The 144,179-nt window shown below is 45.3% G+C and overlaps 1 protein-coding gene across 1 annotated transcript; it reads right to left on the bottom strand.

Moving 5' to 3' along the window:
• Window positions 1–45,862: 45,862 nt before the first annotated feature.
• Window positions 45,863–129,073, bottom strand: LOC309550071 (uncharacterized protein). The gene is made up of 6 exons (XM_082250537.1): window positions 128,920–129,073; window positions 114,584–114,650; window positions 96,341–96,404; window positions 77,849–78,043; window positions 60,122–60,705; window positions 45,863–46,099 (listed from the first exon to the last, which is right to left on the bottom strand). The coding sequence occupies exons 1-6, from the start codon at window positions 129,048–129,050 to the stop codon at window positions 46,064–46,066; spliced, it is 1,077 nt and encodes a 358-aa protein (XP_082106663.1). The 5' UTR covers window positions 129,051–129,073; the 3' UTR covers window positions 45,863–46,063.
• Between the last annotated feature and the right edge of the window lie 15,106 nt (window positions 129,074–144,179).

Below are 144,179 nucleotides of genomic sequence, written 5' to 3'. Positions count from 1 at the left end.
CTCTGTGTCCGCTGTACACTCCAGTAAACTCATTGTCTCCAGTTACCCCAGTGCTCTTGGGCCTCCAGTGACTCTGGGTCCCCTGTGTACTCCAGTAACATTAGTGTCTCTGGTGAACCCAGTTCTTTTGTGCCTTCAGTAACGGTGTACCATGTGCATTCCAGCAACTTCATTGCCTCCAGTGACTCTATGTCCCCTGTGCACTCCAGTAACTTCAGTGACTCCAGTGCTCTTGGTCCTCCAGTGACTCTATGTCCCCTGTGCACTCTAGTAACCTCAATGTCTCCAGTGACCCCAGTGCTCTTGGGCCTCCAGTGACTCTATGTCCCCTGTCCACTCCAGTAATCTCATTATCTCCAGTGACCCCAGTGCTCCTTGGCCTCCAGTGACTCTGTGTCCCCTGTGCACTCCAGTAACCTCAGTATCTCCAGTGACCCCAGTGCTCTTGGTCTTCCAGTGACTCTATGTCCCCTGTGCACTTTAAAAACCTCAGTGTCTCTGGTGACCCCAGTGCTCTTGGGCTTCCAGTGACTCTCTATCCCCTGTACACTCCAGTAAACTCATTGTCTCCAGTTACCCCAGTGCTCTTGGGCCTCCAGTGACTCTGTGTCCCCTGTGCACTCCAGTAACATTAATGTCTCTAGTGAACCCAGTTCTTTTGTGCCTTCAGTAACTGTGTCCCATGTGCATTCCAGCAACTTCATTGCCTCCAGTGACTCTATGTCCCCTGTGCACTCCAGTAACTTCAGTGACTCAAGTGCTCTTGGTCCTCCAATGACTCTATGTCCCCTGTGCACTCTAGTAAAGTCAATGTCTCCAGTGACCCCGTGCTCCTGGGCCTCCAGTGACTCTATGTCCCCTGTGCACTCTAGTAACCTCAGTGTCTCCAGTGACCCCAGTGCTCCTGGGCCTCCAGTGACTCTATGTCCCCTGTGCACTCCAGTAACCTCGGTATCTCCAGTGACCCCAGTGCTCTTGGTCCTCCAGGGACTCTATGTCCCCTGTGCACTCTAGTAACCTCAGTGTTTCTCTGGTGACCCCAGTGCTCTTGGGCCTCCAGTGACTCTGTGTCCCCTGTACACTCCAGTAACCTCATTGTCTCCAGTGACCCTAGTGCTTTTGGGCCTCCAGTGACTCTGTGTCCCCTGTGCACTCCAGTAACATTAGTGTCTCTGGTGACCTCGGTTCTCTTGTGCCTGCAGTACAATAACAGTGTCCCATGTGCATTCCAGAAACTTTATTGCCTTCAGTGACTCTATGTCCCCTGTGCACTCTAGTAACCTCAGTGTCTCCAGTGACCCCAGTGCTCTTGGTCCTCCAGTGACTCTATGTCCCCTGTGCACTCTGGTAACCTCAGTGTCTCTGGTGACCCCAGTGCTCTTGGGTCTCTAGTGACTCTGTGTCCCCTGTACACTCCAGTAACCTCATTGTATCCAGTGACCCCAGTGCTCTTGGGCCTCCAGTGACTCTGTGTCCCCTGTGCACTCCAGTAACATTAGTGTCTCTGGTGACTCCAGTTCTCTTGTGCCTCAAGTAACTGTGTCCCATGTGCATTCCAGCAACTTCCTTGCCACCAGTGACTCTATGTCCCCTGTGAAGTAACCTCAGTGTCTACAGTGACCACAGTGATCTTTGTCCTCCAGTGACTCTATGTCCCCTGGGCACTCTAGTAACCTCAGTGTCTCCGGTGACCCCAGTGCTCTTGGACCTTCAGTTACTCTGTGTCCCCTGTACACTACAGCAACCACAGTATCTCCAACGACTTCAGTGCCCCTGTGCTCTCCAGTGACCCTAAAACTCCTGGGCCTCCTAAAAGGCTTTCGCCATTTTTCTCTTTTATGCATCAGTTTTGCTTATTTTTTGGTTGGCTACTCTAGTACATTTTCATTGACGCATTTATGTGTCCTAGCAGTTAAGCGGTTGCCCTATTAATGTCACTTGTTGCTTGTAGTACTTACGTTGTTTGCAGTGACAAATAATCTCTAGGGATGAGCTTAGAGTATAACTATAGGCAAACTTTTTTTTTTTTGTTTTTGTATAGGGAGGAGAGATATTAGAAAACCTGTAAGTTTATGTTGCTGTCTGTTCCCTTGAGGGGGGGGGGGGGGGTTGGATTCCCGGATTTCCCCTCTCTTTTTGTCCTGTTTACCATTATCAATAATAATGAAAGTAAAAGAAAATCCCAAATTTTGGGCTGTCCCCGAAAAAGTAGTAGAGGGGAAATCTTCCAATGGGGACAATAGTTTTGGCGACCTGGAGGTCCCCAAGGGATTCCCTTAATTTGCAGGGATTTCCTCTTACTCCCTGTTTGGCTATTGGACAGGAAGTGAAGAGAGATGTCAACAATGGGACACAGATGGCGACAAAAAAAAAATCCCACAGTGGTTATTAGCCTCCCTTACTCTTTTAAAAATGAAAAATAAAATAAAAAAAGAAATCAGTCTAAATGTCATGCACAATAGTGGTATTGCACATGCTCTTAGTTTCAAACTGTCAATGGTTTTTAAGGGCGCTGATGTGTGCAGGCACAGCTGAATCCTTAAAGAGGAGCTTCAGGTCCCCCCCCCAAAAAAAATAAATAAAAAATCAGCAGCTACAAATATTGTAGCTGCTGACTTTTAACATTAGGACACTTACCTGTCCAGGGATGCAGCAGTGTCCTCACCCGAGCCGATTCTTCAATCAACTATTGGGTGCTGGCCAGGTGCAGACTGGCAACTTTCGGCCCAGTGGGCAAGTACAAACCAGAGGACCATGGTGCAGCGACTCAGCCTCTCCCACTTTCCCTCACCCCCCTCCCACTCTCCCAATCCTCCTCCTAACCCCCATTCCAAGCTGAAGGCATGCTCCAGATACTCTCTACTTACCAGCTGAATCCGGGTTCCCAACCTGGCCAGCAGGGGGCTGTTGGGGGGAGCTGGGGCAGCTCAGTTGGGGCTGGCCGAGGCAGAAGAGTCTCCAGTGGGGCATGGAACTGGTCTCCTCTCAGACACAGTTTACACCATCCATGGGGGGGAGAAGTCTGCGCTTTGTCCGCGGCAGGGAATTTTTACTTCTCTTCACCAGGAATTCTTTAGGCATGTCTGTGGCAGAAGCGGTGCAGCCTTTTCACAGGGGATCAGAGCGGCCCAGGGGGCAATTGCCCCCCTGCCCCCTGGCTCAGTCCTCCCCTGGTGCTGGCACTGTCATCTTGACTAAGGAAAACCGGCAGTGATGCCTTCTGGCTTCGCAGCTCGTTTCCTACTGCGTGAAGCACGCTGTTCATTGTGATTGGGCCGCAGTCTTCTGGAACCTGTGACGTGTCCCAGAAGGCTGCTGGAAAGGAGGGGGCCAAACTTCCGGCTCAGTTCACTGCAGCCAAATGAGCCGGAAGTAGGAGCGGGTACCTGTCAAAACCATGTGCCTACTCCCCCCAAAAGGTGCCAAATGTTGCAGCAGAGGGGGAAGGAGGCAGACAAGTTGAGTTTCCCATTTTGGGTGGAGTCACTTTAACAACCAATGACATGACTGGCCCCATTCACTTATATGGGTGGGAAACCCTAGTCATGTACAAAAAAGGGGCGGGGATAGTTAAACCCGGACAATAGCAAAATGACGGCTGGGCGGTGGCTTTCCCGATCTGATTGGATGTTCCACATGTCCTTCAGAACGGGCTGCTCATGCCTGGCGATCGGTCGCTCGGACACACCGCATCTCTGATCACGGTAAAGAGCCTATGACGTAAACTCTTTACCATGTGATCAGCTGTGTCCAATCACAGCTGATCACAGTGTAACTAGGAAGTCCCAGTTATAGGCATTCCTCTACTCACGCTGACAGCGAATGAGTAGAGGAGAGCCGATAAGCGACTCTCCTGACAGGGAGGATCTGCACTGATATTCAGTGCAGTAATTATCAGTGCAGCCCCATCAGCGATGCCCACCAGGGCCCATCAGTGATGCCTTTCAGTGCCTCCTAATCAGTGCCACCTATCAGTGCCCATAAAGGCTGCCCATCAGTGCTGCCTATCAGTGCCCATCAGGGCTGCCTATCAGTGCTACCTGTCAGTGCCCATCAGTGCTGCATATAAGTGCCTCCTCGTCAGTGCTTATCAGTGCCACCCCATCAGTGCTCATCAATGCTGCCTATCAGTGCCCATTAGAGCTGCCTATCAGTGCCACCTGTCAGTGCCCATCAGTGCTGCATATTAGTGCCTCCTCGTCAGTGCTCATCAGTGCCACCCCATCAGTGATGCCTCATCAGTGCCCATCAGTGCTGCCTATCAGTGCTCATCAATGCTGCCTATCAGTGCCCATCAGAGCTGCCTATCAGTGCTACCTGTCAGTGCCCATCAGTGCTGCATATAAGTGCCTCCTCGTCAGTGCTTATCAGTGCCACCCCATCAGTGCTCATCAATGCTGCCTATCAGTGCCCATCAGAGCTGCCTATCAGTGTCACCTGTCAGTGCCCATCAGTGCTGCATATTAGTGCCTCCTCGTCATTGCTCATCAGTGCCACCCCATCAGTGATGCCTCATCAGTGCCCATCAGTGCTGCCTCATCAGTGCCCGTCAGTGCAGCCTTATTGGTGCCCACCAGTGAAGGAGAAAAGGTACTTATTTACTAAATTTTACAACAGAAACTAAAAAAAATATATATTTTTTTAAACCAAAGTTTCGGTAATTTTTCAATTGTTTAGCGAAAAATAAAAAACCCAGTGGTGATTAAATACTGCCAAAAGAACCTCTATTTTTGTGAAAAAAAATGATAACAATTTAGTTTTGGTACAGTGTTGCATGACTGCGCACTTGTCTTTCAAAGTCCAACAGTGCTAAATCTGAAAACTGGTCTGGGCAGGAAGGGGTTAAAAGTGGCTGGTATTGAAGTGGTTAAAAAAAAAAAAAGGAGCATGGAGTTCCCTCTAATACACACCAGGTCCTTTAGATCTGGTAAGAATTTCAGGAAGTTCCAATAAAAAAAAATAACAAAAAAAAAAAGTGTGAAGGCCCCCTCTCCCAAATTCAACTTCAGACCCTTCGGGTCTGGTACGGCTTTCAAGAGGACACCATACAAAAAATAAATAAAGCTGGAAGTCCTCCTAAAAATCATACCAGGCCTTTAATCCAAGCATGCAGCCTAGCTGGTAATGAAAAGGGGAAACAAGCGGGCACCCCCACTTTCTCCTGAACCATACGCTCAACATGGAGGAATCCCCCTGGCAAAGCACCTTGTCCCCATGTTGATTAGAACACAGGCCTCAGACCTGACCTGGTGGTTGTGGGGGTCTGTAGGCAGGGAGCTTATTGGAATTTGGAGCCCCCTTTAACAATAAGGGTGCAGCCAAATACCAGTCCGCCCTTTGTGAATGAGTAGGGGTACATGGGACCTCCCATTGATTCCAATGGGGTTTGGGTCCCACCAGGGCCTTTTTTTCTCAGAGAATAGGTGCAGGAACTCCCCCTTCTAAGTTACTTTGTGTCTCCGCCCCCTACCCACCTCCGAGCAACTAACCCTTGGTTCCACCCCTTCCAACCTCCGAGCACTGACCCTTGGTTCCACCCCCTACCCAGCTTCCAGTACAGTCCCTTTTAGAGAATATAGGGCCAAGTATAATTTTGTATTGGAATGTATAGGATTAGGTTATGATAAAAGAAAAGCAATAAAATAGATCCCCCCACAGCCAGCAGCAATAGACCCCCCCCCCCCAGCAGCAATAGACCCCCTGCAGCAGCAAAAGATCTCCCAGCAGCCAACATCAATAGACTCCCTAGCAGCCAGAAACAGTGGACCCCTCCCTAAACAGTAGATCCCTTCTAGCAACAATTAACCCTCAGTATCAAAAGATCCTCCACCAGCAACAATAGATTTCCATGCAAAAATAGATCCCCCCAGCAACAATAGATCTCCCAGCAGCCAGCATCAGTATACCCTCCAGCACCCATTGGAGGTGCCGGAACTGCGTTCCCCCGCGTTCCCGCTGAAAAAAAGTCCTGGGTCCCACATCTGAACTACGAATCTCTCCAAAGTCTGCTTGAACTGAACCCAGGGAAGTCCGGCTTATCACTCGTCCTCTGTAAGGCACTGACAGGTCCTTAGTAAGTAATGGAAATAATATAATCCTGGGTTATTCTATTATCTGCCAGGCTGAGTGACAGAGCAGTTGGAAGTACTCTTATCTTTCACCGAGAAGCTGATTGCTCTCTGATATCAGGATATGGTAACCGCCCTGATTTCATCCTATCACAGCCCACATTTCTACAAAGGCAACAAAAATTGTGACCTGAAGAGCGCTCAAATGTGAATCCCCAATACAACAGCCCCCCCCAGGCACAAGGATTGGCCACTGGATGCACATATGTAAGAGCTTGGCGTGTTTATTTTTATGGATGGTAAAAGGAGGTGAATGATGCCAGCAGAAGCATTCCGTATTTCACTCCTCTGTAGTCATTACACACAGCGCCTCATGCCTCTCTTTTACACTTCATGTCGATTGCCTTTTTCCTACAAGCCATGGCTTACATCTCACTGCTACACCAAGTGCCCCATACTTCTCTATTATATGTAGTGCCCCATACCGCTGTATTATATGTAGTGCCCCATACCACTCTATTATATGTAGTGCCCCATACTGCTCTATTATATGTAGTGCCCCATACTTCTCTATTATATGTAGTGCCCCATACCACTCTATTATATGTAGTGCCCCATACTGCTCTATTATATGTAGTGCCCTATACTTCTCCATTATATGTAGTGCCCCATACTGCTCTATTATATGTAGTGCCCCATACTTCTCTATTATATGTAGTGCCCCATACCACTCTATTATATGTAGTGCCCCATACTGCTCTATTATATGTAGTGCCCCATACTTCTCTATTATATGTAGTGCCCCATACTTCTCTATTATATGTAGTGCCCCATACTGCTCTATTATATGTAGTGCCCCATACTTCTCTATTATATGTAGTGCCCCATACTGCTCTATTATATGTAGTGCCCCATACTGCTCTATTATATGTAGTGCCCCATACCTCTCTATTATATGTAGTGCCCATTACCTCTCTATTATATGTAGTGCCCCATACCTCCCTATTATATGTAGTGCCCCATACCGCTCTATTATATGTAGTGCCCCATACCACTCTATTATATGTAGTGCCCCATACAGCTCTATTATATGTAGTGCCCCATACCACTCTATTATATGCAGTGGCCCATACCTCTCTATTATATGTAGTGCCCCATACCTCTCTATTATATGTAGTGCCCCATACCTCTCTATTATATATAGTGCCCCATATCACTCTATTATATGCAGTGTTCCATATCTCTCTATTATATGTAGTGCCCCATACCTCCCTATTATATGTAGTGCCCTATACCACTCTATTATATGTAGTGTCCCATACCTCTCTATTATACGCAGTGCCCCATACCTCTCTTTTATATGTAGTGCCCCATACCACTCTATTATATGTAGTGCCCCATACCTCTCTATTATATGTAGTGCCCCATACCTCTCTATTATATGTAGTGCCCCATACCACTCTATTATATGCAGTGGCCCATACCTCTCTATTATATGCAGTGCCCCATACCTCTCTATTATATGTAGTGCCCTATACCCCTCTATTATATGTAGTACCCCATACCTCTCTATTATATGTAGTGCCCCATACCTCTCTATTATATGTAGTGCCGCATACCTCTCTATTATATGTAGTGCCCCATACCTCTCTATTATATATAGTGCCCCATACCACTCTACTATATGCAGTGCCCCATACCTCTCTATTATATGCAGTGCCCCATACCTCTCTATTATACGCAGTGCCCCATACATCTTTATTATACGCAGTGCCCCATATCTCTCTATTATATACAGTGCCCCATACACTGCGCATAATAGGTATGGGGCACTGCATATAATAGAGAGGTATGGGGCACTGCGTATAATAGAGAGGTATTGGGCACTGCGTATAATAGAGAGGTATGGGGCACTGCATATAATAGAGAGGTATGGGGCACTGGGTATAGTAGAGTGGTATGGAGCACTGCGTATAATAGAGAGGTATGGGGCACTGCATACCTTTCTCAACCAGGAGGAACCCTGGTTGAGAAACCCTGGATTAAGGTGTTGGTGCTACTTGTGAGAATATAAACGCTGGGGGCTGAATGAGATCAACTACTACTAGCTCTAATAAATGTAGTTCCTCATGCCACATGTTGCTTAATGCCTCTCTTTTACATGCAGTGCCTCATACCTCTATATCAGGGGTGTCAAACCCAATTTCATCGCAGAGAACCAGAGGAGGGCTGGAGTCAGTTGCCAGAGTCTGCTGAATAAAGAGACCTGGGGGGGGGGGGTGGCTGCAGGTCCATAGAGAGATGCAGGATCTGTAGGAGGAGTTCTGTGCTCCTCTCTGCTGCTGACTGCTGAAACAAGGTGGGGACAGAGATGAGGGGGGGGGGGCTGCAGGGCCATAGAGAGATGCAGGATCTGTAGGAGGAGTTCTGTGCTCCTCTCTGCTGCTGACTGCTGAAACAAGGTGGGGACAGAGATGAGGGGGGGGTGGCTGCAGGTCCATAGAGAGATGCAGGATCTGTAGGAGGAGTTCTGTGCTCCTCTCTGCTGCTGACTGCTGAAACAAGGTGGGGACAGAGATGAGGGGGGGGGGGGGGGCTGCAGCTGTGAAAGACGAGCGAGGGTCACATGAAACGGCCTGGAGGGCCGGATATGGCCCGCGGGCCTTGCGTTTGACACATGTGCTCTATAATAAAGTAGAACTATGGGCAAAACTTTGTTTTTCATTTTGGATAGGGGAAGGGAGGGTTATGTGCTCTATAATAAACTAGAACTATGGGCAAAACTTTGTTTTTTTCATTTTGGATAGGGGAAGGGAGGGTTATGTGCTCTATAATAAAGTAGAACTATGGGCAAAACTTTGTTTTTTTCATTTTGGATAGGGGAAGGACGGATTATGTGTTCTATAATAAAGTAGAACTATGGGCAAAACTTTTGTCTTTTCATTTTGGATAGGGGAAGGGAGGGTTATGTGCTCTATAATAAAGTAGAACTATGGGCAAAACTTTGTTTTTTTCATTTTGGATAGGGGAAGGGAGGGTTATGTGCTCTATAATAAAGTAGAACTATGGGCAAAACTTTTGTCTTTTCATTTTGGATAGGGGAAGGGAGGGTTATGTGCTCTATAATAAAGTAGAACTATGAGCAAAACTATGTTTTTTTTTATTTTGGATAGGGGAAGGACGGATTATGTTCTCTATAATAAAGTAGAACTATGGGCAAAACTTTTGTTTTTTTCATTTTGGATAGGGGAAGGGAGGATTTTGTGCTCTATAATAAAGTAGAACTATCGGCAAAACTTTGTTTTTTTCATTTTGGATAGGGGATGGGAAGGTTATGTTCTCTATAATAAAGTAGAACTATGGGCAAAACTTTGTTTTTTTCATTTTGGATAAGGGAAGGGAGGGTTATGTGCTCTATAATAAAGTAGAACTATGGGCAAAACTATGTTTTTTTCATTTTGGATAGGGGAAGGGTGGGTTATGTGCTCTATATTAAAGTAGAACTATGGGCAAAACTTTGTTTTTTTCATTTTGGATAGGGGAAGGGAGGGTTATGTGCTCTATAATAAAGTAGAACTATGGGCAAAACTTTGTTTTTTTCATTTTGGATAGGGGATGGGAAGGTTATGTGTTCTATAATAAAGTAGAACTATGGGCAAAACTTTGTTTTTTTCATTTTGGATAGGGGATGGGAAGGTTATGTGTTCTATAATAAAGTAGAACTATGGGCTAAACTTTGTTTTTGCATTTTGGATAGGGGAAGTGTTAGTTCAATCTTGTCAGGAGGCAATTTACACGATGATATACGGGCCTTCAGTCCTCACTCCCCCTAGATAGTGAATTCTCTCTCCTCTGGCCAGGAGACATAGCGACACACAGCACTCAAGCTTAACGTAGAAACATCTGATTTTATTGCAAGTTTCGCTCATATTTAAGGGAAAATTTGAGCGGCAAAAACTGCTTTAAACTGGTTACAATTTATGAGTCAATTTAACAATAGAACATATCTCACAGAAACAGTACATGAAAAGGTCCTTGTTTTCCCTATACACCTGTGTAAGTGTGGGGTGTCGTGTGTTGGAGATTGTGTTTGTGGGAGAGCCACTCCGTCTGTGTTCAGCTGTCATGTGTTAATGTAAGCAATTGTGAATAGGGGAAAGGAGGGTTTTGTGCTCTATAATAAAGTAGAACTATGGGCAAAACTTTGTTTTTTTCATTTTGGATAGGGGAAGGGAGGATTTTGTGCTCTATAATAAAGTAGAACTATGGGCAAAACTTTTGTTTTTTCATTTTGGATAGGGGAAGGGAGGGTTATGTGCTCTATAATAAAGTAGAACTATGGGCAAAACTTTGTTTTTGCATTTTGGATAGGGGAAGTGTTAGCTCAATCTTGTCAGGAGGCAATTTACACGATGATATACGGCCCTTCAGTCCTCACTCCCCCTAGATAGTGAATTCTCTCTCCTCTGGCCAGGAGACATAACGACACACAGCACTCAAGCTTAGCGTAGAAACATCTGATTTTATTGCAAGTTTCGCTCATATTTAAGGGAAGATTTGAGCGGCAAAAACTGCTTTAAACTGGTTACAATTTATGAGTCAATTTAACAATAGAACATATCTCACAGAAACAGTACATGAAAAGGTCCTTGTTTTCCCTATACACCTGTGTAAGTGTGGGGTGTCGTGTGTTGGAGATTGTGTTTGTGGGAGAGCCGCTCCGTCTTCGTTCAGCTGTCATGTGTTAATGTAAGCAATTGTGAATTGTGTTTAGGTGTTGTCAGTAATCTTTTTATGCGAAGCCTTAACTCGTTAAGTGTCTGAATGAATGCATGAAAAGGTGTTTAACATGTCAACGTCTTGTCATCTATATGCAAAATACAGCTGTCTGATGTCCAGGGTGTATGAATGAGTGTTAGTCTGGCTCATTACTATGTAATTGCAAGGGACCACATTCCATTGATAAGTGAGCATGAGCTGAAATATATTATGAAATATAATAAGGCACGTTAATACAATCTTTCAGGAAGGGAGGGTTATAACCCCTGTCAGATTTTTATTCGCCATTGTGGAGATTCTTATTCACTTCCTATCCCATAGCCAATCAGGAAGTGAGAGGAAATCCCTGCAAATTAAAGGATTTCCTTGGGGACCCCCCCCATGTCCTCGGAACTAGGATCACCAATGCAAGATGTCCCCTCTATTACTTTTCTGGGGACAACCCAAAATGTGGGATTTTCTTTTACGTTCACTTTCAATGATAATGGTAAATAGGACAAATAGAGAAGGAGAATCTCCTTAATGGGGGCAAAAACAGCAATAAAAACTGACAGGGGTTCTGATTCCTCTCAACTCAATGTAAAACTTAAAAAAGTTTTGGTTTTAGGCATAGTTACAGTTATAGTTAGGTATAAGTACAGCTCCTGACATCTATGACATGCATTATCTCAATCCGTTTCTATTGAATGCAGTGCCTTCCAACAAATAGGGGGTTCCTTCCTAAATCTAGCATAGTTTGGTTATACACTCCAGCTAGTCACTGGACTGTAACCATAAATAAGTTGTATATAACATTGAAACTGAAGAATGCACACTATACATTTACAGGCAAGTATAATATAAAAGGTGGACTTTGTCCTTGTAAAGCCCTGATGGCTGCCTCAATTTGTTGACCGGCGTAATGGAAACCTATGTCCAGATGGTGGAACCCAACAAGAGATGACCTTTGCCAGACAGCAGACACAATAGTAATTGTGTTGTCTTATTAGATGAGGAGCCTCCGCAGATCACATGACCTCAAAGACACTCAACTGGAGACTCGTCCATTGTTGGTGTTACTTTCTAAAAGTTCCTAATTATTATTATTTTTTTTTTGTTTCCATTACAGCTGCTGAAAGAAAAATGTGTATACAGAGAATAAGTAAAAATAGAAAAAAAAAATAAAAATAAGATAATACATGAACTGTATATAAAATAAATATATAATTAATATAATAAATCGAAATAATAAATATTATAAAAAATAGTATTTTAAATCATTTTAAAAATAAAATAATATCAAAACAAAAATAATAAAAAAAATAAAATAAAATTGTATATATACACTGCTCAAAAAAAATGAAAGGAACACTTTTTAATCAGAGTATAGCATCAAGTCAATTCAGCTCCTGGGATATTTATCAGGTCAGTTAAGTAGCAGAGGGGGTTGTTAATCAGTTTCAGTTGCTTTGGCGTTAATAAAATTAACAAAAGGTGCACTGAATGGGCAACAATAAGACAAATCCAAAACAGGAACGGTTTTACAGGTCGGGACAACTGACCTGTTTTTTCCCTTACTCATCTTTTCTGACTGTTTTTCACTAGTTTTGCATTTGGCTAGGGTCAGTGTCATTACTGGTAGCATGAGGCGATACCTGGACCCTATAGAGGGGGTCAATGTCACTACTGGTAGCATGAGGCGATACCTGGACCCTATAGAGGGGGTCAGTGTCACTACTGGTAGCATGAGGCGATACCTGGACCCTATAGAGGGGGTCAGTGTCACTACTGGTTGCATGAGGCGATACTTGGACCCTATAGACGGGGTCAGTGTCACTACTGGTTGCATGAGGCGATACCTGGACTCTATAGAGGGGGTCAGTGTCACTACTGGTAGCATGAGGCGATACCTGGACCCTATAGAGGGGGTCAGTGTCACTACTGGTAGCATGAGGCGATACCTGGACCCTATAGAGGGGGTCAGTGTCACTACTGGAAGCACGAGGAGATACCTGGACCCTATAGAGGGGGTCAGTGTCACTACTGGTAGCATGAGGTGATACCTGGACCCTATAGAGGGGGTCAGTGTCACTACTGGTAGCATGAGGCGATACCTGGACCCTATAGAGGGGGTCAGTGTCACTACTGGTTGCATGAGGCGATACCTGGACCCTATAGAGGGGGTCAGTGTCACTACTGGTTGCATGAGGCGATACCTGGACTCTATAGAGGGGGTCAGTGTCACTACTGGAAGCACGAGGAGATACCTGGACCCTATAGAGGGGGTCAGTGTCACTACTGGTAGCATGAGGTGATACCTGGACCCTATAGAGGGGGTCAGTGTCACTACTGGTAGCATGAGGTGATACCTGGACCCTATAGAGGGGGTCAGTGTCACTACTGGTAGCATGAGGTGATACCTGGACCCTATAGAGGGGGTCAGTGTCACTACTGGTAGCATGAGGTGATACCTGGACCCTATAGAGGGGGTCAGTGTCACTACTGGTAGCATGAGGTGATACCTGGACCCTATAGAGGGGGTCAGTGTCACTACTGGTAGCATGAGGTGATACCTGGACCCTATAGAGGGGGTCAGTGTCACTACTGGTAGCATGAGGCGATACCTGGACCCTATAGAGGGGGTCAGTGTCACTACTGGTAGCACGAGGCGATACCTGGACCCTATAGAGGGGGTCAGTGTCACTACTGGTAGCATGAGGTGATACCTGGACCCTATAGAGGGGGTCAGTGTCACTACTGGTAGCATGAGGTGATACCTGGACCCTATAGAGGGGGTCAGTGTCACTACTGGTAGCATGAGGTGATACCTGGACCCTATAAAGGGGGTCAGTGTCACTACTGGTTGCATGAGGCGATACCTGAACCCTATAGAGGGGGTCAGTGTCACTACTGGTAGCATGAGGCGATACCTGGACCCTATAGAGGGGGTCAGTGTCACTACTGGAAGCACGAGGAGATACCTGGACCCTATAGAGGTTGCACAGGCAGTTCAACTCTTCCAGGATGGCACATCAATATGTGTCATTGCCAGAAGGTTTGCTGTGTCTCCCACCACAGTCTAAAGAGCATGGAGGAGATTCCAGGAGACAGGCAGTTACTCTAGGAGAGCTGGACAGAGCTCTAGAAGGTCCTTAACCCATCAGCAGGACCGGTATCTGCTCCTTTGTGCAAGGAGGAACAGGATGAGCACTGCCAGATCCCTACAAAATGACCTCCAGCAGGTCACTGGTGTCAATGTCTCTGACCACACAATCAGAAACCGACTTCATGAGGGGGGCTTGAGCACCCAATATCCTCTAGTGGGCCCTGTGCTCACTGCCTGGCACCATGGAGCTCAATTGGCATTTGCTCTTGAAAACCAGTATTGGCAGGTCCACCAACAAACACCCTGTGCTTTTCACAGATGAGAGCAGGTTCATCCTGAGCACATGTGACAGACGTGAAAGGGTCTGGAGAAGCCATAGAGAACATTATGCTGCCTGTAACATCGTTCAGCATGACCGGTTTGGTGGTGGGTCAGTGATGGTCTGGGGAGGCTGATCCATGCAGGAATGCACAGACCTCTACAGGCTGGACAATGGCACCCTGACTGCCATTAGGTATCGGGATGAAATTCTTGGACCCATTGTCAGACCCTACGCTGGTGCAGTGGGTCCTGGGTTCTACCTGGTGCACAATAATGCCCGGCCTCATGTTGTGAGAGTATGCAGCCAGTTCCTGGAGGATGACCGCAGAAACAATTACAATCATCTCACAATTTTTGGGACTGTCACTATTGTCACTTGATTTTTCTCATCACCTGCACTGAATTATATGTTTATTTTTATTCTTATGCACATTTTTTCACTAATGCCATTTGTCTATTTTGCATGGTCTATATGCAAAACCTTTTTGTATTATTCATTTAATTTATCCTTTTGCACTCATATTTATTGTTTAATTTTGCATGGTCACCTATATATGCCAATATTTTTCTGTACCATATTTATATTTCATATATTCTAACTTGTGTATTGGACCTATACACTCCTATAGTCCCGTTCACAGGTGTATTTATTTACATAATACATCACGTCATTTCTAGCACAACTTATTTATATTTTTATATATATATATTTTTATTCAGGAGCTCAGTGATGTCCTGGTCCAGATCTGGGAGGAAATACCCCAGGACACCATCCATCGTCTCATTAGGAGCATGCCCCGACGTTGTTAGGTATGCATACAAGCACGTGGGAGCCATCCAAACTACTGAGTACCATTCTGAGTTACTGAAATAAAATTTCAGCAAATGGACGAGCCTGCTGCATCATTTTTTCACTTTGATTTTCGGGCTGTCTTTGAATTCAGCCCTCTGTAGGTTGACAATTTCCATTTCTATCAAATGATGTGGCATCCTTTTCTTCCTAACACATTACCTAATCCATACCAGTATAGACCCTAACACATTACCCAGTCCATACCAGTATAGAACCTAACACATTACCCAGTCCATACCAGTATAGATCCTAACACATTACCCAGTCCATACCAGTATAGATCCTAACACATTACCCAGTCCATACCAGTATAGATCCCAACACATTACCCAGTCCATACCAGTATAGATCCTAACACATTACCCAGTCCATACCAGTATAGACCCTAACGCACTACCCAGTCCATACCAGTATAGATCCTAACACATTACCCAGTCCATACCAGTACAGATCCTAACACATTACCCAGTCCATACCAGTATAGATCCTAACACATTACCCAGTCCATACCAGTATAGATCCTAACACATTACCCAGTCCATACCAGTACAGATCCTAACACAATACCCAGTCCATACCAGTATAGATCCTAACACATTACCCAGTCCATACCAGTATAGATCCTAACACATTACCCAGTCTATACCAGTATAGATCCTAACACATTACCCAGTCCATACCAGTATGGATCCTAACACATTACCCAGTCCATACCAGTATAGATCCTAACACATTACCCAGTCCATACCAGTACAGATCCTAACACAATACCCAGTCCATACCAGTATAGATCCTAACACATTACCCAGTCCATACCAGTATAGATCCTAACACATTACCCAGTCCATACCAGTACAGATCCTAACACAATACCCAGTCCATACTAGTATGGATCCTAACACATTACCCAGTCCATACCAGTATAGATCCTAACACATTACCCAGTCCATACCTGTATAGATCCTAACACATTACCCAGTCCATACCAGTATAGACCCTAACGCATTACCCAGTCCATACCAGTATAGATCCTAACACATTACCCAGTCCATACCAGTATAGATCCTAACACATTACCCAGTCCATACCAGTATAGATCCTAACACATTACCCAGTCCATACCAGTACAGATCCTAACACAATACCCAGTCCATACCAGTATAGATCCTAACACATTACCCAGTCCATACCAGTATAGATCCTAACACATTACCCAGTCTATACCAGTATAGATCCTAACACATTACCCAGTCCATACCAGTATGGATCCTAACACATTACCCAGTCCATACCAGTATAGATCCTAACACATTACCCAGTCCATACCAGTACAGATCCTAACACAATACCCAGTCCATACCAGTATAGATCCTAACACATTACCCAGTCCATACCAGTATAGATCCTAACACATTACCCAGTCCATACCAGTACAGATCCTAACACAATACCCAGTCCATACCAGTATAGATCCTAACACATTACCCAGTCCATACCAGTATAGATCCTAACACATTACCCAGTCCATACCAGTACAGATCCTAACACAATACCCAGTCCATACTAGTATGGATCCTAACACATTACCCAGTCCATACCAGTATAGATCCTAACACATTACCCAGTCCATACCTGTATAGATCCTAACACATTACCCAGTCCATACCAGTATAGACCCTAACGCATTACCCAGTCCATACCAGTATAGATCCTAACACATTACCCAGTCCATACCAGTATAGATCCTAACACATTACCCAGTCTATACCAGTATAGATCCTAACACATTACCCAGTCCATACCAGTATAGATCCTAACACATTACCCAGTCCATACCAGTATAGATCCTAACACATTACCCAGTCCATACCAATACAGATCCTAACACATTACCCAGTCCATACCAGTATAGATTCTAACACATTACCCAGTCCATACCAGTATAGATCCTAACACATTACCCAGTCCATACCAGTAAAGATCCTAACACATTACCCAGTCCATACCAGTATAGATCCTAACACATTACCCAGTCCATACCAGTATAGATCTTAACACATTACCCAGTCCATACCAGTATAGATACCCAGCATGATATTTTTCCCCATTGAGATCTAATGTGTTTTCAAAGTGTTCCTTTAATTTTTTTGAGCAGTATACATATACACCTCTCACATTTTTGTAAATATTTTATTCTATCTTTTGATGTGACAACACTGAAGAAATGACACTTTGCTACAATGTAAAGTAGTGAGTGTACAGCTTGTATAACAGTGTAAATTTACTGTCCCCTCAAAATAACTCAACACACAGCCATTAATGTCTAAACCGCTGGCAACAAAAGTGAGTACACCCCTAAAGGAAAATGTCCACATTGGGCCCAATTAGCCATTTTCCCTCCTCTGTGTTATGTGACTTGTTAGTGTTACAAGGCCTCAGGTGTGAATAGGGAACAGGTGTGTTAAATTTGGTGTTATCGCTCTCACTGGAAACAGAAATCAGTGCCTTCTGATCTGTGCCCACCAATCAGTGCCCATCAGTGCCGTCTATTAGTGCCACCTCTCAGTGCCCTTCAGTGCAGCCTATTAATGCCCTTCAGTGCTGCCTATCAATGCCCATCAGTGCTCATCAGTGCCACCTAGCAGTACGCATTAGTGCCACCTATCAGTGCCCATCATTGCCCCCTTATCAGTGCCTATCAGCGCACATAAGTGCAGCTTCTCAGTACCTATCAGTGCAGCCTCATCGGCACACATCAATGAAGGAGAAAAATTACCTGTTTGGAAAAATTTATAACAAACTATGAAAACTGTTTTTTTTTTTTCTTTCAAACTTTTCTGTATTTTTTTGTTTGCTTAGCAAAAAATAAAAAAAAAACACCAAAAGCAAGCTCTATTTGTGTAAAAAACTAAAAAATAAAAAAATAAACATTTCATATGGCTATTGTGTAGCATGGACATGCAACCATCATTCAAAGTGTGAGAGCGCTGAAAGCTGAAAATTAGCCTGGGCAGGAAGGGGGTAAAATGTGCCCAGTAAGCAAGTGGTTCATTTATATTTTCTCCACTGTTTGTCACTCTTTCATTTTTGTGTGTGTTCTTTTCTCACTAAGATGGAGGGTGTGAGTCCTCAAGCTTTCCTTGACATCTAGGGTGAGGATGTGTGGCCTTCTGGTTCCTCTCTCCCTTGCCTCTTGGGTGAGGGCAGTTTTTGTGGAAGTGCCTTGACCTAGTATTTGAAATTTGGCTGATCTAGAAGAACGGGGTCTGCCAGGCCTTCTGTCTAGTCAGACCATTGGTAACCCTATGTTCAGTGCTGTATTTTGGCCTAGGCCAACAAGGCCCAGGCCTAGGGCGGCACTTTGCAGGGGGGGCAGCAAAAAAGGCGCCCCCCTCCACCTGAGACTCTATTGGCCACTGGTTGCTAGAGCCGCCTCTTTCATTCCCCCCTCTCTCTCACCCCCCCCTCTCTCTCGCTCTCATCCCCCCACTCTCTCACATCTCCCTCCTCTCTCTCTCTTTCATCCTCCTCTCTCTCTCTCTCTCACCCCCCTCTCTCTCGCTCTCATCCCCCCACTCTCTCACACCCCCCTCCTCTCTCGCTCTTTTATCCTCCTCTCTCTCTCTCACCCCCCTCTCTCTGGCCACTGGTTGCTAGAGCCGCCTCTCTCATTCCCTACTTTCTCTCACCCCCCTCTCTTTTGCTCTCATCTCTCTCTCACACCCCCCTCTCTCTCTCTCTCACCCCCCTTTTTCTCTCACCCCTCTCTCTCTCACCCCTCCTTTCTCTCGCTCTCTCATCCCCCCTCTCGCTCTCTCTCACTCACCCCCCTATCTCTCTCATCCCCCCCTCTCGCCCTCTCTCTCTCTCCCTCACCCACCCTCCCCTCTAGTGAGATCTCAGGGGTTAATGCTGGGACTTGTAGTCCTTCAATTTTGGAGGGAGCCACATCCGTTAAAAAAGGAGTGGGGCAAATTTACATAGATGGGGGAGGGGGCGCCCAATTTTAGTCTTGCCTAGGGCAGCACAAAACCAAAATACACCACTGCCTATGTTCCTATCAGGAGCACTGTGCCCTGGGGGATCAAAAAGAGGTCCTACTCCTTTGGTGGGGTGGACAAAGCCCACCCTTTGAGAGCACTTTTTAGTGTGTGTTTCACACACGTGTTTTTTGTTTACTTAATGGTTTTTCTAGTTTTAGGTTTATGCACCCCTGCGGATCAAAAAAAAAAAAAAAATGATGTAAGTTCCACTTTAAGACACCTGTCCTTTTTATTCTTAGTAGGTCCCAGCCGTTCGTCTTGTTCATGTTACATTCTTGTTCGGTCACACTGAAGCTGTCTGGATTATATAAGCTGAATGACATTTGCACGTAGCAGGTTGGCTTTAGTAGATGTTCACTTTGTTTCCACAATAAATAGGAGCGACATAAAGTCTTGTTATGGGAAATCAGGTTACCGGAGATGGAGAGCAGTCAGTGTCATTAGGAAGCAGAAATACATTGTAATCACATTACTGAAAGCTGAACTCCGGGATCAGCAAATATTGTCAAAATGTCATGTGTTTTCTTCCTTATGTCTTGGTGTGCTAACATTAGAATATAATTGCCTATTACCTAAAATTAGCATATTAGCACCTAAAATTACATAACATTGGCATATAAGCACTTAATATTACCTAACATTGGCATATAAGACTTAATATTACCTAACATTGGCATATAAGACTTAATATTACCTAACATTGGCATATAAGACTTAATATTACCTAACGTTGGCATATAAGCACTTAATATTACCTAACATTAGCATATAAGCACTTAATATTACCTAACATTGGCATATAAAAACTTAATATTACCTAACATTGGCATATAAGCGCTTAATATTACCTAACATTGGCATATAAGCACTTAATATTACCTAACATTGGCATATAAGCACCTAATATTACCTAACATTGGCATATAAGCACTTAATATTACCTAACATTTGCATATAAGTACTTAATATTACCTAAAATTGGCATATAAGCACCTAATATTACATAGTTACATAGTAGGTGAGGTTGAATAAAGACAATAGTCCATCCAGTTCAACCTATGTAGGTGTGTGTGGCCGTAATCATCTCACATACCCCTGAATGTTCTGATCCTTGAGATGTATGTCTAAGAGTCTTTTGCAAGCCACCATACTTCCCGCAGAAACCACCTCTTGTGGTAGAGAATTCCACAATCTTGTAGCTCTAACAGTAAAGAACCCCCCACGTTGCCTGAGGTTAAAACGCTTCTCCTCTAATCGCAATGTATGCCCTCGAGTCCTCATGCACTCCCTACGACTGAATAGCTTTTTTTCTATGCCGAGATCACCATTGAGATATTTATAAATTGCTATCATGTCCCCTCTCAGGCGTCTCTTCTCTAGGGAGAATAAATCAAGCGATTGCAGACACTCTTCATAATTAAGGTCCTCCAATCCCCTAATTAGTTTAGTTGTCCTTCTCTGGATCCTCTCCAGCTCCAACACATCCCTCCTGAGGACTGGCGACCAGAACTGGACAGAATAATCCAGATGCGGTCGGACCAGAGTTTTATAAAGTGGAAGGATTATAGTCTTATCTCTGGAATACATCCCTTTCTTTATGCATGCTAATATTCTGCTGGCTTTGGCAGCTGCCGCTTGACATTGCATGCTATTGCCTAGTCTATCCTCTACCAAGACTCCCAGATCTTTCTCCATTTTTGATTCCCCCAAGGGTTCCCCCCCTAACGTGTATTGTGCTTTTATGTTTTTAGTCCCCAAGTGCAAAACCTTACACTTCTCCACATTAAACCTCATTTGCCATGTCATAGCCCACTCCGTTATTTTGTCCAGGTCATTCTGTAGGATATCTGCTTCATGCTGTGCAGTTATTGCCCTGCCCAATTTTGTGTCATCTGCAAAAACTGATATAGAACTACTGATCCCGTGATCAATGCTGTTTATGAATAAATTGAACAAGGTTGGTCCCAGGACTGAGCCTTGGGGGACCCCGCTTACCACCTCAGACCAGTCTGAGTATGCGCTGTTTATTACCACCCTTTGGACACGCCCTTTTAGCCAATTCCGTATCCAAGAGCAAACCCTGCGGTCGATACCTGCAGACCTTATTTTATAAATTAGGCGCTTGTGGGGAACTGTATCAAACGTCTTAGCGAAATCCAGGTACACCACATCCACTGGTCTGCCCCTATCTAGCTCACAGCTCACCTCCTTGTAGAATGCTAAGAGATTGGTTTGACAAGAACGCCCATTTGTAAACCCGTGCTGGTTACTACTGATGATGTTGTTGTCTTTAGCAAACTGTACGATATAGTCCCTTATCATCCCCTCCAGAAGTTTACATACTATTGATGTCAGACTGACAGGCCTATAATTACCCGGGACATGCCTCTGCCCTTTTTTGAATATCGGGATCACGTTAGCTTTTCTACAATCCCCTGGTACATTTCCTGTCATAATACTGTCAATTACCTAACATTGGCATATAAGCACTTAATATTACCTAACATTGGCATATAAGCACTTAATATTACCTAACATTGGCATATAAATACCTAATATTACCTAACATTGGCATATAAGCACTTAATATTACCTAACATTGGCATATAAGCACTTAATTTTACCTGACATTGGCATATAAGTACTTAATATTACCTAACATTGGCATATAAGCACTTATTTTACCTGACATTGGCATATAAGCACTTAATATTACCTAACATTGGCATATAAGCACTTAATATTACCTAACATTGGAATATAAGCACTTAATATTACCTAACATTGGCATATAAGCACTTAATATTACCTAACATTGGCATATAAGCACTTAATATTACCTAACATTGGCATATAAGCACCTAATATTACCTAACATTGGCATATAAGCACTTAATATTACCTAACATTTGCATATAAGTACTTAATATTACCTAAAATTGGCATATAAGCACCTAATATTACATAGTTACATAGTAGGTGAGGTTGAATAAAGACAATAGTCCATCCAGTTCAACCTATGTAGGTGTGTGTGGCCGTAATCATCTCACATACCCCTGAATGTTCTGATCCTTGAGATGTATGTCTAAGAGTCTTTTGCAAGCCACCATACTTCCCGCAGAAACCACCTCTTGTGGTAGAGAATTCCACAATCTTGTAGCTCTAACAGTAAAGAACCCCCCACGTTGCCTGAGGTTAAAACGCTTCTCCTCTAATCGCAATGTATGCCCTCGAGTCCTCATGCACTCCCTACGACTGAATAGCTTTTTTTCTATGCCGAGATCACCATTGAGATATTTATAAATTGCTATCATGTCCCCTCTCAGGCGTCTCTTCTCTAGGGAGAATAAATCAAGCGATTGCAGACACTCTTCATAATTAAGGTCCTCCAATCCCCTAATTAGTTTAGTTGTCCTTCTCTGGATCCTCTCCAGCTCCAACACATCCCTCCTGAGGACTGGCGACCAGAACTGGACAGAATAATCCAGATGCGGTCGGACCAGAGTTTTATAAAGTGGAAGGATTATAGTCTTATCTCTGGAATACATCCCTTTCTTTATGCATGCTAATATTCTGCTGGCTTTGGCAGCTGCCGCTTGACATTGCATGCTATTGCCTAGTCTATCCTCTACCAAGACTCCCAGATCTTTCTCCATTTTTGATTCCCCCAAGGGTTCCCCCCCTAACGTGTATTGTGCTTTTATGTTTTTAGTCCCCAAGTGCAAAACCTTACACTTCTCCACATTAAACCTCATTTGCCATGTCATAGCCCACTCCGTTATTTTGTCCAGGTCATTCTGTAGGATATCTGCTTCATGCTGTGCAGTTATTGCCCTGCCCAATTTTGTGTCATCTGCAAAAACTGATATAGAACTACTGATCCCGTGATCAATGCTGTTTATGAATAAATTGAACAAGGTTGGTCCCAGGACTGAGCCTTGGGGGACCCCGCTTACCACCTCAGACCAGTCTGAGTATGCGCTGTTTATTACCACCCTTTGGACACGCCCTTTTAGCCAATTCCGTATCCAAGAGCAAACCCTGCGGTCGATACCTGCAGACCTTATTTTATAAATTAGGCGCTTGTGGGGAACTGTATCAAACGTCTTAGCGAAATCCAGGTACACCACATCCACTGGTCTGCCCCTATCTAGCTCACAGCTCACCTCCTTGTAGAATGCTAAGAGATTGGTTTGACAAGAACGCCCATTTGTAAACCCGTGCTGGTTACTACTGATGATGTTGTTGTCTTTAGCAAACTGTACGATATAGTCCCTTATCATCCCCTCCAGAAGTTTACATACTATTGATGTCAGACTGACAGGCCTATAATTACCCGGGACATGCCTCTGCCCTTTTTTGAATATCGGGATCACGTTAGCTTTTCTACAATCCCCTGGTACATTTCCTGTCATAATACTGTCAATTACCTAACATTGGCATATAAGCACTTAATATTACCTAACATTGGCATATAAGCACTTAATATTACCTAACATTGGCATATAAATACCTAATATTACCTAACATTGGCATATAAGCACTTAATATTACCTAACATTGGCATATAAGCACTTAATTTTACCTGACATTGGCATATAAGTACTTAATATTACCTAACATTGGCATATAAGCACTTATTTTACCTGACATTGGCATATAAGCACTTAATATTACCTAACATTGGCATATAAGCACTTAATTTTACCTGACATTGGCATATAAGCACTTAATATTACCTGACATTGGCATATAAGCACTTAATATTACCTAACATTGGCATATAAGCGCTTAATATTACCTAACATTGGCATATAAGCACTTAATATTACCTAACATTGGAATATAAGCACTTAATATTACCTAAAATTGCCATATAAGCACTTAATATTACCTAACATTGGCATATAAGCACTTAATATTACCTAACATTGGAATATAAGCACTTAATATTACCTAACATTGGCATATAAGCGCCTAATATTACCTAACATTGGCATATAAGCACTTAATATTACCTAACATTGGAATATAAGCACTTAATATTACCTAACATTGGCATATAAGCACTTAATATTACCTAACATTGGCATATAAGCGCTTAATATTACCTAACATTGGCATATAAGCACTTAATATTACCTAACATTGGAATATAAGCACTTAATATTACCTAAAATTGCCATATAAGCACTTAATATTACCTAACATTGGCATATAAGCACTTAATATTACCTAACATTGGAATATAAGCACTTAATATTACCTAACATTGGCATATAAGCGCCTAATATTACCTAACATTGGCATATAAGCACTTAATATTACCTAACATTGGAATATAAGCACTTAATATTACCTAACATTGGCATATAAGCACTTAATATTACCTAACATTGGCATATAAGCACTTAATATTACCTGAAATTGGCATATAAGACTTAATATTACCTAACATTGGCATATAAGTTCTCTCGTTTTTTTTTTCAGCAGGAACGCAGGGGAACGCAGTTCAGAACCTCCAGAACTGAATGTATACAAGGAGTGATGGGGTGTGCTGAAGGGTCTACTGATGCTGGTTGCTCGGGGATCTATTGTAGCTGGAGGGGATCTATTCCTGCTGAGGAAGTCTTTTGTTGCCGGGGGGGGGGGGGTCTATTGTTGCTGGGGGGGTCTCTTGTTGCTAGCTGCAGGGGATCTATTTTTCTGCTTTTCTTGTTATCGCAAACGAATTCTATACAAATTACTTGGCACCAACAATTTAAACTTGGTTCTGTATTCTCTATAAAGGGCAAAACTGGAAGGTGGGCAGGGGGTGGTGTGGGGGGGGGGGGCGGGCAGAGAAATGGGGTGATTTAGAAAGGGGGAGTTCCTGCACCCATTCTTTGATAAAAAAAAAAGCCCTAAATGCTTTGCGTGCTTTGTGTATTTCTTCCAGATCTGTGCAGTAATCCAGTGTGAGACTTTCCTGTAATAAAGACCGCTCACTGCTGCTCTGTCTCCTTGTGCTGGGCGACTGGTCTCGCCGCCACCCTCTCCTGTAGTTTTCTGCAGGCAGCTTGTAGTGGGTGGAGCCTGATGGGCCCCTCCCACAGCTCTGCTCGGCTTATGTACAGCATAGTAATGATGGCACAGCTACTTTTTACAGGGTAATATTTGGGTTTGCAAAAAAAAAAAAACCTTTCCACACCAAATGCCTTTAGGGAAAAAAATGAAGGCATGCAAAAAACATTGAAGTTTTTAAAAAAAAGGGGGGGGGGGAGCAAGCACTGCGAAGTGTGCACGCCGTAGAGGTGATATGCGCACGCCAACATGAGCCTTCAAACTGTGACTGAAAGCGACTGTAATGTGACAAACATCAGCTTCTTAGTCCCAGACAGCAGCCGGCAGGAACTCTGTCAACAGCTAGCGAGAGCTGACCCACTAAACTTTGACCCTCATAGCTCTCTAAGCATCATGTGACCCACTGAACTCTGCCTTAACCCGTTGTGTGCCGGAATGGGAGCCATAAACATAACCATAGCTCCCAACCGTCTCCTGTCCTTCTTCTGGAACCAAATCCTCCGATCCCTCTTTCCTCTTCATTCACCCCTCCATAGGAAACTACTCACTATAGAGGGGGACATGCTGGACTATGGTACAACTGTATACTATACGCCAATTCATTCATCGCAGGGTGTACATCAACTCCATATTGTAAATGTAAGAATAAATACTAAATCTATTAATAAATTGCCAATTAAACTACATATTATAAATTATATACATATATATATATATATATATATATTTTTTTTTTAATAATATAAATATATATATATATATATATATATATATATATATATATATATATATATATATATATATATATATATATACACAGTATATCACAAAAGTGAGTACACCCCTCTCATTTTTGTAAATATTTTATTCTATCTTTTTATGTGACAACATTGAAGAAATGACACTTTGCTACAATGTAAAGTAGTGAGTGTACAGCTTGTATAACAGTGTAAATTTACTGTCCCCTCAAAATAACTCAACACACAGCCATTAATGTCTAAACCTCTGGCAACAAAAGTGAGTACACCCCTAAGTGACAATGTCCAAATTGGGCCCAATTTTCCCTCCCCGGTGTCATGTGACTCGTTAGTGTTAAAAGGTCTCAGGTGTGAATGGGGAACAGGTGTGTTAAATTTGGTGTTATCGCTCTCACTCTCTCATACTGGTCACTGGAAGTTCAAAATGGCACCTCATGGCAAAGAACTCTCTGAGGATCTGAAAAAAAGAATTGTTGCTCTACATAAAGATGGCCTAGGCTATAAGAAGATTGCCAAGACCCTGAAACTGAGCTGCAGCACGGTGGCCAAGACCATACAGCAGTTTACCAGGGCAGGTTCCACTCAGAACAGGACTCGCTATGGTCGACCATAGGAGTTGAGTGCATGTGCTCAGCATCATATCCAGAGGTTGTCTTTGGGGGACGTATGAGTGCTGCCAGCGTTGCTGCAGAGGTTGAAGGGGTGGGGGAGGGGTCAGCCTGTCAGTGCTCAGACCATACGCCGCACACTGCATCAAATTAGTCTGCATGGCTGTCATCCCAGAAGGAAGCCTCTTCTAAAGATGATGCAAAATTAAGCCCGCAAACAGTTTGCTGAAGACAAGCAGACTAAGGACATAGATTAATGGAACCATGTCCTGTGGTCTGATGAGACCAAGATAAACTTATTTGGGTCAGATGGTGTCATGCATGTGTGGCAGCAACCAGGTGAGGAGTACAAAGACAAGTGTGTCTTGCCTACAGTCAAGCATGGTGGTGGGAGTGTCATGGTCTGGGCTGCATGAGTGCTGCCGGCACTGGGGAGCTACAGTTCATTGAGGGAACCATGAATGCCAACATGTACTGTGACATACTGAAGCAGAGCATGATCCCCTCCCTTCAGAGACTGGGCCGCAGGGCAGTATTCCAACATGATAACGACCCCAAACACCTCCAAGACGACCACTGCCTTACTAAAGAATCTGAGGGTAAAGGTGATGGACTGGCCAAGCATGTCTCCAGACCTAAACCCTATTGAGCATCTGTGGGGCATCCTCAAACAGAAGGTGGAGGAGTGCAAGGTCTCTAACATCCACCAGCTCTGTGATTTTGTCATGGAGGAGTGGAAGAGAACTCCAGTGGCAACCTGTGAAGCTCTGGTGAACTCCATGTCCAAGAGGGTTAAGGCAGTGCTGGAAAATAATGGTGGCCACACAAAATATTGACACTTTGTACCCAATTTGGACATTTTCACTTAGGGGTGTACTGTAAAACTGTAATTTTTTGTGAAGAATCAACAACAAGTGGGACACAATCATGAAGTGGAACAAAATTTATTGGATATTTCAAACTTTGTTAACAAATAGAAAACTGGAAAAATTGGGCGTGCAAAATTATTCAGCCCCTTTACTTTCAGTGCAGCAAACTCTCTCCAGAAGTTCAGTGAGGATCTCTGAATGATCCAATGTTGACCTAAATGACTAATGATGATAAATAGAATCCACCTGTGTGTAATCAAGTCTCCGTATAAATGCACCTGCACTGTGATAGTCTCAGAGGTCCGTTTAAAGCGCAGAGAGCATCATGAAGAACAAGGAACACACCAGGCAGGTCCGAGATACTGTTGTGGAGAAGTTTAAAGCCGGATTTGGATACAAAAAGATTTCCCAAGCTTTAAACATCCCAAGGAGCACTGTGCCAGCGATAATATTGAAATGGAAGGAGTATCAGACCACTGCAAATCTACGAAGACCTGGCCGTCCCTCTAAACTTTCAGCTCATACAAGGAGAAGACTGATCAGAGATGCAGTCAAGAGGCCCATGATCACTCTGGATGAACTGCAGAGATCTACACCTGAGGTGGGAGACTCTGTCCATAGGACAACAATCAGTCCTATACTGCACAAATCTGGCCTTTATGGAAGAGTGGCAAGAAGAAAGCCATTTCTTAAAGATATCCATAAAAAGTGTCGTTTAAAGTTTGCCACAAGCCACCTGGGAGACATACCAAACATGTGGAAGAAGGTGCTCTGGTCACATGAAACCAAAATCAAACTTTTTGGCAAAAATGCAAAACTTTATGTTTGGCGTAAAAGCAACACAGCTCATCACCCTGAACACACCATCCCCACTGTCAAACATGGTGGTGGCAGCATCATGGTTTGGGCCTGCTTTTCTTCAGCAGGGACAGGGAAGATGGTTAAAATTGATGGGAAGATGGATGGAGCCAAATACAGGACCATTCTGGAAGAAAACCTGATGGAGTCTGCAAAAGACCTGAGACCGGGACGGAGATTTGTCTTCCAACAAGACAATGATCCAAAACATAAAGCAAAATCTACAATGGAATGGTTGACAAATAAACATATCCAGGTGTTGGAATGGCCAAGGCAAAGTCCAGACCTGAATCCAATCGAGAATCTGTGGAAAGAACTGAAAACTGCTGTTCACAAACGCTCTCCATCCAACCTCACTGAGCTCGAGCTGTTTTGCAAGGAGGAATGGGCAAAAATTTCAGTCTCTTGATGTGCAAAACTGATAGAGACATACCCCAAGCGACTTACAGCTGTAATCGCAGAAAAAGGTGGCGCTACAAAGTATTAACTTAAGGGGGGTGAATAATTGTGCACGCCCAATTTTTCAGTTTTTTATTTGTTAAAAAAGTTTGAAATATCCAATAAATTTCGTTCCACTTCATGATTGTATCCCACTTGTTGATTCTTCACAAAAAATTACAGTTTTATATCTTTGTTTGAAGCCTGAAATGTGGCAAAAGGTCGAAAAGTTCAAGGGGGCCGAATACTTTCGCAAGGCACTGTGTATATATATATATATATATATATATATATATATATATATATATATATGTATGATATATATATATTTATATATAAAATCTATAAGGGTCTGATAAGTATTAACTTTTTTGGGGGCTTTAACACGTTTAACTAGAACAAAATAGCCAACAGTGAAATGTCATTTACTGGCACTTTAAAAAAAAAAATGTTTTCCTGGAAAGGGGGAGACAAGCCTGCTTCATCCCCTTCCCAAACTACACCAAGACATGTGCCCTAAGCATTGGGGGGAGGGAACAAGGGCCTCCTCCCTCCCAAACCTGGCCCAGCATTCTACAGCAAGAGAGAAATTGAGTAGAGCTGCCCCTAAAATGCAAAACACACCCTTTTGAGCCTGGTTTGGATTTTAAGAAGGTACACCATGCAAAAAAATAAAGTGTGAGGACCCCTTGGCAATCCATACCAGACCCTTAATTCAAGCATGCAGCCTGGCTGGCCAAGAAGGGAAGGGGGGAGATGAGTGTGCAGGTTCCACCCTCCACCAAATCATACCAGACCACAGGGGCAGACTGGCAACCTTCGGCCCAGGGGGCAAGTAGAAACCAGAGGCCCATGGTGCGGCGACTCGGCCCCCTTCCCACTCTCCCTATTCCTGTCCTCCTCTTGACCCCCATTCCACAGGGCTTCAGATACTCTCTACTTACCGGCTGAATCCGGGTTCCTGATCTTGCCAGCAGAGGGCGGTTAGGGGGAGCTGGGACAGCTCGGTCGGGGCTGGGCGGGGGAGAAGAGTCTCCAGTGGGGCATGGAACCGGCCTCTGGTCAGACACAGTTTACACCATCCATGCTGGGGGACTGCACTCTGTCCTTGTCTTCAACCCGCACTCAGTAGGTCAGTGGCAGGGACTTTTTACTTACATTCACCAGGAATCCTTTAGGCATGTCTGTGGCAGAAACAATGCAGCCTTTTTATGGGGCATCAGAGCAGCCCAGGGGGCAATTGCCCCCCTGCCCCCTGGCCCAGTCGTCCCCTGCCAGACCACATGCCTCAAATGGGGGAACCCCCCTGGCATAACACCTAGTTCACTAGTTAATAGGCAAAAGTGCCCCACCTGGTTGTGGGGCTTTGCGGGGGGGCTGTCCTATTGGAATCTGGCAGCCCCCTTTAACAATACCAACCTCCCAGGTGAATGAGTAAGAGGTGCATAGAACCTATACTGATTCACAAACAAAAAAGTGAAAAGTATAAAAAAAAAAGTTTTTGACAATTCCCAATTCCTTTATTTAAAAAAAAAAAAAAGCCTCATGCTGTAAATCCATTGTCAATCACATATTCTAGCAATGTAGATCCTCATCAATCTTAAAGAAAGACACCCGCTTATAGAAAAAGACCGCCCTAATTCAGTGATTACCACTCACTAAATGACAGTTCCACTAGCTGTCATCGGCAATACAAGGGAAGGGGTGGGGATAGTGTTGACATCACTGAGCAAATATGGTGAATGATGTCACCCCCTCCCTGTCCTTTTGGTTACGCGGTTGGGGATTCCGGGCCATGTAAGTGAATCGGTTGGGAGACGCTGTGGGTGCTAAGGATGGGGCAGGTGCAGGCATTCGCTACTTCCATAGCAACCATTGATTGTTCATCCAAGCCATCCAACCCCGCTGTTGGCAGCCTGTCAAACTCTATGAGAGTCTGACAGCCGCTATGGCTGGACGGTGCTGAGTGGTGAACTCAGCAGTGCTTCCGTTGAGGGCAGTATGTGCCCAGGGATATATATTTGCAATGCATACTGCTTACATCCTGGCATTCGTCCCTGGGTGCATGTAAGAGGGGCTTTCAATTGGCTAGATGTTGGCTCCAAGAGCACAAGTCCCTGCCCTGCTCCTCTCTTTACTAGGAAAAGGACCCTCCTGCTGGGGCTATACCTTCGCCATGTTGTGTCCACTCCATGCCAGAGGCCTTCTCCCAACCTACCGGGCCAATATTCTTTACATCCTCAAATAAAGGAATGTCCACACATAAATAGAGTTGCTGCACTTTACTGGTGGACCTTGGAAAATGGCATAGCAGTCACATCACACTGACATACTATCCGGGGTCACTTGACAGTACGTTGTCAATCACATTAAGTGGACGGTCCGCAGTAGCCACATGTGAAAGCATCTTCCCTTAACAGTCTCTCTCCACCAGGAATCATTAGTACTCTGGGGCATAGGATCCCCACAGTAACCTCCTCCATAAGTACAGCTCTCCCAGGATCCTCCTGGGGAACAGCCTCACTCCAGAGAACTGTTGGCCAGACCTACAAGGCTTCTTATGACCCGCCCTAGCCCCCACCTTCATAAGGGCCAGGAACTCCACAGCTGGCTCTTCTGGGTGCAGGTCTACCTCTCTCCTGCCTCAAGCCCTGTCTAGGGCCTCCACTTGCTGGCTACATCTGCCTAGATGTGGGGTAACATGAACAGGGGTGCACCTACCCGCGTACCACGCATGTTTTGCTCCCACGCCCTAACTGCACTAGGGCTCCTCCCAACCTAGCTTATAAATGGGCACTAATTCACCTATGACATCACTACAGGAGGCCCCCTAACTAAAAGGGGCCTATCCCCTTATGACACTACATTATGGAATAGGGACACCTAGTGGCAGACTAGCTAGCTGCACCTGCCTACATGCATACTCTCTTAAGCCTAGTACACACGGGCTGAATGTCAGGTGGCATCAGAAAGTTTAATAGAAACCGGCCGACATTTGGCCTGTGTGTACTGCAGTCTGTCCGACAAAAGTCAGCTTGTGTCGAAGAGGGGTGACCAAAAAAGGTCTGCTGATTGGCTCATGATCAGCGCTTTCAGCCAATGGCACCGCCCTGCCCTTTCCAGCTGTCATAGAGTTTGAAAGGGTGACAGCAGCAGGACCTAAAAGCCCAGTGTGCATGAGACCTAACAGGTTGCATGGCAGGGATGTGTACTTTGCCTACACATTGGGGGGAAAATTTACTAATGGAGTTGAGCATGTTCATTTAGCAAGGGCAAGCTCTACTGACTTTCCCCATCCAATCATGTGCAAGGAATTTTTTTTTCTGTAAGCATCCTTGCTTGTGATTGGGGAAATTTCACCACTTTCACTGAGGAAAATTCCCTTGCAACATGAAAATTCAATTTTCCAAAGTTACCATGCCTTACTCCTTTAATAAATCAACCGTTGTCGTGTCCCTCTATGTCATTACAATTGGGATACATAGAGCTGACCTCATTTGTGAAGGTGAAGGGTCATTTCTGGGAATACCCAACCTGAATGGGGCCTTAATAGGGAAAGGACAGGTGTTGGCCACAGCAAACAAGCTAGACCCATTTCTGGTGGAACGGGCTGTTTGGTGTGTAAACATTGCCTTCCCTGAGCTGCTCAGGACCCCCGTGTCATCATCGGCATAGCACATAGCTTTACAGCTGGAGGTCTAATTATAGAAGACCCATCTGTGGTGACAGCTGACCTACAGACCGTCTCACTGCCGTGTCGGAGAATGGAACATTTATGTGAGTTTTATACATAGACGCACAGCAGGATGGAGCTTCTAGTTCACCAAGAGCAATAATGCTGAAGCAGGCCATCAGAAATAACATGTTAGCAGGGTCGGGAGCATCAAAGCTGATTTGTAATCGGTTGCTTCTCGGTTCTTCAATGGAAGTTCTAGGTTCTCCAATGGATTTGCCATGAATAAAAACAAAAATAAGACAAAATTGGCAAGTTTACACTCCTGTGTTTAAAAATGCATGTGTAGCACCCTCCTTTTGTAGAGTAGGTTGCTAGGTAAATTTGACCTGGCTCCACTGTAATTAGAGGCGCAAGAGTTGATTAATTAGGGCCAGTGGCGGCTGGTGCTCAAAATTTTTTGGGGGGGCGCAAACAGAAAAATGTAATAGGCATTTTTTTGCGGCAAAAAACGCTGTAAAAAATTGCGTGACTTTGAGGTCGCAAAAGTGTGAAAGGGGCCTTCAGTAATTAAGGTATAGTGTGCCCCCTTTCAATGCAGAGAGACCAGCGTGCCCCCTTTCAATGCAGAGAGACCAGCGTGCCCCCTTTCAATGCAGAGAGACCAGCGTGCCCCCTTTCAATGCAGAGTGACCAGCGTGCCCCCTTTCAATGCACAGTGACCAACCTGCCCCCTTTCAATGCACAGTGACCAACGTGCCCCCTTTCAATGCACAGTGACCAGCGTGCCCCCTTCATAACAGTGACCAGCGTGCCCCCTTCAAAACAGTGACCAGCGTGCCCCCTTCAATGCACTGACCAGCGTACATGCCCCCTTTCAATGTAGTGACCAGCGTACATGCCCCCTTTCAATGCAGTGACCAGCGTACATGCCCCCTTTCAATGCAGTGACCAGCGTACATGCCCCCTTTCAATGCAGTGACCAGCGTACATGCCCCCTTCAAAACAGTGACCAGCATGCCCCCTTCAATGCAGTGACCAGCGTACATGCCCCCTTTCAATGTAGTGACCAGCGTACATGCCCCCTTTCAATGCAGTGACCAGCGTACATGCCCCCTTTCAATGCAGTGACCAGCGTACATGCCCCCTTTCAATGCAGTGACCAGCATACATGCCCCCTTTCAATGCAGTGACCAGCGTACATGCCCCCTTTCAATGCAGGGACCAGCATACATGCCCCCTTTCAATGCAGGGACCAGCATACATGCCCCCTTTCAATGCAGACACCAGCGTACATGCCCCCTTCCAATGCAGTGACCAGCGTACATGCCCCCTTTCAATGCAATGTGCCCCCCCCCCCGTGACCAGTGCACTTACCTGGAGCAGCCGCGGCGGCGCCTTCTCCTCAGTCCCGGCGGCGGCGGCTCACTAACAGGCCAGGTTTGCAAGATAACTAAATTACATCACAGGTGATCTCATTTGCTGCTCAGTGATTGCAGTATTCTAGTCTGCATCTCCCCAAGGTAATACTTAAAATATGGCCTTTTAGTGGGCCCGAGGACCGGTGTTGAGGACCACTGTTCTAGAGGATTCTAGAATCATAGTGGGAGGAAGAACAGGGCATGCAGCCAATCCCTGGAGAGGTGTGCCCAGTAGGTGGTGAGAAAGCCCAAAAATAGTCTGAGGCCTAGGCAGCAGGTGCAGTGTTTCTGGGTCCAGTCTTGCTGGAGTAAACCTCTGTGCAGGGAGCTCTGCCCCTGGGGCAGTTCCTAGAAGAAGCCATCAAGAACACACCAAGGTCCTAGCTAGGCTTAGCTGGGGGGGGCTAATTCACAAGCTTGAGTCCAGGGTTTAAGTGGGGTCTGGAGAAGTTCAATGGAGAGAGCCAGGAGGAAGTTGGTGGGAAAGAGTCCAGCTGTCTTATGTTGGCGTGAGTCTACATCTCCCTCACTAGGAAGAGCTTGGTGGTTATCGTCAGGAGGCAACCAATGATCCCGTGATTAAATTATCCCGGCAATGAAGAGTTAGTGTTTGTGTGTAGCATTTAATCTCAAGGAGGAATACTAGTCACCATTAGCATAGAGATCTTGTGGGAGATTCTTTTTTCTACAGTGCAGACAGAAAGTTGAGGAGTCCTCAAGTTCTTCAGTTCTATAGTTTATCTACAGGGTATCCCATGCTCCCTCACCCTATCCAAGTTCAGCATTCCCAATAAAAACCCCCAAAAGAAACCCTAGACTGTTCCATGGAAGTGGAAGAGTGAATAAAATGCTGTGTGTCTGGCTGTGTGTGCTCTAAGTAGGGAAATAAGGCTAAATTCACCAGCGTCTCTTTAGGGGGTGCGCTACATATTCATATACATATTCTGGAAGAATGAAGAAAAAGGGGGGGGGGCATGATTGAAACCTTTACCTTAGCTGTTCATCCTTTGAAACTGTTTGTACATTTGTTGCTCAGGTCCTTTGCACAATTTCATATAGCCAAGCTTGTATATAGTTCCCCTTTGTAAGCCTTAAATACAACCAAGAATTTTTTTTTTTTTTTTAAAGACTCAGCGTCATTCATTGGTTGGCGCAATACTAAATAACAGACAAATATGTATATATGGATCCTGCTCTGAATAGTCCACTTTGAACAAGAAGTAGTCAAAGGAAAAAATCTTCACTGCCACCTAGTGGTCATTACAGGTGTTGCATGCCAATGCTTTTACCATTGAGACACCATAATCTACAATAAATAGACTCAAATGTCCTGCACAGGGCCCTGACTTCAAGCATACTGAACATGTTTGGGATGAACTGAAATTCAAATAAGATTGTGAGACAGGTCTTCCATCCAACATCAGCACCTGACCTCAACACTATTGAACACCTTCGGGATGAACTGGAAGACCAATTGTGAGCCAGGTCTTCTCGTCCAACACAGATACCTGACCCTAACCCTACTAAACACCTTTGGGATTAATTATAATGCAGATTGTGACTAAGGTCTTCCACCCAACATCCGTGCATGACCTCAACCCTATTGAACACCTTTGGGACGAATTAGAATGCCAATTGTGAGCAGGTCTTCTCATCCAACATTAGTACCCGATCTCACAAATGAGCACAAATTCCCACAAACACCCTCCAAAATTTTGTGGAAAGTCCACAAGATTCCAAGAAGAGTAGAAGCTGTTATAGCTTCAAAGAGGAAACCAACTCCATATTAATGACCATGGTTTTGGAATGGGATGACCAATAAGCTCATACAGGTCTGATAATCAGTAGGGTTGAACTCAAGGTTTTTGTCTGAACACAAGTTCAGAATGAACTTTGGCTGCTTGGGTATTTGGACAAACACCTGAGCGTTTACCTTTTCAGTGGGAGCCAAACATCAGCGGTTGTTAAGGACACTGATGGGTGCAGGCACTGCCACGTCCTTAGCAACCAGTGCTGTTACCAGCCCCATTCACTTACATAGCTGGAGATTCCCAAATCAATCAAATGGGTGGAAATAGTTTGTTAAAAAAAGAAAAGGGCATGGGGCTGTTTTTCATATCAGGCCCTTCAGGTTTGATATGGATTTTAAGTAGGTCTTCACGCAACCTGTGAGGGCCCTCCACAGAATCCATACCAGACCCTTAATTTGAGCATGCAGCATGCTTTCCTGGCATGCTGGTCAGGAAAGTGTGTGTGTGTGTGTGGGGGGGGGGGGGCAAGCATGCACCTCTGGAACCATACCAGGCCATACCTTGCCAAAGAGGACCCTCCTGGCAAAGCACCTTGTCTTCCTGTTGATAAGGACAAGGGCCTCTTTCCCACAACCCTGGCTAGTGGTTGTAGGGTTCTTTGGGCAGAAGACTTATTTGACTGAGACTGAGAAAATGCTTCCTTCTACCTGCAGCAAACTGTCTTAGTGTTGTTTAAACGCAAGCATAATTTTTTTTTTCAGGATAAGATGTTAGCAGGCCCTAAGGGACGATTTTTATCTCTATGTTGCAGGAAATGCTTGGTAGTGCATTGGTTTTGCAAAAAATGGCGCCTGTCTGATTTTTGGCATGTTAGAGTTTATTAAAATAAAATAGGCTGCCATGATGCAACTCATATTAACAAGTGACCTAATGCACATTACAGCACTGCAAAAATGTATATGGGCCCTTAGAGTCAACGTGTCAGAGGACAGGGACCACAGACAAGGATTCCAAGCTCTTCCAGACAGATGGCATGGGGTCACTGACAGAACCAAATCCAGAGTATTATTTCCAGAACAGAGAAGTATGAATGAGCTGAATCATCTCTGAGTGTCTTGGTTTCCTGGCCTCTTCCGTACAGTAAGCCAGTCTGCTTGTACATTACGGTTGAAGTTGCACGTGTGTTTTCCTCCCCTCCCCCGTATAACATGTTTGCTAAGATTAGATTAATGAAATGTTGTAATCGTGGTTGGCTGTAACAAGAGCAAGAGAGTTATGCAAGTCAGCACAAAGTTGGCAGGTTTGGTAAGCTTATATGGCAGCTCTTTGCCACTACATGAACAAGGCAGCGAGTTCTTACAAGCCACTGTCAATACGGCTTCTGGCAGTTACAAACTTTAAGAGAAACTAAAATATTTTTTCATTTTATCATTTTTTTCATTTGTGTAAAATCTTGACTTTAATGGTAAGCCATTAATACGGGATTCTTCCAAAATAGAGTGCTTATAGACCATGCTGGGCTATCTGATAAAAAACCCAGCACTAACTTGACACCTGACTGCTGGGGTATTGAGAGTATTATATGTGGAGACTGTAGTCCAATAATCAGACCGGAGATAGGGCAGTGAGCAGAGACTGTAGTCCAATAATCAGGCCGGAGGTAGGGCAGTGAGCACAGACTGCAGTCAAATAATCAGGCCGGAAGTGTGACAGTAAGCAGCTACTGTAATGATGCAAGAGGCGGAACAGTGAGCAGAGACTGTAGTCCAATAATCAGGCCAGTGGTGGGACAGTGAGCAAAGACTGTAGTCCAATAATCATGCTCGAGGTAGGACATGGAGCAAAGACCATAGTTTAATAATAAAGCATGAGGTGGGACAGTAGGCAGAGACTGTAGTCCAATAATTAGGCTGGAAGTGGGACAGTAAGAAGAGACTATAGTCTAATAGTGAGGCAAGAGGTGGGACAGTGAGCACAGACTGTAGTCCAAAAATCAGGCAAAATGTAGGGGAGTTGAGCAGAGACTGTAGTCTAATAATGAGGCAGGAGGTGGGACAGTGAGCAGAGACTGTAGTCCAAAAATTAGGCCGGAGGTAGGGCAGTAAGCAGAGACTGTAGTCCAATAATCAGGCCGGGGATAGGGCAGTGAGCAGAGACTGTAGTCCAATAATGGGGCAGGACAGTGATCAGAGATTGTAGTCTAATAATGAGGCAGGAGGCGAGACAGTGATCAGAGACTATAGTCTAAAAATGAGGCAGGAGGTGGGACAGTGAGCAGAGACTATAGTCCAATAATCAGACTGGAGGTAGGGCAGTGAGCAGAGACTGTAGTCCAATAATGCGGCAGGAGGGGGGACAGTGAGCAGAGACTGTAGTCTAATAATGAGGCAGGGGGAGGGACAGTGAGCAGAGACTGTAGTCCAATAATCAGGCTGGAGGTGGGACAGTAAGAAGAGACTATAGTCTAATAGTGAGGCAAGAGGTGGGACAGTGAGCACAGGCTGTAGTCCAAAAATCAGGCAAAATGTAGGGGAGTTGAGCAGAGACTGTAGTCTAATAATGAGGCAGGAGGTGGGACAGTGAGCAGAGACTGTAGTCCATAAATTAGGCAGATGTTAGGGCAGTAAGCAGAGACTGTAGTCCAATAATCAGGCCGGAGATAGGGCAGTGAGCAGAGACTGTAGTCCAATAATGGAGCAGGACAGTGATCAGAGATTGTAGTCTAATAAGGAGGCAGGAGGCGAGACAGTGATCAGAGACTGTAGTCTAAAAATGAGGCAGGAGGTGGGACAGTGAGCAGAGACTATAGATCGATAATCAGACTGGAGGTAGGGCAGTGAGCAGAGACTGTAGTCCAATAATGCGGCAGGAGGAGGGACAGTGAGCAGAGACTATAGTCTAATAATGAGGCAGGAGGTGGGACAGTGAGCAGAGACTGTAGTCCAATAATCAGGCCGGAGGTAGGGCAGTGAGCAGAGACTGTAGTCTAATAATGAGGCAGGAGGAGGGACAGTGAGCAGAGATTGTAGTCTAATAATGAGGCAGAAGGTGGGTCAGTGAGCAGAGACTGTAGTCCAATAATCAGGCCGGAGGTAGGGCAGTGAGCAGAGACTGTAGTCCAATAATGGGGCAGGACAGTGAGCAGAGATTGTAGCCTAATAATGAGGCAGGAGGTGGGACAGTGAGCAGAGACTATAGTCTAATAATGAGGCAGGAGGAAGGACAGTGAACAGAGACTGTAGTCTAAAAATGAGGCAGGAGGTGGGACAGTGAGCAGAGACTGTAGTCTAATAATGAGACAGGAGGTGGGACAGTAATCAGAGACTCTAGTCTAAAAATTAGGCAGGAGGTGGGACAGTAAACAGAGACTGTAGTCTAATAATGAGGCAGGAGGAGGGACAGTGAGCAGAGACTGTAGTCTAAAAATGAGGCAGGAGAAGAGACAGTGAGCAGAGACTGTAGTCTAATAATGAGGCAGGAGGTGAGACAGTGAGCAGAAACTGTAGTCTAATAATGAGGCAGGAGGTGGGGCAGTGAGCAGAGACTGTAGTTTTGTATAGATAATGTGCTGTTACTTGACCGTTTAGTTCTCAGGCTTAAAGGCGGCGGGATACAGCTGCAGTATTGGATCGATGCTGCATCAGGTTGGTAAGTATATATATATATATATATATATATATATAATATTTTAAACAATCCCACACTTCTCCTTTAATGTCCACTCTTAAATGCATTCTACATTGAAGATCCACTAGAGGGCAACAGACAGAGAATTTTTAGCCCAGCATTCTCAACTAGAAATCACTTGAGCTGGTGACAATAGTAGCTCAGCTAACTTCCTATTACTAGTATTGTAAGGGTAGGGGTATATTTCCCTGGGGGGGGGGGGGGGGGTAATCCCTCCCTCACTTCATTACTAAAAAATTGTTCAGTCTTGGTTGGATGTGATCATTCTGTTGCCGGGGACCTATACAGGTGAAACTCGAAAAATTAGAATATCGTGCAAAAGTTCATTTATTTCAGCAATGCAACTTAAAAGGGGAAACTAATATATGAGAAAGACTCATTACATGCAAAGCAAGATAGTTCAAGCCGTGATTTGTCATAGTTGTGATGATTATGGCTTACAGCTCATGAAAACCCAAAATCCACAATCTCAGTAAATTAGAATAGTACATGCAATCAATAAAACAAGGAGTGTACATAGAATATCGGACCTCTAAAAAGTATAAGCATGCATATGTACTCAGTATATGGTTGGGGCTCCTTTTGCAGCAATTACTGCCTAAATGCGGCGTGGCATGGAGGCGATCAGCCTGTGGCACTACTTAAGTGTTGTGGAAGCCAAGGTTGCTTTGATAGTGGCCTTCAGCTCGTCTGCATTGTTAGGTCTGGTGTATCTCATCTTCCTTTTGATAACACCCCACAGATTCTCCATGGGGTTTAGGTCAGGCGAGTTTGCTGGCCAATCAAGCACAGTGATACCATGATCATGTGACCAGGTATCGGCCGTTTTGGCAGTGTGGGCAGGTGCCAAGTCCTGCTGGAAAATGAAATCCGCATCTCCATAAAGCTGGTCAGCAGAGAGAAGCATGAAGTGTTGTAGAATTTCCTGTTAGAGGGCTGCACTGACTTTGGACTTGATAAAACACAGTGGACCAACACCAGCAGATGACATGGCTCCCCAAATCATCCTTGACTGTGCAAAACGTCCCAGAGTCTGGAGGAAGAGTGGAGAGGTAAATAATCCAAGTTGAATGAGGTCCAGTGGGAAGTTTCTACAGTCAGTGATGATTTGTGGAGTCATGTCATCTGCTGGTTTTGGTCCACTGTGTTTTATCAAGTCCAAAGTCAGCGCAGCCCTCTACCAGGAAATTCTACCAGCACTTTATGTCTCCCTCTGCTGACCAGCTTTATGGAGATGCTGATTTCCTTTTCCAGCAGGACTTGGCACCACCCACACTGCCAAAACTACCAATAGCTGGTCACATGATCATGGGATCACTGTGCATGATTGGCTAGCAAACTCGCCTGACCTAAACCCCATAGAGAATCTGTGGAGTATTGTCAAGAAGAAGATGAGAGACACCAGACCCAACAATGCAGACGAGCAGAAGGCCGCTTTTGAAGCACCTGAGCTTCCATTACACCTCAGCAGTGCCACAGGCTGATCGCCTCCATGCCACGCCGCATTGATGCAGTAATTGCTGCAAAAGGGGTCCCGACAAACATATGCATTCTTATACTTTTCAGAAGTCCGATATTGTTCTATGTACACTCCTTGTTTTATTGATTGCATGTACTATTCTAATTTACTGAGATTGTGGATTTTGTGTTTTCATGAGCTGTAAGCCATAATCATCACAACTATGACAAATCACGGCTTGAACTATCTTGCTTTGCATGTAATGAGTCTTTCTCATATATTAGTTTCCCCTTTTAAGTTGCATTACTAAAATAAATGAACTTTTGCACGATATTCTAATTTTTCACCTGTATAATCTGTTGGCCTGGGAAACAGACGTGCAGGAATCTGCCATCTGGTTATGCTGCAGTGTCAAGAAAATAACTAGTTAGTGGCTTCAATAAATAACCTTTGAATCGCTCCAATCATTTACTCAGATCCTGGCCAGGCTCCAGGTGAGAGGAAGCGGCAGCCCAGACAAGAATGGGGAATGTTTAATCATTATCGCTCTCGGCAGGTACGCCCGACAAGTAAACAGCCGAGAGAATAAACTTCACAACTATAACAATCTGATAAACTACATAGCCTGACATGGGGAAAAATCCAATACAGACTGCACCTGAGCCCGACCTGTGTGCTCCATGCCGGTGTCAGGACACCATACCATACTACTTATCGATTGCACCCTGAGCCCGACCTGTGTGTTCCATGCCGGTGTCAGTACACCGTACCATACTACCTATTGACTGCACCCAGAGCCCGACCTGTGTGTTCCATGCCGGTGTCAGTACACCGTACCATACTACTTATTGATTGCACCCTGAGCCCGACCTGTGTGTTCCATCCTGGAGACAGTACACCGTACCATACTACTTATCGATTGCACCCAAACCTCAACCTGTGTGCCCTGTACCGGGGTCAGTACACCGTACCATACTACTTATTGATTGCACCCAGAGCCCGACCTGTGTGCTCCATGCTGGGGTCAGTACACCGTACCATACTACTTATAGACTGCACCCAGAGCCTGACCTGTGTGCTCCACGCCAGGGTCAGTACACCGTACCATATTACTTATAGATTGCACCCAGAGACCGACCTGTGTGCCCCGTGTCGGGGTCAGTACATCCTATACATACTACTTATTGATTGCACCCAAACCTCGACCTGTGTGCCCTGTACCGGGGTCAGTACACCGTACCATACTACTTATTAACTACACCCAGAGCCCGACCTGTGTGTTCCATGCCGGGGTCAGTACACCGTACCATACTACGTATTGATTGCAACCAGAGCCCGGCCTGTGTGCTCCATGCCGGGATCAGTACACCGTACCATACTACTTATAGACTGCACCCAGGGTCCGGTCCAGTCTGGTCTGGTCTGCCTCGAAAAAGTATTCATACCCCTTGAAATTTTCCACATTCTGTCATGATACAACCAAAAATGTAAACGTGATTAGTGCTATAAATGCAAGTGAGTTTTGGCGCTGCCTTTTTAAGTGTACCGTATATACTCGAGTATAAGCCGAGTTTTTCAGCACATTTTTTTGTGCTGAAAACGTCCCCCTCGGCTTATACTCGAGTCAAGGAAAAAAAAAAGTCCCTGGCCGCTCCGACGGGATTAAGTTTTAAAAATGGTGCCGCCCATCGCATACATGTCACCCCGCACGCGCCGCCGCCGATCGGGAAAGGCCGGGAATAGCCGAAAGTATACGAGGGGCAGTGGCGCGTGCGCAATGACGTGTCGGCACCGGGTGGCGCCATTTTTAAAATGAAGGCGCCTCTGGAACAGGTAAGTGAAACAGCTGCACTACCTGCCATTATGCAGGACTGCGGGCACACTACAAGGGATGCAGTGCTGCGGGCATGGTCCATCTGCACCATGCCCACAGCACTGCATCTCCTGTAGTATGCCCACAACCTCGGATCCTCTTGTACCATGCCAGTACCCTGCATTCTGCACCATGCCAGTACCCTGCATTCTCCTACACCATGCCAGTACCCTGCATTCTCCTGTACCATGCCAGTACCCCGGATCCTCTTGTACCATGCCAGTACCCTGCATTCTCCGACCCTCTATCAGACCAATCGTCCTGCACAAGGTGAGAGAGCAGCAGTGAGTGGTCTCAGGGAAGATATATTTTTGTATCTAAAACAGGGGTCTCTAAACTTTTTAAACAAGCGGCCAGACCCTACTAACTTTATAGGTTGGTCCTGCTCAGACCCTACCTCCTAATATGCAAGGAACTTCCCGTCCTACCAACTTTACAGGTTGCTCCTGACAAGATCCCACCTTGACAACTTTATGAGATGGTCCTGCCCAGACCCTACCTCCTAATTTGCATGGAATTGGCCACCCTACTAACTTTATACGTTGGTCCTGCTCAGACCCTACTTCTTAATATGCAAAGAACTTCTCATCCCACCAACTTTACGGGTTTCTCCTGACGAGATCCTGCCTTGCCAACTTCATGGAATGGTCCTGCCCAGACTCCACCTCCTAATTTGCATGGAATTGGCCACCCCATCAACTTTATGGGATGGTCCTGCCCAGACTCCACATCCTAATTTGCATGGAATTGGCCACCCCACTAACTTTATAAGTTGGTCCTGCTCAGACCCCTACTTCCTAATATGCAAGGAACTTCTCATCCCTCCAACTTTACGGGTTTCTCCTGACGAGATCCTGCCTTGCTAACTTCATGGGATGGTCCTGCCCAGACCCCACCTCCTAATTTGCATGGAATTGGCCACCCCACTAACTTTATAAGTTGGTCCTTCTCAGACCCTACCTCCTAATATGCAAGGAACTTCTCATTCCACTAACTTTACAGGTTGCTCTTGACAAGATCCCACCTTGCCAACTTTATGAGATGGTTCTGCCCAGACCCTACCTCCTAATTTACATGGAATTGGCCACCCCACTAACTTTATAAATTGGTCCTGCTCAGACCCTACTTCCTAATATGCAAGGAACTTCTCATCCCACCAACTTTACGGGTTTCTCCTGACGAGATCCTGCCTTGCCAACTTCATGGGATGGTCCTGCCCAGACCCCACTTCCTAATTTGCATGGAATTGGCCACCCCACTAACTTTATAAGTTGGTCCTGCTCAGACCCTACCTCCTAATATGCAAGGAACTTCTCATTCCACTAACTTTACAGGTTGCTCTTGACGAGATCCTGCCTTGCCAACTTCATGGGATGGTCCTGCCCAGACTCCACCTCCTAATTTGCATGGAATTGCCCACCCCATCAACTTTATGGGATGGTCCTGCCCAGACCCCATCTCCTAATATGCAAGGAACTTCCCACCCCACCAACGTTATGGGTTGCTCCTGACCAGACCTCACTTCCTAATAGGCAGGGAACGGTCCACCCTGCCAACTTAACAGGTTTTGGTCCTGCCCAGACTCCGCCTTCTAATATGTGGGGAACTTTCCACCCCACCTACTTTACACGTTGGTCTCCCCTTATTGTTTTTCTTTCTATTTGCATTATTGATTTTCTTACTGTTTGTTCGGACTACTCGGATGGGCATTGCATGCTAACATGTACAAATACTTGATGTCTGTAATTCTTGCAAAAACTTCAAAAAAAATATTGGAATAAAAAAAAAACTACATGTTGGTCCTATTCGGACCCCACCTCCTAATATGTGGGGAACTTCCCTCCTTACCAATTTTACAAGTTGCTCATGACCAGACCTCACCTTCTAATATGCAGGGAACTTCCGACCCCTCCAACTTTATTTGCTGGTCCAGACCTGACCCCACCTCCCAATATATGGGGAACTTCCCACCCCACCAACTTTACGGGTTGCTCATGACCAGACCTCACCTCCTATCTAAAGCAGGGCTCTCCAAACTTTCTAAACAAAGGGCCGGTTTACTGTTCTTCAAACATTTGGAGGGGGGGGGGGAGCAGACTGTTGCCAGTGGGATTAAAAAAAGGTCCTGATTTCAGTGGAAAATAATAGCCCATCTTTGGTGTCAGTGGGAGGAATAGTGTCCTTTCATTAGTGTCATTGGGTCCCATTTTTGGTGTCTTAGGCAGAAATTGTGCCACATAATTGGTGTCATTGGGAGAAATTGTGCCCCATTGTTGGTGTCAGTGGAGGAATTATGCTCCATTGTTGGTATCAGGGGATGAAATAGTGCCCCAAGGGCTGGATAAAGCAAGCAAGGGGCTTCATCTGGCCCCCAGGCAACAGTTTGGAGACCCCTGATCTAGACAATATTGGCTTATCCCAGATTTAAGCTTTCAGTTATGGCTGTATCCTGGTAATTCACTCACTTCAAAGATCCTGTTGAGTCAGCCACCATAGGCCATTCAGCAGAGGAAGTCAATGCTTATGGGCTGACGTAACGCATATAGGGGGCGGAGCCTGCATGCCTGACACCATATCCTCTCAAGACTAGCATCCTGGATTGTTTGATACCAAATCTTTTATGCTGATTTTATCATTCACTCATGTAAGTGCAACTTTAATAAATACCTGGATTTATTTATCATACGGAGAGCACTAGATTTGTTCCTTTATCTCTCTATGCATGTATTGGACCGATTTTGGATCTGAGCAATCTTCCATATATCCATTGATGTTAGCATCTCGTGCATACCCCATTAGAGGGAACAAGCTGTTTTAGACCCTTGCTGATGCGGGGGTCTAAATGTGAGGTGAGAGGGCACATTTACTGGTGAAGGGTTGGTGAGCACAGTCACAGTGGTGTCAAGCACTGAAGATTTTTTCACTGATTTTTGTGGACTCTTTATTTTCCACCTGGAAGCACATCTTACCACTTCGTATTTAAGTGTTATTATAGATTTGGCGCAACACTGTTTTGGTTTTTCTATATTCATCAGATTATGTTTGGGCATAGAGGTCTGTGCCGCCGATCTGGTATGACCATAAATACTTATGTTCCTGGAAATATGACACAGCATGGAGACAAACTCAGAGTAAAAATTTAAAACAAAAATTCAAAATGAGTATATAATATATAATACAAAAATATTCATAATACATAGGTTTTAATATTATGTTACATTTTTTTCTTTGTTTTATTCACATCATCTTTAGATATGTACAGTCAGAGCAGCGTTCCAAGTTGCCGTGGTGAGACCATCCCATGGCAGTATGTGCCAAGATCATGCTTTTCAGCCCCAGGCAAAATGTCTTTGAAACCAAGAGCGTATTTCTTACTAGTGCTATACAGCAATCAGCACCAAGCAGGAAGTCGTCCCTATGAATGCTGTCCCTTTTAGTAGTGACATTTCAGCAAGATCACTCCTCCATCTTGATATCTGTTCCCGTATTTTCCTGCAGGAATTAAAAGTACAGGTTACTTGGATATAGGTGCAATGGATGATTGGGGGAGGGAGGGTCTAATTAACAAGATTCATCCAACTTTTGATACAATATTTACAAACTCTATGATCCTGGACACTGTTAAACCCCCCCTCCGCCCCGCCAACCCATGGTCCATATTTTACCTACCCAGTTTCTGGGTGGGTTTGCCCAAAAAAGGCCCACTTTACAGGTTGGTATAGCCCAGACACCAACTTTAATGTGCAGAGAACTTCTCACCTCAATAACTTTATGTGTTGATCCTGCCCAGACCCCCATCTCCTAATATGAAGAAACTTCCCACCTCACCAACTTTAAGTGTTAGTCCTGCCCAGACCCAACCTTCTAATATGTGGGGGAGCTTCCCAGCCCACCAATTTTATGTGTTGGTCCTGCCGAGGCTCCACCTTCTAAATTGTGGGAAACTTCCCACCTTACCAATTTTACAGATTGCTCCTTACCACACCCCACCAACTTTATAAGTTGGTCCTGCTTAGATCCTACCTCTTAATATGCAAGGAACTTCTCATCCCACCAACTTTACAGGTTGTTCCTGACGAGATCCCACCTTGCCAACTTTATGAGATGGTCCTTCCCAGACAACACCTCCTAATTTGCATGGAATTGGCCACCCCACTAACTTTATAAGTTGGTCCTGCTGAGACCCTACCTCCTAGTATGCAAGGAACTTCTCATTCCACCAACTTTATGGGTTGATCCTGACAAGATCCTGCCTTGCCAACTTCATGGGATGGTCCTGCCCAGACCCCCACCTCCTAATTTGCATGGAATTGCCCACCCCATCAACTTTATGGGATGGTCCTGCCCAGACCCCACCTCCTAATATGCAAGGAACTTCCCACCCCACCAACTTTACGGGTTGCTCTTGACCAGACCTCACCTCCGAATAGGCAGGGAACGGCCCACCCTACCAACTTAACAGGTTTTGGGGAACTTTACACCCCACCAACTTTATGGGATGGTCATGCCCAGATCCCACCTCCTAGTTTGCAGGCAAGTGTCCACCCCGCCATTTTTATAGGTTGGTCCTGCCCAGACCCCACTTCCTAATATTCAAGGAACTGCTCACCCCACCAACTTTATGGGTTAATCCTGCCAAGACCCCACATTTAAAAATACAGGAACAACCTATTTATTACTCACATTTGATGTTCTTTTTATTTTTTTTTTAGGTAATGCACCATGCTGATGCTGCGATCTCGGGTACACAGCCTGGGAAAACAACATTGGCAGGAGACAGGGCTAAGTTTTAGAACTGTATAGGCAAATCTGGGACAGTTGGCAAATATAGATTTACCCATCTTTAGATTTTTACATAAAATTTAATTGCAAGAATGTAGCATACCATTTTAGACCCTTTGACCTATTGGGGTGGGGCTCTTCCTACTTGTTAAAGGAGTACTTTTTGATCGCTGCCTACGCCCATGCTGGTTAGATTCACCGTTTCTTTCCATTCTGGTGACCATTGTCGCTGAGACAGAGAGTGATAGGTAAAGTTGATTCTGTGATGCTATGACACTGCCTGGGACACATCAGCAGGAGACAAGGCTATGCTGTGGGACTGTCATGGCAAATCCAGGACAGTTGCCATATATACGGATTTATCTATAGTGATTTCACATAAAATCCTTCCTGGAAGCCTTCCAATTTGGGTACAGACCGGCCAGGCTGCATTCCGCCCTCGAGACAGACGCTGTTGGCACACCTGAAATCTACTGTTGCCAATCATCGCTGTACATCTTGTGAGTGTGCCCAGTTGGCTTATCTTCCCGCCGGGCTAGTGGTGCATTGCTGAACTTCAAATTCTAAACAGTTCTGTTTTCCGCAACGGTTTACTGCAGCTGCATTACGCTGCACCTTCCCACAGGCCAGTGTATAGCTTCACTTAAAAACATGAACGAGCCCCGTTGGTTGCTATGGTCAACAGTTGTTTGTGACACCTAGAGGGTTTACAGGAATAGGTCCTACCACAATATGGACTTTATTGGCATCCACATGAGACAGACACTTACTGTAGATATTAAAAAAAATGTATTCTTTATTTACAATTTCTAATAAAATAAAAAAAAACACCAATGCGTATACAAATATTAAAACCATAAAATCCTCAAGACACCATATCTGGGTCTAAAATATGAATATGACCCAACTGCACCACAACAATATCACTTAAATACAATGTAGACTATATAATGTAGGTCAAGGTGTGCAGGTCCAATCCTATGGTCAACATATTTCTAAAGATACATAGCTTTTTCAGGACCAAAATAAATGAGATATCAAATTCTAGTAAAAAACATAAAAAATACATTAGTATAGTAGTAGTGTATTTTTTGTTTACTAGAATTTAGCATTTTATGGTTTACCATTTATTATGGTTGTAATGGAACCGCAACCCACGCTGTACTTGTGGACTTCCGTCAGTATACGGCTTCCTCCCAGTCGTGAACATAGAAATCTGATTTTCCAGCCGCCCCCATGCAAAGCTAGCCGACAACTTCCCTTGTACAAGTTTTGGAACCTTCTCCTTTATTGAACAGTTTCATACTCAATTTATATACACACACACATGAGCACATCCACCTCCTGATCAAATTACCCTATCAGGTCAGGGGTTACCTGATTACATTATCATATGCAGATGAAATTGTATACAGAAATAGAATTAACCTGAACTAATTATCTAGCCATCTGGACAGACATAATATGTGAGTTCATTAACAATGGGACAGACAGGCTTAACAGAATCCACATCACACCTCAATACACAAACAATAGGGAGAGCCTGTCTCTGACATTGAAGTACAATACACATTATCATAAGTGTAAACACGGTCCCCATTTAAAGCAATCCAAACCATTAAGTATCTGTCTTTCACTCTTAGTGACGGTGAGTACCGTCACAATGGTCCCGAAGAAGCTAAGTAACTAGAGAAACATGTTGACCATGAAATTAGACCTGTACACCTTGACCTACATTATCTAGGCTATATTGTATATTGGTGATACTGTTGTTGTCCAATTTGTGCATATTCCCATTTTAGACCAGGGATCTCCAAACTACGGCCCACCAGCCGAACTACACATCCCATGAGGCATTGTAAAACTCTGACATTCACAGCCATGACTAGGTATGATGGGAATTGTAGTTCCTGAACAACTGGAGGGCCATAGTTTGGAGACCCCCGTTTTAGACCCAGATATGATTTCTTGAAAATTGTATGGTTTTAATATTTCTACACGCATTGTTTTTTTTTTTATTAGAAATAGTAAATTTCCATGACCATGGGATTGGACCTGTACACCTTGACCTACGTTATATAGTCTACATTGTATATAGGTGATACTTTTGTTGTCTAGTTGGGTCATATTCTTATTTTAGACCCAGATATGGTGTCTTGAGGATTTTATGGTTTTATTATTTGTATACGCATTGGTGTTCTTTTTAATTAGAAATTGTAAATAAAAAAGTAATTTTTTTTATATCTAAGTGTCTGCGTCATGTGGGTGCCAGTAAAGTCCATATTGTGGTAGGATATATCCCTACAACCCCTCTTTTTGTCTTTATATAGTTTTTGATTTGGCACGGTGGAGGTCTTTGCTATTTTCTTCTTAGTGACGCGTGCCATGCGTGCCTCGTGCCCAGGATAAATTATATTTTTTATCGAACGCCCTGAATGCAGTACTGGAGCCATTTCAGCGCCATGCCACCACAAGCCACATTCTGCCCCCACAGATCTTTGCAGACAAATAGTTTCCAATGCCTCAGGTGATATTATTAAATGTACCCTGCATGCTCTATAAAGTTTTTCCCTAAAATATGTCTCTGAAGGCTTTCCAAAATGCAAATATTTAAAGACGATTGTTGAAACGAAGAACCATATTCACCTCCATCTTCCTGTAAATCCTCCCACGCCTATATCACCTTTCTGCAAACCTCGGCTTGGCAGCCCTTCATTGAGAAATTAACCTGAATTCTTTCGTTTCTTAGCTATTTCCTCCTAAATTATATCAAGCAACGGATGTATGCTTCAATGTATAATATAAAAATAAAAGCCAGCATACAGACAGAAAAGATAGAACACATGTAAACCACCAACACCTTATAAAAACTGGGGGCAGAATTACATACTGGAAACTAGATAGTTTCATGCTGGTGGGATACAGTGCTGTATTTTGGCCTAGGCCAACAAGGCCCAGGCCTAGGGCGGCACTTTGCAGGGGGGCAGCAAAAAAGCCACCCCCCCACCTGAGACTCTATTGGCCACTGGTTGCAAGAGCCGTCTTTCTCACCCCCCCCCCACTCTCTCACCCCCCTCTCTCTCTCTCTCTCACTCACCCCCTTTCACCCACCCCCCTCTCTCTCTCCTCCCCCCTCTCTCTCATCCCCCTCTTTCGTCCCCCCTCTCTCTCGCTCTTTCACCCCCCCTCTCTCTCTCTCTCATCCCTCCTCTCTTTTTTCTCATCCCATCTCTCCCCCCCTCTCTCATTCCCCCCTCTCTCTCACATCCCCCTTACTCTCTCTCACATTCCCCCTCACTCTCTCTCTCTCATGCCTCCTCTCTCTCATCCCCCCCCCCCCACTCTCTCTCTCTCTCCCACCCCTCCTCTCTCTCTCTCCCTCACACTCACCTGTCTCTTTCTCTCTCATCCCCCCTCTCTCTCATCCCCCTCTTTCGTCCCCTTCTCTCTTTCACCCCCCCCTCTCTCATCCCCATCTCTCATCCCCCCTCTCTCTCTCTCATCCCCCCACTCTCTCCCCCCTCTCTCTCTCCTTGATCCCCCATCCCCCCTCTCTCTCATCCCCCCACTCTCTCTCACTCATCCCCACCTCTCTTTCTCTCCCACCCCTCCTCTCTCTCTCCCTCACACTCACCTGTCTCTTTCTCTCTCATCCCCCCCTCTCTCTCTCTCATCCCCCTCTCTCTCACCCCCTCTCTCTTTCACCCCCGCTCTCTCCCCCTCCCTCACCCCCTCTCTTACTCTCCCTCACCCATCCCCCTCTCTCTCTCTCTCTCTCTTACACCCCCTCTCACCCTCCCTCTCGTGAGATCTCAGGGGTTCATGCTGGGACTTGTAGTCCTTCAATTTTGGAGGGAGTCACATCCGTTAAAAAAGGAGTGGGGTAAATTTACATGGGAGGGGCGCGCAATTTTAGTCTTGCCTAGGGCAGCACAAAACCAAAATACACCACTGGTGGGATAGGTTTCCAAATTTCACCGTATACCAACAAATGCAGCATAGGTCTAAACATCTGCTCAGAAACTCCCAAGGCTTGTCATCTCATTGGCCTAGCTATAACACCTCTTTTACAGCTGAGAGTGATGATTTCCACGCGCACATAGGGCCAATAGGTTTCTGATTCACATGCGGACAGCCTATCTGGAACAGATTTGGGTATCCATGGTGATGACCCCATGAGACAAATATGGTTTAAGGATTGTCAAGACAGATGACCATAGCATGTGCCAGGAATACTGCAGTGGTTGGAGGTGACTTTCTGGCATAGAAAAGTCTCGAGAGGCTCAAGGACTCCTCAAATTGTTGTTTCTAGGACAAACCTTTAGAGATGTGCATGAAAGAAAAATGTATTCCATTTAGTTTCAGATTATCTCGTTAACCACTTCCAGCCCAAGCCAATTCTGACACTTGGCTCCTACATGAAAAAAACATATTTTTTTTTTGGTAGAAAATTACTCAGAACCCCCCAAACAATATATACATACATTTTTAGTAGAGACCCTAGAAACAAAAATGGCAATTGTTGCAGCACGGTATTTGCGCAGCAGTTTTTCAAATGCTGCGAGCCAGGCCTTCTCTACAACATCAGTGCCTGACCTCACAAATGCGCTTCTGGAAGAATGGTCAAACATTCCCATAGACACACTTCTAAACCTCGTGGACAGCCTTCCCAGAAGAGCTGAAGCTGTTATAGCTGCAAAGGGTGGGCCAACTCAATATTGAACTCTACGGAGAAAGACTGGGATGCCATTAAAGTTCATGTGCGTGTAAAGGCCGGTGTCCCAATACTTTTGATGATATAGTGTAGGAATAATGGAAGAAGTCAAAACAGTAGGTTAAAGGCCTCTTTTTTGTATCAGAAAAGAAGTTTATTGAAGCTTAACATCCAAAACAAATAGATATAACTGACAGGGGGCACACACGCCACCCACTTACAATAAGCATATGGATAATAACAGAGTACCATACAACACCAGTGTCCGAGACTAGCAAAATCAGACAGTGGCCAACAGGTCAACATTCATGCCCCCCCCAGCAAAAATAAACAATCAGTTGGGACCAGGAGAGGAGGGTACTCAGGAAAGCAGCATGCGGTCCAAGACCAACTCAGTCGGGGACAAACCAGGAGTATCTAGCCAAGGGTGCCACAGTTTCTCAAACTTGGCGGGGCATACCCGGTGCTGCCAAATGTGCCTTTCCAGCCACAGAGTGCTCCCCATCTGCTTGACCCATTCCTCCACAGTGGGAGGGTTAGGGGAGGTCCAATGCCGCAGGATCAATTTGCGAGCCTGGAACAGTGCCCTCCCCACCACCTGCACCGTAATATCAGTAACCGAAATGTCCCCAAGTATCCCCAATATACAAGGTTTAGGGTCAACAGTTAAAGAAACCTGGAAAACTCTATTAAGGGTATCTATGACTGTCTTCCAATACAGGTGGAGCTTCGGGCACCTCCACACCATGTGGATGAGGTCACCATGGTCCCTGCTGCAGCGGGAGCACGTGGGGGGGAGTCTCTGATGCCCATAGTGAACAGCTTGGCTGGAGTGTAATGGACTAAGCAGGAGATACAACTGAGATATCCGCTGTGCCACACTAAGGGAACAGCGTTGGACGGTGGCCAGGGCCTCCTCCCCTTGGTCGTCCTCAAAAGTGCCCACATCCCTTTCCCACCGAGTGGCAGCCGTGGTCGGGTGACCCCCCAGAAAGACTGTCAGTAACATGTGGTAGCATTGTGAAATGAATCCCTTGTACGAAGTAACTTCGCTAACATAGGTAAATATGGGGGCAGGGGAGAGGTGCCACAGCCAGGTCCACTCCCTGCTGGGCTCGCACTGCGTGCTATAATTGGCAGTAGTAGAAATACATAGACCTCGGGAGCCGAAACTGCAAACTAAGCTCTGAAAAGGAACGGAGTCGCCCTCCAGAAAAAAATCTGCCTCAGATATACTACCTTTCCCACTGGGGCCCCTGAGTTAGCTTGACCAATTCCAGGTAGTGAACGTTATTCCAGATGGGGCTAAAGGCCGTAAAGCCGGCAACATCCTGCGACTGTCTAGTCTTGTTCCATACTTTTTGCATTAGAGTGTATGTGGGGAAAAGCCTGTTGGACTTAACATAGGCCAAAGCCTCCAGGCCAGCAAGGATTTCCCTCCCGCCCGTTGCCAACCTCATCAACACCGAAACAGAATCGCGGGACATAGGGTCCTCCTCCGGAGCCGCACACGCTGCTCGGGCTATCTGCTGCAGTTGGGATGTTAGGTAATACAGCCACGGGTTAGGCAATGCCAAACCCCCCGCATCTTTTGGTTTCTGAAGCTGCACCAATTTCACCCTGGTGCCGGCCGGTACGCCACAACAGGGACTGAAAAATGGTATTGATAATGCGGAAGATCTTCAAGGGGATCACAACAGGAGAATTATGAAGTATATATAGGAGCTGGGGTAAGAGGATCATTTTTATAAGGTTCACACGTCCCGCGAGAGACATGGGGAGCCTAGACCACAACTTAATCTTGGTCCGGAAACGGGCCAGCAAGGGAGTCATGTTAAGTTTGATATATACGCTAGCAGACAGGGGGTGATCAGGATACCCAAGTATTTAAAGGACGTGGACACAGGGACAGCTACAGGCAGGGGAGGCGGTCCCTCCGCAGGGGGGATCCAGTAACATAAGCGAGGACTTGCTCCAGTTGATCACCAGGCCCAAGTAGGCACCAAACAATGTGATCAACCACATGGCTCCCCCCCCCCCCAAGGAGGGCCCCACATCCCCCAGCCGCAGAAGAGCATTGTTCGCATATAACATCATTTTCTCCTGAAGGTCCCCATAGCGGAAAGCCGCCACCAACGGATTCGACTGGATCAGGGCCGCCACGGACTCTATGGCCAAGGCAAACAGGAGCGGGGATAGGGGGCAGCCCTGACGAGTTCCCCGATACAGGCAGAAACCATCAGACACATGACCCTATCTAATTACCGCCAACGGGTGCGTATACAGGAGTTGAACTCAAGAGATAAAGCCCTCCCCAAACCCGAAGCGGTGCATCACGCCCAGCAGGAAGGACCACTCGATGCTGTCAAACACTTTAGCAATGAATAAGCACAAGGTGTCAAACGCGTCTCCTGTCCAGTTTGTCTTGTGTTCCTGTCTGATATTGTACCTTTGATTTGAAGAATAAAACTCAAGTTTCCAAGTTCCTGGGTCTGGAAGTGCCACTTTCTTTTCTACTTACATGGACTTCTCAGGTTGCGGACCTTGGTGAGCACCCATTCCTACAGGACTGCCACAGTTGCTCGGATCCATCCGGCTCAGCTGGCTGCTTTCAGAGCGGTGATTTGTTTCTTTTTGGTTTCCTAAACACTTTAGCTGACAGCAGGGCTCTGGTCTCCCCCTCGGCCGGTGGGGACTGAAGATTTAAGAACAAGCAGTGTAGGTTAATGGCTGTGGATTTGTGGGGCATAAAGCCCATCTGGTCAGGGTGAATGATGGTGGGTATGACCTTATAAAGGCGGAGGGCCAGCACCTTGGCCAGAATTTTAATGTCGCTTTGCAACAGGGAAATCGGTCTATAAGAGCCAGGGTCCAGGGGGTCCATGCCCGGTTTGGGGATAAGTACTATTGTTGCCTTCATCATAGTGTCCGGCAGTACACCACGTTCCCTAGCCTCAAACACAGCTAACAAATGCGGGAGGGTTTCTGCCTCTAACAGTTTAAATTTTTCCATAGGAGGATCGTCCGAGCCAGGAGCCTTGGAGTTGGGAAAAGTACCGACCGCCTCCTGCATCTCCTTCAGTGTGAGGGGTGCGTCCAACAAACGCTGTGATTCCTCCGACAGGGAGGGCAACGGAATGGCCTGCAAATAGGTGTCGAACTTCCCCTCGGAAAAGGTCTGCTTAGAGCAATAGAGCGAGGAGTAGAAGGAGGAGAAGATATTAGGGTAACTGGCGCTGCCAAATGCTAAATTAAAATGTAAAAGTGTGTCTCATAGATCTAGGTACATTAAAATGTTCCGAAAAAGTTATTACTGTGGGTGGTGGTCCCTATAATATAACTAATGGTCTTAATGGTAAGTCACAATAAATATTTAAAGATGTCAATAAATTAATAAAAAAATTTTTTTAACCATTCATCAATAAATATCACAAATAAATACTTGATAGCAATACACTAATAAGGTAACCCAATCAATAAAAGCAGTAAAGTATCCCAAAAGTTCAAAAAGTGGTGACTCTTAAAATAATTGGTGTGAACACTAGGTGGCAGTGTTGATCAAAATTAAGTAGAGATGTCTGAGTGACTAGAAAGTGCCAGGTGCTATAATTAAGTCAAAAAACTAAGTGAAGTGCAAAAAAATGGGTATCTAAGCAAAATCAGATAAATATAGAAACAAGCCAAGTAGTATAAAAATGCATAAGATGTGCCAAGTGGATGATAAAAAACAAATAAATAGGTGAATTTCTGGTGGTTAAATAAATATGAATATAAATAATAATAAATTAGTCCATATTAAAAGTGAGAAAAAATCCAAAGCAAAATATATGCTCGATATAATAGTCCAAAAACGTGCAATATGGTGATAGGACGTGCCAAAGAAAATCGCATGGATAGAGGGGGTGTCTCCTGGTGTGGATCAGGATGTGGGTGCTGGGTGAGGGAATTCCGTGCTCCCCTTCCTAAAAAGCCCGCACTCACCAGAGAGCGGCACCCCTACAGGGGTAACCAGCGTTGGATAATTGGGGTAAAAACCCGGATGAGCCTCGGTAAGCCTCTCCCTTCCTGGTGGGACCAGTGGTATTTCCTCCCTCAAATGGTGGTTAATGGGGATGAGCGATGTGCAAATAGGGTAATGAGCAGCGCTCCAGCAAGGATGATGTCCGGGATTATATGGGTAAAGAAACACTCATATAGTGAAGTACCATAATGTATGTTCATTTATTAAGCAGATAAAATCAAGTACTCACATTTAAAAACCGGATAAAGCTTCTGTAAGAAAGTAGGGACCGCGAACCCCTCGTATAGCGGTATATCCGGACGCCGTGCGCCTCAACGGCCGGATGTGCGTCTCAAGGTGCGGAACTGACGTGCCTACGCTCTACGCGTTTCGTCATAAGACTGACGTCATCAGGAGCAGCGTTGCCCTAATATCTTCTCCATTTTCAGATATAGTTTTACTATATTTTTGGGGTAGGCTGCAGCCAACCACACAATTAGATCCATTAGCGCGGAATTCTTTCTTCAATAGGAGTAGAAGGAGACCAATGCAGCTATTACCGAATCAGGGGAATTAACAAGATGACAATCCAGTCTTTTCAAAGCCCCTATAGCTGGGCCGTTTGATGGGCTCGAGCAATTGTTGCCAGCAGGCGGCCGATCTGTTCCCCCTCTTCATAGAAGGCCAGGCGGCTAAAAAAATGCTTCCTCTCAGCAGCCGAGGAGGCCATGTGGGAAAGGGCCTCCTGGGCAGACAGCCAAGCATTCCTATTTTCACAAATAGGATGAGCAGTAAATTGGGTTTCTAGCTGCCGTACTCCGTTTGATAGCCTGGATCTCCCGAATCAAACACCCCCTGAGGAAACCCTTGAAAGTCTCCCAAGTGTCACCTATAGGACGGAGATCGGAGTTATCCTCCCAGAAGGATTTAATCTGTGCCCGAGTTGGGCAGTAGGTTAAGCCAAAATGCATTCAGCTTCCAAGAGGCCCACGACAAAGCCGAGGGTAGTCTCGCCCCGAGGCGAGTGATCCGACACACATCTGGGAGGCATAAGTAAGATCTACTAGGTGTTTAGTAGCGTCTCTGGAGCAGAGACAGAGGTCAATTCTAGATAATGAGAGGTGAGTCTTAGAAAAGCAGGAAAATTGACGTTCCCCAGGGTGTGTGCTGCGCCAGTAATCCACCCAACCCACTTCGGATACAAATTTACCTAGAGGAGTGAGGCCCATGTGACCAGGTATAGGGGCTATCGGGTGTTGATCTAAATAACCATTAAAATCCCCCAAAACGTACAGTGGAATATCCGGGAAGCCCACCTGGTATAGCAGCAGATCATGCAACACTTCAGTGCGAAAAGGAGGGGGAATGTAAACAAACGCAAGGATACATGTCAGAGCATACAGATGGCAAGTTATAAAACACATATCTGCCCTCGGGGTCCACCGAGCAGGCAATCTGCCGAAAGTCCAATGAGCCATGGATCAGAACAATAACCCCCCGGGAGTAGCTGGTGTGGGTGGCTTGGTAGACCCATCCCACCCAGGCAAAACTGAGGGAGGCCAGAGAGTCTTTGGTGAGGTGAGTCTCCTGGAGCGCACAAATGGCAGGTAGGTGCTTACGGAGGGTAGTAGATACCATGGTGCGCTTCAGAGGGTCATGTATGCCCCGGACGTTCCAAGAAACAATTGGTACAGTTGTCATGGTGCAGTTGGCAGGAAGTGTGGCAGGGGCATGGCAAGACCCGAGGCAGGCCAAGCACCAACAGAGTCTCAGAGGCTGCGTGGAAGTGTCGGCATGTACTTAGAGCGTGGTAGTGGAAAGCACAAAAAAACTGAAAGGGGGTCAAACTGAGGACTCAACAGAGCCCAACCTGGGAAAGTAGAGGCTGCTCCAACAACAAGGAGCAAGATGGGTGAACGGGGGGCAACCGGCCTCTCCCATCCACGCTTAGGTGCCTTTGACAGTGCACCGAAAGGGGACATTACAAACCGTCAGTACTCTTGCAAGTGGACATCACAAACTCCACTGTGTGGGAAAGGTAGGATACAGGGCTCCAGCCCCCCAGAACCCACCACACGGTATCCAGCAGGGAATGAGACAGGGATCTCCTCCGGGTACTTGGCATCCAAAAAGGGTAAAGATCAGGCCTCTTCCGCCCTGTCACAACCAGCAGAGCACAGCAGATGTTCGTTGCGGTCCAGCCAGGAGGAGGCATCCTCTGCCGTCTCAAAGAAGTGGGCTTCATTCCTGGGCAGTAATCCACAGTTTCGCCGGGTACAGCATGGCATATGAAGCCCCTAGGCGTTGCAATCGTTGTTTCTCGGAGGAGAAGCGTGCCCTATTTTTCTGGACCTCGGCTGAAAAGTCAGGATAGAAATAAATGCGCACGCCGTTAATTTGAACATTCCGTTGCTCCCTCTCCATCCTAAGAATGGCCTCCTTGTCACGGAAGTTTAAAAGGCGGCCCAGCATAGTACAATGAGGGCAACCTGGTTGTTGGGGCCGAGGGGGGACCCTGTGCGCCCGCTCCACTGCGTAGAGCAAGGAAAAGGAGTCTCTGCCAAAGATATCTGTCAGCCATTGTTCAACAAACGCCGTGGGGTCCCGACCCAACACCTTTTTAGGTAATCTGATTATATGGACGTTGTTGCGGAGCAGCCTATTTTCAATGTCCTTAGCCCTGAGGTCAGTAGCCTTCGCCAGTCTGGTAACTTGCTGTACAAGTTACAAGTAAAATAAATCCCCTGCAGCCAGCAGCAATAGATCCCTCTAACAACAATGGACCACCACAACAAAATTCCCCCTCAACAACAACAATAGACTCCCAGCAGCAACCGCAACATATCTCCCTACAGCCAGCATCAATAGGCCCCTCCCTCAACAGTAGATCTCTCCCAGCAACAACTGACCCCCCAGCAACATAAGACCCACCCCAGCAACAATAGATCCCACAGCAGCAACAATAGACCTCAGTAACAACAGACCCCCCTGCAAAAATTATATCCCTTCCAGTTAGAATAGATCCCCCAGCAGTTATTATCAATAGACCCTAGCACCCTTTGCCATTACATACAGTCAGTCCTGGAGGTGCCGGAACTGCGTTCCCCCACGTTCCCGCTGAAAAAAAGCCCTATATATATATATATATATAATAAATATATATTTATACATATACATATATGTATATACATATTGCAAATACATATTGCAGCCTCTTGTGTTGGGAAAAAGCATGTAGCCATATGCCAAGTCAGACCATGCCTTTCCCTGGGGGCAGAGGCAGAGTTTTACACTGGAATACTAGAATATTTTCTTATCCTGAAATTCAGATTTATAAATACTAGTAAGACCACAGGTGACTGGTAGTTGTCACTTAAGACGATGTGTAGCCTCTACCTAGAGCATGGGTGTCCAACCTTTAGGCTTCTCTGGGCCACATTGAGTGTAGAGAAATTTTCTCGGGCCACATATAAAATATATACTATAGTTAAGGTATATAAGTAATAAAACGCCGCTGCGCCCTTCCGGAGCTGCCGTGCCCACCCCCAGCACTAATTTAACACAACTAGTGGATGATCCCCTAGGAGGTAGCCTCTGCCTACAGTTAGTTGGAAGCCACCGTGGCCGTGCCCCTGACTCAACTTCCTTCCCCCCCAGCAAAAAAATAAAAAAATTGTGAGGGGGCAGTGGGCCGCATTGCCTGCGGTTCCGGGCTGCATGCGCCCCCCGGGCCGCAGGTTGGACATGCCTGACCTAGAGTGTAGAACCTCAGTCTAAATGAAAACTGAGATACTGGTTTAAAATGTTGAGTTGTTGAAACCACTTACAAAATCCCTACTGGAAAGATTTGTCATCACTTCCTGTCCCAACAGGAAGTGAGAGGAAAACTCGCCAATGGCAACACTGACCCCCTCAAAAACGTCACCGAGGCTCTAACCCTTCCAACTCGATCCATAACAACAACATAAAAAATAATATCTAGCTGAAGTTATGCTTTAACATAAAATAGTTGGCCTACCTCATTTGGATGTTGTTCTTCACTTCCAACTTCATTTTCAACATCAAATAATTTATCAGGAATGGGAGGAGGGTCCTCCGAGTCAATGTTTATGGAGACGGTTGGTTGGGGTGTGGAGGTTTTTAAATTTTTGCCCTTCCAATGCTTTATCATCGTGTTCAGTTTAAAGGAGGAGGTGGGCGGAGCCCCAGGATTCTCGGGAGCTGAATTGTGGTTGGATTCCTCCTGTAAAACCTCTATTTTTACACTCAAATCTATGGAAACATTTTCCATTGGTACCGTAGGTGGCTTCTTTATTGAGATCCTGTCCTTGCGCACTACGGAATAGATAGGTTCATTTATAAGTGGTTTTGAATACATTGGTTCCTTCATTGTTTCATCTCCTTGGTTGGGTTCAGGATTTGGAAGGTCAATTACCGATTCCTGGTTTTCTGGTGTGGTTTTCATCCATTCCTTCTCTACTGAGACGTACAAAGGGTTTATGTTTTCCAGGACTTCAGGATTATGAACATCACCGCCGCTTACTGCCATTGTGTGATTGCTCCCAGAGGTATCGCCCAGGTGTTTCTCATTTGGGCCAGAGTCTGCAGAACAAAGGAAACATATATTAGATATGATCATGCTTTAAGAAAGCTGCATTTATGAGGTTCATAGCAGAATAATTGTGTCAAAAAGTAGCTTTAAAGGATAACTCCACTTTCGTGGGGGGGAAAAAAATAGCAAGTAAAGAAAAAATATTATAGTTTATACAACTGCGACACATGTCCTATTGTAATTGAATGTTATTAAAAATGGCCTTTCCTTTTCAATCTGCAGCCACTGTAATTTTCTGAAAATGCAAAGGCACTTTTCCACTGCAAGTACCGGCTCGGCTCTATTCGGCCCTACTTGGCCGGTTTGCTTTTCCACTGCTGGTACCACATGGTACGGTGTTGGAACGGTTCAGTACGGTATGGTTTGCTTTTCCACTAAAGTAGTACTAAAGTTAAGTGGGTGGGATAACGATTCTCTGACCAATCAGTGGCTAGTAGTGACTGCATGCAAAGGATTGTGGGATATGGTACCGGGTATGGTACCTGTTGGAACCACAACCGAGGTGGTACTGTTTTTGAGAGCCGTACCGTTCGGTTCCATGCAGTGGAAAAGCGCCGCCGTACCGTACCATACCGAACCGTTCCTACACCGTACCATGCGGTACCAGCATTGGAAAAGCACAAAAGCGAGCCGGACCGTTCAGTTCCATGCAGTGGAAAAGCGCCACAATGCAATATGGCTACCTGGAGCGGTTCTGTACACAAAATGTATACTGACCACCCCCCCAGAAACATAATTTCCTGCTTGTGCGATTGGCTCACCAATTTTCCCAGAAGTCTGCACTAAGATACAAGTCAGATTTCAGGCATCCCCTACAACAAAAATATAATTTTGGGTTAAATATTCCCAATAGGAATACGTCTAAGGGATGCAGGCCCAGCAGATTTCTTCATTAGTGCTCTGTAGCTGCACAGCTGATTGATAATTATGAAACCACTCCCATTAGACCCACTTAGCACAGACGAACAAATCATGATTTCTTCAGAATAACAAAAGGTAGGAATTTGCAGCAAAGGTTGTTATAATCCTTGCAATGTACAGAGATCACCCAGAGGGGATTGTTTTTTTCTCACCAAAAATGGAGGTACGCTTAAAGCATCCAGTAAAAAATATCTGGGAATTATTGCAACCAATAAAACATTTATATTATGGTGCAGTAATGGATTCCATTTAAAGTGGATCGGCTCAGGGACTTAATTTTGCCCTCCCACTTTTCAGGTTGGTGCACCCAAATCAATACCCACTTTATAGGCTGGTCCTGCCGAGACCATGGTGAACATGTCCAAATCACACCCACTTTATGGAGGGTCCTGCCCAGACCCTGATGAGTATATCCAAATGATACCCACTTTGTGGGTTGGTCCTGCCCAGTCCTGGGTGAGTATATCCAAATCACAGCCACTTTATGAGTTGTTATTTCTCAGATCCTGTTGAGCATGTCCAAATCACATCCACTTTCTGGGTTGGTCCCACCCAGGTCCCCACATCTAAATAGGCTGGGGATGCCCACACCTGGCATCCGTGTACTATCATATTTCAAAACCTGTGTTCAATCATATTCATTACATCTGCTTTTCTTTTTTTTTTTTATAATCCCTGGTGATCTTTTCATAAAGGTCTTTGTTCAGGTGTTCAATAACGTACCAGGTCACTGAAAGTTGAACGTGCTGAAGAGAGATCAGGGGTGTCTGCCGGCAGTTCGTAAAATTGTTCCCAAAAAAGTATCATGTGGGTGAGGGCCTAAAATATGGAATTGATCCTGCAGATACATGGATCTGGTTCTTTTTGATAGTGCCTTCAAGAACATTGAACCCAATACTACTGTGGACCTGGTTGGAGAACCTGCATGTAGACAGGTTGCCTACAGTATGTTAGACAATTGGCTAGCCCGGGTTGGGGAAGGGGTTTATGTTCAGCGCCTCTGCTCCCAGGCTTTTTGGACCCAGACTATCTGTCCTGTGATATAAATAAGGGGGAAGGCCAGCAGGGGCAGACTGGCAACTTTCAGCCCTGGGGGCAAGTACAAACCAGGAGGCCCATGGTGCAGCGACTCAGCCCCTCCTACTTTCCCTAACCCCCACTCCCACTCCCCCAACCCTCCTCCTGACCCTCATTCCAAGCTGAAGCCCTGCTCCAGATACTCTATCGGGGTTCCCAACCTGGCCAGCAGGGGGAGGTTGGTGGGGAGCTGGGGCAGAAGAGTCTCCAGTGAGGGCATGGAACCGGCCTCTGCTCATACACAGTTTACACCATCCATGCTTTGTCCTTGTGTTCAACCCGCACTCAGTAGGTCAGCGGTGGGGACTTTTACTTCTGTTCATCAGGAATCCTTTAGGCATGTCTGTGGCAGAAGCATTGCAGCCTTTTTACGGGGCATCAGAGCGGCCCATGGGGCAAATGCCCCCCTGACACCCGGGCCAGTCCTCCCCTGAAAGCCAGGTTCCAGGGCTTTTTGGCTCCCTCAGGAAGATGCTGTTATTGCTGTGGAGCATCAAAGGGGGGACTGCTGCGCCCAGCATCCCATCAAAGGCACTAGGAATCCAGAGATCTACCTAGCCTTGGGAAACCAGATTAATTGGCTATCACCTTGCTGAGGTATGTTTGGGCAGCCTAGTTGAGTCAGTTAGGGCATGTTGCATTGAACTGTTCATGTTGAACTGTGTCAGAAAAAGTAAAAGTTGCATCAACTGTTCTAAGCCTGGTCTAAATTAATTTATAGGGGTGTATGGAGGTTTCTGGCATATGAAAGAACAAGTGCAGTAAAGCACATGTGGGGTATGAAGCAAAGCTACTTCGGTAGGTGTACTCAGTAAAATGAACAGGAGGAGTAATAAAGTAGCTATGGGTAACCAAGAACTAGTGCGAGGCACATCCATTGATGATGCTTGGTACCTGGTCTTCTGGTAGCCGGGGGGGGGGGGGGGGGGGGGGAGTCGGTGGTCTGGCTCCCTCCCCAATGCAACCTGGACTGAACCCATGTTATGGAGACTCATAACCTGGCAGCATGGTATGGGAGTGAATAAGCGAACTAGTGCACACATGAGGTCTGCGCTTGGTGCACAGCGGCCTCTATTCTGTCACTGGGAGTGAGATGGCAGAGGTACTTTGAACTGCTGGAGAGGACTTGGGTTCTGCAGTGCGCCTCCTAAATGCATCCTGCATCTACTGCACACTGTAAGGCTCATCTGCAACCCGAGAAACCGCCATATTGTTTGATTCCCACATGACCATGGTACCTGCCTGATCCTGTGCATTTATGAGCAAAAAGGTACCCCACGTGCAGGGCGAGTTGCCTTCCCAACTGCAGATCTGGATCTTTTTTATTGTACCTTCAAAGACCTTGAACCCAATACTCCTATGGAGTAGATTGGGCGTTTCAATAAACCAACTGGCAGAACATTTCACCCAGTAAGCTGCACAGTTCATTCTTCATTCCTGCATGAGAGCAAGCACAGGACTTTCCTGACTCTAACAGGGCGTCCTAACAACCAATGAGGTTGATAAGAAGGGTGTTGATTGCCTGCACAGCATCCTTGTTTGACCCTCCTCTGCCCCATCACTGATTGTGGAAAATGTTGCATTTCATTTGGAAATGAAAGGTCCCAGAGTCTGGAGGAAGAGTGAAGAGGCACAGAATCCAAGTTGCATGAGGTCCAGTGTGAGGTTTTCACAGTCAGTGATGATTTGGGGAGCCATGTCATCTGCTAGTGTTGGTCCACTGTGTTTTATCAAGTCTAAAGTCAGTGCAGCCCTCTAGAGCAGTGGTCCTCAACCCTGGTCCTCAGGGCCCCACTAACAGGCCAGGTTTGCAAGATAACTGAAATCCATCCCAGGTGATATCATTTGCTGCTCAGTGATTGCAGTACTCTAGTCTGCATCTCCCCAAGGTAATACTAAAATCTGGCCTGTTAGTGGGCCCTGAGGACCGGAGTTGAAGACCACTGCTCTAGAGCACTTCATGCTTCCTTCTGCTGACCAGCTTTAGGAGATGCTGATTTCATTTTCCAGCAGGACTTGGCACCTGCCCACACTGCCAAAAGTACCAATACCTGGATTAATGATCATGGTATGACTGTGCTTGATTGGCCAGCAAACTCACCTGACCTAAACCCCATAGAGAATCTGTGGGGTATTGTCAAGAGGAAGATGAGAGACACCAGACCCAACAATGCAGACAAGCTGAAGGCCGCTATCAAAAGCAACCTGGGCTTCCATAACACCTCAGCAGTGCCACAGGCTGATCGCCTCCATGCTACGTCACATTGATGCAGTAATTCATGCAAAGGGAGCCTCGAGCAAGTTTTTACTTAGTTACATAGATAGTGAGGTTGAAAAAAGACATCAGTCCATCCAGTTCAACCTATTATGTGTGTGTGTGTTTGCTTTTTTTTTTTCAAATATCCTCTTTTATTCAGGAATCTTAAAGGTACAGACAGGCTATTACACATAATCTTCTACATGTTACATATTTTTTCTGTCACAACATACAATATAGCTTCTTCCTTTATTATACCTTCAAGATCCCTTATTTTTACCCCCTTTTTTTTTTCCCTTTCCCCCTCCCTCCCTCCCCTCCTAAACAAACAATAAAAACTAGAGAAGAAAAAAAAAAAAAAAAAAAAAAAAAAAAAAAAATCTATTCCCGTGTATAGAGATGGTGTTCCTTTAGTTATTATCTTTTCTACCTCCCCTTTTCTTCCTCTTTCTTTCTCCTTTCTTTTTCCTTCCCCCCCTAATTATTTTACATATATTGTTTCGCTTCTTCCGAGTCTAGGAAGTCAGTCCATGCTTTCCAAATTTTCTCATATTTTCCCTGCTTATTTTGTGTTGTGGCGATTAGTTCTTCTAATCTCCTATTATCCTCGACCCTATTTATCCACTCTCTTATCGATGGGGGTTGTATTTTTTTCCAACTACCCGGGATGCCTACCTTAGCCGCATTTACTAGGTGTGGTATCAATGAGTTCTCATATTTACTTGCTGGTATATCCGAGATATTCAACAAAAAAAAGGCTGGATTCTCTTCTATTTCATATTCTACTACCTTCTGCACTATAGATCTCACCCCTTCCCAATAAGTTTTTATCTTAGAACAGGTCCAAAAGATATGATATAGTGTGCCCACTTCTTTTTCACATCTCCAACATAAGTTGGATTGGTTTGAAGACCATTTTTGTAATTTCTTGGGCGTAATGTACCATCTTGTTATAAGTTTGTAGTTCATCTCTTGTATTTTAGTGCATTTAATTGGACTGAAGGTAAACCTCAATATCCTCTGAATCTGTTCCTTTGTCAAATTACAACCTAGGTCTCCCTCCCACTTTCTCACCCAGGGTAAATCTGGTTGATCTTCTGGGTTTATCAATAATCCATATGCAGCCGATAGAGTGCGTGTTAGTTTCCCTGGTTTTACGCAGGCCTGCTCAAATCTGGTTAGCTTCCTATCAAACTCTTCTGGTTTAGGTATGGATCCCAGGTAATGGTATAATTGCATAGCTTGCCAAAATGGCAGGTTAAATGGGCCTTCCTCATCCATCAGTTCAGTCACTAAGGGCCACTTTTTTTGTATTAAGAATGATGAAGCCTGTATCTGCCCCTTTTCCCTTAATGATGTAAACCTTTTGCTATCTAGTCCCACCGGGAATAGGGGGTTACCTAATATTGGATATAGGGGAGATCTCTCTGTTGTTAATTTAGAGTATATATTTGGTCTCGTACAGATACGCAACGTGTTCCCTATTATTAAGTGTTGTTTTAAATTTTTGGGTAGATCCTGGTAGCACCATATAGCTCTTTTCAAATTTACATCCGTTTGCATTTGTTCCAGTTATACCCATATTTTCGTCTCTGCATTATGCCACCAGTCCCAAATCCTGCCCACATGTGTGGCCTGATAATAAGCTTTTATGTCTGGTAGTGCAAGGCCCCCTTTTTTTTTTGGGAGGGTCAATATTCTCCGTGCTATTCGCGTTTTCTTACGAGACCAAATATATTTTGAAAATAATGAGTTTATCACTGCGAAAAATCTACTTGGTATCCTAACTGGTAAGGCCCGGAGGAGATATAAAAATTTTGGGAGTACAATCATCTTCAATAGGTTGCACTTGCCGAACCATGACTGCATCCCCACATGCCATTGTTCTAACAGTTTCTTAGTCATTGCTATCAGGGGTAAGAAGTTGAGATCGTATACTCGTGACAATTTTGTTGGTATATGTGTCCCCAAATATCTCACTGCCGTTTCACTCCACTTAAACTCATAATTATTTTTCAGTGCTTGTATTTGAGTTAGTGTCATCCCCACTCCCATAGCTTCTGATTTCCCGAAATTAATTTTCAAATTTGACACTGCCCCATATCTTTTGAATTCTCGTATCAAATTTGGCAGTGAGATATTTGGGTTAGACAGTGAAAATAACATATCATCCGCGTAAGCGGCTATTTTGAATTGTTTTCCCTTTACCCTCACTCCCTCAATGTCCGGGTTCGATCGGATCTTACAAAGAAAGGGCTCTAGTGACAGGGCAAATAGGAGGGGTGATAATGGGCATCCTTGCCTGGTGCCGTTCTTTACTGGGAACGCATTTGATATTAGGCCATTGGCTTTCACCCTAGCAACTGGATTTGTATATACTCTGATTATCCTATCTAGCATCGAATTTCCCATCCCGATATATTTAAGTACTGCAAATAGATAAGGCCATCCAACCCGATCGAAGGCCTTCTCAGCGTCGGCGCTTAATACCACACAAGGGATCTTTTTCTCATTTACTATATGTATCAGGTTGAGTATTCTGATGGTATTGTCTTTTGCTTCTCTTGATGTCATAAAGCCTACCTGGTCTGGGTGGATCAGTTTTGGTAATATTCTTGCTAACCTATCCGCTAACACCTTAGTGAATATCTTCAAATCTACGTTCAGCAAAGATATCGGCCTGTAGCTTCCACAGGCCGCTGGATCTTTGCCTTCTTTTAATATCAGTGAGATATGTGCTGTAAGTGTGTCTCTACTCAATGTTCCGTCCAGACCTGTTGCATTATACAGTCTTACTAGGTAGGGTCCTAGAATATGGGATAATAGCTGATAATATTGTGTTGTCAGACCATCTGGTCCTGGTGCCTTCCCTGGTCTCATTTTCCTTATTGCCTGTTGTACTTCCTCTAGACTAATTTCTTCCTCTAGGTATTCCCTGTCCTCCTCTGAGATTTTGGGTAAATTGGACTGATTTAGATATCTTTCTATTTCCCTTTGTGATGGTATCTCATTATTTAAATTATATAATGAGGCATAAAATTTTTCGAATGTCTCCGTTATTTGTGTTGGTAGAGTTTTTTTAATCCCCTCCGATGTTACAATATTGGGTATATACGATCTCAACTTCTGTTCCTGAACTGTCTTGGCAAGCAGTTTCCCGCACTTATTTCCAGCTTCATAATTTAATTTACGGCCCCTTTGTATGTTTGCTTTAGCTTTGTACTGTAGCAAATCCGTGATCTGCTTTCTGGTCATAGTCAGGTCTGTATATATGCTATTCGTTGGGGATTGTTTATGTTTTGTTTCTAACACTCTAAGCCTTTCCAGTAACTGAGACATCTGTTTATTTCTTTCCCTCTTTATACGTGCCCCATGCTTAATAAGGGTACCTCTAATTACTGCCTTATGGGCTTCCCAAAGGGTGCCCATATTGCAGTCATTTTGGTCATTGATCTCAAAGTACGTATTTAATTCCTGTATTACTTCTTTTAATATCTCTTCCCTTTGTAACAGGCTTTCGTTCAGCCTCCAAAACTGTCTTTTCTGTGAAGAGTTCTCTGTTAGTTTATATATTATTACTATAGATGCATGATCTGACCAGGCGATATTGTTAATAGATGATTTTTGGACTGCTTGTAACTGCGCATGTGGTATCAAAAAATAATCTATTCTCGAGTAGTTTTTGTGTACTGTCGAGTAAAACGTGTAGTCTTTTTCATCGGGATGTTGTAGTCTCCAAATATCGATCAACTGGGATTCGTGCATTATCTTCAAGACTCGTCTACATAGTCTAGTGGAAAGTACCGAAGTCCCTAGGGAGGTATCTACAGTCGGTATCAATGGTATATTAAGGTCCCCTCCAACAATCAGTTGTCCTTCAGAGAAGATCCTTAAGTTGGTCAGGGTCTTTGATATAAACCTGTCTTGTCGTTTATTAGGCGCGTATAATGTTGCTAGCGTCACCTGAGTTTCGCCTATCCGTCCTTTCAAAAATAGGAATCTTCCCTCCGGGTCTTGCCTACTATCCTGATAAGTCCATGGGACATCCTTTGCTAATAATATTGATACCCCTCTTGATTTTGTCTGTTCGTTTGTGGAATGATATGAATAGGGAAAAAATCTATTTTTAAGATATGGTAACTTATCTGTCTTAAAATGTGTCTCTTGTATTAGTGCGATATCAACTTTCTGTTGTCTTAATTCCCCTAATAGCATGTGCCTTTTTTCTGGTACATTTAATCCCCTAACATTATAAGAGATAATTTTTACCTCCTCCATCTCTATTTACACAGGAAATCAAGAAAAAAAAAAAAAAAAAAAAAAAAAACCCCTTCCCTAACTAATTGGCAGTCGAGAGGGTTCGGTCCCTATCAAGGTCCTTCTCCTCTCTCTGTCAATTTGGATAGTTACCCTATCCTTATCTCACACGGCGTTGCTATATGCAACTTGTGTGGATTTCCTAACTAGGGGACTACCCCGGTGTGATTCTTCCTTTCCCTTCCCACCTCCGACCCCTTCAATTTTGCTATTAAGGGGAAGCCGTTCCGGGGGGGAGCTGGGGAGAGTTCTGAAATAATGAGGCGAGAGAAAGAAGGAAAAAAAAAAAAAAAAAAAGGGTCTCCTCCTCATTTCCATTGTCTTCTCCCCTCTCAGCCCCCTTCCCGTCTACCCCCTGATTTTTACAAATATACTTTTCCTCGACCCAAGGCTAGACACCTATCCTTTTTTTCCCTCATCTTAAACTTTCTTTATATCCTATTGATAAAATAAAGGAAAAACCCCTCCTTCATGTAGGCTCTTTACCCGCCATTGAGGCAATTTCCTCTTCTTAATTTAACAACATTTAATATAGTTACCAAAAAAAAAAAAAAAAAAGGCCCAATCGTGTATATTTTAAGCATAAGGGAGGGCACATCCCCTCCTTAATTTAGCAAAATATAACATAAATACTAAGTGAAAACTCAACATTTTCAGTGAGAAAAAAAAAAAAAAAAAAAAAAAAAAAAAAAACCCCAATCGTGTAGATTTTTTAAGGCATAAGAGAGGGAACATCCCCTCCATAATTTATCAACATATAACTTTGATACTTAGTGCTAACTCAACATTCTAAAAAAAAAAAAAAAAAAAAAAAAAAAACCTCAATCACCCAATCGTGTAAATTTTTTAAGGTCATAAGGGAGGGAGCACCCCCTCCTTAATTTATCAACATTTAACTTTGATGCTTAGTGCTAACTCAACCTTCCAAGAAAAAAAAAAAAAAAAAAAAAAAAAAAAAAACCCCAATCGTGTATATTATTTAAACATAAGGGAGGGCACATCCCCTCCTTAATTTAGCAACATATAACATGAATACTAAGTGTAACCTCAACATTTTAGTGTAAAAAAAAAAAAAAAAAAAAAAAAAAAAAAACCCTCTCTCCGTTAAATTAAGTCTGTTACATGGGGAGGACCCTTTTCCCTATCCCAATTGTTATTTATTTTTCTCTTAGTACTTCTTCCTCCATACTCTCTATCCCTTTCTTCTGTCGCTGAGGGTGTTCAAAAGCTTCTTCCCTAGGTATGCGACTCAGCCAATTGGCGACCTGTATGGGTTCCGTCTCTATGAACCGGAAAAGTGCATCACAATCTTGGTGTGATCTCAGGATAAAAGATCTGCCGTCTCTACGGAACGCTGCATAGAAGGGGAATCCCCATCTATAAGTACATCCTGCCTTTCTGGCTAGCTCCAACAATGGTCTGAGAATCGCCCTTCTTCGCAATGTTCCTCTAGATATATCCGAATATATCTTAACTGGCCTTCCTTCTAATGTTATATCCTTAGCCTCCCAAGCTTGTCTCAAGATCATCTCTTTGTGTATATAGTGGTGTATCCTGCAGATCACATCCCTAGGCCATTTATCTTCTGTCCTTCTAGGGCCGCCGGTTCTATGGATCCTCTCGATTTCTAAATTTTCTGGTAGTTTGTTTTTGAGAACTTGTTTAAAAATCTCCTTCGCAGTCTCAGCTAGTTTGTCATGGCCAATAGTTTCAGCTATGCCTCGTAGTCGCAGATTACTACGGCGGCTTCTATTTTCAATATCCTCCAACTGTAACTGTATTGCGTCTTCTGTTTCTTTTTGGTTAACACCCTTTAACTCCAAAGCTAGTAATCTTTCCTTTAATGAGTTAATGGATGTCTCCTCTTCTACTAGACGAACTGTGATATCCTGTATATCTTTCTTTACCTCCTGTATTTCTTTCTGATGTTTTTCTTCTATTCTACTAATCATTTGCTCTATGTCTGCCCTTGTCGGTAGTGCTTGTAACATTATTTTAAGCTCTGAGTTCTGTGAGGCAGTTTGTGTGAGTATACAGGATATCGGGGTCTCTTTTTGACTATTCATTACGCTGTTGGCCTCTTCTTCTACAGAGGGGGTGGTTTCTAATGAATTTGGTATGTCACTGGTTTCTGGGCTTGTGAATGTCAATTTCACCCCTTTGGCGGATTTTTTGCTATTGAAAAAACGGTCGATTTCCCCTTCAGTTTTGCTTGTCTGGGCTTTTCCTTCTTTTCCTGTGCTTTTTCTTCCTTTTCTCCTTTTAGCAAGTGTCATCTTATTTTCTTATCCACTAGGGGGCTACAGCCTTTGCTCTCCAAAAATACTTCACAGTGTAAGGTTTTCTTATCCTCCTTAAATTGGGGCTCGGTCAGCTTATTTTGAATTGTCCCGGCCAGTCCCCTCTATAGGTTATTAGGGTATAAGGTCCCCTCTCAGGTTTCTAATGGTTAACACCGTTTCTCAGTAACTTAATCTCTTTCCCAGAGCTGTGATTTTTGGTAGTCTCTCCTTATTTATTATGTTTAAAGACTATGCACCATGTAAATCACTTCATCACACTGCAGTTTTCACGTGTTTAAAGTACTCACAGTTCTCCTTTTTTCTTGACCACCATGCTAGATTTCAGATTTCTCCCGTCTTTCCCTGCTGTTAAGAGGGGCAGGGTAGAGCTTTCTTTACAGCTTCCTCCTTGCGTTGTTCAGCTTTCTAGCGTCTCTGTTGCTTACGGTGATGTGCTAGTATAGTGGTACACTAGCGCAATGGGGCAGTACCTGGCGGTATAGCTGGCGGTAACCACCTCTCCCCTCTCTACCAGCCTTAGTCCACAGTTACCCAGCCGATAATTAGCAATGTCTGCTCTGCCTCTCCCGTCCTCCGTCCACCACATGCGATGTCCACGCCTGCGGCGGCTCGCTCTTCCACCTGGGGCAGTACAGGGACCGTTATGTATGACGGCTCACTCCTCCGTCTTCGGCTCCTTCCTGTTCCCAATGTAGGGACCTAATGTCCGTGGCGGCTCACTCCTCCGCCTAGCGGGACGGTTCAATCCTCCGTCTGTGGCTCCTTCTGATCCTAACGCAGGGACCAGTATCTGCGGCGGTTCAATCCTCCGCTCCCGGGTCTCGCTCTATAATAGCCGACTCCCCTATGTCTCTCCTCGGCGTCTTCTCTGCTATCAGCGTCGGAGGTGCATTCGGCGTCGGGAAGAATCACTAAGCACGTCTCACATGACGGCTTCCGGTCACGCCCCCCGCATGTGTGTGTTTGCTTTTAACCGTACATTGTATACCCCTGTATGTTGTGATCTCTAAGGTGCCCATCTAATAGTTTTTTGAAACTATCAATGCTCCCTGCTGATACGACTGCTTGTGGAAGAGAATTCCACATCCTTACCGCTCTTACAGTGAAGAACCCCTTACGCATTTTAAGGTTAAACCGCCTTTCCTCTAGTTTTAGTGAGTGGCCACGTGTCTTATTGTATCTCCTTTCTCTGAATAGTTTGTTCCTTATGCTAGGGTTGCCAGTACAGTATTTGTACATTGATATCATATCCCCCCTCAAACGTCTCTTCTCTAGAGAGAATAGGTTCAGTGCTTGTAGTCTTTCCTCATAGCTGATGTCCTCCATTCCCTAATTATTTTTGTTGCCCTTCTCTGGACTCTTTCCAATTCCAGCACATCCTTCCTGAGGACCGATGCCCAGAACTGGACAGCATACTCCAGATGTGGCCGGACCAGAGTCTTGTAGAGCGGGAGAATAATCTCTTTATTTCTGGAGTGAATCCCCTTTTTTATACATCCCAGTATTCTGTTGGCTTTGCTTGCAGCTGCTTGGCATTGCATGCCACTGCCAAGCCTGTTGTCTACCAGTACCCCCAAGTCTTTTTCCATTCTAGACTCCTCCAGAGGTTCCCCCCCTAGTGAGTAGCTTGCTTTCTGGTTTCTGGCCCCCAAGTACATTACTTTACATTTTTCAACATTAAACCTCATCTGCCATGTAGTTGCCCACCCCGTTATTTTGTTCAGGTCCGCTTGTAAGGTTTCCACATCCTGCATAGAAGATATTGGCAAGCTTAGTTTAGTATCATCCGCAAATACTGAGATTGTACTAGATATCCCCTCCTCTAGATAATTTATGAATAAATTAAACAGGATTGGTCCCAGGACCGAACCCTGGGGGACCCCACCTTCCACACCCACCCAATCCGAGTACTCCCCGTTAATCATCACCCTCTGGACTCTCCCCTGGAGCCAGTTCTCTATCCAGGTACTCACCTTATGGTCCATACCTACCTTCCTTAGTTTGCACAGTAAGCGTTTGTGGGGAACGGTGTCAAAGGCCTTTGCAAAGTCCAGATACACCACATCCACAGGCTTACCTTTATCTAAGTGGCAGCTCACTTCATCGTAGAAGGTTAATAGATTGGTTTGGCACGAACGATTTTTCATGAATCCATGCTGATTACTACTTATAATACCGTTTTCATTACTAAAGTCTTGTATGTGGTCCCTTAATATCCCCTCCAAAATCTTGCAGACTACTGATGTTAGGCTGACAGGTCTATAGTTACCCGGGATACACCTCAAGAATAATGGTCTGGCAATCACCTGGCTGAGCTCTTTAAGAACCCTCGGGTGCAAGCCATCCGGTCCCGGTGATTTATTTATGTTAAGTTTCTCAAGTTTAGTTCTAAGTCTATCTTCTGTTAGCCATGGCGGCACTTCCTGAGGTGTGTTGTTTAGTTTGGCCTTACAAGCTGGGTTCGTGTAGCCCCCCGATTCTTTTGTGAAGACTGAAGAGAAGAAATTATTTAACACTTCCGCCTTTTCCCTGTCCTCAGTGGCCATATTTCCTTTGTCATCTTTTATGGGGCCAATGTGTTCTGACCTCGCTTTCTTACTGTTTATATATTTAAAGAACTTCTTGGGGTTCCTTTTACTCTCTTCCGCTATATGTCTCTCGTGTTCTATTTTAGCCGCCCTGATTTCATCTTTACATTTCTTATTACATTCTTATTTTCCTCCGTGTTCTTTGTTCCCAGGGTTCTATCCCATTTGATATTTTCTAGCAGAGAGCGCAGTTTTGGGAAATTGGCTCTTTTGAAATTCAGCGTCCTTATATTACCCTTGTGTTTCAGTATTAATTACAGTAATAGGAAACTTATTGACCTATGGTCACTGTTTCCTAAGTTGCCCCGTATTTCTATATCCGTGAGCAGGTCTGTATTGTTGGTAATCAGTAGGTCAAGTACCGCATTGTTTCTTGTCGGTGCATTCACCATCTGACCCATGAAATTGTCCTGCAAGATATTTAGGAACTGCCTAGCCTTGGCTGAGTGTGCGGTTCCTTCTGCCCAGTCTATATCTGGATAATTAAAGTCCCACATTATAATGACATTTCCCATCCTTGCTGCCAATCCTATCTGTAAAATGAGGTCCGCCTCACCCTCCTCCCTCTGGTTGGGGGGCCTATAGCATACGCCCAATATTACCTTCCCCACCGTGCCTTCCCTTTGAAGCTCTACCCATAGGGATTCTGCCTCGTCCTTAGCTCCAATATTAATATCATCCCTCATATTTACCTGTATACTGTTCTTAATATACAGACATACCCCTCCCCCTTTTTTACCTTCTCTATCCCTGCGATAAAGGGAATACCCCTGAATGGTTGCCATCCAGTCATGGGAGCTGTCAAACCAAGTCTCAGTTATCCCCACAAAATCTAAGTCCTCCTCAAACATCAGCAGCTCTAGCTCTCCCATCTTGTTGGCCAGGCTTCTGGCATTGGTATACAAACCTCTTAATTTTGACTGGTTACACCTATCCTCATTTGTTGTTTTTAGGCTGCTCTCTTGATTTTTCCCCATACCCATCCTGGGTATAGGAGCTCCGAACACCCTACCGCTAGTGCCCCCATTTCTGCCCTCTGAATCTTGCTTTCCCCTGGCTAATTCTACATCTGTACCCTCCCCCCCCCATCACCTAGTTTAAAAGCCCCTCTAACTTTTTGGCCATCCTTTTGAGTGCATACTATACTGTACATGGACAGACTATTCAGTAAGCCAACATTTCTGCATTAAAAATACTTTTTTTTTTTTTAGTCTTATGTAATATTCTAATTTTCTGAGATACTGAATGTTGGGTTGTCACTAGCTGTAAGCCATAACCATCAAAATAAAATAAAGAAATGCTTGAAATATTGAATTACTGAAATAAATTAAACTTTTTGATGATATTCTATTTTTATGAGTTGCACCTGTATTGTCGCTGACCAGTCCATAGATACGGTGGCTGCATTTGTTTTCCTTTCAGGCTAGGAACGTTTTTAGCAAGTTTAGAAAATACTTATTGATTTTGCCAGAAATGCTGTGTCCTTGTCACTTCTGGTGAAATAAACTTGAAAGCACAATGATTCTTCCTTCTGTACACTACTGATCCTTCTACCCCCATGTAATAGAGATGAACAAAGCCAGGCATGTCTGAAGCCCAGCCTGGGTGACCACCATGTCTGCCTCCATAGATACAGTGGAATAGTGAGCATAAACACCCAGAGACTGGAAGGATGCTACTGGCAGGATGGCTGGGTTAAAATAAAGAAAACAAAAAAAATGAAAAAATAAAACTAAGCAGCCACCACATCTAAGGACTAGTAAGCTGCTTTATATTACAGTTTTTGCATTGTAGAACCCAGTCCATCCCGATACTTTGGGTCCAACTAAACAGACTTAAATCTGCTTATTTATTGCTTTTTCTGGTTCATCCCTACCTTTTCCATTTTCATTACATGCCTTATTTAAGACCCAGTGATATCAACACTAGGTCTCTTTGCTTCTTCATGCAATGAAGGCATATCATAGCTGGTGGGAGAGGCCAGCGGGGTGCTGTACATACCTTTCTGAAACCATCATGGCACCCTGTCTCAGTACTCCTCTGAAAGGCCCTAATACAAGGAGTAGGCTGGCTCTTTGGAGGAGTTACGCAAATATCAAAATGCCTTGATGAGCAAGCATCAGTCTAAAAAGGAGTGGGTAATGCACATGCACTACATTTTTAAAAGTATTGAGACACCTGCCTTTATACGCACATGAACTTTTATGGCATCCCGGTCTTAGTCTGTAGGGTTCAATATTGAGTTGGCCCACCCCTTGCAGCTATAACAGCTTCAACTCTAGGGAAGGCTGTCCACAAGGTTTAAGAGTGTCTATGGGAATGTTTGACCATTCTTCCAGAAGCGCATTTATGAGGTCAGGTACTGATGTTGAACAAGAAGGCCTGGCTCGCAGTCTCCGCTCTAATTCATCCCAAAGGTGTTCTATTGGGTTGAGGTCAGTCAAGTTCCTCCACACCAATCTCGCTCATCCATGTCTTTATAAGCCTTGCTTTGTGCACTGGTCCAAATCATTTGGTGGAGGGGGGGGGGGGGGGATTATGGTGTGGGGATCTTTTTCAGGGGTTGGGCATGGCTCCTTAGTACCAGTGAAGGGAACTCTTAAGGCGTCAGCATACCAAGACATTTTGAACAATTTTATGTTCCCAACTTTGTGGGAGCAGTTTGAGGGTGGCCCAGTCCTGTTCCAACGTGCCTGGGCACCAGTGCACACAAAGCAAGGTCCTGCCCTCAACCCGATAGAACAATTTTGGGCGGAATTAGAGTGGAGACTGCGAGCCAGGCCTTCTCATGCAACATCAGTGCCTGATCTCACAAATGTGCTTCTGGAAGAATGGTCAAACCTTCCCGTAGACACACTCCTAAATCTTGTGGACAGTCTTCCCCAGAAGAGTTCAAGCTCTTATTGATGCAAAGGATGGGCCAACTCAATATTAAACCCCACAAACTAAGACTAGGATGCCATTAAAGTTCATGTGTGTATAAAGGTAGGCGTTCCAATACTTTTGACAACATAATTTATGATATACATAGCATAATGGAAGAAGTCAAAACGGTAGGTTAGAGGCCTCTATTTTAAGAAATAAAATACCAATTGCTATTCTGAAACAAGTCAGTGGTCACTGTCTAGTTACTGCCTGCAGGTTCTAAACGCAAAATTTTACCAAGTCCATCAACGTTCTTAAACGGCCCCAACAGTAGCCGACCAGAGATCCATATTAGAGACTGCCCCTACTGTTACTATTCTTACACCCCACCCCATTAGTCTTTTTAAGGATTCAGACATTTGTATATGGTTTAAGCCTATACAGTTAGTTTAGGCCTGGCATAGCTACCATTAGTGCATGTTAGCAGTATAGCCTCATTCTTTAGTAATTCAAGCTTATTCACTGCTCACAGCTGCACTTCTGGTGTATTGTTACTGTTTATGCTGATCTGAAGATCAAATTTAAATGCTGGTGTTTTTTTTATATTCTGCGAGCCAGGAAATTAGATCTGACTTGCTCTATCTGACTTGCTGCAACTTCTAATGCACATTTTCAGAAGCTCACAGTGTGCAGTGCAATCAGAGTAAGACGTTTCATTTCAGGAGAGGAGTCGGTACAACTGTGCAATACTGAAGGAAAGTCTGGAGTTCAGCTTTCATACTGCTGCTTTCCTATGCATGCTTACTGGTTTGGACATCTTCGTATTCCAGGTCTTCGTATTCCAAGTCTCTGTTATCTGGTGGTGGAGGAGGAGGTAATGGGAGATTTCTGTTCTTCAAATCAAGAAACACTTGGTCATCGTCTTTCACCACAGATCCATTTTTCTCCGGTTCTACATCCTTATTCTTATCTTTTTTACTTTTTCTGCTTTTTTCAGCTCCTGGAATAAAAAGAAAATAAAAAAAGTGTGAAAAGGAGAAGCACAAGCAATGTGAGTGCAAGCAGAGTGCACTAGAATATATTTTCCTGTCTGGAGGCTCTTATACCTTTTATCTCACGCCATTAAGATACCTTTTATCTCACGCCATTAAGATGCTTTGCTAATCAGTGATATACAAGTCATGGCAGGCAACAGAAAGGACAGCGCTATCTGGGGGGGGAATGATGACCACCATTTCCTTGTAAATGATGAATGCCAATGGAAAGTCTCAATACAGTTTATTGCACACAATTTAGTTAAAACCTTTAGTCAATCAAAGCCAATACAGTACCAGGCCGGTGGGTCCAGATATAAGAGGGTTGATGGCCACTTGAACAGGTGTAGCAAGGTAAAGCAAAACCACCCTGGTGTGCAGGCTTGCAGCCGCTCGCACAAGGCCGCAGATGTACCGGAGCCACCGGCCTGGTACTGTATTGGCTTTTATTGACTAAAGGTTTTAACGCAATTGTGTTTTGAGACTTTCCCTTGGCCTTCATCATTTACAAGGAAATAGTGGTCCTCATCCCCCCCAGATAGCGCTGTCCTTTCTGTTGCCTGCCTATTTTAGTACCGCCATATACTAACTGTGATGGCTGCACTGGGTGGGCCCTACCATAGGGACAGTGCAAGACCAAAAAGGTCTTAACGCTTGGGACACCTTGCTGTTAAAAGTCATAGCAGCCTATGCAACGTCTATGGGGTCCAGAAGTGGAAGGGGGCCCCCATTAGCTGAGGCATATTCAACATACAAAATCTGTATGAAGATAATCCAAATCCATCCATTATTAAGGACTGCAGGTTGGTGTTGACCCTGTACCCTTTGTGACGTTTCCAATCAAGAGGAGCGGAGACCACACCTATAGGAGGAGACAGTTGCATGACAAGGTAATCTAGAGCCCAGGGCAAACATACAAAACTGCACCCCCACAATCCAAAGATGCATGAACACTATGAGTCAGCAAAAATCCCCCCACAAATAAAAAAACGAGCACTAATCTGCATGGTTACATCCTAAGCATAAATGACCTCTCCTCCCAGTAGATATCTGCCCCCTCTGCTGAAATTCCCACTGCCAGCACAAATCCTTGCTCCCCCTATCAACCTCCAGGCTCAAATCCTCTCTTTCACCATGTCCTCCCAGCACAACCCCCCCCCCCCTAAAAAAAAAAAGAAATCACCCCACCTTGTGCAAATCCTATACTCCCCAAATTTGCCCTGCAAGCACAAATCCTATCCCACCACTCCCATTCCCCCTCCTAGCACAACCCCCCCCCCCCACATTTCCCCTCCTTGCACAAATCATCCCTACTAGCACAACCCCCCCCCCCCTTCCCCCCCAAAAAAGAAAGTCCCCTCCTAGCACAAATTACCTCTCCCCTCCACCATCACCTCTTCTAGCACAACCCCCCCAAATCTCCCCTCCTAGCTCACATCCTCTTCCCACATTCCCCCTCCCGACACAATCCCTCCCCCCCACCTATCAGCTCGTGGTGCCCCCACTTTACATGATACCACAGTGCCCAGGGCAGCAGCCCCTTTCACCCCTTGTCCTGACCCTGGGAGGAGAGATCAGAGCCCTTGTCACTAGCCATCGATTCCCACCGATTGCAGGCTGTGCAGAGCCAAGAAATTGTTTAGCTGTCTTAGTAGCATAGGCTTATTACCTGGTCATCATTATTTGTATTATAGTTATAGAGTATTTGTGTACTAACTGTTATGTCATAATGTAAATTATTATGATGGCGGTATTGCGGCTACTTGTTCCATTTTGCTCCAGCAAAATTTTGCTTTGAGGCCCTGTGATCTGTAATTACCACCCGGTTTCTAAAAATTAAAATATAAAAGGAAATATAAAAATGTTACAATAGGGAATTGGATGTTGTGCCCTAGGGCCTTGTTTAGATTTAGGGTTGGGGGGGCATATTAAGCTGCGTTTTAGTGCCCCCCCAAACTGCCCCCCTTAAGCTGCAAAGGACGTGGACAAGGGGTGTTCACCTGCCACAATTGGGATTCCTTGCTTCACATCTTGCATTCCATGGGGCAGTGCCACTGCCAAACGTGACTCATTTAAGTGAGTGGGGACATGCCACTAACGCCCTTATCTTTCTCACCAAATAGGGGCTCTTTTTGCAAGAAGTGCAGCACAAATTTCCTAGAGCTGAACACTGCAAATGGAAATGAAAACAAAACACACACACTATTGAATGCAGTTTAGTGTATTTTTAATAATTAAAGAGAAGTTTAGGGTTTTTCTTTTTGTTTTTTGTTTTTTTAAGAATCATACTTGCGTAGCTGAATGCAGCATGAGTCCGATGCTACAAATGTCCCCAGCCTGCTCGAAGACTGAGAACTGAGCGATTAAAGACCACTGATCGGTCGGTTCTCAGAGCTCTGTGAGCAGAGAGTTGGTGGCTGTCAGTTTCTGGCTCTCTGCTCTGCCCTCTACCTCCCCCCTTCAATCACTGGAGTGCTGGGCTGTGGAGGGGGCGGGAGTGGCTGGCTCAGGCTCTCAGAGTCAGGTGCCAGTCCAGGGTTGTGGGTGGATCCTGACCATGTTGACACGATCTTCCCCCAGCCTGGACCGGCTCTGTGACATCAGGTTCAACCCACTGTCTCCTGAAAACGAGTAACAGGAGTGCAGAACAAACTGCACTCCTGTGATCCACAGGAGAAGTACAGCCAAATGAGCTTTGGCTATGGTAAAGCATCTGTCTAAATGTTGGAACGTTATATTTATTAAAGTATCTTATGAGCAGCATGTTATTTTGCACAGTAGAGAAGGAACTGGCCAGAGAGAGATCACTCTGATGCAGTTGGGAGGAGAGGTATCACTTTAATGCAGTTTGCCAGAGACATCACTTTGATGCAGTTTGCTATAGAGGAACCATTTTGACTCACTTGGCCAGAGAGGGATCACTTTAAATCAGTTGGCCAAAGAGTGATAGGGTTTAAGGCAGTTGGCCAGAGAGGAATTATTTTGCTACAGTTGACCGGGATCACTTTGACACAATTGGCCAGAGAGGGAGAATATTGATGCAGCTGGCCAGAGAGGGATCACTTTGATGCAGTTGGCCAGTGAGGGATTACTTTGATGCAGCTGGCCAGAGAGTGATCACATTGGTGCAGTTTGCCAAAGAGGTATCACTTTGATGCAGTTGGCCAAATAAGGATCACTTTGATGCAGCTTGCCAGAGAGGAACCACTTTGACTCAGTTTGCCAGAGAGGGATCACTTTGACATAGTTGGCCAAAGAAGAATTACTTTGATGCAGCTGGCCAGAGAAGGATCACTGATGCAGTTGGCCAGAGAGGGATCACTTTGATGCAGTTGGCCAAAGAGACATTACTTTGACACAGATGGCCAGGGAGGGATCACTTTGATGCAGCCGGCCAGAGAGGGAGGAATGGGATCATTTTGACACAATGGCTCAGAAAGGGATCACTGATGCAGTTGGCCAGAGAGGAATCACTTTGAGGCACTTGGTCAAAGAGACATCACTTTGAAACAGATGGCCAGAGAGGGATCACTTTGATGCAGTCCCCCCAGAGAGGAAGGAATGGGATCATTTTGATGCAATGGGCCAGAAAGAGATTAATTTGATGTAGTTACCCAAAATTTGTCACTTCAAAGCAGCTGGTCAGAGACGGATCACTTTGACGCAGTTGGCAAGAGAGGGGTCACTTTGACATAGTTAGCCAAGGAAGAATTACTTTGATGCAGCTGGCCAGAGAGGGACCACTTTGACACAGTCTGCCAGAGAGGGAGGAATAGGATAATTTTGATGCACTGTGCCAGAAAGGGATCACTTATCTAGTTGACCAGAGAGGGATCACTTTGATGCAGTTGACCAAAGAGACCTTACTTTGACACAGAGGGCCAGAGAGGGATCACTTTGATGCAGTCGGCCGGAGAGGGAGGAATGGTATAATTTTGATGCATTGGCAAGAAAGGGATCATTTTGATGTAGTAAGACAGAATATTATCACTTTAAAGCAGCTGGTCCAAAAGGGAACATTTTGACAAAGTTGGCAAGAGAGGGGTCACTTTGATGCAGTTTGCCATAGAGAGACAAGTTTGGTGCAGTTTGCCAGAGAGAAATCATTTTGATGCAGTTGACCAAAAGAGGGAGAATTTTGACGCAGGTGAACAGAGGAGGGTCACTTTGATGCAGATGGCCAAATTATCACTTTGATGCAGTTGACCAGAGAGGAATCACTTTGATGCAGTTGGCCAGAGTGGGGTCACTTTGATGCAGTTGGCAAGAGTGGGATCACTTTGATGCAGTTGGCCAGAGATGGGGTCACTTTGATGCAGTTGGTCATACAGGAACCACTTTGACTCAGTTGGCCAGGGAAGAATTACTTTGACACAGTTGGGCAGAGAGGGATCACTTTGAAGCAATTGGCCAGAGAATGATCACTGATGCAATTGGCCAAATAGGGATCACTTTAACGCAAACGGCCAGAGAGGGGGGAATGGGATCATTTTGATCCAATGGGCCAGAAAGGAATACATTTGATGCAGTTAGCCAGACAATTATCACTTTAATGCAGCTGGTCAGAGAGATCACTTTGACATAGGTGGCCAAACAATGACAGGTTTGATGCAGTTGGCCAGAGAGGAATCCTTTTGATGCAGTTAACCCAGAAAGGATAATTTTGGCACAGTTGGTCAGAGAGGGAGAATTTTGAAACAGGTGACCAGAGGAGGGTCACTTTGATGCAGTTGGCCAAAGAGGGATCATTTTGATGCAGTTGGCCAGAGAAGCATCACTTTGATGCAGTTGGTCAGAGAGGGATTACTTTGATGCAGTTGGCCATAGAAGGATCACTTTGACGCAGTTGGCAAGAGAGGAATCACTTGAATGCCACTGACCAGCTTGAACATATATTGCAATAGAAGCAGGGCTTTTTTCAGCTGGAACTTGGTGGAAATCAGTTCAACCACCTCTGGTTCAGGCCCTCTGCTCCCTGCTGTTCACCACTATCACTTGTAAACAGAGAAGTCCAGCTTCTGAGTTTACAAGTGACAGCTTGTCTCCCAACTGCTCCCAAAAATCTGATCCCCAGTGCAGACAAGGGAGATGCAAGTGCAAAGCAGATTCCAACTCCCCCACTGGATGATCTCCCTGCAAGCAAGAGAGGAAGAGCCACCTACAATACTAGAGCCGGCTGGGTGCTTCAGCTTAATACAGCAACACAAGTAAGACACGTGGAAGATGGTGGAGCTTTTAAAGGAGTGAGGGAGGAAGATGGGGGTGTAATGATATCCCGTACTGGACACACGAAAAGCTGTAGCAAGCGGCCATGTTGTTCAGTTTTTATAGGTCAGCCATGACAGTCTTGCAGAACAGTTACACATTGCCGCAGTGATTACCACATTGTTCACCCCCCCCCCCCCCTCTAGTTCATGGAATGCATAGGGTTTTCACTTAAAAAGAGCCGTTATCTCAACTCGGAGACATCAGAAACCAGCGTTTAGTCCTGTGCAGAGCTGTAAACAGCTAATTGAGTCCTGGCAGTATGTCTGTTTCTGCTGTCCAGGCCTATTGTAAAAATATGACCAAATCTATTAAGGATAACCAGAACTAATGGGAATTGTAAAAGGCAATCAGAGAGCTCTGCTCAATTCAAAACTTAACAAATACACACATGATTTATAAACTCAGACAGGAACAAGACACATTATTAATAAGCATATATTTGAATGAGAAATGTTGTACTGAAATAAATAAGGCCATACGTGACCACACTAGCACATATAGAAGGGAAGATAGCCATCTGATATTCCCTGGGTGACAGGTTTATCTGAGTTACCCTGTGTTTAGTATCCCTGGATGCGAAATTCAATGCTGAACAATAATCTATCAGTTTCAAAAATGAAACCAGTATATATAGGAAGATATAAACAGTGGTATAAAACTGTCCATAAGGGAGGAACCTGATATTGTCATAAACCCAGGATAGCCCATGGACACTCTGTTTTATTGGTCAGGGGCATCTGTCAACACCCCTTTGATCCCAGAGAAAAAGGGAGACCCCTAACCAGTGATCGGTTCTCATGGTACTATCAAAGAAGGCACATCTATCAAGTTTGAGAACCGATACCACCTGGCTCATCGACTGAACTCTGATAACACCCAAGACATTGACTGCAAGTATTCTTCCTCCTCAATTCTACCTTATTTTTCTATTGCTGAATTAGGTCTCCATTTCCTTGAAACACATTTTTTCTGTAAATATTTTATTTGCACCAACTTTGACCTTTTTAATATTAAAACCATATTTTGAAAAGTGTTAACCTTGTCCCAAGCTCTTAATGCAAGCTAACAAGGAACCTGTCTCTTGAAGAGTGCTACTGTAGAGAATAAATCCTCTGAACATACCTGTCTGTGGTGACAGTGTGGGTTACAGACGACTATTCTAAAATCATAATTGGTATTGCTAAAATTATGAGTTTCCTCGAGCGGGTGGTGGCAGTTAAAGGGTTAATTGCCTAATTAGCCCAGTGACAATCACTCTCAGGCTGCTGGTCCCTAGATTGTGGCCCTGCAAGCTGGAAAATCTTTGTGCAGGGTGCAGCTGAGAGTGGCATTGGTTAAGTAAGCGACAGCAGGGTGTGAGATTGGCTGGTCCTTTATCATGAGTTAGTGAGAAGGGCAGGGATCTGATATTCATGTTCGCCACAGGGGGCAGTGGATGGGTGGCTGCATGCAGAGGTCAGAACTGAAGAGGGGTGAAAGTGAGATGTGGATGGGGATGCAGGGGTAAGCAGCTGTGGAAGAAGGTTGAACTCTGCACTCTGTGTGTAGTGCACCCCTGAACTCAACTCTGCTCTCTGTATGTAGCGCACCCCTGAACGCTGCACTATGTACGTAGCACACCCCCGAAATCTGCACTCTGTGTGTATCATCCTCCTAGTGAAATTGGACCACTCCCACTATTTGATGTGGTTTGGAGGGTGTGTGTTTGGGGGGAGGTTGGTCTTGGTCTTGGGGGGGGGGGTCATGGTCGAGTTCTATAGAAGCCCTAAATAGAAGTGAACCAAAAATCCCTGTTTTTATGTAAAGGATTGGTAAAAATGTATAAGGATGTGTAGCAATAACAACAAAATAAACTTAAAGCCCAGCTACTGGGAGTCAACCTGATGGTGACAACAGTGGACCGTGCCTGCATTATGTGTGCTGAAATAGCAGCGACCCAGCCCCAGCCCCAGCCCCAGCCCCAGCCAAGCCTTAGTCCTGACAGCCGTGTCCCGCTTGAGGGGTGACACCCAGGGCTGGCCGCTGGTCTGCCTCCGCCGCTCATTAACACAGGAGAGCGGAGCAGGAGGCACTGAGGCAGAACAGAAGAAACAGCAGCGCTGAATAGACAGAGGGAGCTGCTGGAGCTACCTTTCCAAGTTACCGTGTAAGTGATTGGTTGCTAGCACCCCCTAGCAACCAATCATCTGCTGTTAACTTGGAAAGTTAACTCTGGCAGCTTACGCTGTCTAATTAGGGCTGCGGTTTCATTCTGCCTTAGTGCCTCCTGCTCCTCCCTCCTGTGTCTTCCACTCTGCATGCCCATATAAGGTAGGAAGGGGGAGAGCTGGGAGGTGCTGTGTAATGTAAGGGGGTCCATGGGAGAGGCTGTGTAATGTAAGGGGGTCCATGGGAGAGGCTGTGTAATGTAAGGGGGTCCATGGGAGAGGCTGTGTAATGTAAGGGGGTCCATGGGAGAGGCTGTGTAATGTAAGGAGGTCCATGGGGGGGGGATGTGTAACGTAAAGGGGTTCACAAGGGGGCTGTGTAATGTAAAGGGGTCCATGGGGGGGCGGTGTAATATAAAGGGGAAAGGAGTCCAAGGGGGGGCTGTGTAAATTAAAGGGATCCATGGGGGGGCTGTGTAATGTAAAGGGGTTCATGGGGGGCTGTGTAGTGTAAAGGGGTTCATGGGGGGGCTGTGTAATTTAAAAGGGTCCATGGGGGGGGCTGTGTAATGTAAAGGGGTCCATGGGTGGCTGTGTAATGTAAAAGGGTCCATGGGGAGGGCTGTGTAATGTAAAAGGGTGCGTGGGGGGACTGTGTAATGTAAAAGGATCTATGGGGGGGGGGGGCTGTGTAATAAAAAACGAGCTTGGCAGCACAATGGGGCAGCAGCATTGAACTGGCTTTCACTCATGTGTATAGAAAAAAAGGGGACCAATGACGTCAAGCCAATTATAAAAGAATTCTCTCCAAAGAAGTATGGGAAATGTAATAAATAATTCATAGAGCTTTCATACTTCTGCCATTTCACTCTATAATTTCTTGTTTTTCTATCGCTTGTTATTCAAGTTTGTGTTATATATCGTCTAAATGTTGTGTTAAAGCTTTTTGACACTTTTACCTACAGGTAAGCCTATAATAAGGCTTACCTGTAGGTACAAACAATATCTCCTAAACCGGCACGGTTTTGGAGATATTTACAGCGCGAGCGGCGCATGCGCTCTGAAGGTCCGGGGGGACCTTCAATTATGTTTGCCGGAGCTTGCCGGAAAAAATCACTCCCGCGCGCCGGAGCCGCCGAACCCGGAAGAGACTGCGAGGGATCATGGCAGCGCCCGCAGCGATGTCCGGGGGTCCGTGTCGGGGCTTCGTTTAAGGTAAGTTACACATAATGGGCTAGTATGCGATGCATACTAGCTCATTATGCCTTTGTCTTGCAGGTTTTTTTTTTTTATTTTTTTTTTTATAGGGTTTACAACCGCTTTAATGTTTAAACTCTGATTTTGTTGGCGGTACCAATAAATATTGCATTATCGATCATTTTTATTCTGGTGGGTGATTGTGTAGGTGGGGCATTGCCCGGGGGCCTATAATACTGGAAAGCATGAATATTTTATTTTTGGTTTGGTACTTCAATGATAACATTTGACTTTTTAGTGCACCCCTCTATCACTAGCGTAATGGCGTGATGACCATTGTGTATCCTGCCATTAATCTGCTAGAAGTGCGCAGTCCAATGAGATGAGATAACTGAGTGTTGTGGTTTTACCATAAAAAGGAAATGGAAAGACACATGTTGGAAAATAAATAATAATATGGGGCTAATTGTATTATTTTTTTATTGCCGGTGGAACATTCTCCGAGGGCCGCAGCGAGAAGGAAGGATATGTCCAAGAGAAATATATTGTGTATTTTGTATGTAAAAAGACCTTTAAAGATGTCAGATCCACTTGCACATTGCAAAAGAACTCATCATATACTATGTTACTCTCCAACCATACAGACAAGCGAAGAGCCAGGAGGATTGATTGATGATGGGTGATCATCAATGTGAGCCGAAGTCAATGAAATCAATTGAGCCCCGCTTAGGTTCAATCGCTATGTACAGCCAGGGCCGCTGATAAGGAAGTACAGCCAGCCCTCCTGTACTGGGTCTAGGCCCAATCATTTCAAAAGGAAGGGCCCCTCTCAAATTTCTGCCTGGATCCAATGGACCCAGCAGGACCCATGGTGGGGGCCGGCCCAGGTCTACCCAGGGCAAAACCAGGTAGACCCCTCTCCTTAGGGACCTGCCGAAGCTTGTCCTTCACGTACTTGGTGAGGGTTCTCCCAAAGCGAGAACCCCATTTTGGAAGAGGAATAAGACCTGAAGTATACAGATCTTCACTTGGATGTCAGGGCAGGCTGGGGTACCTCTTACCATCCATAGGCCATATATAAACGGCCTGGACTTCAAGAAGTAAAAACAAGTTCATGGTTGTCCTCCTTGTACTTGGTGAAGGTTCTCACTAAGTGAGAACCCTGTTTTGGAATAGGAATAAGACCTAAATCTTTTCTTTGATGTCAGGGCAGGCTGGGGTACCTCTTACCATCCATAGGCCGTAGCTAAACAACCTGGACTTCAAGAAGTAAAAACAAGCTCATGGTTGTCCTCCACGTACTTGGTGAGGGTTCTCCCGAAGTGAGAACCCTGTTTTGGAAGAGGAATAAGACCTGAAGGGTACAGATCTTCTCTTTGATGTCAGGGCAGGCTGGGGTTGGTACCTCTTACCATACATAGGCCATATATAAACAGCCTGGACTTCAAGAAGTAAAAACAAGTTCATGGTTGTCCTCCTTGTAATTGGTGAAGGTTCTCACTAAGTGAGAACCCTGTTTTGGAATAGGAATAAGACCTAAATCTTTTCTTTGATGTCAGGGCAGGCTGGGATACCTCTTACCATCCATAGGCCGTAGCTAAACAGCCTGGACTTCAAGAAGTAAAAACAAGCTCATGGTTGTCCTCCACGTACTTGGTGAGGGTTCTCCCGAAGTGAGAACCCTGTTTTGGAAGAGGAATAAGACCTGAAGGGTACAGATCTTCTCTTTGATGTCAGGGCAGGTTGGGGTACCTCTTACCATACATAGGCCGTAGATAAACAGCCTGGACTTCAAGTGGTAAAAACGAGTTCATGGTTCAACCATCTTTTTAGTAAAAGTGCCCCGGCTGACAGAGAACATCCTCTAAAATTCAGATCCTCCCTGTTTTTGGTCCAGAGCTCCACCAACACACTGATTAAAGGGAGATCATGGCAGATGTCCTCTGTTTCCTTCTGATGTCTCGTTGCACAGCCTATAAACTCTCATGCATTTATTTTCGTTTACATAGTACTTGTATATACAGATCAATTTCCCTTTCAGCTCTTCCTGCCTCTGCTTGTTCAGCCACAGGCTACCAAATAAAAGAAAAAAAAAAAAAAAGAGAGAGAGAGTCTTTTGTTTCTGCAAAGTTTTCCAGGTTCTCATCACACCCACTGGAAAAATTGTTTTTCAAGATTAAGGATCGCCGGCGAGACGCACGGTGAATGCGACATGTGCCAGCCTAACAAGCCTGTAATGAGATCATCTCGTCACTAGAGGGCACAGTGTCAGGAGATTAGGAGACATCCCTAGACAATGAGCAATGCTCCTATGTAAGGTTCCATTACAATGCTTACATAGGTGGGCGGAATACATCAGAGCTATTTGATTTGTCATCTGCGCTCTCTATTCTTTCCGCTGACAGTTACAAATGAAGACGTCTGAGCCGCTATTCTTTTCTGCTGAATGGATGACTTATTGCTGTAATGAAAGCGGGTATTGATTGCCGTCAGGGCTGCTGATAGAAATCACAGGGCCCCGTGCAGGCTAACTTACAGGGCCCCCCCCCTCCTCCGAAAATATGAAATTATATTTTTTGCTAAAATGCAAAGCCCATGATGCTATGCCTGGCAGCCATGGCAGAAATGATACCGCCGTTGAACAAGACCCGTGCGAGTGAATAGTGGCACAAAGGCAATATCTGCACCCCACAGTAGGCGATTGGTACCGATTGCTCAACTGTGTTCATTCAGGGTGGTGTGTTCCAGGGCCGGGACAAGGGGTGGGCAGGAGGGGAAGCTGCCCTGGGTGCATTGGTTTATTGCAGGGATGGGGGCACCCTGACTGTAACTCTAAGGGAAGGGGGGGGCACAGTTTGGCATCTTTGCCCTGGGCGCTGATCATCGACATCATCCTGAAATAACTTTCCTGTGTTGCCCTCAGTAGCTGCCAGCAGGAGAGGAGGTAAAATGGCACCACTGGGGGGGGGGGCGAAGGGACACACAGGGGCACCCTGACTGTTATTCTAAGGGAAGGGGGGGCACAGTTTGGCATCTTTGCCCTGGATGACCTTGTCCCGGCACTGGTGTGTTAATTAAGGATGGTGAGCATTCCCCCTCACCATCCTGAAAAAACTCACCTGTGTGCCCTCAGCAGCTGCCAGCAGGAGAGGAGGGAAAATGGTAGCACAGTGGGGGGATACACAGGGGTCCCAGACAGCAGGGGGGAGGGGGCACAGATATTCTGCAGTAAGAAAAGAAAAGTAGAAGCCAGCAGCACTGCACAAGAGTCACAAGTTTCAGCAATAAGGCAGTACTGCTGGCCCTCCTGCTCCACAGGATCCTGGGCTCCCCCCTTTTGAACTGATGAGACCTGGACCCAGTACAGGAGGGCTGGCTGTACTGACTTATCAGCGGCCCTGATTGCCGTCCATTGACTTCAACGCATGTTAACCACTTTAAGACCGGAAGATTTTGCTGCTTAATGAGTAGGCCCTATTTTGCGATTCGGCACTGCGTTAATTTAACGGACAATTGCGCAGTCGTGCGACACTGTACCTAAATAAAATTGACGTCCTTTTTTTTGGTGGTATTTGATCATCTGTGCGATTTTTATTTTTTGCGCTATAAACAAAAAAGTGCAACAATTAAAAAAAAAAAACAATTTTTTTCACATTCCGCTATATAACATTCCCAAAAAAATGTAAAAATCTAATTTTTTTAACATTTTAGGCCAATTTGTTTTCTGCTACATATTTTTGGTAAAAAAAAAAAAAAAAAAAAAAAAATCGCAATAAGCGTATTTTGATTGGTTTGCGCAAAAGTTATTGCGTCTATTTACTACGGGAAAGATTTGTCATTTTTATTGTTTTTTTTTTTTTACTAGTAATGGTGGCGATCTGCGATTTTTAGCAGGACTGCGACATTGCAGAGGACAGATCGGACCCCTAACTAACATTTGTGACACTTTTGGGGGGACCATTGACATTACTACAGTAATCAGTGCTAAAAATATGCACTGTTACTGTAATAATGACACTGGCAGGGAAGGGGTTAACAGTGTTGGTGATAAAGGGGTTAAACATAAGCCTAGGGGAGTGATTCTAACTGTGGGGGGGCGTGGCTTGTGAGATGACCATTGAGACATGCGATCTTATATAGCAGGTCTCTGTGATCATCTCAGGGAGAAGGACGGACGGCTGTGTTTACATCAGCTGACCGTCCTTCTCTGTCAGCGGGGGGGGGGGGGGGGGAGATCGCCGGTGTCAGAGCCGCCTGACACAAGCACTGGCTCCCCAGCTGACGATCGGGGGCGGGAGCATGCCGCCGCTGGCACGCGCTTGCCTCCCTAGCCACCTGAGAGCGAGCAATGTAGAGCTACTTCGCTTTGCCCAGGAGCGGCTGCCTGCCGCAGTAAATCTGCAGAGGGCATTCGTCAAGTGGTTAACTAGATGATGGATTAAACAGATTAGGAGATACATATAAGGGAAATATTGATAAAGCAGTACGTGTGACTTTCACCAAACATTGAGGGGTGGTAAATCAATTACTGTCATTTAAAACATGTGTACACCTGGAAGATTCACCTGACATTTGGCGAATGTCAGATTCACTGCTTTATATACAGTATATGCCCCATAAAGTAGATCTAAACTCCAACTGGATGATATTTATTTTGTTAAAGTTCTGTGATTTGTAAATAATTGCCATGTTAATATTTATTTGTTTTTTTTTTTTATTATAAAATCCTGTTTTCACCTTTTTTTCTTCTATTTTTTCCCATCCCAGTGCTGCTGAGGAGTACAGCCAGTATCAGGTCAGTAGGGGCTGCAGGGGGGTCAGCTAACAGTCCACCAACTTCCCAAACCCACGTTCCCTTTTTCTCTGCTTCTCATCCCTGACTACAACACCCTAGGTCTCTTTCACACAGTCCGTCCATCAGACGGACTCCGTTTATCTCTGCGGGGAATCGATCCGCCAATCCCCCGCTGAGCAGGAGGATGACAGCTATTCTCCGCGCTCTGTGCGGAGACACAGCTGTCACGTCCCCATGCATCTCTATGGGGGAATCGTTCTCATCCGATCCCATACGATTCGATCCGCTGGAAGGATGGAAAATAGGGTTTCCATCCGTCCAGATTTGACGGATCGGATTGGATGTCAGCGGACATGTCTCCACTGACATCCGATGCCCCATAGAGATGCATGGGGTGACCGTTCAGATCCGCCAAAAAAACGGACAGGCGGATCTGAACGGTCCGCCTGTGTGAAAGGGGCCGTCATCCCCCGCATTCAGCAGGTAAGGGGCATGGCCAGGTGGAGCTCACTGCATTGAAACTCTGGAGGATCTGCTCTGAGCCATGCAAAGGTTGTAATGACAATGCTACTGTAGCACCCTCCTAGGTAGGTGCTAGAGAGAAAGTATAGTTTTGGCTCTGTCTGCCTATCAGAGGAGCAGCAGGAAAATCTATATTGCTCTCTGCCTATTAGAGAGCAGGATCTTTTAGTGAGGTCTGCTCATTGTGCTCAGTATGTGATTCATTATGTCCAGAGAGTGTTTCACATTGGTCCAATAGGGAGGCATGTTGAACAGTAGGAGGAAACCTGACAAATGGATGCATAGGCTTTGGTACATTCCTGGTGATTGGCAGGGGCAGGTTGCCTCAGTGCATTCTGGGATACTGTAAAAAAAACAGGAGCACATGTGCTGTAGGGTCTTTGGCTGGAGAGCAGAGTCCCAGAGGGAGGGGTGACTGCCTCCTCCTATGTAGCAATGGCACGTGGGCTCAGGAGGTCATCCTGAGGGCCAGAGGAATGGAGCTGAATCCAGAGGTTCAGGAGAGCTGACTGAGGGGGAGACACTGGAGACCCTAGAAAAACAGTATTGTTAGTATAGGGGCTCGTGTCTAGAGACCTGACCTGAGGGGGGCCACCCGAAGAGTAGGATAGTCAGTGGACGGGTGTCGGCAGTCAAGAAAGAGGATACTGAGTAGAGTGTCCTGCAGATAACCTTAGTTTATCAGGTCATCTTAGGAAAGAGACTTAAATCTAAATTCACTTCAGTGGCAAGGTGGATCAACAGCCGGGCTGTACCAAGAGATAGAAGTCCCCCAGTATTGTGCATAGTTAGTTTGGAGTATACCACTATTCCCTTCTCTCAACCTTAATTTATAACAACACCCAAAAACAACTACATACCCCTGGACTGATTATTGGATGAGCTAAAGAGGAAAAGTGAGAGACTGTGCATGTCAAGGTTGCTAATGGTAACTCAGGGGGACCCATAATTGTCAAATCTGGCAGTCCTCAAGGGGGCAGTGCTACACTACTAAAGGGGGCTTGATGGCCAGCGGACACAACCCGTCCAAGTGAAGCTTCACTCTAAATCCCAAAGATGGGAAGAGCCCAAAAATGTTCTGTGTGTCTGGTGATGTAGAGGGTGCAGAGTGAGACAAATTGGAAGATGCAGAGGGGTTCCGAGTGCCGGGAAATGGAGGATGCGGGGGGAGGGGGAGTTTCAGGGTATACAGAGTGTGGAATAATGGGGGGTCTAGGGAGCACAGAGTGTGGAGTAAGGGGGGGGGTCCAGGGAATATAGAGTGTGTAGTAATGGAGGATCTCGGTAGTACAGAGTGTGATGTAATGGGGGGGGGGGGGGGTTTAGGGAATACAGAGTATGGAGTAAAGGGGAGGGGTTAGGGTATATAGAGTGTGGAGTAATAGGGGGGCCTGGGGAGTACAGAGTGTGAAGTAATGGTGGGTGCAGGGAATACTGAGTGCGGAGTAAAGGGGGGGGGGGACAAGGAAATAAAGAGTGTGGAGTAATGGAGGATCTTGTTAGCACAGAGTGTGGAGTAATGGGGGGGGGGGTCTAGGGAATACAGAGTGGGGAGTAAAGGGGGGGGGGTTAGGGTATATAGAGTGTGGAGTAATAGGGGGGCTTGGGGAGTACAGAGTGTGAAGTAATGGTGGGTGCAGGGAATACTGAGTGCGGAGTAACGAGGGGGGGGGGGTGCAAGAAATAAAGTGTGTGGAGTAATAGAGGGTCTAGGGAGCACAGAGTGTGGAGTAATGGGGGTGCAGGGAATACAGAGTATGGAATGTTGGGGGGGTCTAGGGAGTGTAGAGTAAGGGGGATTGTATGAAATACAGAGTCTATAGTAAATTTAGGGTCTAGGGAACACAGAGTTCGGAGAAATCAGGTGCAGGCAATACGGAATGTGGAGTAATAAGGGGTGATGAGAACAGAGTGTGGAGTAATGGGGGATGTAGAGAATACACAGTGTGGAATTATGGGGGATCCAGAATGTGGAGAAATGGGAGATACAGGGGTGCAGCATCTGGTATAACAGATTCAAGTGTAATACAGGGTGGGGGTGCAGAGTTGTAATGAGGATACAGATAGAATGACCACCGGCATCCAGAGCCCTATGCATTACAGTCCAACCCAGTCATACCCGAGACGCCCATCCAGCACTGTGCAACATTACAAGCCTCCTCTGACCACCATCCAGAGCACTATTTAGTTGACTAAAACGATTTTATTGGACTAAAATGTACTGGAGGTTTTAGTCAACTAAAATTAGACTAAAACAATTGCAGATGACTAAAATGGGACTAAAACTAAATCAAAATTCGATGTCAAAATTAACACTGTCCAAATCGTATGACAAGTCACACCTCATAGTTGTTAGTGGAACTTTTCTCGTCACCACAACTCATGACGCATCAATTATGAAAAAGGTTCCTGCAGTACTTTTTATCAATTTTATTGCGACTTGCATTGACTTCTGTTAAGGAAGTCACAAGCCGCAATGAAATTGGCAGTGCAAATCACATGGATGTGCAGCTTTGAAATTGTGCTGAAGTAGCACAATTTCAAAGCCGCACTGGTGTGAACCAGGGCAGAGAGCTACAAAATAACATTGTTTATAAACATTGATCAGACAAGAGATAGAGAGATACAAAGTAACATTGTTTATAAACATTGATCAGAAAGGAGACAGAGAGATACAAAGTAACATTGTTTATAAACATTGATCAGACGGGAGATAGAGAGATACAAAGTAACATTGTTTATAAACATTGATCAGACGGAGATAGAGGGATACAAAATAACATTGTTTATAAACATTGATCAGACGGGAGATAGAGAGATACAAGGTAGCGTTGTTTATAAACATTGATCAGACGGGAGATAGAGAGATACAAAGTAACATTGTTTATAAACATTGAACAGACGGGAGATAGAGAGATACAAAGTAACATTGTTTATAAACATTGATCAGACGGGAGATAGAGAGATACAAGGTAGCGTTGTTTATAAACATTGATCAGACGGGAGATAGAGAGATACAAAGTAACATTGTTTATGAACATTGAACAGACGGGAGATAGAGAGATACAAAGTAACATTGTTTATAAACATTGATCAGACAGGAGATACAAAGTAACATTGTTTATAAACATTGATCAGACAGGAGATAGAGAGATACAAAGTAACATTGTTTATAAACATTGATCAGACTGAGATAGAGAGATACAAAGTAACATTGTTTATAAACATTGATCAGACGGAGATAGAGGGATACAAAATAACATTGTTTATAAACATTGATCAGACGGGAGATAGAGAGATACAAAGTAACATGGTTTATAAACATTGATCAGACAGGAGATAGAGAGATACAAAGTAACATGGTTTATAAACATTGATCAGACAGGAGATAGAGAGATACAAAGTAACATTGTTTATAAACATTGATCAGACGGGAGATAGAGGGATACAAAGTAACATTGTTTATGAACATTGAACAGACAGGAGATAGAGAGATACAAAGTAACATGGTTTATAAACATTGATCAGACAGGAGATAGAGAGATACAAAGTAACATTGTTTATAAACATTGATCAGACAGGAGATAAAGAGATACAAAGTAACATTGTTTATAAAACATTGATCAGACGGGAGATAGAGAGATACAAAGTAACATTGTTTATAAACATTGATCAGACAGGAGATAAAGAGATACAAAGTAACATTGTTTATAAAACATTGATCAGACGGGAGATAGAGAGATACAAAGTAACATTGTTCATAAACATTGATCAGACAGGAGATGGATGCTTGTTTGTATTAGAATCATATTAGTGTCATTTTTAAAATGTGGGCATAGGTAATAAAGTTTTTTGGTAAAAAACCAATAGGTGTGGTCCTCAGATTTGCCTAAAAACCTGAAACGGGCTGAATGAGAAGAAGAAAACAAAATACAAGTGAGGTGGATGAAGGAATCCTCCTATAATCAGGACATCGAATTCTGTAAAAATTTCCCAGCTTGTTCCCTTGACATTAGTCGATCAAACGGTCAACTTCTGTCCAGCAGAGATGGCCCCACACTGATTGAAAATCCATCCTTCATTGCTGAATTGGACAAATGTGAATCCATCTATGGCCAGCTTTAATTATATATTCTGACATTATTTTTTACTGCTGTCTGTGGCTTCCTGTCCTGGTGACAACCATTCCCTCCATACCTTAAACAGTTGTCACAGGAAGTGAGGGAAACTGTCCCTGTGGAAAAAACCTTTGTGAATATTCGACTTTTCCCCATTCCATCTAAAAAGATCTAGTTTGACAGGAATAAAGCATGACATAATGTATATTTGCTTACCTGAAGGAATAGCTCCATTATTTGTCCCCTTGGTTTTTTGTATCGAAGATTCCTTAAGGCTTGTCTAGAATGAAAAGAAAAGGATGTAGAATCAGAGAATTTAGTAAATCACAGCATTTCTAGGGACTTCGCACATAGATGTTTGACCTGCTTTGCCTGCGTCACACAACCAGATCTCAGAAGGACTTGGGTGTCCAAAGAGAGGACAAATGCTCATCTACACCAAACAAGGCTCGGCTACACAAGCCATCAAAGGTCATCTTTATATGGTAAGTCTGATCTGGAAACCCATGAAACTTCATATCATGAAACAGGGCAACCCATAGAGGAGGACAGGGCCAGGGACTAGGGGTGGGCAGGAGGGGTGGCTGCCCTGGGCATGGTGGTATCATGGGAGGTGGGAGGCACCACGTGGAGGCTTCTTGCCGCTACAATCTGACAGAAGTATTGACAGATGCATTACTACTACTGTCAGCATTGAGCTGGGGAGGAGGATAGAACTGGGAGGAGTTTCGAGCTGTGTGGAAGGAAGGATGTGGGGAGATTTGTGCTGGAGGGGGAATTTTGGGGGAAGCGGGGGTAAGATTTGTTCTAGGAGGGGCAATTTGTGTTGGGGGGGGGGGGGTATTTATCCTGGGGTGATTTGGGGTGTGTGCTAGGAAGGGTGATTTAAGGGGATTTGTGCTGGGAGAGAGTAAGGGGAAGAGGATTTCCACTTAAATCTGCATTCTGTACATAGTTCACTCCTAAACCCAGCACTCTGTACAAAATGCACACCTGAACTCTGCAAGCTGTGCATAGCACCCCCTAAAATCTGCACTCTGTACATAGCACGCCCTTAAACCCAGCACTTTGTAAATAGCACACCCCTAAACCCTGCACTCTGTACATAATGCACACCTGAACTCTGCAAGCTGTGCATAGCACCCCCTAAAATCTGCACTCTGTACATAGCACGCCCTTAAACCCAGCAATTTGTACATAGCACACCCCTAAACCCTGCACTCTGTACATAATGCACACCTGAACTCTGCAAGCTGTGCATAGCACCCCCTAAAATCTGCACTCTGTACATAGCACGCCCTTAAACCCAGCACTTTGTAAATAGCACACCCCTAAACCCTGCACTCTGTACATAATGCACACCTGAACTCTGCAAGCTGTGCATAGCACCCCCTAAAATCTGCACTCTGTACATAGCACGCCCTTAAACCCAGCAATTTGTACATAGCACACCCCTAAACCCTGCACTCTGTACATAATGCACACCTGAACTCTGCAAGCTGTGCATAGCACCCCCTAAAATCTGCACTCTGTACATAGTGCATCCTTAAACCCAGCACTTTGTAAATAGCACTCCCCTAAACCCTGCACTCTGTACATAATGCACACCTGAACTCTGCAAGCTGTGCATAGCACCCCCTAAAATCTGCACTCTGTACATAGCACGCCCTTAAACCCAGCAATTTGTACATAGCACACCCCTAAACCCTGCACTCTGTACATAATGCACACCTGAACTCTGCAAGCTGTGCATAGCACTCCCTAAAATCTGCACTCTGTACATAGTGCACCCTTAAACCCAGCACTTTGTAAATAGCACACCCCTAAACCCTGCACTCTGTACATAATGCACACCTGAACTCTGCAAGCTGTGCATAGCACCCCCTAAAATCTGCACTCTGTACATAGCGCACCCTTAAACCCAGCACTTTGTACATAGCACACCCCTTAACCCTGCACTCTGTACATAATGCACACCTGAACTCTGCAAGCTGTGCATAGCACCCCCTACAATCTGCACTCTGTACATAGCGCACCCTTAAACCCAGCACTTTGTACATAGCACACCCCTAAACCCTGCACTCTGTATATAATGCACACCTGAACTCTGCAAACTGTGCATAGCACACCCCTAAACCCTACACTCTGCACATAGCGCACCCTTGAACTCTGCACTCTGTACATAGTGCACTTTTAAAAACTTTGCACTCTGTATAAAATACACTCCTGAACTCTACATGCACTGCATAGTGCACCCCTAAACCTTGCACTCTGTACATGGCACACTTCTAAACCCTGCACTCTGTACATAATGCACACCTGAACTCTGCAAGCTGTGCATAGCACACCCCTAAACCCTACACTCTGTACATAGCGCACCCTTGAACTCTGCATTCTGTACATAGTTCACTTCTAAACTTTGCACTCTGTGTATAATGCACTCCTGAACTTTGCATGCACTGCAGAGCACACCCCTAAACCCTGCACTCTGTAAAATTTTTTTATATTGTAAAAAACATTGTAAAAAATTAAGGACCCATTCACATGGGTTCTTTGGCCCATACAGTGTGAATGAGCGATTTTTTTGCTGACTGTTACTCTGTGGGGATGCAGTGGCAGCATAAACACAGCCACAGGTCCTAATTTGACAGGTGTGCAGGTACAGTGAGTGGCCCCGAATGCATACTGTCTGTGTTTGGGGCTGTGCACTTGCATTCACACGCCTGTCAAATTAGAAGCTGTGGCTGTGTTCATAGAGCTGCTGCATCCCCAGAGGGTAACATAGGATATCAATAGTCACATATAAAAAATAAAAATGCTGATTCACACTGTACAGACCACAGTACCCATGTGAATGAACCCCCATGACCTTATTCACGTACAGAACAGTATTAAAAAAATTCAGTTTTAGCTTTTAGATTTAGTAGAAATTTTGTAAGTTTTTTTTTATGTTTGTGCTTGCCAATAATGATTGTAGTGTATTGTTTTGGTGAAAATATTGAAATCTTCGGGGGTGGGGGGTTGTACCGGGCCCCGTGATTTCTAACAGCAGCACTGGGCCCCAATAAGTCATACATCATACTCCCTTGTTTCCCTTAAGGCAGGGGTCTTCAAACTTACTAAACAAACGGCCAGTTTACGGTCCTTCAGATTTAAGGGGGGCCGGAGTAGAGCCAGTGCAAGTAGAAAATGTCCTGGCGTCCAGTTGGAATAAACAATGCCCTATCTTTGGTGTCAGTGGGCAGATTAGTGCCCCATCGGTGGTGTCAGTGGAAGAAATAGCACCCCATTGTTGGTGTCAGTTGGAGGAATAGTGCCCCATCGTTGGTGTCAGTGGAAGAAATAGTACCCCATTGTTGGTGTCAGTGGGAGGAATAGTACCCCATCGTTGGTGTCAGTTGGAGGAATAGTACCCCATTGTTGGTGTCAGTTGGAGGAATAGTACCCCATTGTTGGTGTCAGTTGGGAGGAATAGTACCCCATTGTTGGTGTCATTTAGAGGAATAGTACCCCATAATTGTTGTCAGTGGAAGGAATAGTACCCCATTGTTAGTGTCAGTTGGAGGAATAGTACCCCATCATTGGTGTCAATGGAAGGAATTTTGCCCCCTCATTGGTGTCAATGGAAGGAATTTTGCCCCCTCATTGGTGTCACTGGGAGGAATTGTGCCCATCATTGGTGTCACTGGGAGGAATTGTGCCCATCATTGGTGTCACTGGGAGGAATTGTGCCCATCATTGGTGTCACTGGGAGGAATTGTGCCCATCATTGGTGGCACTGGGAGGAATTGTGCCCATCATTGGTGGCACTGGGAGGAATTGTGCCCATCATTGGTGGCACTGGGAGGAATTGTGCCCATCATTGGTGGCACTGGGAGGAATTGTGCCCATCCTTGGTGGCACTGGGAGGAATTGTGCCTTTCAGTTTGTGTCAGTGGAAGGGCCAGATAAAGGCAAGCACAGGGCCGCAGTTTGGAGACCGCTGCCCTAAGGGGAAGCTAAAATGGATAGAGCCTCACAGACTACATCTTTGCAGTTGCTTGGTCTTCCAGTTACTAACCATTCTAATGACCCCATTGGACACTTGGGAAGTAGGGCTGAGATATAGTCTTTGCAAGATGCCCTACACTGGCAGGCATAGGGCTGGCACTTCCTAGAGTCATAACTTACTGCTGCTCCTGGGACCTCTAATGGCTATCTAGTTGAAAACACTGCCTACTCAATCCAAGGGGTTCTACCCTCATACCTAGCTATGGTAATAACTCATCGCCAAACTCTGGAACTACACTCCTGTGCCCTTACCCTACACTTTGTCTTTGTATCACTTGTACTTAATGGCTGTTGATACTTTTTTATGCACAATGACTTTATAAAAAGTATCACCAACCAATCTTTTGAGGTCACAAAGGGCCTTCTTCTCAGGGCAGTGATGCCCCATTTGCCTTGAAACTTTGGTTGGTGTTACTTGTGAGACAAATCTTCATATGATGGTGGAACTTCTACAGACATATGGTAGCTGTAAGGTAAACCAGATTCCAAGAGCCAGAAAACCAGTGCTGACTTGTACTCGTGCTCATGCGTGTGTGCTTTGCACACATGCTCATTTTTCAGAGCAAAGGGGCAACGTTGGATATACTGTGCCAGTTTGTCGCGCACATATACTTGCGCAAGTGCGCACACGTGCACGTACCAATTGGCATGCACACTTGGAGCCCAGTGACCAATTTAAACTGGTCTATCACTATGAGCAGTTGCCAAATGGTCTTTAGCTTGTTCCTGAGACTTGATCCGCTGTACCTGCTTACATCATGACCTGGCATGCCTTTGGACTTCACTTCTGCTCCAACTCTGCTTACCTGACTACACTGACCTTGGCCTGTTTCCTGGACTCGTCTTTGCCTGCTCATTCTGTACTGCTTTGCCAGGCTGTTACTGACCTTGGCCTGGTGTTTGGACTTGCTTTGCCTGCTGATGCCAGTTGTTGCTGACTGCCGCCTTTCTCCTGGTCCTGCTTCCATCTCCTGCTCTGGTGTAAAGCCGCTTCTGCATCTTGTTCTGAGGACTGCGACAACCCGCCCTACCCATCTATGGAGTGGACATCACAAACCAGCTACTACGGCACTCATGCCACTCCTTGCCCTTACACTATCTGTCTCCACCTTCAGGAATGCTGGGCAGGAGGTACAATAGATGCCTCCACATTTCAGTCTTCCCCAGGTATGTCATCAGGGCCGGTGCTAGACTATTTTATGCCCTAGGCAAGACCAGCTACTTGCGTCCCCCCCCCCCCCCCAAAAAAAAAAATAAAAAGGGAAAGGGTTAAAAACAACTCTATGTAATACCCAGTGACCCTGATCTGATGGTTCCTCCATGTTATGCTGTCATACCCAGTGACCCCTATATTCCTTCATGTCCTTATGTCCTATGTCACACCCAGGGACCCTGATGTTTTTCCATGTCACATCCTGGGACCCCAATATTCCTCAATGTCATGCTGTCATACCCACTGACCCCGATGTTCCTCTATGTCACACCAGGGGCCCCTGATGTTCCTCCATGTCACTCGGAGAGACCCTGATGTTTTTACGGGACACACCTGGGGACATCAATCCCCCATGGCACACAAAGGGACCCCAATTTCTCAGGGCACACATGGTGACCCCGAACCCCTGTTACACCCAGTGACCCCTATCCCCCATGTCACACCTGGTGACTCCGATTCACCATGGCAAACCTGGTGACCCCGATTCCCTTTCACACCAGGGATCCTCCATGTCACACCCCGAGACCCCGATCCCCTGTTCTGGGGACACCCACTGGGCAGTATGAAGAGAGTGGTCCGCACTCTGCCCTCCTTCACCGTGATTCCTTTTCCCAGGACGCTCCTCTCCTGGACCACAGTGCTCACCAAGGCTCCAACCGGCTCGTGGTGGATGGAGAAGCAGCAGTCAGTGCCGAGCTCAGACTCAGGTTCAGCCCACCAGCTCAGTGCAGAGTATCACTTCCTGCTCGGGGTTTAGGCCACTCAGCTCCAGCCGAAGAGGATCATCATACAGGCAGCACTCCAGTGGTCTGACTTCCTGTCTATTGGGGCCCCCCCAAACAGCAGTGGAAAGCCAAGGCCTGGTAGTTCTGCCACTGCCCCAGACACCTATCATCTTCCTCTGCCCCTTCTTCCTCGCCCACTGCCGCCTCTGCCCTCAGCTCACAAGGATCATTAATGATGGACAGAGAGAGTGCCAACTCATGGCTGCGCCCCTAGGTGGCAATGCGCCCTAGGCGGCTGCATAGTTTGCCTAGTGGAAGCACTGGCCCTGTATATCATAGTAGCAGAAGGTGCCATCTCTTTTTTCTAGTACAAGCACCGTAAATCTTACGGGCATTTGTCCGTATGGCGTACTATTTGCAAATATCTGAATTATGGTGCCTTAATATAGGCCTGGTTGCTCTGGGATTACTGTGCAATTTCCAAACATAGTCCCCGTACTGTGCATTTTATTTTTAGATCCTAAAGCACGGAGCTATGCTCAGCCTATAGAGTTAAACTGTATCTGGGACACACAACACTCCACATCATAAATTCCTAGCGCATTTCACTGCCACCATAATAAGGTGCTATTAGATTAAGGTTTAGCAGCCCAGGGCAGTAATGGATGCCTGTCTATGTGGCATCATTGTTTTTGCACGGTACATTTGCAATAACTTATTGCAATTCAAACTGATGGATTGCTGTGCTAAAACTCAAGCAAAAAAGTTTTTTTTTTCTCTTTTACTTCTTCAGAGGTTGGGCCTCCTCCCGGGAACATTTCATCAATAAGCGATCTCTAAGGGATGAAGTTTTCTGCCCAGCGGAATGTCAGACTGAGAGTTCTGGTTACATGCAATCAGCGCGGTTGGGGGGGGATTGGGTTAGCGGTCTTGGGATGGCCTTTGAAGTAGAAAAACAGACTGGATCCTGATATACCTACAGACTGTAGCCTAGCTGATGGTTTGCAGCAAATGGTTTGCTTCTTCGACGTTTCAATACACTGGAATCCTGAAGACCACATATGTCAAACACAAGGCCCGTGGGTCTAATCCAGCCCACCAGGCTTTGTTGTGTGGCCCTCACACCCAGTTTTGCAGCTGGATTGTGGCGGAACTCATGGCAGGGCAGGGCCTGGACAGCTCTCCAGAATGTTAAACTGAGAGCCATCTTTCTGCAAGGCAATGCCACCTACACAGGGAGGTAAAACAAAACCAAATACACAGATAGTTGAGAGAGCCGTCTACATGGGGAGAGGTAGGAGAGAGTAGAGATGCAAGAAAGCTTTAGGGGAGTGGGGGGTTTGGTGTTGCACATTGTGCATAGCGCACCCCTAAACCCTGCACTCTGTAAATAGCGCACCCCTAAACCCTACACTCTGTATATAGCGCACCCTGAAACCCTACACTTTGTACATAGCGCACCCCTAAACCCTACATTCTGTATATAGTGCACCCTGAAACCCTACATTCTGTATATAGCACAATCCTGAACTCTGCACTATGTATGTAACACACACCTGAGCTTAGCACGCTGTGCATAGCACACCCCTAAACCCTGCACTCTGTACATAGCACACCCCTCAACCCTGCACTCTGTACATAATGCACTCCTGAACTCTGCATGCTGTGCATAGCACACCCCTAAAATCTGCACTCTGTACATAGCACACCCCTTAACCCTGCACTCTCTACATAGGACACTTCTAAACCCTGCACTCTCTACATTATGCACTCATGAACGTTGAACTCTGAAAGCTGTGCATAGCAATCCCCTAAACCCTACACTCTGTACATAGCGTACCCTTGAACTCTGTACTCTGTACATAGTGCACTCCTAAACTTTGCACTCTGTACATAATACACTCCTGAACTTTGCACGCTGCGCATAGCACACCTCTGAACTCTGCACCCTGAACATAGCATACTCCTGAACTCTGCACTCTGTAGGTAACTCACTCCTAAATAATAAAGGAGTAGATACATAGTCTTACAGATATAACTGGCTGTTGAGGACAACCAGACTGCTGATGTGGCCCACAAAGAAATTTAGTTTGACAACCCTGCTGTTGACAAAGAACTTTACCCAGAGCATATCAATGCCCCTCAAAGAAAAACTCCACCAAATTGGCGGAACGTAAAGACTTGCTCACTCCCATGAAATTTCCCAAAGCAGTTCATTCTAATGGAAAAGGTATTCTACTTACCTCTCCAGCAGCCTACATCTCCTATATTGCCTCCAGTGAAAGCAGACCTTCTGTCTCAGTGGGAAGGTCTGCTTATTCAAGTAATCCCCCTCTAAAATGCTGCATAAGGCTCCATGTACACAGGGCGTCATAAAAACGTGCTCCAAAGCTGTTTACTTGACGCCGGGAAACAGCAGCTGTAAAAACGTGCTTTCGGTAGCTTTTTCCACTAGCGTTATTGCATGTTTGGCCACAGTAGCTGTTAGCAGCATTTTTTCTGCCTCCATTCAAAATCAATGATTCCCTATGGGAGCCTATTGATTTGAATGGAAGTCGCAACGCAGGTCGGATCAGGGTGATCCGACTTGGGGCGCGACCTGCACTGTGAGAATCTTGAGGGGGAACTCCACGCCAAAATGGGGAAAAAAACAGCGTGGGGTTCCCCCCCAGGTTCCAAACCAGGCCCTTCGGGACTGGTATGGAATTTGAGGGTAGCCCCACGCCGAAAAAACGGCGTGGGGTCCCCCCCAAAATCCACACCAGACCCTTATCCGAGCATGCAGCCCGGCATGCCAGGAAAGGGGAGGGGACGAGCGAGCGGCCCCACCCCCCCTGGATCATACCAGGCCACACGCCCTCAACATGGGGGGGTATGGGTGCTTTGGGGCAGGGGGGGGCTCTGCACCCCCCACCTCAAAGCACCTTGCCCCCATGTTGATGAGGACAAGGGCCTCATCCCCACAACCCTGGCCGGTGGTTGTGGGGGTCTGCGGGCAGGGGGCTCATCAGAATCTGGAAGCTTAGTCTCTGCAGCTTATTATATAGCCATTAGGGGTGTGGCCGCCAGATGATGTCATCGGGAGACCGCGCCCCCTTATGTCACAGATGACGTCATCTGTGACATAAGGGGGCTGGGTCTCCCGATGACGTCATCTGGCGGCCACACCCCTAATGGCTATATAATAAGCTGCAGAGACCGGAGACCGGCATAATCGCCTGAGACGTCGTCGTCGTCGGACCGGAGAAAGAAGAAGAGCCGACAGCAAAAGAGCAGAAGACCAGAAGACAGGAGAGGAGAAAACAAGACAAGAGCGGACAGCAAAAGAGCAGAAGAGAGGAGAAGACAAGAAGTGAGGACAGCAAAAGAGCAGAAGACCGGAGAGGGAGAAGACGGGATGAAGATTTTTAATAAACGTTCTAAAACGTCTCCTGTCGTTATTTACACACACTGTCTTTTATGGGGTGAATGGGTAGGGGTACAGTGTACCCCATACCCATTCACATAGGGAGGGGTCCGGGATCTGGGGGGCCCCCTTGTTAAAGGGGGCTTCCAGATTCTGATGAGCCCCCTGCCCGCAGACCCCCACAACCACCGGCCAGGGTTGTGGGGATGAGGCCTTGTCCTCATCAACATGGGGGCAAGGTGCTTTGAGGTGGGGGGTGCAGAGCCCCCCCTGCCCCAAAGCACCCATACCCCCCCATGTTGAGGGCGTGTGGCCTGGTATGATCCAGGGGGGTTGGGGCCGCTCGCTCATCCCCTCCCCTTTCCTGGCATGCCGGGCTGCATGCTCGGATAAGGGTCTGGTATGGATTTTGGGGGGGACCCCACGCCGTTTTTTCGGGTGGGGCTACCCTCAAATTCCATACCAGACCCGAAGGGCCTGGTTTGGAACCTGGGGGGGAACCCCACGCCGTTTTTTTCCCCATTTTGGCGTGGAGTTCCCCCTCAAAATTCTCACAGTGCAGGTCGCGCCCCAAGTCGGATCACCCTGATCCGACCTGCGTTGCGACTTCCATTCAAATCAATAGGCTCCCACAGGGAACCATTGATTTTGAGTGGAAGAAAAAAAAAACGTATAACGTGGCTTAACGCACGTTAAGCAACGTTATTCAGCCTTTAGCAGCGTCAGACGTTTTTACTGCTTGACGCTGCAGCTCCAGTACGCACAGTTCCTGGGTTTTCTTTGGAGCTGTAAAACGCCTATGCCACTTGGAGCTTCTAAAAGCTCTATGTGTGCATGAGGCCATAGAATAACTTGGATGGGCGTTCTGCAGCTGCAAAAAAAAAAAAAACGTCTGACGCTGCTAACAGCAGCTCCAAAAACGTCCAGTGTGCATGAGGCCTAAAAGTACCTGTGAGAGGGGAAAAACAGATATTACACTTACCTATCTCCAATTTCCTCATCCAGCACCTAGGTGAGGTTGACGTAATCCATCTTCCAGTCAGATCTCGGGGGATGTTGGGTAACCCTAATGTCGCAACTGTGGCATCTTCTCACCTGATTTGGGTTTCTCAACATTCCCAGAGATCTTGCTGGCTGGATGATAACACCACCCCTGCACAGTCGGGAAGAGGAGAGTATATTATCAACCTATTTCCCCCCCTCACAGGTACTATTGTGCAGCATTTTAGGGAGGGGGTACCTTGAATAAGCAGGCTTTGCCTTTAATGTTTTCACCTTTCTTTCGGCAAAGGGGGGGGGGGGGGCTAAGCATGGCGCTCAAAGCCCCCTATACTGAGCAATGAGCGTGGCCAAATTGCAATGGGAGAGGCTTAATGGGCTATGGTTAAATAAAACTTGACCCTTCTCTTCTCTGGGCCAAGAGAGCCTATTGCAGAAAGTGCACGGGCCAGGAGCATGTAACACACAGAATGCAGGGGTCAGCAGTAGGTAACACAAAATTTAGGGGTCAGGAGTCATAATTCACAGAAAGAAGCCTTCAGGAGTAGGGATGATCGAACTTTCAAAAGTTTGGTTCGGCTAGAACATCCGAACGTCCCCAAAGTTCGGCCCGGATTTCAGAACCCCATTGAAATCAATGGGACCCAAACTTCGGTAATCAAAAAACACAATTTTGAAGCCCTAAAACCCAATAAATGCCCCTAAAAAGTGCCTAGGGTTCTGGGTCAAGCCCCAGGGACTATTAATCACACAAAAAAGTTCTTAAAAATTGTCATTTTTGATAGAGAGCCAATAATTGATAAAAAAAGTTTCTTTTGATTTAGTGTCTGGGGGGTCTAAAAAGTGTACCTGTGAAGTTTCAGCTCTGTAGCATGTCCAGAACCAGAAAAAAAAAAAAAAGATTGTTTCTATTAGAATCAATATAGAACAGGGATATGGCTCCGCTATTTTCACACCTTGCCGGTTTTGTAGCAAGCGCTTTTTTGGGCATTTTTTGGGGGACTTTGGAGGCAGGCATAACATCTGAACTTCTGTGTAGGGGTATATATACATACACCCATGTCTGTATATATATATATATATATATATATATATATATATATACACACACATACACATATATAGGTGTGAAAGTAGCAGAACACTATGCTTGCGCTAATGAAATAATGAACACCAATACGTCTCCGCTCCTATCACACCTATATATGTGTATGTGTAAAAATACATACAAGTGTGTTTATATATACCCCTATACAGAAGTTCAGATGTTTTGCCTGCCTCCAAAGACCCCAAAAAAATGCCCAAAAAAACGCCAGCTACAAAAACGCCCAGATGTGTTTTTGCAGCAGGCGTTTTTTTTGGGCATTTTTTTGTGGTCTTTGGAGGCAGGCAAAACATCTGAACTTCTGTATAGGGTTATATATACACACATACTTATATGTATTTAAACACATACACACATATATAGGTGTGATAGGAGCGGAGACATATTGGTGTTAATTATTTAATTAGCGCAAGCATAGTGTTCTGCTACTTTCACACCTATATATGTGTATGTGTATATATACAGACATGGGTGTATGTATATATACCCCTACACAGAAGTTCAGATGTTTTGCCGGCCTCCAAAGACCCACAAAAAATGCCCAAAAAGATGCCTGCGCCAAAAAAAATGCCCAGGTGTGTTTTTGCAGCAGGCGTTTTTTTTGGGCATTTTTTGTGGGTCTTTGGAGGCAGGCAAAACATCTGAACTTCTCTATAGGGGTATATATACACATACACTTATATGTATATATACACATACACATATATAGGTGTGAAAGTAGCAGAACACTATATTTGCGCTAATGAAATAATTAACACCAATAGGTCTCCGCTCCTATCACACCTATATACAGGTCCCGCTCAAAAAATTAGCCTATTGTGATAAAGTTCATTATTTTCTGTAATGTACTGATAAACATTAGACTTTCATATATTTTAGATTCATTACACACAACTGAAGTAGTGCAAGCCTTTTATTGTTTTAATATTGATGATTTTGGCATACAGCTCATGAAAAACCAAAATTCCTATCTCAAAAAATTAGCATATCATGAAAAGGTTCTCTAAACGAGCTATTAACCTAATCATCTGAATCAACTAATTAACTCTAAACACCTGCAAAAGATTCCTGAGGCTTTTAAAAACTCCCAGCCTGGTTCATTACTCAAAACCGCAATCATGGGTAAGACTGCCGACCTGACTGCTGTCCAGAAGGCCACCATTGACACCCTCAAGCAAGAGGGTAAGATACAGAAAGACATTTCTGAACGAATAGGCTGTTCCCAGAGTGCTGTATCAAGGCACCTCAGTGGGAAGTCTGTGGGAAGGAAAAAGTGTGGCAGAAAACGCTGCACAACGAGAAGAGGTGACCGGACCCTGAGGAAGATTGTGGAGAAGGACCGATTCCAGACCTTGGGGGACCTGCGGAAGCAGTGGACTGAGTCTGGAGTAGAAACATCTAGAGCCACCGTGTACAGGTGTGTGCAGGAAATGGGCTACAGGTGCCGCATTCCCCAGGTCAAGCCACTTTTGAACCAGAAACAGCAGCAGAAGCACCTGACCTGGGCTACAGAGAAGCAGCACTGGACTGTTGCGCAGTGGTCCAAAGTACTTTTTTCGGATGAAAGCAAATTTTGAAAGTCATTCGGAAATCAAGGTGCCAGAGTCTGGAGGAAGACTGGGGAGAGGGAAATGCCAAAATGCCTGAAGTCCAGTGTCAAGTACCCACAGTCAGTGATGGTCTGGGGTGCCATGTCAGCTGCTGGTGTTGGTCCACTGTGTTTTATCAAGGGCAGGGTCAATGCAGCTAGCTATCAGGAGATTTTGGAGCACTTCATGCTTCCATCTGCTGAAAAGCTTTATGGAGATGAAGATTTCATTTTTCAGCACAACCTGGCACCTGCTCACAGTGCCAAAACCACTGGTAAATGGTTTACTGACCATGGTATTACTGTGCTCAATTGGCCTGCCAACTCTCCTGACCTGAACCCCATAGAGAATCTGTGGGATGTTGTGAAGAGAAAGTTGAGAGACGCAAGACCCAACACTCTGGATGAGCTCAAGGCCGCTATCGAAGCATCCTGGGCCTCCATAACACCTCAGCAGTGCCACAGGCTGATTGTCTCCATGCCACGCCGCATTGAAGCAGTCATTTCTGCAAAAGGATTCCCGACCAAGTATTGAGTGCATAACTGAACATAATTATTTGAAGGTTGACTTTTTTTTGTATTAAAAACACTTTTTTTTTTTTATTGGTCGGATGAAATATGCTCATTTTTTGAGATAGGAATTTTGGTTTTTCATGAGCTGTATGCCAAAAATCATCAATATTAAAACAATAAAAGGCTTGCACTACTTCAGTTGTGTGTAATGAATCTAAAATATATGAAAGTCTAATGTTTATCAGTACATTACAGAAAATAATGAACTTTATCACAATATGCAATTTTTTTGAGAGGGACCTGTAGGTGTATGTGTATAATACATACAAGTGTGTGTGTATATACATATATATATACCCCTATACAGAAGTTCAGATGTTTTGCCTGCCTCCAAAGACCCCAAAAAAATGCCCAAAAAAACCCCCTGCAATAACACACCTGGGCGTTTTTTTTGGCGCAGACGTTTTTTTGGGCATTTTTTATGGGGTCTTTGGAGGCAGGCAAAACATCTGAACTTCTCTATAGGGGTATATATACACACACACTTATATGTATATATACACATACACATATATAGGTGTGATAGGAGCGGAGACATATGCCTGTTATTTTATTAGCGCAAGCATAGTGTTCTGCTACTTTCACACCTAGGTATGTGTAGGTGTATATATACATACATGTGTGTGTGTGTGTATATATACCCCTATACAGAAGTTCAGATGTTTTGCCTGCCTCCAAAGACCCACAAAAAATGCCCAAAAAAATGCCTGCGCCAAATAAAAATGCCCAGGTGTGTTGTTGCAGGCGTTTTTTTTGGGCATTTTTTGTGGGTCTTTGGAGGCAGGCAAAACATCTGAACTTCTGTATAGGGGTATATATACACACACACACATATGTATTTATACACATACACATATATAGGTGTGATAGGAGCGGAGACATATTGGTGTTCATTATTTCATTAGCGCAAGTATAGGTTTCTGCTACTTTCACACCTATATGTGTGTATGTGTATATATACAGACATGGGTGTATGTATATATACCCCTACACAGAAGTTCAGATGTCATGCCTGACTCCAAACATGTCCTCAAAAAAACCCTATAAACGCCTACAGCAAAAAGCAGGGTAACAGGCGAGAAGCCATATCGCTGTTCTGAAAGTGACCTAAGAGAAACGATCTTTTCTCTATAGCGGTCACCCTGATATGGAAGGGTTTTGTCACCCTGCCATAGCAGTCAGAGTCAGTTAACCCTACACTACACTACGGTCCCCTTACACTTAAAACTTTCTCTACAGAAACTAGATTATTAAAACTAACTATAGTGGAAAATAGCACCCTAACTACACTAGATATCCCTTTCCTCACACTAAAAATTGCTAAATGACACTTTGTAGCAGAAGTCACAGAACTGCTTCCACTCTCTGCCATGTCCCTGTATTACAATGCTAGGAATTTGGCGGGGGCTATCTTATATACTGGGGGGCGTATTCACTAATAATTGGCCTATGGACCCCCTAGTCTCCTGCCCCCTCAATTGGCTTTTACTGATGGTTCTGGTCCAATCACGGGCTTTTAAAGCCCATTTTCTGTCCCATTGCCTTTTGGTCGGTTTTTTTTGCCGAATTACGAACTTTTTCAGCAAAAAGTTCGGAATTCGGCCGAACCTCGAACAGCCAATGTTCGGGTCGAACCGATGGTCGACCCGAACCGTTCGAGCATCCCTATTCAGGAGTAAGTAATGCACAAGAAGTCAGCATTAAGTATCGCACATAGTGCAGGGGTGGGAAGTACATAACTCACCCAATGCAGAGGTAAGAAGTCCGTAATGCACAAAATGCAGGAGTAAGTAACACACAAAAGTTCAGGGGTCAGAAGTTATAATTCACAGAAGGAAAGGTTCATGAGTAATCAGGATCGGGAGTATGGTAAATACACAGTGCATGGCATTAGGAGTAAGTAGCGCACAAAGTGCAAGGGTCAGGAGAAAGTCACACAAAAATGTAGAAGACAGGAGTGAGTATTGTACATAGTGCAGGGGTGAGAAGTACATAATTCACCAAATGCAAGAAGTCAGTAATGCACAAAGTGTAGGCGTCAGGAGTAACTAACACACAAAGTTCAGGGGATAGAAGTCATAATTCACAGAATGGAGGTCAGGAGTAAGTAACGCACACAGTGTATAGCATTAGGAGTAAGTAGTGTAGGGGTCAGGAGCAAGTGGCACAAAGTACAGAAGGAGTGAATATTGCATATAGTGCAGGGGTGAGGAGCAGGGCTGCTGTTAGAAATCGTGGGGCCCCGTACAGACTACCTGGCAGGGCCTCCCCAAGAAAATATTAAAGATATATTTAGCTAAAATTACAACAAAATCACTATTAGCAGACACAAATATAACATAACTTGCATAATTCCTGCTAAATCTAAAAAAAAAAACTATGTTAAATAAAAAAGATGAGATGAGAAAAATATACAGGTTGGGCAGTTGGAGCTCAGTGATCAGAGACAGAGAGAGAGAAACAAAGTTACAATTTACAAATAAACTCCTGAGCAGAGATAAGTGCTGGGAGGGGGCCACACAGGAAGGGGGGATTAGTGAGGGACAACTGTCTCTTTCTCAGCAGATGAAAGCTGATATCAGGGAGAGGGACAGATCAGATTCAGGTGCTGGAGGAAGATTTCTGTATTTGTTGTCCATCACTAATCCCCCTCTCTGTGTGGGCCCCCCTGTGTGCTCGGGCCCCCTACAAGAGGGCTGGTGGTCCCCCCTTATCAGCGGCCCTGGTGAGGAGTACATAATTCACCGAATGCAGGGGTAAGCAGTCCGTGATGCACAAAGTGCTGGGGTCAGGAATAATTACACACAGAGTTAAGGGGTCAGGAGTTAGAAAAATACAGAGTACAGGAGTCAGGAGTGAGTAACACACAAAGTGAAGGGGGCAAGAGTAAGTAATGCAAAAAGTACATGGGTCAGGAGTGAGTAACACACAGAGTGCAGGGGTTAAAAGTCAGTAAAGCAGAAAGCACCTGGCTCAGGACTAGGTAATACATGGAGTGCAGAGGTCAAGAATAAGTGGGTGCAGTAAAAAAATATGCCCCAGCATCAGTAGTGATCGGAATAAAGTACAGGTGCAAACACTAGAGTCTGTGTGTGAACATACGGGGGAAAGCATTCGGATCAGAAACTATATTTGCCTCTCTGAGGAATCAGCATTGATGTTTTCAAAGCCTTTCCCCTTCCTTTCTCTTCTCCCCCAAATATGTTACCCCTGCTGCTGTCAGGGCTTCCATTCAGGACCGGCAGTAAATTAATTCAGAGCTAAAACACCCTGCACAATGGGAACCCCTCATAATGGGTACAGCAGGTGTAGAGGCCTGGGAATTCAGTGCAGGGATGGTGGGAACCCCTCATAATGGGCACAGCGGGTGTACAGATCCAAGGACTCGGTACAGGGAAGGCGGGAACCCTTTATAACAGACACAGCAGGTGTGTAGACCCAGAAACTCAGTGCAGGGAGGGTGAGAACCCCTCATAATGCGCACAGCAAGTGTACAAATCCAGGAACCAAGCACAGGGATAGTGAGAACCCCTCAATGGGCACAGCAGGTGTACAGACCCAGGAACTCAGCACAGGGATGGTGGGAACCCCTCATAATGGGCACAGCAGGTGTACAGACCCAGGAATTCAGCACAGGCATGGTGGGCACAGCAGGTGTACAGACCTGAAAACTCAGCACATGAATCGTAGGAACCCCTCATAATGAGCACATCAGGTGCACAGACTTGGGAACTCAACACAGGGATGGTGGGGACCCCTTATAATGGGCACAGCAGGTGTACAGACCCAGGAACTAAGCATAGGGATGGTGGGAACCCCCCATAATGAGCACAGCAGGTATACAATACAGAGCGAGGAACTCAGCACAGGGATGGTGGGGATTCCTTATAATGGGCACAGCAGGTGTACAGACCCAGTACCTCAGCACAGGGATGGTGGGAACCCTCATAATGGGCACAGCAGGTACACAGACCCAGGAACTCAGCACAGGGATGGTGAGAACCCCTCATAATGGGCACGGCAGGTGACCAGACCCATGAACTCAGTACAGGGATGGTGGTAACCCCTCATAATGGGTACAGGTGGTGTACAGACCCAGGAACTCAGCACAGGGATGGTGAGAACCCCTCATAATGGGCACAGCAGGTGACCAGACCCAGGAACTCAGTACAGGGATGGTGGTAACCCCTCATAATGGGTACAGCAGGTGTACAGACCTAGAAACTCAGCACAGGGATGGTGGAAATCCCTCATAATGGACACAGTAGGTGTACAGACCCAGGAACTTAGCAGAGGGATGGTGGGAACCCCCTCAATATACACACCCAAAAACTCAGCACAGGGATGATAGGAACCCCTCCTAATGGGAAAAGCAGGTGTGCAGACCTGGGAACTCAGTACAGGGATGATGGGAACCCCTCATATTGTACACACCCAAGAACTCAGCACGGGGATAGTAGGAACCCCTCCTAATGGGAACAGAAGGTGTGCATACCCCAGGACTCAGCACAGGAATGGCGGAAACCCCTCATAATGGGCACAGAAGGTATATAGACCTGGGAACTCAGCACAGGGATGGTGGGAACCCCTCATAAATCGGAACAGCAGGTGTGCAAAGCCAGGAACTTAGTTCAGAGATCTCAGAGATAGATAAGACTGTTAGAAGCTCCAGTATCCACTAAACATGGAAATATCAGTTCCGGGTGGATTAACACTTTAATTTTGCTAAATAGTGTTCTTAGGACTTGGCTGTGAACACCCAACAGGAACACGCACGTGTACTCCACCTAAGCCACTTACCACCTTTTTCAGCTCAGAATGTGGCCTCTCTCTTTTAATGCTAGTGCTGGAGATATCCGCAGTTTTCCTAAAAAACGGAGAATGAAACAAGTCATATCTCTGATACACCATCTCAGATCACAAACACGTATTATGGTATTGGTGGCTTGCAGTAGATGTGCTGTCATGACTTACCTTACATTCATCATTTTGTTCTAGAGCTGAATTACAGGCAGCTAAATACACAGATAAAATACATTTTGGGAGCGGTTTTACCTGCTGCATTTGTATTTCTGTTCAACCAGTCCTAAGATTTGCACAGTTCTGTTCCACAGACTTAGCCCTGTTTTGGGCTGAGCTGCCAGTTCAGTCCTAACCTCAGTTTGGACGTTCGGCAAGCGGCTGAACCACATTAAATAGGAAGTTAAACATTTACTTCAGGATGGGGGGGGGGGTAGGGAGGGGAAGCAGGGAGGGTGAGCGCACACTTTTTCTGGTATGGATTTGGGGGGTGGGGGCTTGTTTTCTGCAATGAGTTTCCCTAAACTGGGTCTGCTATGGAAATTGGAGGGCACCAAACACAGTATTTTTATTTTAGGGGGTGAGGTCCTCTTTGACACCCATACCAGACCCCCATCAAGGATAAAGATCTGGTATGTAATCATCGGTCCCCCAGTCCCCCATTAACATCTATACCAGACAACTGTCAGGGGTGTTTACGACAGTCAGCTTTTATGTATATGATTTATAATGGAACCGTGACCCCACAATGTGCTTCCCTCAGAATACCGCTTCCTTCGGTCTTGAACATAGATATCAGATATTCTAGGTGCCCCCATACAAAACTAGCCGAGAAAAGCTTGTATAAGATCTGGAACATTTATTGAACAAACTCACACCGAATATATACCCCACCAGGTCAGGTGCCTGATTATATCCTATGCAGATAAAATTGTGTACAGAAAGATAATTAACATATCTAAGGAACAACCAACACAAAAACAGTATTCTACTTTCCCACTAACAACTAATGGATGACAGAGATTTAATTAACTTGAGCTAATTAACTAGCAGGCTTGCCGTCATCGAGCTCATGAAGTACAATACACAATATTATAAGTGTAAACACATGACACCCTAATACACAGACAATAGCAGGAGACCACCAGTAACAGACTGACCCATCGCCTACATTAAAGAACATGGAACAGAGGCCAATGTGACCAGCTCTTTCAATGAACATGTTCAGAATCAAACAAACCAGGAATAGTCTTCATATATTTCTTGAGAAATATTGTGGATAAATATTACTGTCCCATTTGAAGTAATCCAAACCATATTTTCAGTGTACATTAGGTAGCTGTACATCATTTTCTTGGTTACCCTGTGCCCCTAATACACACAGGGTGACTTACACATAAGAGGGGCAAGGGGAGCTGGAAAATGGGTTTCCAGAGCTCTCAAAAGGTAAGTTGGGGTCCAAGTGTGCAGGAAAGGTTGATGGAAGGAGAGAGCAGAATGAGCTAATCTATGAGCTGCTTCTCCTTTCACTGTTCAGTTACAGTTTGGGGGATGATCCGGGACAACTTGGGCTGGGAGGAAGTTGGCTAAATGATGCTGGCAAAAATAAGGTACTGCAGGGGAAAATCTCTGGATTTATGTAAAATTTGCAATAAAAGCCAGTTTTGTTATTTTATCCTCAAATGGGCTCTTCATTTTTAACTGGCTATCCTTGGCTGGGGTTGGGGGCATGTCCTGGACAAACAAAAAGTCACAAACACAATATCTCCTGCACATGCATAGGTGTGCCTATTGCATTAGGGTGTGCACCCCGAAGTTTAAATACACATGCATGTGTTTGCCTACATGTACATGGCCCCGATACATTACTCTCCCTGCTGGCAAAGTGAAATAGAAGTGTGTGGCACTTCTCTTATGGTAGAGCAGGTCCGAGGGAGATCTTTCCCATCTCCTCACTGGCAAACAGAGCGATAATGCTAATGTGCCCTAGGTGATTAGGGTGTGCCCAGGCACACCCGGCACACCCTGTGCGCACGCCTATGTGCACATGGAAATATATATGCTCCAAGTGAGTAAGCTAAATCTCCACCTTGGTTCTACCTGGATAAGTACGGTCTTGCTGCCCTCAAAGACTGGGGAGTCTGAAACCACACAAAAGAGAGCACGCAAAAGAGACGTCCTGGTGTGCCCTGTGCCTCTTTTGCATGTCCTGGACAACCTGGGCTCAGAAGAAGGTTGAAGGGAAGACTGGGGGAATCTCTGACTGGCAGTACATTTTGTTGCAAAAGTTGATAGAAGACGAGAGCAGTGACTGAGCGATGAGCTTATTTCTGTGCTGCTTCTCTTTTCATTGTCCAGTCACAGGTTGGGGGATCATCCAAGACAACGTAAATATTGCTGCAAAAGCTGGTTTCATTATTTTATCTTCAAAAAGGCTCTTCATTTTTACGTTGTTATCTTTGACTGGGGTTGGGGGCATGTCCTGGACAACCTGGGCTTGGAAGAAGGTTGAATGAAGCTAGCAGGAAAAAAAGGACTGATGGGGGGATGCGGGGAATCTCTGGATTGACAGTAAATTTTGCAGCAAAGGCTGATAAAAGGAGAGAGCAGAGTGACAGAGTGACAAACTGATCTCTGTGCTGCTTCTCCTTTCACTGTCTAGTTACAGGTTGGGGGCATGTCTGGGACAACCTGCGCTCGAAGGAAGTTGGTTAAATAATGCTGGCAAAAAAAAAAAAATGACTGCAGAGGGGAAACCTCTGGATTGATGTAAATATTGCAGCAAAAGCCAGTTTTGTTATTTTTATTCTCAAATGGGCTCTTCATTTTTACCTTTTTATCTATTTCTGAGGTTGGGGGCACGTCCTGGACAATCTGAGCTTGGGAAAAGGTTGAATGATGCTGGCAGAAAAAGAAAAAAAAGTGCTGATGGGGAAGGCCGGGGGTTTGGGAGAATGTCTGGATTGACAGTAAATGTAGCAGCAAAGGTTGACAGAAGGAGAGAGCAGAGTGACAGAGCGATGAGCCGATTCTCCTTTCATTGTCTAGTCACAGGTTGGGGGCATGTCCTGGATAACCTCGGCTTGGAAGAAAGTTAAATTATGCTAGCAGAAAAAAAAAAGGACTGATGGGGGGAATCTCTGGATTGACAGTAAATTTTGCAGCAAAGGATGATAAAAGGAGAGAGCAGAGTGACAGAGCGATGAGCTCATCTCTGTGCTGCTTTACCTTTCACTGTCTAGTTACAGGTTGGGGGCATATCTGGGACAACCTGGGCTCGGAGGAAGTTGGTTGAATGATGTTGGCAAAAACAAAATTACTGCAGAGGGGAAATCTCTGGATTGGTGTAAATATTGCAGAAAAAGCCAGTTTTGTTATTTTGTCCTCAAATGGGCTCTTCTTTTTTACCTGGTTACCTTTGGCTGGGGTTGGGGAAATGTCCTGGACAACCTGGGCTTGGGAAAAGGTTGAAGGCTGGGGGGGGGGGGGGGGGCTGGGGGAACGTCTGGATTGACAGTAAATGTAGCAGCAAAAGGTTGACCGAAGAAGAGAGCAGAGTGACAGAAAGATGAGCTCATCTCTGTGCCGATTCTCCTTTCACTGTCCAGTCACAGGTTGGGGGCTGGCCCGGGACAACTTAAGCTGGGAGGAAGTTGGTTTAATGATGCTGAAAGTACTACAGGAGGAAATCTCTGGGTTGGGGGGGCGACGTCTGGATTGACAGTAAATGTAGCAGCAAAGGTTGACCGAAGAAGAGAGCGGAGTGACAGAGCGATGAGCTCATCTCTGTGCCGATTCTCCTTTCACTGTCCAGTCACAGGTTGGGGGCTGGCCCGGGACAACTTAAGCTGGGAGGAAGTTCTTTTAATGATGCTGAAAGTACTACAGGAGGAAATCTCTGGGTTGGGGGGCGACGTCTGGATTGACAGTAAATGTAGCAGCAAAGGTTGACCGAAGAAGAGAGCGGAGTGACAGAGCGATGAGCTCATCTCTGTGCCGATTCTCCTTTCACTGTCCAGTCACAGGTTGGGGGCTGGCCCGGGACAACTTGAGCTGGGAGGAAGTTAGTTGAATGATGCTGAAAGTACTACAGGAGGAAATCTCTGGGTTGGGGGGGACGTCTGGATTGACAGTAAATGTAGCAGCAAAGGTTGACCGAAGAAGAGAGCGGAGTGACAGAGCGATGAGCTCATCTCTGTGCCGATTCTCCTTTCACTGTCCAGGCACAGGTTGGGGGCTGGCCCGGGACAACTTAAGCTGGGAGGAAGTTCTTTTAATGATGCTGAAAGTACTACAGGAGAAAATCTCTGGGTTGGGGGGGGGGGGGGGACGTCTGGATTAACAGTAAATGTAGCAGCAAAGGTTGACCGAAGAAGAGGGCAGAGTGACAAAATGATGAGCTCCTCTCTGTGCCGATTCTCCTTTCACTGTCCAGTCACAGGTTGGGGGCTGGCCCGGGACAACTTGGGCTGGGAGGAAGTTGGTTAAATAATGCTGAAAGTACTACAGGAGGAAATCTCTGGGTTGGTGGTGGGGGGGGGGGGGGGGGGTGACCTCTGGATTGACAGTAAATGTAGCAGCAAAAGGTTGACCGAAGAAGAGAGCAGAGTGACAGAAAGATGAGCTCATCTCTGTGCCGATTCTCCTTTCACTGTCCAGTCACAGGTTGGGGGCTGGCCCGGGACAACTTAAGCTGGGAGGAAGTTGGTTTAATGATGCTGAAAGTACTACAGGAGGAAATCTCTGGGTTGGGGGGCGACGTCTGGATTGACAGTAAATGTAGCAGCAAAGGTTGACCGAAGAAGAGAGCGGAGTGACAGAGCGATGAGCTCATCTCTGTGCCGATTCTCCTTTCACTGTCCAGTCACAGGTTGGGGGCTGGCCCGGGACAACTTGAGCTGGGAGGAAGTTAGTTGAATGATGCTGAAAGTACTACAGGAGGAAATCTCTGGGTTGGGGGGGACGTCTGGATTGACAGTAAATGTAGCAGCAAAGGTTGACCGAAGAAGAGAGCAGAGTGACAGAGCGATGAGCTAATCTCTGTGCCGATTCTCCTTTCACTGTCCAGTCACAGGTTGGGGGCTGGTCCGGGACAACTTGAGCTGGGAGGAAGTTGGTTGAATGATGCTAAAAGTACTACAGGAGGAAATCTCTGGGTTGGGAGGGGGGGGGGGAGACGTCTGGATTGACAGTAAATGTAGCAGCAGAGGTTGATCGAAGAAGAGAGCAGAGTGACTGAATGATGAGCTCATCTCTGTGCCGATTCTCCTTTCACTGTCCAGTCACAGGTTGGAGGCTGGTCCGGGACAACTTGAGCTGGGAGGAAGTTGGTTGAATGATGCTGAAAGTACTACAGGAGGAAATCTCTGGGTTGTACATATTGCAACAAAAGTTGGTTTTGTGGTTTTATCAAATGGGCTCTTGATTTTTACCTTGTAATCTTTGGCTGCTTTTACTTGGAAACAAACTTTAATAAGGTTGTGAAACAATTTTATAGACAATATGGACATGTCATGGCCAGGTGGTACAAATACAAAAAGGCAAATTGTCTTCCTCGCAAACAGGCAATAATCTTGCAAGGATCTCCTTAGCTGTTGCTTGCTCACTAATCCCCTATGGCACATTGACGAGGTCATGGGGCCAATAGGAGATCTCCGAGTTTAGGGGTTCAGTGCGGAGAAGTCATCTTGCTTTCATCACTTAGTGCACAGAAGCCTTGCACAGCAATGTATCAAATCTGGCAGATCTTCAGCACTAATTTGCACCAGATGGATCCAATTTCCTGACCCTGAAAATGTTTTCTCGGAGAATTCAGCATATAGACAGGCTGGACAATAGAAGAGCCGGGGGACCGGCCTCTAGAGATCGGGTATTATTCAGAAGTGTATATTTCCTATTTTAACCAGTTCAGCTCTCCCCACTGTACCCCCCCATGGAGAAGAACAATTCCTGCATTTCTGTTATAGGTTGGTTTATTCAGCAATAAATTTGTCATTACTTAACCAGTTCCGGACCAGAAGCATTTGCCCGCTTAAGGACCCGGCCATTTTTTTGCGATTTGGCACTGTGTTACTTTAACCACTTAAGCCCCGGAGGATTTGGCTGCTCAAAGACCAGGGCCTATTTTGCGATTCGGCACTGCGTGACTTTAACGGACAATTGCGCGGTCGTGCGACGCTGTACCCAAATGAAATTGACGTCCTTTTTTTCCCAGAAACAGAGCTTTCTTTTGGTGGTATTTTATCACCTGTGCGATTTTTATTTTTTGCTCTATAAACAAAAAAATAGCGACAATTTTGAATAAATAATATTTTTCACATTTTTTCTCAAAAATTCTCAAAAAAAAAAAAAAAGAAGGAAAAAAATCAAAATTTTTTAACATTTTAGGCAAATTTGTTTTTGCTACATATTTTTGGTAAAAAAAAAAAATCGCAATAAGTGTTTTTTAATTGGTCTGCACAAAAGTTATTGCGTTTACTAACTACGGGAAAGATTTATGTCATTTTTTTTTTTTTTTTAACTAGTAATGGCGGCGATCTGCGATTTTTTTTGCGGGACTGCGACATTGCGGCGGACAGATCGGACCCCTAACTGACATTTTTGACACTTTTGGGGGGACCAGTGACATTACTACAGTAATCAGTGCTAAAAATATGCACGGTTACTGTTAAAATGACACTGGCAGGGAAGAGGTTATAACCCAGGGGTGATCAAAGGGTTAAGTGTGAGCCTAGGGGAGTGTTTTCTAACTGTATGGGGGAATTAGAAGGGAAATGATCATACAGACATGTGTTCCTATATAAAAAGGATCGCAGGAGCTCTGTGATCATTTCAGAGAGAAGAACGGTCAGCTGTGTTCACAACAGCTGACCGTCCTCCTCTCTCAGCGGGGAGCGATAGCGAGTGCTCGGCAGCAATCGCGGCCGCCGGTCCCGTGGATCCGCATCCCTGCTGCCTGTTGGGGGTGGGAGCGTGCCACTGGCGGGGCGCACATGCCATCCAGCACCACGCATGCAACCGACGTAGGGCTACGTCATTTCGCGCGGCCGAGCCAGCCTGCCACAGTAAAACTGCGCCAGGCGGTGGGCAAGTGGTTAAAGGAGACGTATAGCCAAAGCACTTTTGGCCCTACTTCTTCCTAGGGTCAAAGGAGTGCACTTACTTCTGCTCTCCTGTGACCCAGATTCAGCCGACAGTTCGCTGTTGGCTGATGACTCAGAGCCAGTCCAGGCTCTGCAGCGATCCCAACAATAATGTCCTGTGTGTGCCTGTTCCCGTGGAGGCAGACAGACATTCCCGCTGTTGTGGGCTCCCCCTCCATGGCCCAATTGGCCTGACAGCAGCGCAGGGCCAACAGGCGCTTGCCATCCCCCAAGTTCGGTGGCGGGATGCACATAGGACTCGGGACTAATGCTTGGCTGGGGCTGGAGGTGGGGTCCCCTGGGCACGTGGGGGCCCCTGGCAACTGCCCAGCGTGCCCAGTCAGTAAGATGGCCCTGCCGTACAAGACTAGATCATGGCTTGCAGAAGGGGGCTTATATACCTTAATTTGTACCCAGTCATGTCATCAGTGGATCTCTGCGCTTCTCTATGAAATGCAGGCAGATCATGGCTGGTATGAGGGGCCTGTATACCATATTTTATACCCAGCAATCTCTTCACTGGGTCTCTGTGCTTTTCCATGCAATGCAAGCAGACTGTGGCTGGGGGGAGAGGCTGCCAGGGGGGCCATATATGGGCCTACCTCAATAGTCTTCTATGGAGTCCTCAGTCATGACGCAAGCAGTGGCGAGGGTTATGCAAGTAGCAAAATGCCTTGATGGTTGGGTGTCAGTCTACTCTAGAGCAGGGGTGTCAAACTAAATTTCTACGTGGACCGCATCAGCATTATGGTTGCCCTCAAAGGGCCGGTTATATCTGTAGGATTAGATGTGCAGAGCACCCCATGCCCCCTTACATGAGATGTCAAGAACCCCCCCCACCATCAGAAGTCAAGAGTCACCCACCCTTGCTCAGTGCTGTATCTTGGCCTAGGCCAGCACTTTGCAGGGGGGCAGCAAAAAACTTGGCACTGATAAGCTTCACTGATGGGGCTGCATTGATATTCTGCACTAATGGCCACTAATGGGCTGCACTGATGGCCACTGATGAGGCTGCAATGACTGCCACTGATGAGGCTGCGCTGATGGCCACTGATAAGGCAGCACTGATGGGCACTGATATGATGCACTTATGGCCACTGACGGGGTTGTACTGATGGCCACTGATGAGGCCGCACTGATATGCTGCACTGATAGCCAGTAATGAGGCTGCACTGATAAGGCTGAACTTATGGAAACTGATGGGGCTGCACTGATGGGCACTGAACAACTGGTTGTAGTCTGTGGTTTACAGATAACAGGGCGGGTCATAAACATGAAGGGGTGTGGCCTTTACAGGAAGGGGTGGGTCATATTTAAATTAGGGGGTGCCCAAGTTTAGTCAGGCCTAGGGCAGCACAAAACCTAAAAACACCACTGCCCTTCCTTACATCACAATGCACCCCTCACCTTATGCTGCTGCCAGAAAGATGTGGGTGGATCTGGGAAAAATTGCAGGGTCTGGTGGAGAACCAGAGGAGGGCTGGGGTCAGCTTCCAGAGTCTGCTGAATACTGAGACCAGGGGAGGCAAAGGCAAGGTGGTGTTGTGGCTGCACAGAAAGGTGCAGGATTTGCAGGAGAAGTTTTGCCCTCCTCTCTGCTACAGACTGCTGAGAAGAGGGGGGTGGGCAAAGATGAGCCTTTCTGCGGCTGTAGAGAGGAGTGCAGGATCTGGCAAAGGAGTTCTGTCCTCTCTGCTGTGACTGTCGACTACAGAGACAAGGGGGTGCCGCAGCTGCAGGAGAGGTGCAAGGGCCACATGTAATGGCCTGGGGGGCCGCATTCGGCCTGCGGGCCTTTTGTTTGACACCTGTGGTCTAGAGCAGTGGTCATCAACCCTGGTCCTCGGGGCCCACTAACAGGCCAGATTTTAAGTATTACCTTGGGGAGATGCAGACTAGAATACTGCAATCATTGAGCAGCAAATGACATCACCTGTGATTTAATTTAGTTATCTTGCAAACCTGGCCTGTTAGTGGGCCCCGAGGACCGGAGTTGAGGACCAATGGTCTAGAGGAATGGGCCTTCCCAAACAGATGTCACGGTAAGTAACACTCATAGGTGATGTTGAGCTTCTATAATTTGGTGACGATGCCAGATTTCCTCCAGTCAGGAAATGAGTCGGGTTTCAGCTGACGTGCTGCAGCTTCAAATGCACATTGTGAAAAGCTCACAGTGTGCGGTGAAATCAGAATAAGCAATTTCAGCATGGGAGGCTGGAATTCCACTCTAAATACCCCATTGTGCTCAGATATGGTGGTTTTTGGTTCGGATCATGGATTGCATTAGCGCAGACCATGAACTGCTAACACACACATGCAATTCAGAAAATAAAAAATCAGACCCCCACATCTCTGGCAGCTGGCCAGATTCCCAACACACGAGCAGTTCCCAATCTTTGATCCAAGGCTCGGTGTTTGGTGAATGTGGAGGAAATTCGAAGACTTCCTGTCCACCGCGTTACCTTCCTGCCCCGTCATTGGCGCTCCAAGTATATCGAATTGTCTAGTGGAATTGGCTGCTTCGTCCTGACAGATGTTAACAGCTGTACGCGTTCCGCGAGGCCGTCCAACTGGTGTAACTGATTACCGTGCGCGTCCTGCAATCACAAAGGTTACTTTCCGAGAGCAATCTCAGAACATTTCTAAAACGTTGAAGGAAATACCGGAACAAGGCAATATCTCCGAGTCAAACCATAAAACGATATCCATTAAGAAGACATCTGATCCCCGCTTAGAGGTGGAGCAGATCCGTACTGACAACCCGTCGCTACTCGGCGTGATTTATCGGCTGACAGAGATAAATTGGAACCAGACTAGAGATACAAAAAAAAAACATATTTGTATTCATTGTTAGGAAAAAGCAACTGTTCCCAAAAAATGGGAATATTCTCCTGTGATGGTACTCACTATCACTGGGAGTGAAAGACAGGTACTTAAGCCCCGGAAGATTTTACCCCCTTCCTGACCAGGGCCTAATTTGCGATTCGGCACTGCGTGACTTTAACGGACAATTACGCGGTCGTGCGACGCTGTACCCAAACGAATTTGACGTCCTTTTTTTTCCCACAAACAGAGCTTTCTTTTGGTGGTATTTGATCACCTGTGCGATTTTTTGATCATGCGCTATAAACAAAAAAGAGCGTCAATTTTGCAAAAATAACATTTTTCACATTTTTTTTATATGAAATTCCCCCCCAAAAAATGTAAAAAAAATCAAAATTTTTTAACATTTTCGGCCAATTTGTTTTATGCTACATATGTTTGGTAAGAAAAAAAAAAAAAAAATCGCAAACAGCGTATTTTGATTGGTTTGCGCAAAAGTTATTGCGTTTACTAACAAAAGGGAAAGATTTTTGTCATTTTTGTTGTTTTTTTTAACGCGTAATGGCGGCGATCTGCGATTTTTTTGTGGTACTGCGACATTGCGGCGGACAGATCGGACCCTTGACTGACATTTTTGACACTTTTGAGGTTACCAGTGACATTTCTACAGTGATCAGTGCTATATATATGCACTGTTACTGTAAAAATACACTGGCAGTGAAGGGGTTAACTTTTTTTGAGAGGGAGGGGCTATGTGTGTCCCTAGGGGCGTGATTCTAACTGTGATTGGCTGTGGCTTGAGATGTATGAACAGTGATCAACGGTCCTGCATAGTAGAACCGTATGATCACCATTCATACACAGGGGAGAATGACAGGCGGCTTGTTTACACTAGCCGCCTGCCTTTCTCCCTCTCCACCGACGATCGCCCGAGTCCGCCAGTCACACGCGCGGGGGGGAGTCCGTGACCACTCGGGAGTGGGAGCGCGCCTCCGGGGCGCGCGCTCGCTCCCTAGACCCTCACAGGCTAGCGACCTAGTACTACGTCGCTCTGCCTGTGAGGGGCTGACCGCCGCAGTAAATAGTCGTGCGGCAGTTGGCAAGTGGTTAATGGACAGTGAGAATTTGGCTTGGATTGCTTCAAGTTGGACAGTAATATTTGTCAGCCATGTATCTCGAGAAATATATGAGGACTATTCTTGGTTTGTTTGATTCTGAACATAGTTACATTGTAGGTGAGGTTGATTCTGAACATAGTTACATTGTAGGTGAGGTTGAATAAAGATAATAGTCCACCAGTTCAACCTGTGTAGGTGTGTGTGGCCATAATCATCTCTCATACCCCTGAATGTTCTGATCCTTGAGATGTACGTCTAAGAGTCTTGTACGTGTTCATTGAAAGAGCCTTGTAGATGTTTATTGAAAGATCTAATCACATTGGCTTCTGTTCCATGGTCATCAGTGTCAGAGACGGACAGTCTGTCACTGGTGGTCTCTTCCTATTGTCTGTGTATTGTGGTGTGATGTGGATTCCGTTAAAGCCTGTCTGTCCCATTGTTAATTGTTAATGAACTCACATATTGTTTCTGTCTAGATGGCTAGATAATTAGTTCAGGTTAATTCCATTTCTGTATAAAATTTCATCTGCATATGATAATGTAGTCAGGCAACCCCTGACCTGATGGGGTAATTTGATCAGGAGGGGGGTGTGCTCATGTGTGTATAAATTGAGCGTGAAACTGTTCAAAAAAGGAGAAGGTTCCAAAACTTGTACAAACGAACAAAGTTTGTCGGCTAGCTTTGTATGGCGGTGGCTAGAATATTTGATATCTATGTTCCAGACTGGAGGAAGCCGTATACTGACTGAAGCCCGCAAACACAGTGTGGGTCTTGGTTCCGTTACATCTTTCAAATATCAACTTCATCATCTTAAAGTGTGACTTCACTTTTGTTGAGAAAAAAAAACATTCCCCTCTGGGTGATCTCTGTACATTACAAGGATTTAACAAACTTTGTTGCAGATTTCTACCTTTTGTTATTCTGAAGAAATCATTGTTTGTTCCTCTGTGCTGAGTGGGTCTAATGGGAGTGGTTTCATAATTATCCATCAGCTGTGGCAGCTGCAGGACACTAATGAGGGAATTTGCTGCGCCTGCGTCCCTTTAGACATGTTCCTATTGGGAGTATCTCACCAAAAATGACATTTTTGTTGCAGGGGATGCCGAAATCTGACATATCTATCTTAGGCAGACTTCTGGGAAAACTGGTGAGCCAATCACACAAGCAGGAAATTATGTTTCTGGAGTGTGGGGAAATTTGGGGGGCAGCGGAGATAGGATTTGTTCTAGGAGGGGGACGTTTGGGGGGGGGGGGTGTGATAGGAGGGGTGATTTGGGGGGAGGGGGGATTGTGCAGAAAGAGAAGAAGGGGGGGGGGGGTTGAGGGGGACTTGTGCTAGATGGGGGAATTAGGGGAAATAGAATTTGTTCTAGGAAGAGTAATTTGGGGGAAGTGATAGGAGGGGTGATGGGGAAAAAAAAGATTTGTAGTAGAAGGGGGAAGGGGGAGGGTTAGTTATAGAAAAGGGGAAGGGGGATTTTTGCTTGGGGGGATTGGGGAGACAACTTGTCCTAGGAGGGGAATTCATGGGGGCAATGGGGATATGATTTTTTTCAAGGAGGGGGAATATGGGGGGATGTGATAGGAGGGGTGATTTGTGCTAGGAGAGGGGATTTGTTTTTTGTTTTTTTGCTGGAAGAGGCGTATTTTTTTTGGCATTTGCGCCATGCTGAAAAAAGCTTGCCAGATGCCTCCTCTGTGTTTTGTTTTTTATCGTATGGATTTTTGTATTATCGTCTCAGCTAGTAACGTTTTCTAAATGCATCTTAAACGCGCTGTAGACGCCGTTCCTGACACGTTGGTGGTACATCTGCAGCGCCTTTACATTGACATCAATGGAAGCCTTTGGGGAGCGGCAAAGCCTGAAAATCGACACATGCTGGGTCATATTTGACGCAATGCGGCACTAATGCAACCAGGTGATCAACACTCCGACTAAACAACTTCTTTACATTAGTGTGACATTTGGATGACATTACATTAGATGACATTTTCTTCTATAGATGTTGAAGGCAGTGAGAGAAAAATCTTTCCAATGGAGTCACAATTCCTACATTTGACTTCGTATTAGTCCATTTACAGCAGAGCTCAGACTGGGTGGAGGAAGAAGATGCACAAGGAAACAATCAGTTGTTTTGTGGTGCTCATGTGCTATCAAGGAGGCATGCTGATCGGAGGAAAGAGCAGAGAGATGAGTCTGCTGCTTTTCCGTTTACTGTCACAGGCTATGGGAAGGGACAAGATCTGTAAGAGCTAAAGAACTGCAGCAGAGAAAAATCAGATCTCTTGCCCTGCCTGTGCTGCGTGACAAAGCTGTAAATCTTGGGACTGGATGAGCAGAAATACAAATCCCTTGGCAGGCAAAACAGTCCCATAGGTGTAGGAGGAAGAGTAAGTGATAGAAAATCTTCCCAATGGAGTCACAGTACCTACATTTGACTTAGTATTAGTCCATCTACAGCAGAGCTCAGACTGGTGGAGGAAGAAGAAGCACAAGGAGCCAATCGGTTGCGCCTAGTAGCCAATCGGTTGCGCCAAGGAGCCAATCAGTTGCTCCAAGCCTCCAAGGAGCCAATCAGCTGCAGCAAGGAGCCAATCAGTTACACCAAGGAGCCAATCAGTTACACCAAGGAGCCAATCAGTTACACCAAGGAGCCAATCAGTTACACCAAGGAGCCAATCAGTTACACCAAGGAGCCAATCAGTTGCACCAAGGAGCCAATCAGTTGCACCAAGGAGCCAATCAGTTGCACCATAGAGCCAATCAGTTGCACCATAGAGCCAATCAGTTGCACCATAGAGCCAATCAGTTGCACCATAGAGCCAATCAGTTGCACCATAGAGCCAATCAGTTGCAGCAAGGAGCCAATCAGTTGCAGCAAGGAGCCAATCAGTTGCACCATAGAGCCAATCAGTTGCAGCAAGGAGCCAATCAGTTGCAGCAAGGAGCCAATCAGTTGCACCATAGAGCCAATCAGTTGCAGCAAGGAGCCAATCAGTTGCAGCATAGAGCCAATCATTTGCACCAAGGAGCCAATTAATTACAGCAAGGAGCCAATCAGTTGCAGCATAGAGACAATCATTTGCAGCATAGAGACAATCATTTGCACCAAGGAGACAATCAGTTACACCTCAGTGGCAGCAAGGAGCCAATCAGTTGTGATAATCTGTGCATTTAGCAGTTTGCATGATATTCAGCTTTAAGAATTAGTTTAACCCATTGTTTAAAGTTTTTTTTTTTTCTGAACCTACCTTTTGCAGATGGAGCAGTACAGGAGAATTGCGCCTGACACCAGAACCACGTTGACTAGCACCAGTGCCAGGGAGAGCGTGCCTTCTTTTCCACTTGTGTAATGCAGGAAATGGTCTCCAGAGGGAGCCATGGAACCACAGTCTGCTCCCTTTCTGCAAAGCAGAGATGTGGATTGAATTAGTCCAAGATATATTTACACCAATGCCACAACAACAGAAGAAAATGTGTTCCTTATTTCCCCAGCCAAGTGTTTGGAATTATGCAAGGGTCGGTAATAGCTGAATCAAAAGTATGCGTTGCGTACGGACCACAAATATTGGCCATTGTTGCAATTATTCATTTTATTATTGCGGGGGTTTTGATGTATATAGCCCTAATTTTATCTGTAGCCTTCATGGCGGGTATGACATCACATCGTGAATTATAAATCCAGGGCTAGGGGTAAATGAATGCGAGACATGTACCAATATAAGAAAAAAAATAAAAATAATTAAATGATAATGAAAAAAAAAAAATATAATGAAAATGAAAAAAAAATTATAAATTCAGGGATAGGGGTAAATGAATGTGAGACATGTACCAATGAAAAAAATAAATAAAAATAATTAAATAAAGAAAAAAAAATTATAATGAAAAAATAAATAAATAAAATTGCAAGCAGCTGACTTTTTAATACATCCTAACCACTTCTGGACTGGAAGATTTGCCCCCTTAATGACCAGGCCATTTTTCGGCACTGTGCTAATTTAGTGGACAATTGCGCGGTCGTGCGACGCTGTAATAAAATTGATGTCCTTTTTTTCCCCACAAATAGAGCAATAAGCGTATTTTTTGTTTGTGCAAAAAGTTATCGCGTCTACAAACTAGGGGAAAGTTTTTGGTCATTTTTATTTATTTTTTTTACTAGTAATGGCGGCGATCTGAGATTTTTAGCGGGACTGCGACATTACGGCAGACAGATCGGACCCCTGACACTTTTGGGGGGGGGGGGGGGGACCAGTGACATTACTACAGTAATCAGTGTTAAAAATATGCACTGTTACTGTAATAATGACACTGGCAGGGAAGGGGTTAACCCAGGAGCGATCAGAGGGTTAAATGTATGCCTAGGGGGTGTTTTCTAACTGTGTGAGGGGGGTGGGCTTGTGAAATCAATACAGAGACCTGTGATCCTAAAAATAGGAGGAACACAGGGAGCCCTGTATTGATACCATAGAGAACAATGTATCAATACAGAGGGGAGCAATCGCGGCCGCCGGTCCTGTGAATTAGCTTCCCTGATAGTGAATGGGGGTGCGTGCGCACCCCCAGGATCGCGTGCGCACCCCCAGGATCGCTCCAACGGATTGCTGTACAGGTACGGCGATTCGCGCAGCTGAGCAAGCCTGTCGCAGTATATCTGCGACGGGCAGTTGGCAAGCGGTTAAAAGACAACAAAAATACAAATTTCATAGTTACATAGTTAGTCAGGTTGAAAAAAGACCCAAGTCCATCTGGCTCAACCAATAAAAAACAAAAACCAGTAAAGAAAACCCAACCATACAATCCCATATACACAATCCTATACCCGCAGTTGATCCAGAGGAAGGCGAAAAACCCCAGCAAAGCATGATCCAATTTGCTACAGCAGGGGAAAAAATTCCTTCCTGATCCCCCGAGAGGCAATCGGATATTCCCTGGATCAACTTTACCTATAAATATTAGTACCCAGTTATATTAACTACACCGAGTACACATTAAAAATACAAATTTATTTAAATAACATGCATGGGGTGCTTTAAATCTGCATGTGAAGTTGTGGATCCAGTACAATGAACTCCTTTAATAGTGACATTTACAGGTGTCTTTATAGGACATTTGCACAGCCATTCATCAGGATTCATGTAATAACGCGTAGTGTTTGGACACACTATGTCCAGGAAAACCTTGTCGGATGTTACCTATGTAGCACGACCCCCCTGGGGGCTGCTGTTAGTGGAACATCCTCTGCACTCCCTGGACCCTGAAAAATATCCAACCCGCTAGGCACTACAGGTTCAGTCATTTTCTGTGAAGTGATGCAAAGATACGCTCAACACAAAGATACCAGTTTAACCATTAACTGGAATAATGGAATAAAACGAGTAAAACAGGCATACAAATAAGAAACACCAAATACTTATGTGATGGTTAGTGTGGTGTCACCCTTCCAAATCTCAATAATAGAGGCCAAGCTTGGGAGATTGACACATGCAAATATCCAACACTCAAACAATATACATATATACTAGGTGAGAGTGACAGTAATGTATTATAATTGTAACTGGAATACTATAACTCAGATATAGTAACTTCAAACTGTAATCAGTTTCTACCTACTCAGTTTAGTAATCAGCCTAAACCAACTGGCAGGATTATGTTCTATATCCGGGAGCCCCTTTAAAAACTAACTAATGTGTTGGAGCTGGAGAGAGTCCAGAGAAGGGCAACTAAACTAATTAGGGGATTGGAGGACCTTAATTATGAAGAGCGTCTACAATCGCTTAATTTATTCTCCCTGGAGAAGAGACGCCTGAGAGGGGACATGATAGCAATTTATAAATACCTCAATGCTGATCTCAGCATAGAAAAAAAGCTATTCAGTAGCAAGGATTGCATGAGGACTTGAGGACATACAATGCGATTAGAGGAGAAGCGTTTTAACCTCAGGCAACGCAGGGCTACAAGATTGTGGAATTCTCTACCACAAGAGGTGGTTTCTGCAGGAAGTATGTCTACTTTCAAAAGAGTCTTGGACGTACATCTCAAGGATCAGAACATTCAGGGATATGAGAGAGAATTACGGCCATACACACCTACACAGGTTGAACTGGATGGACTATTGTCTTTATTCAATCTCAACTACTATGTAACTATGAAAGTGTAGTCTCTATGCTAGCAAGGCCTTGCACTTCTTCACCGGCAGTTGGAGCTCTTTATCACTCTTCACGTGATATTTGTAATCCAAGGATAAAGATGTTACTAAGATCCTAACTGCTGTCAGTGTACTATGTGTGCAAAGGTATACTTGTGGTTCTAAAAGGTCACCAGGCACTCTCCTGTCCACCAACAGAACCTCTCCTCCTGATGCTGCGTCACAGGGAGACTCTTAGCATGCGCCGTACCTGGCCGCTCTTTCAGCACCGCTCGCTTTCCTTTCAGCTCTCACTCTGGACCAGTCACTTCCTTGTGACTTCCGCCTTCCACTCCGCTGAGGACGGGCTTTCCTCACTCTAGGCTGCCTTCTCAGTCAATCCTTCTCCAGCTCTCCTTCTCCGATCCGCACTCCACAAGTTCCAGAAGCAAGAGAGCGCACACTCGGCCACGCCCCAGGTAAAAACCGTCTTCCATGATCCTCCACTGGTCCCCAAAGCTCCCTGGGAGTGTGGTTCAATCAGTCATTCATCTCATGGTTTACGCCCTTCTTTAGACTAGATCCCCCATAGTCCAATTCGACCACTCCTAGGGAGAAGCCAATTCTACTTATAAAACTCTTAAAAGGGACATCCTAACATTGTCCAGACAGTAAACCAAATACAAATGCACAGTAAATTCCAACCCGGCTACACCTAGATGTTTGTTAACTCTGATTTGCATAGTCCTTATTGTACGACCCACATACTGTAGGCCGCATGGACATTGTAGAAGGTAGACCACATTAGTGGATGAGCATGTAATAAAAGATTTGATGTCACACTATGTCCAGGAAAACCTTGTCAGGTGTTATCTAGCTCCACGTTAATTCTGATTTGCATAGTCTTTATTGTACATCCTACATACTGTAGGCCGCATGGACATTGTAGAAGGTAGACCACATTAGTGGATGAGCATGTAATAAAAGTTTTGATGTCACACTATGTCCAGGAAAACCTTGTCAGGTGTTATCTAGCTCCACGTTAATTCTGATTTGCATAGTCCTTATTGTACATCCTACATACTGTAGGCCACATGGACATTGTAGAAGGTAGGCCACATTAGTGGATGAACATGTAATAAAAGATTTGATGTCATACATTTTGGACGTGACGTTAGATTGAAAGGTACACACCATCCTATCAGTTATACGTGGCATACAGCACACTTTCTACATGGGAAAAAACCTTTGAAATCTTGGAAGAAAGTGGTTCTTTTAGGGTTGTCTATGATGTTAGGGGCTACATGTAATCTCAAAGGTTCTACCCCCCGTATACAACCTGGGGTTTATCCACCAATTTAGGGCCCAGTGCTTGGAAAAAATAAGTTTAATGTCGCGGTTCTGATTGGAATAGGTGGTAATGAAAGAGAAACTGAATTGGTTCAAATCTCTTTCAAACCTAGGTTTCCCTTCCAACATTTTATCTTTGTCAAGATTATCCACATCTGTGACGATGCAGTCCAATTCATCAGGGCAATCGCCTCTATCGATGAACTGGAATCTCAACACAGAGGCCCGCTGATTACATTGTATTTATAGGAAAATTGCAGAGTCATTCATCTTGTAAAACTGCATGTTTATTCGCCGCTACTCCTGTTGCAAATGACAGATCACTGGCAAGCTTCTGTATGTAAATAAGCCAGCAGAGATCCTAGTTAACCTCATTGGCCACAAGATGACAGATGCCCAGGTTTGTTGACATACAGAAGCGGAACATTTAGGGGTGTATTTATAGGAAGTTCACACAGCCATTCATCACATGAAATTACATGTTTATCCACCACTACTCCTGTCACAAATGACAGATCCCTGTCCGGCCTCTATATGTAAACAAGCCGGCAGGGATCCTCATTCCTCAGTATCCTCATTGACTAGATATGGTCATGATCATATTTGGTCAACATTATCACACAGGATCCCCTTCAATTTGTTTACAAACAGTAGTTGTCCAGGGATCTGTCACTTAGAGGTGATAGTGCTATTGCAGCTAAATGACAGACACCCACGTTTCTTTACAAACAGAAGCCGGCCAGGTATCTGTCATTTAGAGGTGATAGTGCTACTCCCGCTAAATGACAGATGCCCAGGTTTGTTTACATACAGAAGCCGGCCAGGTATCTGTCATTTAGAGGTGATAGTGCTACTCCCGCTAAATGACAGATGCCCAGGTTTGTTTACATACAGAAGCCGGCCAGGTATCTGTCATTTAGAGGTGATAGTGCTACTCCCGCTAAATGACAGATGCCCAGGTTTGTTTACATATAGAAGCCGGCCAGGTATCTGTCATTTAGAGGTGATAGTGCTACTCCCGCTAAATGACAGATGCCCAGGTTTGTTTACATACAGAAGCCGGCCAGGTATCTGTCATTTAGAGGTGATAGTGCTACTCCCGCTAAATGACAGATGCCCAGGTTTGTTTACTTGCAGAAGAGGACATTTAGGCTGTATTTATAAGAAATTTGTACAGCCATTCATCTTGTGAAGCTGCATGCTTATCCACTGCTACACAAATGACAGATCCCAGGCCGGCTTCTGTATGTCAACAGGGTGGCAGGGATCTTGAGTGAACTTATTGTTCCGATATGGGCATAACCTTATTTGGTCAACAGTGTCACACTGATCCCCTTTAGCTTGTTTACAAACAGTAGTTGTCCAGGGATCTGTCTTTTAGTGCCGGGTCACACTTGTGCGATGCGGGAAGGCTGCGAATTCGCAGCCTGTTCCCGCATCGCAAACGCACATCTGGCAGTTCACACAGCCATATGCGATACGCTGGGGGTGTCAATGAAATGTTGACACCCCCAGTTTGATCACATATCGCAGTGTGATCTGACAGTTCGCACAGGGTCAGATCGCACAAGTGTGAACCACCATGCGATCCGATCCTGATGCGGCTGAAAAAATGCCTCATGTGCGACTTTTGTGCGGGTGCAGCTGCGAATTTAACAAAGTGTATGGCTGAATTCGCACTGCACATCCGATCGCATGTAATGAAGGAGCAGTGCGCTCCGATATTACATGCGATCGCCGCACATGCGGAAGTGTGAACCGGCACTTAGAGGTGATAGTGCTACTACCGCTAAATGTCAGACACCCAAGTTTGTTTACACACAGAAGCAGGCCAGGGATCTGTCATTTAGAGGTGATAGTGCTAGCGCCACCAAATGATGACAGATGCCCAGGTTTGTTTCCATACAGAAGCAGAACATTAAGGGGTGTATTTATAGGAAATTCACACAGATTTTTATCTTGTGAAACTGCATGTTTATCCGCCACTACTCCTGTTGCAAATGACAGATCACTGGCCAGCTTCTGTATGTAAACAAGCCAGCAGAGATCCTGGTTGACCTCACTGACCAGATATGGCCATGACCTTATTTGGTCAACAGTGTCATGCAGGATCTCCTCCAGCTTGTTTGCAAAGGTAAGGGTGAAAGTGCTACCAGAAGCAGAACATTGATGGGTGTATTTATAGGAAATTCACACAGCCATTCATTACGTGAAACTGCATGTTTATCCGACGCTGCCCCTGTTGCAAATGACAGATCCCTGGTTGGCTTCTGTATGTAAACAAGCCGGCAAAGATCCCGAGTGACCTCATTGACCAGATATGGCCAACTTGTTCAACAGTGTCATGCAGGATCCCCTCCAGCTTGTTTGCAAACTGCCGGCCAGGCATCTCTAATTAAGTCCTCCCACAGGGCATTTTTACAGCTGCTTTTACCAGCGTTTAACTTTTTTGCAGCTTAAAAAAGCCTTTCCATGTTGCTCTATGGCCTCATGCACACATAGGCTTTTAGGCTGCATTCACATGTCAGCGTATGGATCGCGGGCAGAATCGCCGCGATTCCGCCCGCGATCCGGAGATCATTGCAAATTGCGGGATGCCTGTGCGTTGCCCGTGATTTGCAATAGCACCCCAAACGCCAATGATCTCGCACCCCAATGATCTCCGGATCGCGGGCGGAATCGCGGCGATTCTGCCTGCGATCCATACGCTGACATGTGAATGCAGCCTTAGGAGCTGTAAGTGGCATAGGCGTTTTCAAGCTGCAAAAATAAATAAATAAATAAATAAACAAACAAACAAACAAACAAACAAACAGGGTCATACGTTCTGAAGAGCTGCGTTACAGCTGTAAAAACGTCTGACGCTGCTAAACACTACAGAAGAAGACCGGAGAAAGAAGACAGGATGAAGATCTTTAATAAAGAACTTGTCAAAACTGTCTCTTGTTTTTATTTATGCTACACTGCATTTTTTTGGGGTGAATGGGTAGGAGTACAATGTACCCCATACTCATTTACATAGGGGGGGACGGGATCTGGGGGCCCCCCTTGTTTAAGGGGCCTCCAGATTCCGATAAGTCCCCTGGTCGCAGACCCCCACAACCACCGCCCAGGGTTGTTGGGAAGAGGCCCTTGTCCCTATCAACATGGGTACAAGGTGCTTTTGGGTTGGGGGGCAAAGAGCCCCCCCGCCCCAAAGCACCCACCCCCCCCACATTGTGGGCATGTGGCCTGGTATGGTTCGGGGGGGGGGGGGGGAGGTTGCTCGCTCGTCCCCCCCCCTCTTTCCTGACCTGCCGGGCTGCATGCTCAGATAAGAGTCTGGTATGGATTTTGGGGGGGGGGGGGGAGGGGACCCACGCCGTTTATTTTGGCGTGGGGTTTCCCCTCAAAATCCATACCAGACTGAATAGTCCGATATGGTCTTTGGGTGGACTTCATGCCATTTTTTTATTCATTTTGGCATGGTGTTCCCATTCAAGATCCATACCAGACTCAAAGGGCCTGGTATCTATATTTGGGGGGAGACCCCACAACATTTTTTTCTTCATTTTGGCATGGGGTTATTATTCAAAATCCATACCAGACTCAAAAGGCCTGGTATTTATCATGGGGGGGGACCCCTGTCTTTTTTTTTTTTGCTGTGGGGTTCCCTTCAAGATCCTCAGAGCACAAGTCACATGCCAAAAGTTGGATCATGATGATCTAACTTGAAAGCGACTTCTATTCAGATCAAAGGGCTGAAAGTCAGATCATTTAAGACGGCTCTTATAGGGACCCATTGATTTTGAATAGAGGCAGAGAAACAGATAAAAGCTAACGCTAAATGCGCATTAACACCAATGCAAGAAAAAAGCACCTTTTTTACACCGTTTTTTCCTTGCATTGGTAGTGGCTTTGCAGCTCGTTTTTTTTTATCATCCTGTGTGCTTGGGGACTTAATGGTGATAGTGCTACTGCCACTAAATAACAGATGCCCCGATTTGCTTACATACAGAAGCTGGCCAGGGATCTGACATTTAGAGGTGATAGTGCTACTGTTGCTAAATGATAGGTTCCTGATGGCTGTTTGCAGTGGCGAATTAAACTCTTTGGAAGCCCCTAGGACGACCAGACGTCCCCAGACTAAGCCTGTCCCGGTTTTGGCCCCGGATTCAGCACCGGATTAACGTAGACAGGGCATCACATGCTGGTTGAGAAACAGCCTGGTGGCTCAGATGCTGATGCCCCCTACTGGACGATCTCACTGCTGCTCCTGCTGCTATTCAGTGGAGGAGAGGCAGAGCAAAAAATTGACTGCGTGGAGGGCTGAGACTGGAAGGTAAGCAGATGTACGCTCTGTGTATTATATAGCCCTGTGCCCAGCGCTCTGTGTATAATGTAGTCCTGGGCCCAGTGGTCTGTGTATTATGCAGTCCTGTGCCCAGTACTCTGTGTATTATGTAGTCCTGAAACCAGCACTTTGTGTATTATGTAGTTCTGTACCCAGAGCTCTGTGTATTATGTAGTCCTGTGTCCAGCGCTCTGTGTATAATGCAGTCCTGTGCCCAGCGCTCTGTATTATGTAGTCCTGTGCCCAGCGCTCTGTGTATTATGTAGTCCTGTGCCCAGCGCTCTGTGTATTATGCATTCCTGTGCCCAGCACTTTGTGTATTATATAGTCCTGTGCCCAGCGCTCTGTGTACTATGTAGTCCTGTGCCCAACATTCTGTGTATTATGTAGTCCTGTGCCCAGCGCTTTGTGTATAATGCAGTCCTGTGCCCAGCGCTCTGTGTACTATGTAGTCCTGTGCCCAACATTCTGTGTATTATGTAGTCCTGTGCTCAGCGCTCTGTGTATAATGTAGTCCTGTGCCCAGTGCATTACGTAGTCCTGTGCCCAGTGCTCTTTGTATTATGCAGTCTTGTGCCCAGTGCATTATGCAGTCCTGTGCCATATGCCAATAAAAAAATAAAAAAGAAATATGTCCCCGGATTTTATTTTTAAAATCTGGTCACCTTACCCTAAGCAGTCAAAACCTTGGGGCCCCACCTCACAACATGGAGGTTTCTCCTGCACGAGCAATAGTGGGATAACATTGACCTAAGCAGTGTACACATCATTGGAAATGATCATTATTGTACATTACTGCACCCGTCGGCATCCTTAACCACTTAAGCCCCGGAGGATTTGGCTGCTGAAAGACCAGGGGGTATTTTGCAATTCGCCACTGCGTGACTTTAACGGACAATTGCGCGGTCGTGCGACGCTGTACCGTGAAAACTAAAGAAAAGGCCTTCAAAAAATACAAGACTGAGGGGTCATTGGCAGCATTCCAACAATACAAAGAATGCCAAAAGAAATGTAAGAGCGCAATCAAGGTGGCTAAAATAGAACACGAAATGCACATAGCTGAAGAGAGTAAAAAAAAAAAAAAAAAACCCTAAGAAATCCTTTAAGTATATAAATGGTAAGAAAGTGAGGCCAAAACACATTGGCCCCATAAAGGATGACGAAGGAAATCTGGCTACAAAGGACAGAAAGAAGGCGAAAGTGCTGAAGGCCTGTTGATGTGGTGTATCTGGATTTTGCAAAGGCAATTGATACAATTCCCCACAAAGGATTACTGTACAAATTAGGGTATGTAGGTATGGACTATAGAGTGAGTACCTGGCTTAAAAGCTGGCTTCAGGGGCGAGTCTAAAGGGTGGTGATAAATGGGGCGTACTCAGAATGGTCTGGTGTGGAAAGTGGGGTCCCCCAAGGATCTGTCCTGGGACCAACCCTTTTTAGTTTATTCATAAATGACTTAGAGGATGGGATAAACAGCTCAATTTCCATAATTGCGTACAATACTAAATTAGGCAGGGCAATATCTTCTACGCAGGATGTGGAAACCTTACAAGAAGACCTGAACAAAATAATGGGGTGGGCATCTACATGGCAAATGAGGTTTAATGTTGAAAAATGTAAGGTAATGCATTTGGGTGCCAGAAATAGGAACGCAAGTTACTCGCTAGGCGGAGAACCTTTTGGGGAATCCAAGATGGAAAAGGACCTGGGGGTCCTAGTAGACAACAAATTCAATAATGGAATGCAATGTCAAGCTGCTGCAAGGAAAGCCAACAGAATACTGCCATGTATTAAAAAGGGGATTCACTCCAGAGATAAAAACGATAATTCTCCCCTCTACAAGACTCTGGTCCGGCCACATCTGGAGTATGCTGTCCAGTTCTGGGCACCGGTCCTCAGGAAGGATGTGCTGGAACTGGAGAGAGTCCAGAGAAGGGCAACAAAGCTAAAAAAAGGGACAGGAGGATCTCAGCTATGAGGAAAGACTACAAGCATTGATCTTATTCTCTCTGGAGAAGAGACGCTTGAGAGGGGATATGATATCAATGTACAAATACCGTATTGGTGACCATAGCATAAGGAACAAACTATTCAGCGAAAGAGAATATAAAAAGGACTCGTGGCCATTCGCTAAAATTAGAAGAAAATCGGTTTAACCCTAAACTGCGTAAAGGGTTCTATATCGTCAGAGTGGTAAGGATGTGGAATTCTCTTCCACAAGCAGTGGTGTCAGCATGGAGCATCAATAGTTTAAAAAAACTATTGGACGACCACAACATACAAGGGTATATGATGTACTATTGACAAACACTTATACACACACACTCATCATGGGTTGAACTAAATGGACTGGTGTCTTTTTTCATCCTCACTATGTAACTATGTATATTTGCAAATAAAAAAAAACTGCCCCGATAAATTATTGGCTAAAATCGATGCAAACCCAATCACTAGAACCTCACTGAAGCTTTAACACGTTAAAGTGATTTTAAAAAATTTATCTTTTTAAATCTTCAGCTTTCTTCAAAACAAATCGCCAGTGATCTCGGCATGGAAGTCCTTGTTTAACCACTTCCCGCCCGCCCTATAGGCGATTGACGGCGGGAAAGTGGTTGCATTATCCTGACCGGACGTCATACTCTGACACACCGCATCTCTAATCTCGGTAAAGAGCCTACTGACGTAAGCTCTTTACCATGTGACCAGCTGTGTCCAATCACAGCTAGTCACATAGTAAATAGGAAGAGCCATTGATCGGCTTTCCTTAGTTCGAGCCTGACAGGCACGAGTATAGGAGAGCCGATCGGCGGCTCTCCTGACAGTGGGGGTCTGCACTGGTAATCAGAGCATTGATTACCAGTGCAGATCATTAGGGGGGGTGCCACTAGAACCACCAGGGATGCCCACCCATGACCCCAGGGATGCCCACCCATGACCCCAGGGATGCCCACCATGGCCACCAGGGATGGCAATCAGGGCTCAGGGAGCCCACCAGTGCCCTCCCCATCAGTGCTGCCCACCAGTGCCTATCATTGCCATCTATCAGTGCTGCCCACCAGTGCCCATCATTGCAATCAGTGCGTCCCACCAGTGCCCATCAGTGCCCAGCAGTGCCGCCTATCAGTGCTACCTATCAGTGCCACATATCAGCGCTGCCTATCAGTGTCGCATATTCGTGCCACCCCATCAGTGCCACCCCATCAGTGCCTGTCAGTGTGGCCTCATCAGTGAAGGAAAAAAACGTATCTATTTACAAAATTGTATAGCATTAACGAAAAAACTTTTTTTTTTTCAAACTTTTTGGTCTTTTTTTATTTGTTTAGCAAAAAAGAAAGAACCTTGCAGTGATCAAATACCACCAAAAGAAAGCTCTATTTGTGGGGAAAAAAATGACAAATTTGGTTTAGGTACAGCGTTGCATGACCGCGCAATCGTCATTCAAAATGCAAAAGCGCTAAAAGCTGAAAATTGGCCTGGGCAGGAAGGGGGTGAAAGTGCCCTGTATTGAAGTGGTTAAGCATATCCTGTTATAGGGTGACAACGCTCTGTTACTGTTCCCGTTTCCCATCATGTCCCCTCATGTTGTCACCCTATGACAGACTGGTCAGTTATAGGCAGTCCTTTCCTCAGGTGCGGTTTCTGTGTGAGGAAAGGAAAACTGATCACCAGCAAGGCTGTCAGTACATTCTTTACACTGGTAGTCAGGGCATTGATCATCAGCACATTATTATCAGTGCAGATCAATGCAGCTCATCAGTGCAGCCCATTAGTACTGACTCATTAGTGCCCATCAGTGACGCCTCATCAGTGCAGCTTATCAGTGCCCATCAGTGCCATCTTATCAGTGCTGCCTCTTCAGCTCAGCCTCATCAGTGTCCATCAGTGCAGCCCTATAAGTGCACATTAGTGTAGCCTTATCAGTGCCCATCAGTGCAGCCTTTTTAGAGCACATCAGTGCAGCCTCATCAGTGTCCATGAGTGAATCCTTATAAGTGCACATCAGTGCAGCCTACCAGTGCCCATCAGAGCAGCCTCGTCAGCGCACATCAGTGCATCCTCATGAGTGCAGCCTCATCAGCGCAGCCTCATCAGCGCACATCAGTGCAGCCTCATCAGCGCACATCAGTGCAGCCTCATCAGCGCACATCAGTGAAGAATAAAAATTACTAATTTGAAAAATTATAACAGAAATTTAGAAAACTTTTTTTTTTTTTTCATTTGTTTAGAAAAAAAAAAAAAAAAAACCACAATGGTTTAATAAAAATGACATTTGGGTGCAGTGTTGCATTACTGAGTAATTGTCATATAAAGTGTGACAGCACGGAAAGCTGAAAATTGGCCTGGGCATGAAGGGGGTGAAAGCGCCCCGTATTGAAATGGATCGGAGGTATAAATGGCGAGAAAGCACAGCACAACTATGCCAGATCATGAACTGATTCTAGCAGCAGTCCAGATGATTTAACTCCAGTGTTAGGTTGGAATTCCACTTGATATGGATATCCTGTAAGGCAAGGCTCAACCAATAATGGATGTCACCTGCCAACAATGGTTCTAAATCATACCAGATCAAGAACTGTTGGCTCAGCCAACAATGGGTGTAAACTACACCAGAACAAGAAATGGTTATAGCAGCAGTCTGTATGATTTTACTGTAATATTAAACTAGAATTGCGCTCCATTATAAGGCTAGGGCCCCTTTCACACTTGTGCAACTTGTCATGCAACTTTGGACATCAGAGTTGCACGGCATGTTGTCCTCCATGTTTTCCAATGATACCCATTCATATAATTGCAACTTAAAGTTGCAGCAACTTCAAAGTAGTTCATGCACTACTTTGGTCCGACTTTAATGCAACTTAAGGGCCATAGACTTCAATGTTAACGCTCAGAAGTTGCATGAAAGTCATACCTGAATGTTATACAATGCAACTTGTGTGCAACAGTTGTGCATTAAAACTTGTCAAAGCCAAAGTCGTATCCAAGTTGCACCCATCCAAAGCTGCATCAAAATTGCATAAAAAATTCACCAAAGTTGCATTAAAGTTGCACTCCATAGTTGGCGCAACTTTGGAGTAGTACAAGTGTGAAAAGGGGCATAAGGCAAGGTTTAACCAATAATGGGTGCCACCAGCTATAGAACTACAGGATCAAGTAAACCATATTCCCCCATCCAGAGCCCATCTTTTGAAAGGAAGATAATATGACTGTGGATCATGACCAAATGCACAAAATCAAAGTCTGCAAGCTGATATTATTCCACATCTATCCAAAATCGAGATCCGAAGCGGCCACCCTGCCTGACAACTAGGAGGTTTTAACATTTTTTCCATTCTTCTCTAATGGACAGCTGACCTCAAAATAACATCTCAGGAGGAATGTTTCTCTCTAATTCTATTAGCCATGATTTACACGTTCCTGGTGGGGTCTGAGATTTAAGGCCAGAGCCTGTTAAGTCCCTGATCTAATAAAAGGCATTGGGTTACCTACTGGATTTGTCTTTCCACATCAGTCTTCGAGATCTCCGGGAACAAATGACCCAGTGGTTTGAAAATTTGAAATTATTAGTCCGAATATGATGTATTCTATCAGCCAACAGCAGCTTCTCCATTGTGTTATAGTGGTATTTTTTAATATAAACTTGTGATGTCAGAAATAGGGTTTGATTATAAATGTTTATTGAAGTTATTCATATAAACATGAACAAAAATTGAAGATTTCCTTGTGAACATTGAACGTACAATATAAGTACAATGAGAGAATTTTACATCTTTAACCACTTAAGCCCCGGAGGATTTGGCTGCTAAAGGACCAGGGTTTTTTTTGCGATTTTTTACTGCGTGACTTTAACGGACAATTGCGCGGTCGTGCGACGCTGTACCTAAACGAATTTGACGTCCTTTTTTTCCCACAAACAGAGCTTTCTTTTGGTGGTATTTGATCACCTGTGCGATTTTTTGACCACGCGCTATAAACAAAAAAAGAGCGTAAATTTTGCAAAAATAACAATATTTTTCCTTTTTTTTTATATGAAATTCCCCAAAAAAAAAAGTAAAAATCAAAATTTTTTAACATTTTTCGGCCAATTTGTTTTATGCTACCTATGTTTGGTAAAAAAAAAATCGCAAAAAGCGTATTTTGATTGGTTTGCGCAAAAGTTATCGCGTTTACTAACAAAGAGAAAGATTTTTGTCATTTTTGGTGTTTTTTTTTTTAACGCGTAATGGCGGCGATCTGCGATTTTTTTTTCGGTACTGCGACATTGCGGCGGACAGATCGGACCCTTGACTGACATTTTTGACACTTTTGGGGTTACCAGTGACATTACTGCAGTAATCAGTGCTATACATATGCACTGTTACTGCAAAAATGACACTGGCAGGGAAGGGGTTAACTTTATTGGACAGGGAGGGGTTAAGTGTGTCCTAGGGGCGTGCTTTCTACTGTGTAGGGACATTCCTATTGGTGTAAAAGCAAAGATCAACCGTTCTACATAGTAGAACGGTCAGATCTTTACTTTTACACAGGGAGAACTGACAGGCAGCTTGTTTACACAAGCTGCTCTGTCTTTCTCCCTTCACAGGAGCGATCGCAGTGTGACTGGCGGACATCGAGTCCGCCGGTCACACGCACTGACTTGCCTGTGAACGAGCCGCGGCGGGCGCGCGCCTCGGCGGGCGCGCCCGCCCGCGATAGGCTCGCAAGTC

The sequence above is a fragment of the Pelophylax lessonae genome (assembly GCF_965119305.1).
Source record: "Pelophylax lessonae genome assembly, chromosome: 3".
NCBI classification, from domain to species: domain Eukaryota; kingdom Metazoa; phylum Chordata; class Amphibia; order Anura; family Ranidae; genus Pelophylax; species Pelophylax lessonae.
Note: the sequence above shows the minus strand (reverse complement) of the source record. Positions and strands in the feature narration are given on the sequence as shown.

Coding starts and splice junctions, on each gene's coding strand:
- LOC309550071 (XM_082250537.1), bottom strand. CDS start 129,050: ATGGCTCCCTCTGGAGACCATTTCCTGCATTACACAAGTGGAAAAGAA. Junction 96,405..114,583: donor ATTCTGAGCTGAAAAAGGTG/GTAAGTGGCTTA, acceptor TTTTCATTCTAG/ACAAGCCTTAAGGAATCTTC. Junction 60,706..77,848: donor ATACGAAGATGTCCAAACCA/GTAAGCATGCAT, acceptor TTTGTTCTGCAG/ACTCTGGCCCAAATGAGAAA.